The following is a 115,737-nucleotide window of genomic DNA, read 5'->3' as shown; positions in this document are numbered from 1 at the left end:
TGGCACTGTGATGCAGGCGGAAAGAGCTTAGGGTGCCTGCTATGCTGACTCTTCTTTCTGCATGCTTCTGGCAGTATCCATTCCTGGCCCCTATGCTGGTGCAGCCACATGGCTGCTGGGTTTACAGCCATGTACTGTCAATGGGGCACTGTGCTGGCATCTCCTCAGATACAATGGTGAATATGATGGTAAGGATTCTGTCTTATTGTTTTTGCAGTGTTATTTCATAATTTTGTAATCCCATTTTATTGCATTATTGATTGCATGCATTACACTGTTCCAACTGCATCGTATTTTAAATTGTGCAATCCACTTGGAGTCTCAGTGAGAAAAATGGACTATAAATGAAGTAGTAACTAAATACACTAATGAATCCCTGGATTATGCCAGCATGTGGCTTAGTTGCATAATAAAATCTTTTCAGGCTAGCTTTAGGATTATGCCTGAAAAGTCAAAAGTTAAGTCAGCTCTTTGACTTGGGTTTGGAAATAAACGGGAAGCTAATGTATTCTCAATATCAGAGTGATGCCTTCCATTCGGCAGCCCTCCATTCTCCCAAAGCTGCATTTTGAACTGGCTGAATTTTGCAAAGATTCGTGCACCCCACCCCCACCCCAGAGGAGTACAGAGCAGTAACCTATTCTGTAAGAAAATGTCAACCAATGGTGTCCTGAATACATCCTCTTTAATAGGTCGGCATCTTTGAGCAGCTTGCTCTGGTGTCATTCTAGAATGGCAACTGTGCTGGTTTGTTCCAGCAAAATTAAACAGAAGGTCGTAAACAGGGCTTTTTTTCTGGGAAAAGAGGTGGTGGAACTCAGTGGGTTGCCCTCAGAGAAAATGGTCACATGGCTGGTGGTCCTGCCCCCTGATCTCCAGGCAGAGGAGAGTTGACATTGCCCTCCACTGGAGGGCAATCTAAACTCCCCTCTGTCTGGAGATCAGGGGGTGGGGCCACCAGCCATGTGACCATTTTCAAGAGGTTCTGGAACTCCGTTCCCCCTGAAAAAAAGCCCTGGTCGTAAATGACTGGATGTCCTGGAATAAATGTTAGTCTTTCAGGTGCAACTGGACTTTTGCTCTGGTAGAGTCTCCTTAACTTAGCAGTTTATCAAAACTATTTCTGAAAGTGATTTGAGAATTTTCCTATCTCTGAGAAAGTCAAAAAATACAGAGAAACAATTTAATGGCTTTAAAATATTGTCTTGAGTACCCAGAAACGTTAAAAGGGATTAGACAGATGCATGGAGGATAGATCTCTCAGTGCATACGAGCGCTGGTGACTTAAGAGACCCTCCACTTTCATGGTCAGTAAGCGCCTGAACACCAGCGCCAGGAGACAACATCCGGGGAAGGCCTCGGCCCCTAAGCGCTGTTATTGGCCCTCCATAGCAACTGGTGAGGCAGGGTGTTGGACGAAATGGCCCACTGGCCTGATCCTCTTATGTTTCTTAAACACAGGAAAGTGTCACTTGAAACCCACCTATACTCTTTTATGCCCGGGCACGCGTGTGCAATTGTTGCCTGCAGCACAGCCAGCCTTCCAAATGAGCCAACTGTCGCGTCGCTTAAAAAAATAGGTGGGGCAAGCCATTGCGGTAGGTGGGGCCGCACGCCCAGAGCCTCGCCCTGGAGGCAGCCCGGAGGTGCCCGCACGTAGGGAGGGCCGTCTCCGCGCTGCCCTCGTTCCTCCCTCCCGCAGGGGCTGCTGCTCTCCCTCGGGTCTTCTCTCTCTCTCCGCCGGGAAGACACGGAGCTCCGCCCAGGGCCAGGTGAACGTCTCCCCCTGCTGACCCGCAAGCGCAGCCACACGCGCGCCTGCCCTCCTTCCCTCGGCCGCCAGGTGTGCGTGCAGCGCCGCTGAAAGTGAAAGCGCGACGGGCAGGCAGGAGGCAGGCAGAGCCGCGGGGGGGGGGGGGGGAGGAGGAGGAAAGAGCCCAGGACCCGCTGCAGCCGAGCGCGACCCGGGCGCTGGGAGCCGAGCGGCGGCGCTTATGGCGGTGGAGAGCATCGCCCGCTTTTTCCGGAGCAGCCTGCGGCGGAGATCGGCCCGGAGAGGTGAGCTAAAGGGCACCGGCCAAGCTTCCCCCACTGACAGTCTGGCGCCCCCGCGTCCCCCGCCCGGTCCTTGCGGTCTGCTCTCCCGCGTCCCTTCTGCCCTCGTCTCCAGTCAGCCCCTCGGCTGGGTCGGGTCTGCGGATCGCTCCCGCTCCTCCAGGGGAAAGGACCCCCCCCCCCGCCCTCGGATCGGGCCCGTGCCGGGGGCAAGTGTGAAATCCTGGGCAAGTTCCAGGAAGTTCCTGCGAAGCGAGGCACGCCCCGAGCTCGGACCAGCCAGTCCCATTCCGGTCCGGCTGCCGGACAGTCGCCTTCTCCCTCCCCCGCGTCCTCCCCCGGGAATCCAGCAGACTTCGGACACTGGAAAGTCCCGCGCCCTCTCGCCCCTTCCCTTGTGGAAATGACAGTGGTCACTTCGGGAACGACCGCGGAAACTGTGCCATGAGAATGGATTAAAATCGCCCAGAACGTTTGTTTTTTAAAAAGAAAAAAAGATTGAAAGTTGAAGATCATTGGGGGCAGATTCCTCGCCGTGCATAGGCGAGATCAGTTAGCCAGGGTTAGCTATCCCTCGTTCCCCCGACATACTCACAGGGCAGTACAGTTCTTGCGCTCCTTCCAACGCATGCTTCTGGAGGCTGGATTCTGGGTTAATGTTACCCCTTGTCAGTATCCAAACAGGTGATGTTTGTTGTGGATTAATGCAGAGCACAAGTGATTATGTGTTTATGTTCTGTTACAATATACAATGGATTTTAAAAGATGGCTTTTCCTCCCTTTCAATGCATGCTGCTGGATGCAGTCTGGATTTCTATTCAGGTTGGTGCTGCTTACCCTCTGGAGTGAAGGAATGGAAGAAGCTGATCAGGATTTTAAGATTTATCCCCCTTAAAATGGTTATAACACTTTAGTTTTTTATTACTGCACATAACAGTTACTTTTATGCAGATTCAAAATGCATGTCCCCCCCCCCACACACACGAATGGGAACAAAATAAACTAATACTGCTTTTAAGTCAATGGGGTAATTATTCTGGGTAGATTAATCCGGAGTAAACTGGTCTCTGGAAAGAAATGCTAGGTGTCCTGTAAACTGCTTTTAGGCCCTGGAGGGAGGGGGAGGTTATAAGTATTTTAAAAGGTATTTGAATGCAGAATAAGGAGGAAACCGAGGCCATCACTCCATAGAGAGGTCTTTGTTTATTTATGAGTGTGAGTGTGAAAGAGAGTGAGTGTGGTCTGGTGCACACCTTGGACTTTAGACGTTTGGAATCCATGGTACATTTTGATGAATGGGAATGAATCAGCTAGCATGGGGTTCCCGAAGGACAAGTAACAGACCGGGTTCTTTGCATATTCACCAGGCTGATAAAGCCTCGGTATGATGTAAGCCCAGGAGTATTCTCCTCCCCACCACTTAGTCCCCAAGTGAACTAGGTCCGCTGCTCAAATTGGGGTGCCATCCTTGTGAGTACGTCACCAGAGTGAATGTTTATAGCATTCAGAATGATGCATAGTAATGAAATAAAATTTGGGGGATTTCTTCATTGGACAACATTGGACATCACTGTCATGTATTCCCTGGAGAAATTCTATCGGTAGGTCCCCATAGTAAAAAACTGAAGAACATATTCTATAGGTTTGGGTGAGTGCCTCAGTAATGTAGCTTACAGCTGAGTACGAGCACATGATGCATCTTTGTCTGTATACAGAATGTATAGAGAGAGTCAAAATCTGGAGCCCAAACTAGCCCTTTACTTGGCAAGAAAACAAATAGGACAACGCAAAATGACTGGAGGAAGATGTAATTGGATACTCTGTTTAGATACTCTGTAATTGAATACTCTATTCTTCTGCTTAGAGGCACTGGCTTTTTCTCCTTTTTGTCTCCCAGGAAGGCAAAGGACAATGAGAATAGTTGCTCTCTACAGGCTCATACAGTTGTTACAAAGAAGACGTGCATCCTGAACTAAGAGTACAATGAGGCCTCTTCATGCATTATATTTTAGGCATGTTCCTAAGATATTTTGTGTACAACTAAAAATATAAAGTGTGAATGTGACAAACTTGCACTGTGCAGGTACACTCATTGGGAAGTTTGGCAGCAGGTCTGGCCTGAAAACAGAGGGCTTAATGTCCCCTTTACATTCTACACTTCTGCAGTTTAGGAAAAGGTTCCCCAAATCTCGTTCCATCTCACTTACTAACTTGCTTCAAGATTTGAAGCAATGCATACGAAGTCTGTTTTCTTAGGGCATCTATCTAAGATATTGTCAGCTTGGAAACAAACTCAGTGAACTCTGCTGGAAATTAGTCTGCTAATGCACTAGTTCAGTTCCCCAGCTGTTCCTTCTACACCCACAAACTGATATCGAGGCCTCTCCCATGATCCAGAATAAGCATTCAAGCTCTAAAGCTCTCATTATTTGCAAAGTCACCTGCCTAAGGCAAACAAGGAAGGGGTTTCCCTTGCATACACTGTGCCTGGAAAACTCCACCTTTTCCCCCTTGGGTTGCTGACTAACTTTCAGAGCAAGATGTTTCTATTTCTTTTCTGCCTTGTGCTATCCTTGGCAGGAATTAGAAGGGCCTCTTTGCAAGGTAAAAAGGATCTGTTTCTACATGCATATTGGTTCTTCTCACTTTGGCCCATAGGCACAGATTTTCTCCTTCTTTCTGTTCCGGGGACAGCGTAGGCAAGGCTAGAGCATTGGATGCAGCCGTAGTAAAAGCATTTTGTGAGTCAGGAATCAGCACACCACACGTAAGCCGGTAACAATGTTTGATGGAACAGCAGAAACCTAAAAACTTCCATTTGCATCAAGCCTTTGAAGGCTCTGTGGAAAAGCTCAAGGAATCTATATGAAAAACAAGTTGTGCTTTGCAGGAATGTGTTACAGGGTTGTCAGTCTCCAGGTGGTGGCTGGAGATCTCCTGGAATTACAACTGATCTCCAGGCCACAGAGATCAGTTCACCTGGAGAAAATGACTGCTTTAGAGAGTGGATTCCCTCCCCAAACCCTGCCTTCTCCAGGTTTCACCCCCCAAATCTCCAGGAATTTCCCAGCTTGAAACTGGCAACCCTAATGTGTTATGCTTTAGTTTGAATTTCAGTATGTAAAGGAGACAGCATTAGAAGTCATTGGTGAGGTACAAAAATGGAAATATCAGTGAAGATAATGATATGGCAGGTAATTTGTTGTAGTCTGATTTTTACTGTCTTCCTTTTGAAGTGTAAGTGAAGGAAGTGTGTGCATTTGTATTCCAGGAATCAGTTTGTTGTGCTGTGAAATAGATCCACTTAGGCCTTGCCAAAGTTTGGGTTTACCAAAGTTGGCTATCCATGGTACTATGGAGGAAGAGGAATTGAGTCAGTGCAGAACAGTTTATGATTAACTTTCAACTATTTAACTACTCTTAAATCTTGGATGGTTTACAAGTGAGATAATTTGGGGATTACATTTATTTCCAGCAATTTGGTACGGGCATAGGATTGTTAACACTAAGTTAGGAAGGTTGTTGTGGATTTTCCAGGCTATATAGCTGTGGTCTTGGCATTGTAGTTCCTGACGTTTCGCCAGCAGCTGTGGCTGGCATCTTCAGAGGTATAGCACCAAAAGACAGAGATCTCTCAGTGTCACAAAGTTAGGAAATTTCTGGAGATTTGGTAGTGGAGCTTAGGAAAGGCAGTGTTTGGGGAGGGACCTCAGTAGGATATAAGGCCATATGTCAAAGGGTCCATTTTATTCAGGAGAACTGATCTCTCTAGTTTGGAGATCAACCGTAATTTTAGGTCTCCAGGCACCATATGGATGTTGGCAACCCTGCTTAATGAACATCACTGAACATTATATGTTACATTCAGTTAAATTCACAATAACTGCTTAGTAAAGATGTGGTTCAAACAGCTCTTAAAAGAAGTGAGAAAACCTTTAAGAATGTAATACTAATTTTAAGGAAACATTTACTGCACAGCTTCTAAGCAGCCTGCATCAGGGTCAAGTCCATGTAAACTACTGACCAAACAAGCTCTGCAGAACAAACTTCTCCCTCAAAAGTGCAAACAATTTGTCTGACAGAAAAATAATTCTATTTTAAAAACTACTTGAAGAAACTACATTTTAAAGAACTGGCTAAACTCTTCTTCGTCTTTGTCTTCTTCTGTTCCAAAAGGAAAGTTATCAAAGGTAGCTGACTTCCATTTTGAAATGTTGAAAACGACCATTTTAGTTCATGGAAGCTATTTTCTGAAAGTTGGGATGAATATAGATCATGATTATCTAAAGAAAAACACAAGTATCAAAAGAAATGGGAGAAAAATCAGATGTTCTGCATGTTTACCTTAGCTAATTGAGAAACAACGGCCACTCCGGTATGCAGAGGGAAAGAGGAACCAGGTGCAAGGTGAAATTTTTTTTTATTAAGGTTCCATAGATCCTTACATATTTTGCTTAAAAGTTTCATCACCTTTACCTTATTCATTCCATTATTCAAAGTGACAACTGAAATCCTTCCTAGGAGATCCCCTGACTAATCTTTTAAGCAAAACACGTAGGGATCTACAGAACCTCAATAAAAAAAATTTCACCTTGCACCTGGTTATTCTTTTCCTATCTTAGCTACTCACCTTCAGGGCATATACAACAGAACCTGTTTGCTCCAGTAAATGTTTAACTTTGAACACAAATTTATTTTCATGGGACAACAGTGTCATTGTAACAACTTGATACCAGCTAGTAGTGGCCTCAGGGGTTAATCATAGAAAGTATGTATCTCTAGCAGGGGTTTCCTGCAACTCTGGTTATTCTGTGGAAATACGGGTCTCGAGGCTGGAAAAGAATCCTGTCTGCACTCTCCTTCTGTTCTGCTGCAGGCTGTTTTTGACGTCTTCCTTGAACTTACTGCTGTTGAGAGTCTTCCTTTAGGCAAATGGAGAAAACTACAGCTGTAGCCCAAATCTAGGTCTGCAGAATTGTTACCAGAACTGTTGTAACAAATGCCACGCTGTTACTGTTTGCTCTGTTTCCTTTCTGGGTGCGTTGAAGTTAATTTACTTCCTGGGTGTTGTTAATCCTTCATTCCTGCACCCAACCTGTCTGACGCAACTGTGGTTATACTTTTCTGTTGCGCTGAAGATTGGACTCAGTGAACCCTGACAGCTTTGCTGCTGTGATACCACCTCTCATTCCAGCAAGCAAACTTCTGCACAGCAAGTGGTAAAGCTTCAAAAGCTACTGTCAAAATTTTAATCACAAATATGTATGTTGCCTATTATTTGATACATGCATCTTGTGTTAATTCTGTGCATATTGAATTATAATTTTTGCAGAAAGGAATCTCTCTTTTTATGGAAGATGGAGAGGCACTTGGAGATATTTTCCTATACTCTTGTCTATTTTCCTCTCTCACACACAAACCCAACAGAGGCAAAATGCTTTTACTTTTCTCCCCTATGAGGATATGAAGTGGCTTTCAACATTCTCCCCTTCTCTGTTTTATCCTCACAACAACCATATGAAGTAGGTTAAGCTGAGAGTATGTGACTGGTCCAGCAAGCTTCCATGACAGAGCGAGGATTCGAATCTGGGCCTCTCAGATTTTAGACCAGCATTCTAACCATAGTGCTACACTGGTTCTCCAAAAAGATCCAAATGAGAACTTTCTCTACTAAGAGAGTCCAAAGCAAATCAGGGCAAATTAGTTTAGAAAAAAATGACAACTGAGAGATTTCTCTGATTGCTCCCCTACGCACCGGTGGGAATAAGGATACACCTGCCTTTTCTCTGAACATCCATACAGAGCTTAATGGGCAGATGTTCAGAGTTGATTTTGTAACAAAATTAAGGAATTGACCATGTGATGTATATACCTGTATGCCCAATTCAGTCATTTAGCCCCCAAGCAGATATTTGGAGGAGTGCCAGGTGGTACACATGCCTTCACATGCATAAGGGCGTGATCCAGTCTAGCCCAAAGGGTTTATAACATTATGCATAGTGTAGAGAAAGCAGGTAGAATTGTTTCCTCCCCCTGATACACAAGGCCACAATGAAATTGATCAGCAGCCGATTCAAAACAGGTAAAACATTGAGTTTCCTTACAGCATCCATAACTTACATATTTTGCTGTCACCTCAGATGGCTTTTAAAAGGTATTATACAAACTGATGGTGGGTAAAACTACTGATGGCTATTAGCCATAGTATCTAAATGAAACCACCCAGCATGCCCCTAAATACCATTTGCTGGGTGGCAATAATGGAGAGGACCAGTCTTCTTCTGCATTGCTTGTGGACTTCCTTGAGGCATCTGTTTGGCCACTGTGGGATGCAGGATATTGGAAGAGATGGTGTCAGTCCACAGAACTCTTGTGTCATCCATCTATGACATTTTCATCCTGTCTTTACTCCAAGGAACTCAGGGCAGTATTCATAGTTCTCTTTCCTACAATCCTGTGATGTGAGCTTCTTGGCTGAGCAGGGATTTGAACCTGAAATTCTAGTCTGACACCCTTGCCATTCTACCACACTTAACTCTTAAACCCATGCCATTTGGGTAATGTGCTACTATACCAAATGTTAATTAAAAGGCATCTAGAACTGCCTTGAACTCTCCTTATACAAAGTACTCTGATATTATCCATGTAACATTTGACAAAGTTGGTGCAAGTGGGAACAGTCTGAAATATCCCAGAGACTCAATACTAATTGAAAATTAAAAGGGTTTTTTATTATAGGACAGCCAGTGTAGAGTGTCAGACCAGGATCTAGAAGACTCAGATTCAAATCTCCAGTCTGCCGTGGAAGTTTGCTGCGTGACCTTGGGGCAGTCATAAGTAGCTTAACCTACTTTTCAGGATTGTTGTGAGGATAAAATGAAGGAGAGAAGAAGGATGGAAGCCACTTTGGGCCCCTAACCCTAACCCAAATATTAAATACATTAATAAATTATAGAGGAACTTAGAATTTCCTGTAGCCCACTAAAGTTTTATACTGTCATAAATGTTACCATGCCACTACTTTTTTTTTTCTTTTTGCTGTAACAGACCAATATGGCTACATATCTATAAGTCTTACAAAAGGGCTGTCAGGGAGGGAACCAGTCACGAAATGACTGCCGTAAGGGCATCCAATCACAAAATGCAAGAGGTTCCATAAAATGCTAGATGGTTCCAAGCCCAGTCTTCTATGATGGAAGCAGCTGTATCCAAAAGGATGCTCCCTGCAGATAACAACAACAGCATTCGATTTATATATCGCCCTTCAGGACAACTTAATGCCCACTCAGAGCAGTTTACAAAGTATGCCATTATTATCCCCACAACAAAACACCCTGTGAGGTGGGTGGGGCTGAGAGAGCTCCAGAGAGCTGAAACTAGCCCAAGGTCACCCAGCTGACTTCAAGTGGAGGAGTGGGGAATCAAACCCTGCTCTCCAGATTAGAGTCCTGCACTCTTAACCACTACACCAAATGATGATACATCTGGGCTGTTCTGAAATACCTCTTTCTTCCAGTAAAGTGGAGAAAAGATAGGGTTAGCTTTGCTTTGGAGAGAAGATGCTTTGCGGAAGAAGCAATTGGACACCAAAAAATATAATGACACATGCTACCGTGTTGGGGGTTGCCGGTGTAGGCTTTTAAGCTTATGCTTTGGGTGGATCATGCTCAATATAAGTAATAGTACTGTTAAGACTGTAAGCAGCAGAGCAGAGATAGGAACATTTTGCAGTCCAATCTCCAGATTTCACTGGATTCTGATACCCAGTTCTGTTTGTATACAAGCTCAGCATTTCAGATGGTTGCTGTCAATAACTTTCTCATTGCTCTGACTTTGCTAAATGGTACTGACAATGTCCTAGAATGTGGTCATCTTATTCTTTGCCCTGCAGGCATCTCTAGCAAGGTGCAAGATTTTCTTCCCTCTTCTTTTCTTGCAGCACACCCTTCAGTTGGAAAGGTGTGAGATAATGGATGCTTTGAGTAGTATAAAATATAGCTCCTTAATTAGAATAGATTGCCTCCTGGCTATTCCTATCCTCAACAGTATGTTTCTAAACAACTGATTCCCAGCATGTGTTCCAGAGGATACCAGCATGTGTCCTAAGAGAACTACAAATATGAGCCTAAACTACCTATCTACACAGAGGTAGCCTCCTGTATCTCTGCCTGAATAAGTGCCCTGGACTGTGTTTGTTCCAATGAACTTCCTTACATGCTCTCTGAGGATATTTCCAATTGTTCTTCTGCCTTGGTCACTGTTCTTGGTTTGCCTCCTTCCAATCCAGAGATATTCTTGGATCAGTGACTCATATTTAAAAAGAGAGAGAGAGAGAGAGAGAGAGAGAGAGAGATTTTTTTACATCCTAAAAGTATACATTTGGGGGGAGAAACATGAAATGTTCTTCCAGGTTTAATTCCAGAAAAGTATCTTTCAGTTATCTAAGTGTCCTAAGCAAATAAAAAGTGTAATGAATACAGACAAGCTTTGTGGTGGGAATAATAATAATTATTATTATAATGATGCCCAGTATTTATCTACCTACTTAGAATTTATCTAGCAACTTTTTCTGCTTTGAAAAGGCAGATTACATCACATTATTTCATAAATCCTTACAATTTCCTTTAAGGTAAGAAAATACTAGTATCCCCATATGTTTATTCTGAGAGTTGCTCACAAATTGGGTTTACGGCTGAATTGAGATTTAAATGAGGGAGTTCAAGCTCACATTTTTAACACTGTGATAGATTTCTTGGAGGTGTGTTCCAAAGGATGTCAAGTACCCAGCAAGACAGTCGTTATGTCATCTGGCCTGAGTGAGTAGATGTAAGCAGGTCATCGTCTAGATTCAGAACTTTCACAGCCTCCCCATTTTATTTGGAACTGAATTTAGATGCTACTTAATGGGACAAATATGTTGTTTGAATGCGTCCTCATGCAGTGAAATTGATCTTCAGAGTCAACCCTTGTCTTTATCGGTTTCATCTAGTATAGTAAATATCAACCTTAAATGCAGGAGGGTGCATTCAGACGACATATTCCCACTATGAAATTCACATAATCACCTCGTGGTGGTTTCACCACATGAAAACAGAACATATTAATTAGGTGTCAGATAAACCTTAAGAACCATAGGTAAGGGCTCCCAATTTAGCTGATGCTAGAGTCAAAACACAAGTCATGTAGCACTCAACACCCCTTGCATTCTATAAGAATCCAACCATATGGATTAGCCAGAATTGGGGCTGTATGGGAAAGAAGGGCAATTGGCCCAGGGCCCACTGCCATTAGGTGCCCACCACCAGGCAATAGTAATGCCCATTCTAACAGCAACACCTCTGCCTATTCTGGTTGCCCAGTGCTTCTCCTGCCCTTACATGGATGGGAGTGCACAGATAGGATCCACTGTCAGCTGCGTGCTGGCCAATAGGAGTCTGGGATGAGATGCACTTTAAAAGGTTTTCAGCCATCTCTTTGTTTCCTTCCCAGGCAGACCTGTAGCTGCCTAGTTGTTGGAGAGACAGGTAGTTGAGAACTCAGGCCAAGGTAAGCATCCGCAGTATCAACACTGAGGCCTGGACAAGGACATTCCAGGGCCGAATCACACATTAGCAGCTGTCGGGGCACTTCAAAGACAGGCACTAGGGATGGAGATTGCCTCATCAAAATCCCTGCTGTAAGCCTGCCTTAAGGGCACAGGTACACAGGGAAACTGTGTACCTTCCACTAAGGATGCTCAAACATGTCATTAGGCCAATTGAGGCCACCCCCTCTCATCAAGCCCTTTCCCCCAGGCAGAAAGGATAGGGCTTCTATTTTTCTATCTCTAACTGTAAACTGCTTAATTTAAGTCTTCTAGAACAGTGGCTTGTTAGTGGTCTTTGAGTGGAAAGCCCAGGTTCAGATTCTTGATCAGCTTTTGGACTTACTTTCTAGTCTGCAGTGTTATAAATATGTACTCCCCTAGGTAAAGGTAAAGGCAGTCCCCTGTGCAAGCACCAAGTCATTACTGACCCATGGGGGGACGTCGCATCACAATGTTTTCTTGGCAGACTTTTTTTTATGGGGTGGTTTGCCATTGCCTTCCTCAGTCATCTACACTTTACCCCCAGGAAACTGGGTACTCATTTTACCAACCTCAGAAGGAAGGAAGGCTGAGTCAACCTTGAGCCGGCTACCTGAACCCAGCTTCCTCCGGGATCGAACTCAGGTCGTGAGCAGAGCTTGGGCTGCAGTACTGCAGCTTACCACTCTGCACCATGGGGCTCTTCATACTCCCCTAGGTACTGGCATATATTGTATTGTAAAATGATCCCAGTGTATAACTAAATAGCAACTGCTAATATTGCATCAGAATGTCTTTAGGAACTGTATTTGCACAATTTTCTGGAGAACAAAAGCTAGACACTTGCTATGGTAATCGATTGAGTAATAAGTCTTCTATGGTATAATAATTTTATGTAATATTGAAATGAATCTGTAGCTGAAAGACGGGGGAGGGGGCGTATTTTGTTTAAAGTGAAGATTTTTGTAACAATGGGAGATAGTCCCCCTGGGTTTTGCAGAAACCTAAATGGTATTGACTATCTGCCCAGGGCTATTGGATATACTGATTCCTATTATCAGCTCAAATATATCCTGGAAAGTTTTACTGCAGCAAAGTAGTCTGCGAAGTTCCCTCACTAGGCATCTTCCGAATATGATGTTATGACATTTCCTCGTCCTTAAACAGCAAAAATGGCACCAGAGGCATTTTTAAAATTCAAAAATAACTAGTTTATTTGAGAAGGGAAAGGTCAGGTGAAATCAGGGACTGAAAATTTATGAGGTTCTGTCTGTCTGTCTGTCTGTGGTAAATCAGAACATGCACAGACTTCAGTTCTTAAACTCTTCACAGATACTTAAAGGCTTAGGTTTTCAGGCTTTTGTTACCTTGTTTTCCCCCAAACACTCTAGTATACTTTCTTTTAGTATTCTCTTTTGGAGTTAGGAATGTTGGTATCCATTTTCTAGTACCCAATCCCCTTCTCTTCAAACACCAGTGCTTTCCTTCAGTTGTTAACTGAATCTGAAGATCTCCATAGGCAGTTTCCAGCCACACCTGACCAGGGATCTCTTCACTCTCCTCAGTTATCTCCCTGTTTGACTGGGCAGGGAAAATCTCATCTCCTTAGAAGATCTATTCCCTTTTTGGGGCCCGTTCGGGAGTCTACACTTACTTCCTAATCCTCTTTGCCAGCTTTCCCCAGTTCTCCTGTTGGTGTTAAAACTGCTCTTTGTTAGGGCTCCATTTCCCAACTCTTCACACTTGATTCCTCTCTCTGCTAGGACTGAAAAAAGACCCTCCTCTTTACAGCCCATGTTACCCAATCAAATGCCTTGGAGTAGTCATTCTCTGATTCTGTGAGGGATTAAGCCTTAATAGTTGTGCTGCTGTATGTGCGGAACTTCGGGATTGTTTCTGCTGCTATTGATTGCCGCCATCTGAATGTATATTTTATATGCGAATATATTATATTATATTTTTTAACAATCTGTTTATGGTTTTAAATGTATAAATTAATGTTAATGTGTTTTAAAATGCTGTAATCTGCCCTGAGCCCTTCGTGGAGAGGGTGGAATAGAAATCCAAAGAAAATAATTAAATAAATACATAATAAATGCAATCTGTCACAGATGTGTTTATGAATATTGTGACTCAAATATTATTTTAAAGACAAGAATAAGAAGGCTGACATTGTGAGAACATTACGTTGGATTTTACAAGCCCAAAGTGGCACGTTGTCCACAGGGCTGCCCCAGCTTTTTGAGGATCACAAAAGCAGTGTGATCCTAGTGGGAAATGCTATCGCTTGGTTAGTGTCCGGAACTAGGTAGTGCATGCATGTAACATCCAACCTGCAGTCACTCCACTGGACTCAAATCCTGCTGTTCTTCTGGCTTCGCACCCACCTAATGTAAGAAAGCAGGGGCACTCAAAGCAGAGCATCTGGTGATGACTGCAGTGGTCAGGTAGGAGCAAGATCAACAACTGCCTGTACAGATTTAGGGTTGCTAGGACCCCCAGGGGCCAAACTGGGAGGGCAGGGACCTGGGAGGCAGCAGGGTATCCCCCCCCACATGTTCGCACATTCTCTGTTGAGCCAGAAAATGACATCATTTTCCAGCATGACAGGGGAACTGTGGGTCTTGTTAAAGATAAATACATTAACAATTGCTTCTAAGTGGCCAATATTTAATTAATTTGGCTTCAGTACGACCTCCTGCTCCCCTGTCGTGCAGCATGATAGGGGAGTATGGGAGCACGCACGTTTTCCCTCATGTCTTTCTCCCTTGCTGGCCAGGTGAATAGGGTGGGGGGTGACAGGGTGGGGGTGGAAAGCCTAGAACAGGTGAATTCTCTGCGTGCGTGCGTGCGTTTGTTTGTTTGTAGCCTGCTTTTCTCACTGAGACTCAAGGCAGATTACACAGTGCAAGATTAGTAGAGTCAATATCAAGGACATTTCCATAAACAATGCCATAGGGTAAATAAATACAATTTTACAAAGATATAACATTAGCAAGAATCTAATACAGAGTTGAAGAAATGCTGAAACAGAGTATAAGCAATTCTAGGACTGACATTAGACAACATATAACTACTCAGTAGGACCATACTTGAAGCACAAGTAGCACATACTTAAGCAGGGGTCATTTTGTGGAAAAAGAGCTGGAGGAACTCATTAGCATAATAACTCATTAGCATATGCCATGCCTCTTGACATCACCAGAAGTGTGTCATTGGCATAACTGGTTTGCATATGCCACACCCCCTGACATCACCTAATCTGGCTGTTTTGGACCCAATCCTGGCCATTCAGGGCCGAAAGTGGGCCCAAAATGGCAAAAAGGGGCTGAAAATGGTCAGGATCAGGCCGCTGCTGAGCAGGAGAGTGATCCACCACCCGTCAGAAGCCCAATCCAGGCCATTTCGGCCCCAATCTAGGCTGAAACAGACCCAAATGGCTGAGAGTCAGGTGGGCGGGGCCACCTGACATGTGACCTCTTTGGGGAACTGCTGGAACTGCGTTCCTGCACGTTCCTCCTTGAAATGAGCCCTGTATGTAAGGCAATAGATACTATTGAAGGCAACATGGTAGAGAAGTATATAGTCCCTAACTCATTAGCAAAGCATCTGAGATCTCCCTACAATAGAACCCTCCTATCTAAGTAAAAAGCCTTTTTGAATAATTCGGTTTTGCATTGTTTATGGAAAGCCAAGAGGGTGGGGGCTCTCCTGACCTCCCCAGGCAGGCCGTTCCACAGGGTAGGGACCACCACAGAGAATGCTCATGTGTAGGCTGCTGCTGATTTCATCCATGTGCAGAGTGGCATCTACAGGAGACCCTGTTCAAATGAGCGAAGCTGCCATGGAGGATCATGGGGAAGGAGGTGGTCCCATAGGTATGCCAGACCTGGGCCATGAAGAGCTTTGTATGTGATAACCAATACCTTGAACTGAGCACAATAACTAATGGGTAGCCAATGGAGTGACTGCAGGATGGGAATGTTTATGCTCCTGCTTGCCCCTAATAACAGTCAAGCTGCAGCGTTTTGCACCAACTGGAGTCTCCTAGTTAACTTAGATGGGAGACCTATGTATATGGCATTACAATAGTCAAGTCTTGATGTTACCATAGCATGGATCCAGGTGGCCAGGTTAACCATGTCGAGGTAAGAAGTCATCTTCCAGGCTAGAGAGAGGTTGCAGAAAGTATTTTTTGCAGCTTGTTTTTCTAGTAGTAGCACTGGATCCAGTATAACACCTAGGCTCTTAACCAAGACTCTAAGGGTCTGACGAACTCCTTCGAAAGTGGGGAGTACAATGTCCTTCAAGATCTCTGCCTTCCTGATAAACATCAATTCTGTCCTGTATGGGTTCAGTTTATGGCCTTCCTGAGGAGGTCACGAAGGCTCTCACACTTGTGGCTTTCTGCAATCTTTGTAAAATGGAACTATTCAGGAGTAGGGATCCCTTTCCCCTGGTGGGGGTGGGGGATCCCCTGCTTCCGGCCTCCACCCCCCCACCCCACCCCACACCTCTCACATGGCTGTGGGGGGAGGGCAGAAGGTGCAGGGAATGGACCTGGGAGGCAAAAAACCTGCAGGGCAAGCATGCAGCGAGCATGCTTTCAGTGGGGTGTGACGTCACTTCCTCAAGTGATGTCATCGTGCAAGCAGCAGGCCTGCTCCCTCATGTTATGCCTGAAAAAGGCTATCTCCTCCAGTGCCGCCCCCCCCCCAATAAGACACTGAAGGCCAGGAGTAAGAAGAGGGTTAGATTTATTTCATTGTTGCAACAGTGGGAGGGAAACCAGGCCTTAGAGGCCCCCCAAATTGTTACCCTCTGATTCCTCCCTTGAGCAGCAGAGTTTTTATAGCATTTTTGACATCATAACAGTGTACTTAATTACAATATGATTGGTTTATAGTATATGTTGCAGTTAGAAATTTCAGTACGCATGTCGCCTTTTTAGTGCAAAGTCAGCTCATATCACATTTGTGCATGTGTGACACTACAGAATAAGCCATTGTCTTGAGTTTGTTACCTTTGAAGAATTCCTTTCTGACCGAGGGTATCTGGCAAACAAACAATGCTATTATACTGTTATCTTCTGAGACAAAGCTCTGAATTCTTGCTTTTAATACTCAATGTAACTAAACACAGTTTTTCAAAGTTACTAAGCAGTTGTGAACTGCTTATTGCAAACACATAAGAAATCACTACTTGTATTATGTCCATCAGCATACAATTAATTATTAATTATTATAGCTGAGCTTGGCTGTGGTATCATGCTCTTCACATGGGCCAATTTTGCCCCCAATGGACTGAATTAGCCCTGCACAAAGCACAGGAGCATGCCCACCTCTGGCACGATGATGTCACTTCCAGAAGTAGATCCAGAGGAGTTAGCCATGTTAGACTGTAGTTGCAAAATAGTAGAGTCCAATAACACCTTTAAGACTAACCAACTTTATTGTAGCATAAGCTTTCGAGAACCACAGCTCTCTTCATCACATGCATGGAGCATGCACAGCTCTCTTCATCACATGCATGGAGCATGCATGTGACGAAGAGAGCTGTGGTTCTCGAAAGCTTATGCTACAATAAAGTTGGTTAGTCTTAAAGGTGCTACTGGACTCTATTATTTTGTAACTTCCTGAAGTGACACCATCACGTTGGTGCCTGGAGTGGCGCAGAAAAGAAGCCTCCCAGTAAATACTGCCTTCCCTCCCACTAGGAAGGTATAAGAACCTGGTAACTCTATTCAGATGGTCATTTTTATAAAGGAATAGGGTTGTGTTGTAACAATGATCCAGGAAAATGTTTCAATACAGAATGAACTGTGCACTGTTCTATTAATATGTACTATCTGTTGCTGTATGTTTTTTCTGTTGCTCTCACTGCATTATATTTCTACTTACATAATACCATTTCTTGCATTGTTTAACATGTCATGTTTAATACATACACCTTGTTTTAGATTCTGCAGTCCTAGTCCCATTACATGGTCATATCTCTCCTCATCCCATTGGTGTACTGACTTACATTATGTAATCCATCTTGAGTCTCAGTGAGAAAGGTGGGCTATAAACAGCATAAATAATTTTTTTAAAGGACCTAACACACTTCATCAAATATACTTCTGTGGATCATTGTGATTTCAGAAGTGGGGTCCTTTGTGCCCCTCAGATGCTGCAGTCAGGCCTAATTTGGTTTGTGTGACTGTGATTTTTGCATTACAGATGAACCCCAGGATGTCTCTTCTACAGAAAGCAAAATTGACGCTGGTAGGAGGCCAGGAGACCGATCCAGCTTCCCTTACTCCACAGGACAGCTGTTTTTTGAGTATTTAGTTGTGGTCTCGCTTAAAAAGAATTCTGGGGGAAATTATGAGCCTAAGATTACTTACCAGTTTCCCAAGGTAAGAAACCCTCACATAACTCTGTGTAGTGATTGGTGTCTATTACACTGACTTACTTCAAAGCAGGGAGTCACATGACTGAATCTTTGAGCACTTCCACTCCTTCAATGATCTGGATGAAGGAGTGGAAGGGCTGCTCATTAAATTTGCTGATGATACCAAATTGGGAGCGGTAGCAAACACCCAAGAAGATAGAATTAAAATTCAACAAGACCTGAATACTCTGGAGAAGTGGGCAGCTGTGAATAGGATGCAATTCAACAAAGACAAGTGCACAGTATTACATCTGGGCCACAAAAATGGGAAGCACAAATACTGGATGGGGGATACACTTCTGGGCAGTAGTATATGTGAAAGGGATCTTGGGGTAAGAGTGGACTGTAAACTGAATATGAGCAATCAGTGTGATGCAGTGGCAAAAAAGGCTAATTCAATCCTGGGTTGTATCAAAGGGGCCATAGCATCAAAATCGCAGGAGGTCATAGCCCCTCTCTATACTGCCTTGATCAAGCAACACCTGGAGTATTGTGTGCAGTTCTGGAGGCCTCACTTCAAAAAGGATGTGGACAAAATCGAGAGGGTGCAGAGGAGAGCAACGAGAATGATCAGGGGTCTGGAGACTGAGCCCTACAAGGAAAGGCTGAGGGCCTTGGGAATGTTTAGTTTGGAGAAGAGGAGGTTGAGGGGGGACATGATTGCTCTCTTTAAATATTTGAAAGGCTGTCATTTGGAGGAGGGCAAAGAGCTGTTCCAGTTGGCAGCAGAGGGTAGGACGCAAAGCAATGGGCTAAAACTACATGCACAAAGGTACCGGCTGGATATTAGGAAAAACTTTTTCACGGTCAGAGTAGTTCAAAAGTGAAATCAGCTGCCTAGGGAGGTGGTGAGCTCCCCCTCACTGGCAGTTTTCAAGAAGAGGCTGGATGAATACTTGTCAGAGATGCTTTAGGCTGATCCTGCACTGGGCAGGGGGTTGGACTAGATGGTCTGTATGGCCCCTTCCAACTCTATGATTCTATGATTCTATGACTTTTGCCACAGTCTGGTAGGCCCAACTACCTCCAGAAAACGAAAGGCCCTCCAGCACTTTCAAACTCTGAAAAGTATGCTTGCTCTGAGCCTACAATTCTTAAATTCTCTTTTTCTGCCTTTCCTTGTTCCACAGAGTTTCCCTTGAATTATGATGTAATCTGTGAAACTTCAGTGGAATTGATTCATATTCAGCGAGGCAGAAAATCCTGCTTACAAAAGCCAATATCCGCTGCATCTTTCTCTTTGAAGCTTCCCTTGTTGTTTTGTTTTGTGATGCATCTTCTCTGTATCTATTAAAGCTGTGTTAGAGAAAAGGTTCCCTCAATAGTGAGGAAAGCAGGAGCCGTAGTTTTGATAGGGCAAGGGAGGAATGTCAGGCCCAGACTGCAACATGAGAAATAAGACTTGTTGGTAAGCCTGCCATGATGATATTTTAATTGATGTTTATAGTAATACTGCTTTTACTACTACTGAAATTGTGTTTCCATAGGCTAATTAGTAGTGATGCTTGGAAAGACAGAAGGCATCAGGAAAAGAGGAAAACCCAAAATGAGATGGGGCTAGTCTCCATAATGGAAGCCATGGCCTCTAGTTTGCATGATGTGAGCAAGGCTATTAATGATACGATGTTTGGGAGATTGTTAATTCATAGGGTTGCCATAAGTCGGAAGCAACTTGATGGTACATAATACACACACAATAGCAGTGCATAGCTTTCAAAAGCAAAGAATCTCCGTTGGTATTTTCTTTATTGGATTACTATGTTGTAGGATATTCAGTTACCCACAGTGGCAATTGATCTCCATTGAGCTTTGGGTGCACCAAAGGGTTCTTTTCCAGTCATTTGTAAAGCAAAATCAGTGGCCGGTTGTAGCTCAGTGGTGGAGTGCCAGCTTTGTATGCAAAGAAAGTAGACCAATGGTCCGAGTCATTCTAAGACTGTTGTATGTGTTTATGCTGGCACTGGGCCTCCATTGCTGGTTTGTGTCCCAGCACTACACCAATTTTTAAGATTTCTTTTCATTTTTACTTCATTTTATCCCACTTTTCTCCACAATGGGGACCCAAAGTGGCTCTCTTTTCCATTTTATCCTCACAACAACCCTGTGAGGTTGGTTAGGCTGAGTGTGTGTGACTGACCCAAGCAAGCTTCCATGGCAGAGTGGGGATTTGAACCTGGTTCTCCCAGATCCTAGTCCAACACTTTAGCTGCTACCCCATGCTGGCCCTCCATGACACCCATGCTCTCTGCATATGTACTTCTTTCTGATCCAGCACCTCCAGACCCTGCCCACTTACATGATTGGGGGTGGGAATACCTTCATATTAGGAGTCAGGGGGGAAACTACTAGCTGAATCTTTTTCTCCCTGTCCTGCTAATTTTCTCTGCATGTAGGTTTTTTTAAAAATAGGGAGGAGCATTCAGTTAGGTGAACCCTCACATTCAGTTTGATATAGTACCATCCAGACAGAGGTTTACCACCTCAGTGAGAGCTGGCCTATAGATTTGCAAACGTAGCCAAACCAGAACTGAAAGACAGAGGCAGTGAAAAAGGGTACTTAGTATTTGGGAGTGTGTGCCAAGGGGAGGTAGTACCAGGCTTGTAGGCCAGCCGTCTGTGGGTTAAAACCATATCTGCTGGCTGAGGCATCTTAACTGAAGATTTTCTAATTTACCTCTTTTTGAAATTGTCCTATTTCTTGTTCTTCCACAATGCTACAGCACTGAGACTCAGTGGTTCATTAAGTCTAGAGGATGTTCCTGATCTATGAGCAAAATGCAGGGAATGTTGGATTGGATCCAGCATTAAATTGCCTCTAATAGAACTGTAGAGGGAGGTGGATTAGGGAGGAGTTGCACCAGTTTTCCCCTTTCACTGCAAACCACTGGCTCACACTTTCTGCTATTCTTGGGGGTCCCCTGCTCCCAGAAGCAGGATTTCAGCTTGCAGCAGGATGGGGGAGGCAAGACAATTTATTTTATTTATGTCATTTATATTCCGCCTTTCTCACTGAGACTCAAGGCAGATTACATAGTGTGAGATTAGTACAATCAGTGGCAAGGACAAGGGCAGGCATTTCCATACAGTATAAAGAACATTTTCATAAACAATGCCATAGGGTAAATGAGTACAGTGTCCAGAACATTTCCATAAACTATGTAATGGAGGTAAAAGAATATAAGTTTACAAAGATAGAGTATTAGCAAGGATCCAGTATGGGGTTGAGGACTTACATTGAACAACATAAAGCATAGGTAGTATATAGGAGTACATATTTAAAGCAACAGATAATATGTAAGGCAACATAATTGTGAAATCTATGGTTTCTAACTCATTAGCGAAACATCTGGGATCCCTTTCCTACAATACCGCCCTCTTAGCTGAGAAAAAAGGCCTTTATGAATCATTCAGTTTTGCCTTGTTTGTGGAAAGCCAGGAGGGTGGGGCTCTCCTGACCTCAGGCAGGCCGTTCCATAGGGTAGGGGCCACCACAGAGAAGGCCCGTGTACGGGCTGCTGTTGATTTCACCCATGTACAGGCTGGCACCTGCAAGAGACCCTGTTCAGATGAGCGAAGCTGCCGTGGAGGGACATAGGGAGAGAGGCATTCCCATAGGTATGCTGGACCAAGGCCGTGAAGAGCTTTGTATGTAGTAACCAATATCGTGAACTGAGCACGGTAACTGATAGGTAGCCATTGGAGTGACTGTAGGATGGGAGTGATGTTCAAGCTCCTGCTCGCTCCTGATAATAGTCGAGCCACAGCATTTTGCACCAATTGGAGCCTCCTAGTTAACTTAGATGGGAGACCAATGTATAATTCATTACAATAGTTAAGTTTTGATGTTACCATAGCATGGATCCAGGTGGCCAGGTCAGCCATGTCGAGATAAGAAGCCATTTTCCAGGCTAGAATGAGATTGTAGTAAGCATACCATTCAGCTAATGCAAAATCCCTTCTATCAGCAGAAATTGCAGCTGGATCCAACCCTTTCACTGAATCCAGTGTTGTCCTAGCCTGAGATTGGGTTAAACAAATTCATCCTGCCTGATTAATAGTACGTGGCATGCTGGAATCTTTGTCTCTGGGAGATGGCAAACCATTGCACTGAAAAGTATAAAAACAGGCTTATTATATCCTTGCTTTCCTGATGCAGAAGTCTGCGCTTCAGCATTGTTTTGAAAGCACAACAGAATAACATCCTGTGTGGGTTTACTTTGTACAACTTCATTTTACACTTCAGCAGCATCACTTTGAGACCTTTGTTTCAGTATAGCTGACATTCTTCAGCTTCTCTAGTCTGTACCACAAATCTGTACCATGAGAAAAGTTACAGAATTGCTTCACAGTAAAAGAAATGTGTCTTTTGCCTCTGTGCTTTAGGCATTGTAGAGACACCAACCTCCAACCACCATTCAGTACAGTACAGGATGTGAATCAGCTATGCCTAATATGCAGCCTGCTGCTCTATCTCCAGGCTGACCTCTGCATAGATAGCCTTGCAGATACTCTTCAGTCCCACAGCCAGCCTTGCACACGAGACATTCAGTAATATAAAAAGAGGTCTCTTGACTTCATGTTCATAAGTGAATTAGATCTCCACAGCCCAGTGGAATGAGGAGGAAGGTTCCAGTGCTAATGACCTGGGCTGTTCATTCTCACCTTCTCCCATTTCATAGATGTGGTGTGTGAGCATAGCAAGATAGCCAGCTATGTGCTCCTGATCATGACGAGCCATTAGATGTTTTGTTTTTAATTGGGCCAGTGGGATTTTTTTAATCCTTTCACTTATTTATGTAATATTCTATTTATAATATTAATATTTAATATTCTATTTATTATTTGTATAATAAATAGGCTTCCAGTGTAGTTCATAAAAATAAAACGTAAAACTATATAATTTATATAATCCAATTAAGAATCAATCCACACTTTAAAATGGACCACAGGGAAACAGATTTTCAACTTAATTATCATGGGTCATACTTCCAAGGACCTTCCATGAAAGACATGTTTTCACTTACCTCCAAAAGAAAACAAGAAATGAGGCCAAGTAGACCTCCAGGAGCATCTACTGAGAAGGCCCCACCCAGCTCCAACTGGATGCCAGCCATGGAAGGATCCACATATAATAGAACTGTGAGCAGGTTGGCCCATCTTAAGCTGCGGGAGAGTTCACATGAGGAAAGACACATTTGCTGTGGCAACCTACTTCTAGGCTCCAGCCCATAGGCACACATTTTGTGGGCATCTTGATGGATTTTCCTTGGAGTGAAATTTATGGTGCAAACAACCCTAGCTTGAAAATGGTGGTGTGTGTATGTTTCATTGCAATGGTTCATGTTTAGGAAACAAAAAAAAACCCTCTGGAAGTTGGTGAGCCGCATGCACTAATAATAATACCTGGCATTTATTATAGCACTTCCTCTTGCTTGATAGTGTTCCTCTTTCTATAGCGTGAAAACTTGTTGAGGGGACAACGTGAAGAGGAAGAGAGATTACTGCAAGCCATCCCTCTTTTCTGCTTCCCTGATGGTAATGAATGGGCACCCATCACGGAGTACACCAGGTAAGTGTCCTGTGATCTACTGCCAGCAAGGAGCTGGTGTTGTGGATTAGGAGATAGGGCATACACATGTAGGCACATATCAACACACAGGGAAGCAAAAAGTCACCCTCGTACTTTGCCCTGATTAACAGAACTCTCTATTAGGAATTTTGCAAAACCGCCAGCTCAGGATATGAGATTGTTGGGCCTTCATTGTAGTCAGTGGCAAAACTTTGCAATCTGACTCTGGTTTAGCCAGTTTCTCCTAGTGTTTAGGGAGTGTTGGTATTGCTGTTTTACAAAGGGCTGAAGTCATTGTAGTTCCTCTTTGAAGACTGTTGGTGACAGTCCATTTCTTTGCACCATCTGATAATTAAAGTTGCCATGTGTACTGTAAATATTCTGATATGTTACTTTCTTATGGTATCACAATTTGTTCCTTAATTTGAAGGTCTTGAGAAGAAAATCCTACTTAAAGCTGAATTCTTAAGCTGAATTCAGATAGCAAACAATTGCAGAAAATGTCACGTGTAACACCAAGTCACTCTCTCAGGGGTTCAGATCTGTCTGCTGTAGGTGTACTCCCTCCCTCCTGCCAGTACCACTGTCCTACTCAACAGCAAGACATGGTTTCATTTCTTGTACGTTATAATTCCCAAAATACGTGTTGATAAAACAATAATTGTGACTAGAATTGTCTTGCAAGCAGATGTTGCTGCTGTGTGGCTGGCAAAGGTGGGTTGGGAAGTTAGTGACAGGTAAGCATAAATTAAGGGGGTTATCATTTTTTTGTGCCATGAAACATTGACTTCTCTAACAGCATTTTCTTCCTTCATTTCAGTGGCCGTGGTGTGATTCTTTCTGCTTTTCAGCAGGCCATTGACTTCCACATCTTTTATCTTTGCAGTGAAACATTCTCTTTTGTCCTCACCAACGTGGATGGGAGTAGAAAGATTGGCTACTGCAGGCGACTGTTGGTGAATATTCCTTTTTTAAAAACGTTACTTTGCTACTATTAGATTATTTGTTAGGTCCAGAGGCTGATCATTTGTTTGGTCCAAAGGGGATGGGTACAGAAGAAGAAAGTGGCTAATGCATTTTTGAATCAAAGGCCTTGTTCCAATTGTCAGTGTTTGGACTGTAGCAGTTCAGCTTGCAAAGACAGGTTCACATGGCTGAATGCTTCTCTGTACACACACAGATCCCTTCATATGGAAATACGTCAGCCATTCATCCTTGATCTGTCTCTTGCCCAGAATCAGTATGGTGCCAGCTTCTCCATTCTTCCTCCCCATCTTTCTTTCTTGTTAAACCATTTTCTTGTAACTAAAGTTTATTTTCCAAACACATGTGCATTGCATCTCTCTTTTCCCCCTAACTGGGGTTTAAAGCAGCTGGGGAGGGAGATGGGATTTTTGGTTGGACCCCGCAGTTTTCAGCCTGGTTGCCATGTAGGAGAGGGGCCATCATAGCTGTGTCCCAGAGTGAGCTTCTGTCACAGAGCCTGACTAGTGGACATAAGCCAATGGTTACATAAGCAAATTTCTCGCCTTCACTTTCACCAAGCTCATAGACCTTTTGTTTACTTTGGGAACTGACCTCATGCCAAGAAAAGTGATCATGAAAAAGCGTATAGCAGATTGTGCAGAAGAATAACTAGAGGTGGATACAAAACAAAGAGAAAAAATCAGTGGCGCGGAGAATCAGAACTGATGGTATTTCCTTGAAGATCAGTCATGGTCCAAGACCCTTCATTGTTTTTGTTAATAATTTTGAATCTCTGCTGACATTTTTTAATATTTGGATCCATATAAAACTAGGTTACAGTCAGAATTCGGGAGGGCAACTGCTTTGGTTTCCCAGGTAGATGACCTCCTGTACCAAAAGAGACAGTGGAAATATGATCTTACTGATTCCCAGGAATTTCTTATGATACCATCAAACATGGCATCCTTTTGGTCTGCCTGCTGGTGTGCGAATCAACATCTAAAGATTATTCCCTATTCCAGAAATCTGTGGCGCTTGGACAGAATTACTGGCAGAGTCTACTAACTGTTCTGCTAATGGCATCTGGAAACCATCCAGTCCCGTTAGTCCTTTAGGGTTGAAACTGGTCCTCCACTCTCACAGAGGTTAATTGTGCTGCATGTTCAGGCTTAATTAATAGTGATCCATCCAAGGCAAAGGGATAAACAGCAGCTCCCACTCACAGGTCACTTAGAACAGGAAACCAGATCTATTGTTGACCTGCCTTTTGTTAGTATGCCATAGTGGTTATGAAATCCTGAGGTATAAAGGAAGCCTCAAGGTGGAAGTTAACGTACCCTAAATCTGTAAGCCTGAGGATCCCTAATACACACCTGAAACCATCAGTATCAGTTAAGTTCCGGAGACTGAATGGTAGTTGGTTGGTTAGCATACCCAACTAAATCCCTGTCCTGTCCTGAGTTCCCAACCACTATTCAAAGTGGATGATATCTCAAACTAGTCATCTGATTAGGCAAAGAGACTCTTTATGGACAATGATAACTCCCCTGCAGCTGACTCTTAACTGCTCTTGTAGAAGTGTATCCAGCAGTGGGGCTCCTGTGTCTCATCTAGTCAGATATTTATCGTATGAAGCAAATCACCCTTTTAATCCTTGATCATATCATGAAGGATGTTTTATTTTGGATTGCTATTTAGTGATTTAATTTAGTACCATAAAATGACGACAGATTCAGTAAGTGAAGCTATAGGTAGGTAAAGGTAGTCCCCTGTGCAAGCACCGAGTCATTACTAACCCATGGGGAGATGTCACATCACAACAGTTCTACAAAATATAGTAGAAAGGATCTATTACTGACTTGCTTGTGGCTTTTTTTAAGCAGTTGATGCAGGCAACTGGTGAAGCATGGAAATGGCCTTGATACTATATGGAAATGTTCTTGATAATGGTTGTACTACTCTCACACTATGTAATCTGCCTTGAGTCTCAGTGAGAAAGGCAGACTATAAATAAATAAATAAATAAATTAGAAGTACTGAAGTTCATAGTCTTCACCAAGTTCTAGTGAATTTGACTGTTGATAGGATTCTGCAGAAATTGAATGAAAACCACTAGATTTTGTCATATGGGACCAGAACCTTCCTTATAGAGCTTACTTATCCAAAAGAAGTTCTAAAAGATCTGCTGATTTTTAGACTGCAGAAGGGGGGGGGGGAACCTTCAGTTTAGAAGAGAAAGACAGAATGAAAGTCAAGTTGTAAAAACTATACGAAATTCAAATGAGAAAACTGATACAAAATAGTAATGATAGCGAGGACAGTGGACCAGGCTGCCAAAAGTTAGGGAGATTTTACTCATCTCCTCAAATGAACATGCTTCTGCAAAATATCTTGTTATTGAAACATAGTGCAATAAGTTGTATAAAGTGCATCTTAGTACAGGGATTGCCTGCTGCTGTACAGTGTTTGGAAAGTTCCTAGCTTGCTCCTCCCCCTCCTTGCAGACATCCCATGTTGAAAACTTTGGGAGGCTGTTCTTTGTGGGGAGGGGGAGGGGAGAGGAGAAGGGCCTCTGCCTGCAAGTGAACCCTTGCACAGAAAGGTCCCTACTAGACCACAGCCCTGCTGAGTACTAGGGTAACATACAGTCTCTGTTTTGCTCTCCACTAAGTTATCTCAGTGGTGCCTGTGGCATTAAAAGTCTGTAACTATGTAAGCATCCATGGTATGTGCACGAAACATCCATAGATCTCTATAAAGTTTTTGAGCTTCTGAGCATTCAGATAGCCCCTTCTAAAGAGAATGGGACAGAAATGAGCAAGAATGCACAGCTACATTTAGGGCTTGGCTGGCTCGGAGTGTTGAGGGAGTGAGGGGGACAGAGGGTGCAAGACAGAGAATGAGGCCGTTCTTTCTGGGTGAGTGGCTTGGATCCTGTCCAGTTCTGCAGAAGTTGAAAATGATCAGCCTAGTGCTGTATGTTACAAAGGTTGATTGGATTATGTCCAAAGCCCTTTACCAATGGAAGGCCCTCGGTCTCCGTTTTGAAGCATTCTGGGGCAGATAAACAAAACAAAGGCGGTTTTTATCATAACAATAACAGGGCAGTAGCTGTTGAGTTACTTGTGGTTTGTTGATTTATTAATTATTATGTTTATTCATTCCAGAGACCAAACAAGAATACAGCTCTGTTGTGCAAAAAGTTGGTCAAACTCTGAGGGAAAAGGAGCTGGAAGGATGCACTGTCTGAGTAGGCAAGACAGGCATCGAGAGGAGAAGAGTATGAGTTGAGTGGCCCATGGGACAGGCAGCTGATATTCTGCCTGGGGAGAATGTGGGGTTTGAAGTGTTTCTTTCTCAAAACGCAGGGATTGGTTAGGATTTTTCTTTAGGAGGAGATAAAGTAAGAAGAGAGAGGGGAGAGTATAGAGCAAGAACTGGGGATGGCAGAAACGAAAAGAGACTGGAGAAGCAGCTGCATAGGACATAAAGGGCAGAATGTGAAGTATTAAAACAGAAAAAAACATATTCTACATCTGTTTAAAGCCCTTTACTTCAGGAAGGCACTTGGCCTCCATTCTGAGGTGCCCTGGGGCAGATAAAAAAACAAAAGTGGTTTTTATCACAACAAAAAAGGTGTCTGAAGAAGTGAGCTGTGGCTCATAAAAGCTCATACCCTGCCACAAATTTTGTTAGTCTTATAGGTGCTACTAGACACTTGCTCTTTTCTACTGCTACAAACAGACTAACACGGCTACTCATCTTGAAAAAAAGTACAGTAGCTGTTGAATTACTTGAGGATAGTTGATTTATTAATTATTGTCACGATATTACCAGACATCTCCTTTTATTGAGCCAAATTACCTTCTAGAAGGCCATGGGCACCAAAGAGGGGAGAGGCAGTTGGGTGTGCAGTTCGTGGCATGCTTTTAGATCCACTTCCTGTGTTGACTAGCTGTCAAATCCATTGCCCACCCCCACATTTTTTCTCAGAGCTGCTTAGCACATGACAGCATATTTTCAGAGTGAACTCTACAGTGCATGAGGCAGCCACAAGAATTTATGTTATCATATAGCCATCGTAATATCACACTGCGGAAACCTGGGCCCACTTGTGGCTTCCTGTAGCGTGTGGTAGCTGAGAACATGTAGTACAATAAGCATGTGTCTTCCTTTATAGTTATGGAGTTTACTGTGGAAATGTACCATAAAAATGCACTTCATTGCTATTTCAGCCTTGTCTTGTATCTCTCTTCACTGACCTCTTTCAGTTAATTCATTCTAGCAGCTCTTCAAGCTTGCAAGCTTCCTCTCTTCCCAACCCTTTGTCCCTAACCTTCAGATTCCTATCTCTCTCAGAGCCAAGCTACAAGTGACGAATTACACGTGGAGCACAAGTGAATGGCAAGTGAACGGGGAGGAATACACGTGAGTCTGTTCACTTGCCAAGCAAGTGTAATTCGTCACTTGTAGCTTGGCTCTCAGAGGTGACCTGCTTCTTCCGAGGTTGGGTTTGCTTATCAGTCCTTCTCAGATCACATTAAAATGGCCTCCACAAATAAAACAGAAGACTTTTGTTGACCGTCTGTACATGTTGGTTGGTTTCTTGCCTCCGCAGTAACCTTACAGAAATCCCTGGAAAAACTTGATTTCAGCTGCCCCTTGGTTTTGTGAATGAACACTCAGCAGCAAAACTTTATGGAGGAACACAGTAGTCATGCAACATTCAAGTTTGCCACTTTGGGGTGCTCCCAAATAAATTTTTGTGCAATGTTGAGATTTGAACTTCCTGACTCTCATGCACAGTGATTTATTCCTTTTTAAAACAAGGCAGTTTCTGCACTCTTTTCTACGCTACCAGTGACTGAAGATTTTTTTTCCTTGTTGCACTAAGATTATGACCTCGAAATAATCTAAGAATGTACTTTGTGTATTTCTGTGTCTTTTGAGAAGCTGAACAAGAAAGTGTTTCTTTGCCTCAATTTTTCTCATAACATACTTTGCACTGCCACTCTTTGGTCTGGATTTTGCATATATTTTGAATATTTTGTGTTTGTTTTTGTTTGTTTGTTTGCATTATTCTGAGAATAAGACAGTTATCTTATGAAGTGGCCTGTCGCCATCTAGCTCTGGGGAGTTTTTTGTTCTCTGCGGTGTTCATATTGGCATTCTATTTGTTAGAGCAGCCAACTGAATAACTTTTGTTTTGATTGTTTGTTCCTTTGATCTGGGAAAAATAATATATACAGTATACACCATTTGCAATTGGACATTGTTGTTCTATCTCTTTTTTTCAGTGGAGGCTGCTTCTGTGAACCTAGACAGATCATGAGAGAGAGGGCTGGAAGGGTTACATCAGTGCTTAGTTCTCGTGGCCCCTTCTTACGTGCCCAGGGTAATGCTGATTGCCACGTGGGATCAGGAAGCAATTTTCCCAAGTCCAGTTTGGCTGTTGATCCTGATGGTGTTTTGCCATCTTCTGGGCATGAAGCAGTCATTGGGGGTGTGAGGGGAGGTAGTTGTGAATTTCCTGCATTGTGCAGGGGGTTGGACTAGATGACCCTGGAGGTCCCTTCCAACCCTGTGATTCTAAAAGTAGCATCAAAGCTGTTTCCTTTCTGGGTGTCAAGTCATAAGCCATTATTTGCTGAAGACATTCCTTGTACATAGAGCATATATACCAGATTGGGGCTATTTTATTTAATCTGTGTGACTATCCAGCTCGGCTTTGTCTATTCCTACACTAATGTACAGCATCACACCATTCCATTATGTCTTGAGTGTGTTGCTTCCACAGCCAGCTAATATGTTTTCTGCCATTAGGTACATAATATGGGAAACTAACACAGATCCGAATCAGTTTTTGTGATGCAATGTATAGGCTTCTGTCCCCAAACTCAAATGTCTCAAACACTGTCAAGCAATCATGGAGCAACCTCAAACTGTTCCTTATCATCATGAACGGGCATCTGAGTCTTTTGTGGCTGTGATCCAAGAGCGTGTTATAGCACAACTGGGGGAAATTTGATGCAAACGCCTTCTGCTGTCTTTCAGTCACGGAACCTTCCTCTACAATGTGATCAATGAGATAATTGTATATAATGCACAAATGTATCACAGAACCTCAACACCTTTTTTAAAAAAAAGACAGGGCAGGGCAAGATTTTGAGCAGAGAAAAGGGGGGTGGCAAGGGAGTGCTGAATGTGTTCCTTGCACATAATTTCATCGCTCCGATTCTCTGTGCATATTCATGGTTTCTTCCCCTCAGGATTGAAAAGCACTTGTTTTGAACCCTGGGTAGAAAAAAGGCCGCCAGAGGGGAGGGGGAAGGGAGAATTTGGAGCACAGGAAGTGTTACGTATCTCTTTCTGTTTCTCTGCTCAAATCCCCACACCCTGAAGATACTTTTCACTTAAAAAAAATGGTATTGGGACTCCATGGATGAGCAAGTATGCATCATGTGTAGTTAATCTCTATGAATGACCTCCCTCATGAGGCTTTTATGTTGTGTGTCTCTTTTCCATGTGGACCTGCTTGGCAAATACTTTCTCGGCCTGAGGCAGAAGCAGCCAAGTCAGAGAACAGTGCTTATATTCAAAAAAGGGAGTAGCAGCTCTTTAATTTATGGGGAAAGTTTCTGTGTGTCACTGCCCTAGAGGACCACTAGTGGTCAGGAATAGGCTGGGCCTAGTAGTCCCTGCTGTGTTGGCAGTGCCTCAGGGTCTGCTTAGCTCAGGCCCAGGCCATGCTGAAAATGGGGACAGGTGAAGGCTTGTCTACCCATTGCCATCATCACTACAGCTGAAGTCCAAGCTGAGTGGCTCTTGAGGCACTGCCAACACAGCAGAGGCCACTTGGCTCAACTTGCTGCAGGGCTGTGTTAACATCCCAGGCCGATCCTGGAAGGAGTCATGTGATAAGGCACTGGGGTTCCCAAACTGATATTCCCTGACTGGAAACATGGCCTGCCATAGGTATACTATGGTGTTGTGTCGTACACAATGATAGGATGCTGGGATGCTCTCGTTATATGTTAGAGCTCCAGTAATGCTCTCAGGCATTCTTTCTCTCAACATTCATCCTTGCTCAAATGAATTAGGTACCCAAGCAGCTTACGTTCTTTTCTGAGAACAAATACCTGGTTCACCATCTAATTATCATTTTGTTCCATGTCTTCTGAATTCTCACAGCTCTAAAATAGATTGCCTGTGAACTGGGTCATTTGAGGCTTTTTTGTGCTCTCAGAAGAGATGGGTTCGGTAACATATGAAGGACTCAGTTATATTTAGAAATAAACTCTGCTGGACTTAGCTAACTTATGAAAAATGGGAGCTTTTTTGGCTCACTCTGTAGGTGTGTTGAGAATGTTTTTCTCCATGCTGTTAAATCCAAGTTGTACATTCTGCAAGAGATTTCTACAAGACCAGGCCATCCAGAATTTCCCCTGCTCACCTTGCACAGTCGCTTGTTGATCTGGGAAACAGGAGGCGGGGCGGGGGGGGGGGTCAGAGTGGCTGGGGTACTGATCTGGGATTTGGCTGCTATTTTTGTCCTTCCCTATAAATTCTGGCTGACCAAATTGGTGGCTACAAAGATACAGTTGCTATAGAGATGACAAAATATACCCTTCCTTCCAAATAGCCCTTCATTTTTTGTTTGGCCATTGTAGCCAAAGTCAATTTCAGGGGCTTAACCTTGTGTACAACTTCAGGCATCCTCTCCTACTGCCTTATGGGAACATTTTGTGCATTTGAATATCAAGCTAAAGAGCCAAAAAAATAAAATGGGGTAGTGGTTAGCCTTTTTACATGCAAAAAATTTTTTCCCCCCAGCCAACTGGACGGGGTCCTCGTCTCCCAGAGGTTTACTGCATTATAAGCTGCCTGGGTTGCTTCGGCCTTTTCGCAAAGGTAGGCATTCTGGTCTGTGTGCATCCCTCTCACTCTCATTTTCCCCTCCCACCCCAATCTTTTGTTGTCTACTTACATGGCAATTAAATTGGCCCAGAGTTACTTAACTGGTTGTTCCACAATAAAAACATGTCTGATATATGTATTGCTTTTTTGGGATACAAAAGTCAAGGCTCAATTCTACCTTAAAGCTATGGCCATTAATGTCAAATGTTAGGTAATTGGACGCTCTTTGCTTTTCCCCTGTGATGAAGAAAAATGCTCTTTGCACATGCACAGAGGCATGTTATTAGAACTAAGAGCCAAGGCTATACAGCAGCTTAGATATTTATTTACTTCATTTGTACCCCACTTTCTCCCCAGAGGGGAACCTAAAGTCACTTGCATCATTCTCCTCTCTTCCATTTTATCCTCACAATAACCCTGTGAGGTAGGCTAGGCTGAGAATATGTGATAGGCCCAAGGTGACCCAGCAAGATTCCACGGCAGAATGAGGATTTTAGTATGGGTCTTCCAGATCCTAGTCTGATACTTTAACCATTGCACCATACTGGCAAACAATACAGCAAAAAAATTCAAATCCCACCCCCCTCCCCAACCAAACTGGACAGATCATGGAGCGTTAGTATCTTTTGGACTCGTTTGCCTTGCGGTGCAGTTGCAGTGCTCTTGAAGGAAAAGCAGAATACAGGAGGCATCAAGATATTGAAGAAAAAGAAGCAAGCACTGCCCTGCCCTGCCCATTGTGCGGTGGCTTTCTCATTTCGACCTCTTTCTTCACTAGGTCACACCCTCTAGTGGTAACAGTCACTAGGGTAGATCCAACCAGTTTTCCCAATGACAAAAACGGACCACCCAAAAAGTTTATGCTGGGGATCATGGAACCTCAGTGGATAAAACCATGTGGGACAGCTGCTGTTGTGAGGAGGGGAATTGGGCAAGACTGAGTGAAAAAGTTGGTTGGATGCCCCCCCCCCATCTCCAGGAGCAGATTTGGAGTGGAGGTAGATATGTTGACTGGTGTCCCTCTTATCCCCCTAGATTTTGGACGAGGTGGAGAAAAGGCGGCAGATCTCTGCAGCAGTGATCTATCCCTTCATGCAGGGTTTGCGTGAATCCCCCTTTCCAGCGCCTGGGAAAACAGTCACCATTAAGAGCTTCATCCCTGACTCAGGGACAGAGGTTTGTGCCTACTTGATGATCTTGGCTGTTCTGTCACAGTTAGTAAACAAGTCAACAGTGGCAATAACTGAGCTGCAAGTGCAGCAATGCTAAAGCTGAGGCTCTCAAAACACTCTGGGCTGCTTGCCTTGCTTTAACTGTCTAGGTTTCAACATCCTCTTGGTGGGTGAATTGTTTGTCATGAGCACAGACCACAACTTTGCACGTCACGAAGATGTACAAAATTGCAGATTGTCCTTTTGGGAAATGACTTGAATGCCTGATGACCGTGAGCATAGTGCAGTCAAGATCAAGGAGAATACCAGTGACAGAGTCACAGCCTTTTAAGTCAATTGGCCGAGAAGAGTGTAACTCTTGTTAGGACTGCAGATAAAGCGCAATTGCGCACATGATTGCTTCAGGAGCGCAGAGATGATTCCTCTCTGATGGTTTGACTTCCTGCTCAGCTGGTGCCCTCTGAACGGTAAGGATGCGGCAGGATGGCACTGGAGCAGGCTTGACCCACACCTCTGAGGGCCCAGGGTGAAGGATGGCACCAGGGCAGGCTTGGCCTACACCACTGAGGGCCCAGGGTGAAGGATGGCACCGGATGGTGCTGGGGCAGGCCTGGCCTGCGACACTGAGGCCCCAGGATGAAGGATGGAGCAGGATGGCACTGGGGCAGAATTGGCCTGCAATGCTGAGGGCCCGAGGATGAAGGATGGTTCTGGGGTAGGCTTGGCCTGTGACACTGAGGGCCCGGAGTGAAGGATGGCGCAGGGCAGGCTTGGCCGGCAACAATGAGGGCCCGGAGTCAAGGATGGCGCCGGGGCAGGCCTGGCCTGCAACAATGAGGGCCTGGGGGTGAAGGATTGTGTAGGATGGCTCTGGATCAGGCCTCACCCACGATGTTGAGGGCCCGGGAATGAAGGATGGCTCAGGATGGTGGCAGGGCATGCCTGGCCTGTGACAATGAGGGCCTGTGGATGAAGGATGGAGCAGGATGGTGCTGGGGCAGGCTTGGCCTGTGACAATGAGGTCCTAGGAATGAAGGATGGTACTGGATGGCACTGGGACAGGCTTCATCCATGAGGTTGAGGGCCTGGGGATGAAGGATGGCACAGGATAGCACCGGGGCAGGCCTGGCCTGCGACAATGAGGGCCCGGGAATGAAGGATGGCAAAAGATAGCAGTGGGGTAGGCTTGTCCTGTGACACTGAGGGCTTCTTGGTAAAGGATGTGAAATTCCTAGAGATTTAGGTCATGGAACCTGGAGAAGGCAGAGTTTGGGGAGGGGAGGTACCTTGGCAGGGTATAGTACAATAGAGATCACCCCCAAAGCAACTATTTTCTCCGGGGGAAGTGATCTCTGTTGCCTGTAGATCAGTTGTAATTCAGGGAGATCTCCAGCCACCACCAGGAGAATGGCAAGCCTACTCCCCTTCTGCACATGTAGAAGAAATTCTTCCTCTGCCACCTTTGAGTTTGAGCATCAGGGCATTTCTCTGAGCAATATCTGTCCCCTTTTTTGCCTGCATAAAGCTGACACCTTTTGTCTAAATGTAAGTAAAATCCACCTTCAGTGGCTTGTTGCAAGCACAAAACTAGCTCTCTGTCTCTTTCTCATTCTCCTTCCTTTCCTTTCTCTTTGACTTGCCCATATCCCCTCTTCCTTGACTCTGCTGCCAGGGAAGACATTTGTCCTGTATTTTATAATCTGGTCCTTTCACCCCCTTCTTTTTCAGTCCTGTTTGGCTTGGTACATTTTTCACGTGAGTAGCTTTCCTCCCAGACTCCCCTCTGCTCCATAGTAAAGTGTCCAGTAGCACTTTTAAGACTAACCAACTTTATTGTAGCATAAGCTTTCGAGAGCCACAGCTCTCTTCATCAGATGCATCTGATGAAGAGAGCTGTGGCTCTCAAAAGCTTATGCTACAATAAAGTTGGTTAGTCTTAAAGGTGCTACTGGACTGTACTATTTTTCTACTACAGATTAACACGGCTAACTCCTCTGAACCCTCTGCTCCAGCTTCCTTTGGCTCAATATCAATAAAATACCAGTGTTTTCAAGTTCTGGAAAACAGAGAAAGGAAGAAGAGAGAAGTTAAATTGAAATCAAAAAGAGTCCAGTAGCACCTCTAAGCCTAACCAATTTTATTGTAGCATAAGCTTTCGAGAATCAGGTTCTCTATGCTACAATAAAATTGGTTAGTCTTAAAGGTGCTACTGGACTCTTTTTGATTTTGCTACCAAAGACTAACACGGCTAACTCCTCTGCATCTATGACCATGTTAAATTGAAAGTCTCTGTAATGAAATGTGACTTACGTTTACAGGTATAATGTATAAAACATTCTTTAAAAACATGCTTAAAATACAGTTTAAAAATTAATTCTCAGATATTTATAAGGTTGTAGTTATAAGCTTCTACAAACTGATTTATGTGGTAGCCAAATGTTTGTATGTTTGTAGATTGCAATTTTTTTTCTAAAAAGGCGCTCTCAAAAATTTTATGCAAGTCAGCTCACAAAACAAATTTTTATGCACGTTTCAGCTCACAAAATACATTTTTGGCTCACAGCAATGCACATCTTAGAGGGAACATTGGTGGCATCACATTCCCACTGAGTTCCCTCCCTTCCACAAACTCTGCCTTCCCCTGGCACTGCACCAAATCTCAGGGATTCTTCAAGCTGGAGTCAGCAACCCTCATGGCTGGTAGCATATAAAACTATTAAAGGTACAGGAGCCCTATCCTATTTTGCATATGGTTGTCCTTCTGGCATTGCTTGTCTGGGCTTGGCAACTAGGGTGTTGGCATTGGCATTGTGTTTTGAATCACAGTGCCAACAAATCCTTACAATGAGTCACATCTTCTTTACCTTTAAATAGTTGCATAAAAAAAGTAATTTGGGCAGATGCATCTTTTCTACTGTGACAGCAATCTGCACCTACTCTAATTGTTTTTTTTTTCTATGCAGCTATTGAAGGTACAGGGGCCCAGTCTTTAGTACACATGGCTACTATAGGGGCATGAAGCAGCTGACTTTTTCCCTGGGGAGATGCCTTGTTACTTAACAATATTCCGTAAGTGGTAAGCCGTAGGGCAGAACTTGACTTGCTCTGCTGTTCTTCCTTCTGTGCTGACTTACCCATAACTTTGACTTCCTATTCATATGTCAAAAGCATCTCTGTTGCCAGAGAATGAAGACTTGGTATGATTTCCTGGCTTGCTTAATGTTCTAGGCAGCTGGAGGAATGAGATAGTGGATGTTGAGTGCATATTCCTCAAAGGCATCAGAAAACAGTTTCTTCTCATTGCCCTTAAATGGACATAAGCACTATCTGCTTCCACCAGACAATTTTTGACTTGCTAGGAAAGGAAGAGTTTGTACAGAAAACAGATCATTTCAGCAACTGAGCTGTTGCGAACATGTAACTACCACATTTTCTCTACAGAATCAAGCTCCAGGAAACCAGTTCTGTGTATTTGTAGTAAAAGATGGCTGTGCCCTGCACCCATTGGCTGGAAAACCAGTGACATCACTAATACACTTCTCCTCCTGGATCAATTTTCCAGTGTTTTAAAAACTGATTCTGCTTTTAGAAAATGCATAAATATAAGGGTGTGCATGTATGTGGGTATACATTTCAGTTAATAAATGTGCGGACACTGCTGTAAAAAGAAACAGGCAGACAGCCTGAAGTGCTGGGGTGGGGGGGGGGGGGTGGGAGAGAGTCAAGATAGACCACTGACTCAGCTTGTGCTTGATTAGCTGGTTAGTCTACATTGCAAAGGCTTGGAGAAATCTGGTGGGAGGAGTTACAACTGCATTTAAGTACTGATTGGTGGGTATGTTTCTAAAGAGATTTGGGATTTGAAGCACTGCAGAAAAATGAATTTGTGTGGCCTTTTCTGGCTCAGGATGGATTTAGGCCGTATAGCCTGAGGTTTTGTAAGTCCTTAGTGGAAAGCTGGAATGAAACTTGACAAGATGAACTAGCAAAATCAGGTAAATCTGGAAGCAAACATTTGTTTCTGTGGCTTAACAGGAGCAACTTCCTGCAGTGCAGCAAATAATCCCAATCTATTTTGTCTGTGGTCATTTGAAGTAAGGACTTGTTTTCTTCAATAATGGCAGCTAAGGATCTATGTATTGTACACAAATAAAGAGGAGCAATAACAACAACAGCATTCAATTTATATACCACCCTTCAGGACAACTTAACATCTACTCAGAGCAGTTTACAAACTATGTTATTATTATCCCTACAACAACAATCACCCTGTGAGGTGAGTGAGGCTGAGAGAGCTGTGGAAGAGCTGTGACTGACCCACGGTCACCCAGCTGGCTTCAAGTGGAGGAGTGGGGAATCAAACCTGGTTCTCCAGATTAGAGTCCTGCCGCTTTTAACCACTACACCAAACTGGCTGTCATGAGTAGGTGGAGTGAGCAATGCTAGGCTTTGTTTCCTGGAAGTAAATCCCACTGACTTTGATAGGGCTTGGCCCCAAGTGTTGTACATAGGGTTGCAATCTGAGTTTGCATGCTCCTTCCTCCATTTTCCACTCTTCTTGTTCACTGACCAGTATGAGCAGCAAATAGTGAAGGCCATCCCCACACAAAGGCTACCTTCTCTGCACCCACTCCCACTCACAGGATATCCTGCTGAACCCCCACTGCTCTTAAGGAGACAACAAATGGCTAAAGTCTTCCTGTGCACTTAACTTATCCCTGTTCCCAGCAAAAGTATTGTGTGTATACACAGGCCAGGTTGTTTGATGCCACAGACAAGTGGGTGGAGTGCAAGGCCTCAGATTGTTGGGTTTCTCTGACTGGCAAGAGTCCTTTCATGCTTATTTAAAATTGTGCTCCTAAATAAGAAATTTAATTATTTTCACGAGTTGCCTAATGACGGGGGTTCTGTAAAGTGTAATAAAAATCTTGGCTTGGCAATATGTTTTCCAAAATCAAATTAGATCTAAGGTGTTGACTACAAACAAGGATAATTAATGTACAGAACAGTTTAACAGAGAGGTAGGGATCGCTTCTTGATGTTTCTTTATGAAGCATTTAACAAAAGAAGATCAATATGGGAAACAATCGTTTACATTTTACGGAAGTTGTCCTAGCCCTAAACCCTATGTTTTGGAATCCTAATCCTTGTTTTCATTAGCACAATGCCTTTTTCCATTGCAGAGGCAGTCTTCCATTACGGAGCACATTTCTCCAGCACTGGGCATTTCTGCTGACGTAAGACTAACGTCTCTCAATGAGCCTAAAGGTGTCTAGCACCAGAGGAATGTGCTCTGCAGTACAGGACCACCTTCACAACAGATTAAAAGGGGCTGCAGTGGAAACATGGATTAGGATACAAGCCTATAAATTCTAATTACCATGAATAGTTTGCTGGGGGAAAAGATTATCCTTGTCAAACTGAATATTTTCACCCTCTTGTTTCTACATATGTTAATATCATTATCCCACTGGGTCTTGGTTTCTTCCCCACAGCTCCTTGAGCTCACTCGGCCCCTGGATTCTCGCCTGGAACATGTGGAATTTCAGGCACTTTTACAGCGCCTCAGTCCTGAGAAGATCCTCCAGATATTTGCTTCTGCGGCTCTGGAGCGACGGATAGTTTTCCTGGCAGAAGACCTCAGGTAAAAACACTCTGGCCCTATTCAAGAAAATTAATTGCACTTCAGTAACTTTTGGCTGCAGCACAAGGGAATCATGTGCTTGTGGTTCTAGTTCTATTAGAGCGGCCAGTACCAAATAGTGGTCCATTGGGACCATTGTACTACAGCGTTCCATCTTGACCCCTATGTTGTTAAATACCTATATGAAATGACTAAGAAGAGGTTATCTGCAGATTTGAGTATGATGATTACACATGGCTTTTCTTCCTTTCAACAGTCAAGTGAGGAAGCGGATGTCATGAACAAGTGTCTGGAGGTGTTAATGGATGGGATAGGGGCCAGTAAACTGAAGTTCAATCCAGATAAGACCAGGCATTCATTTGGTCAACAATACAGCCAGTCAAGGATTATAGATTCTTTTCCATAACCACCACCCCCGCTTTTGCAGCTTGAGCTGTTAGATTCATGGCTACAGATGGAGGTGCAGTTTCTCCTTTTAGGTGTAAAGCACCCATAACCAACTTTAGTTAGTGTGCTAGTTGCATCCTTTCCTTGAGAGGCATGATCTGCCCATGGTTAACCCTGCTCTAATCACATCCAGGTTAGAGTATTGCAACAAGCTTTGCGTGGAGCTGCTATTGAAGACTTTGGAAGCTTTCATTGGTGCAAGACCCCATTGAGCCAGTTTTGAGATCTACACTGGCTGCCATTTTGCTTCTGGATATAATTCAGGATGTTGATTATGATGACCTTTAAAGCCCTAAAAAGCCTAGGCATGGTGTATTGAAGGATCACCTGCTTCCATACAGGCTTGTCCATCAGCTAAGGTTTGCTTCAGATGCCCTGCTCTGTGCGCCACCATCTGACATGAAACAGCTGGACAGAGCCTTCTCTGCAGTTGCAAGTGCAACTCCATTGTAGAATGTGTTTTACACAGAGATTTGCCTAGCATCAGGCTTACTTGGGTTTTGATGCCCAATGAAAATATCTCTGTTCTTCCAGATATTTTGTAGTTCTTTTGACCTTGGTTGTTTTACTTTTGCTTCCTGCCTGTCCTTTTTACTTATTTGGTAATCGTGGATCCAGGGGTAGGGGTTACTGCTGTCTGGTTTTGCTGCTAGCCAGTTAACATGCATTTTCTTTGTTGTGGATTCTTGTATGGTTTTAATGTACTGTTCTTTTAAAATTGATAATGCCTTAATGCATCCATTGGGGTATTATCCGTTAACCATCATAATACATATGAAGAAAATTTTTTGGAAACCACCAACCAAGCACTCATCTGCCCAAAAGGAAATAACTTTGAGTCTAAATGGTTCCCATTTTTTGAATTTCTAATTGTTAATGATATCCATCCCCCTAAACACTTGTCTTTTTTTTGGAGCCCCTGAATCGTCGTAAACTGGTTCTGGTATCAAAAGACTTGTTATTCTGAGCAGTACTGTAAACATGACAATATGTTGATGCTCTAATCTGATGAGATGACTTTATCATATATGCTGGTTGTTTGTATAGTTCTGTTGCATTGTTATGTTAATAATTGTTATGTTATTATTTGTTATCTGTTTAACCAAGCTGAATAAAATCAAGTTAATTTTAAAATAATAATAATACATATGATGATGTTGCTCAGGATTGTTAACCTTTACAGGTTGCTTAGGAAAACAAGTGGATTGTAAGGTTGTGCAGAGAGGCATTATCTATGGCTGCCTTAGAATTATAGAACTTTTCTCCCCTTGGGTTGCAGCCTGGAGAACTCCCTGTTTAATGAACAGCCTGCAGTTGGGGTTTCTCAACATTCTTTTATTTCCTGTTACTAACTCTCCATGCTTGCCTGCTGGATCAATCAACAAAATGGAAAGGAAGGAAGGTGAAGGGGCCCAGGGGAGATGAACAGAAGAAGCTGCCGCTGCATCTCCTTTGTGGCTGTTAGGAAATTAGACACAGGAAGATTCTTTGCGTTGTAAACCACAATCCTAATCTTTTGCAAGACAGACTTAAGTCTGAAACCCTTTGTGATTTCTTTTTAAATTTGATGCTGGCTTTAGGAAGCAGGGTAATAAAAACGTCTGAGATGGGGACCCAAAGCAGCTTACAACACTGTTCTCCTCACCTCCACTCTATGCTTACAACAACTCTGTGAGGTAGATTAGGCTTTCAGCAAGCTTCCATGTTGGAGAGTTGAATCTGGGTTTCCCAGAGCCTTGTCTGACACTCTAATCTAGCAATTAATGCTGGCTCTCCGTGGGAAATTTTATGTTTCTGAAATTAATAATATTGTAAGTTTTTCCAATCCTTAAGACTGAGTAGGCAATATATTTAAATAGTGACATAATAAAGATCCACAAGGCATTTCTGTACTGCATACTACTGATTCTTCAGAGATGCCCCTTAACCATTTAGTGTCTTCCTATATTCTATTCTGTTCTATTCATTACTGTTTTTCTCATTCAGCTCCCTCTCCAAGTGCATCCATGCAGCAGCTGCTCTTCTTTACCCCTTTACATGGGCCCATACATATATCCCTGTGGTTCCAGAGAAGCTCCTCAGCACTGTCTGCTGTCCCACACCCTTCATGGTTGGCATCCAAAAGCGCTACTTGGAAGAGGTTCTCGATCAACCCATGGAAGAGGTGATGTCTTCATCTTATGTGTCTTTTGAGTGGTCAAGACAGCAAAATGTTATGGTGTCTTCAGAGACAGCATCTATGATTGGCAGTTGTGATTATGCACTATACCAGTTGCCCCCAACTTTGTTGCAACTGTAGGCACTGTTATAGTTTGAGTACATATAGTGAGTACCAAGACAAAATGGCTTCTCCATGGAGCACAGCTGACCACAAAATGGCTGCCATGGGGCCTATCACAGATGGTTGGGAGGTTCCAAACCAGGTGTCCTCTTGTGATGGAAGTAGTTGGTGGGTGTACCTTGCAAACATGAAAGTGATTCCTCTTGGGATCTTGTGAGGCACCACCTATTTCAGTGAGATGGGCGAAAGCCAGGATTAGCTGTTTGGTATGGAGATGTTTTTGGGGGAAACAAAATGGGCATGAGGAAGTGCATTGAGCACAGTGGCATCCATGGGATTACTGTCCTAGGTAGTCTTTACACTGGCAAATGGATGACCATGACCATCATCAACTTCATAACCAGCTTCATGTATTCTTGAAAGTTTGGCCTAAACATTTACCTCTTAGTAAACCACTATAGATTGCACCAGCCAAATAATGCTTCAGTGGCACCAGTATTTACAGCCAAATGCTCTCAGTATATGCATTACAAATCAGCTGGTAGATAAATATTTATTTAATCAGTCAATCAGTATACATTTTAACTTTCAGCATGCTTGACCTTCTAAGGCAGCTTATGTCATAAAACAACCTAAAATATAACATCTAATTCTTTTTTTTAATTGCTAGTTTTTAGAGTAGAACTGGATATTAAAGATGGATGTTTTTGGTCCTTTTAGGTGCTCCTTGTTGATCTGTGTGAAGGCAAGTTCTTGAAACTCGTAAGTACAATCCCATCTTATTGCCAACTGCAGGGCTTTGATGGGAATTTCCAGGCAACAATGCTCTACTAAAGCCTGCCTCGTCACCTCTCTGTTGCTTAGGTCTCTCTTTTTCTGCCTTGTCCTTTATCTCTTGCTTTAGTGATAACCTCCATTGCAATCTCACTGCTTCTATCCTTTCCCGCTCCTGTCCTCAATATTTTCCTCTTCTCTCTTGAGAAGGGTCATGGTTCGGGGGTAGAGCCTCTGCTTTGTACACAGAAGGTCCCAGGTTCAACCCCTAATATCTCCAGTTAAAGGGTCATCTAATTGATGTAAAAGACCTCTGAGTGAGACCCTGGAGAGACACAGCCAGTCAATATGGAAATCACTGACATTGATAGACCAATAGTCTGACTGTGTAAAGCAGGTTAATGTGCTCATTGAGCCACTCTGGTTTCCTCAGTGAACATCTATGCCCCCCACAAATTCTCTTTCACCTTGTCTCCTACATACCACCCCTTCCATTGTTATTCCCACAACCACTTCATTAATCTATATGTATTAATCTATATGTTGACTATATCTGTCACCTCATGATATTCAAGCATTTCCCATTGTCAGAAAAACCTCCCTTGGCCCAGCTTCACCCTCTAAGCAACAACTGATACTCCTTCTTCCCTTTTCCTCCATATTTCTTCCATCCAGTTCCACTGTCCTGACTTTCTCATCTAGCTTCTCTTGATTCCCTTCTAATGAAACTGCCTTGGCTAAAATCACAGATAATCTCCTTGTGGGAGGGTGGAACTAAGTGCTGGCATGTCCTCATCTGCAGGCTTCTAACCCTTTTTAACCTCAGTTCTCTTCTCCTACCTTGGCCCTCCCTCTACCCTCTCATGATAGGCTCTCATCCTATGTAAGTCTGGAGCAAATCACCTTCTTGGGAGCTTCGCTCTTAAAGTCCTACTCTGGCGTCTAGCCCTGTCTGGGCTGTAGATGATCAGTCCTGGCTTCTCATCATCCTGCCACCAAATTACCTATCCCCTCTTCACCCTTTCTTGGCCTGCCACCATGCTAGGCCTCTGGGGAAGGTCAAAAGGCCACTCTAGCCCAGCAACAGGCTTGTACTCAGCTTGCACCAATGCTGCCACCACAGCCCACATCTGATCCCCCTTCCTGTCAGCTGGGTGAGAGTCAGACAAGTCCTTAAAGGGCCCACCACAAAGCTTTGATGAAGGTGTCTTTTTGAGACTCCTGAATGAGATGCTTTGCTGCCATTTTTTTTTCTTTCAGCTCTGTCAGGTTTTGTATGCAGATCAGAAGGAAAAGCCACTTTTTAAATTTCCTAGTCAGGTGTTTAGTACAGTAAGAATAGGAATCAGTACACCTAGGTGTCTTGCACACTGGCTGCCCCATTATCCCGGAATCCTCTACTCATACAGAATCCTGCACAAATGAAGTGTAGGCAAGGATTTTAATCTCCAACCACAATTCAGCTGAACAGTTACTCTGGTTAATCAAGTAAAGCTTGCAGCCTTAGTTTTCATTATTCTACCTTTTAAAATTTGTTTTAGTCAGGCCCTCCTTTGTCAGGATACAACAGCAGGATCTGACTGCAAATTCATCTCACAGGTTGTTGTATCACCTGTCTTGTAATCTCTTGGTGACACCATTTTCCCTTCCTCCATAGAGTAATTGCCTTCTTAGTGCTCCTTATTGTATCAGAGAATGGCTAATGGCTCTACATAATGGCTAATAGACTCTAGAGGAATCAGTAAATCAAATGGCCAGATCTAAAAGCTTTGCAGAATGTGACTTGGAAGAGCTGGTGGCAAGCTATGTTTCTCCCCTTTAGACCTGAAGGCGCAGTCAGAAAAGGAGTTTTTAAACATGACCCTCTTTTATTTACACCTGGTGTCCAGCATGCCTTCTTGCTCCAAAGACTGTATGTTTTTCCACATAACCTCTCCATTAATAATTCTATAGGTTGGTGATGAAGAAGAAATCTTGCCTAGCAAGCTACAAAATGAGATGTTGGCCTCTCTGCCAACACTGAACAACAACATAAAAAGTAAGCGCAACCTTCTGACTGCTCTCCTCTCTATATACATGGAAAATTGGGCTCTTTGTGCAAGCTATACAGGCAATGAAGGTGCAAATTTGATATGCAGCCCTTGTTCAGACTGGTATTCCTTTGGCAAATGAGCTAAGAAAGGAGATCCTTGTTCTAAGGGTGTCGCAGGTGGAAGAGATAGTGGGTCTGTGTGCCAGGCTCAGCCCATTCTTCCATAGCAATTTTGTTGATAAAGTTTGCCTTTTGTCATGTCGTTCCTGCTCAGGGACATGTATCTGCAACTGCTGTAGTGGCAAATAAGGACAATAAAAGACTGGCATGGTATTAAACTGCTGCCAATAAGGTTTAAAAAACATGTCAGCTAACCCTGAGCTAAGATGACCTTGATCCCAGTTAAGCTAATCTTATGATATTCCTCACAGTACGTCTGCAGGTAGAACATTGGGGAAGTAAAAGTTGTGTAAAATGCATAGGAATGTGCCTTTCCCCTGGTATTTTCCATTTATATCTTAGCCCACAGGAAGTGCAACACAGGACTGTTAATGATGCAGAGAATCCCAAAAAATATCAGGGGGGTGGATGACTTAAAACATCCAGTCTTTTTCAGATTTCATCCCAGATCTTCTGGTTTCTGGCCAACCAAGTCAGGATACATTTCAGCCTCAGTTTGTTATGTTGCCCAATACTAACAGTGGTATCCTAAGCAGAGTTACTTCAGTCTAAGCCCTTAGACTGGAGTAACTGCTTAGGATTTCACGGTAAATCAGACAATTGGCTCCTAGCTCACCTCTGACTGCTCTGTTTGGCAGTATTCTTCCAGAGTCTCAGGCAGGAAAATGTCTTTCACAGCACCTGCTCCTTGAGGTGTTGTAGGGGTGGGAGGGAAGCCAGTGTTGATAGAACACTATTCAGAGGTGGGTGACATTTGTCACATTTTGGGATTAGTAAAATAGGAAGCATCTGGATTTTGGTGGGTTTTTTTAAACATCTACTATTGTGATCTATGCAAGCTAGCAATGTAGGCAAAGTCTCCCTTCTGGAGCCATATGCTTGCAGATATTATAGCCTCTTAGTATTTAATCTCAGGAAATTGGATTTTATATCTCAAGGACACCACAATTACTTGAATAGTTAATACCCCACACTGTCTGTAGAGATATAAGCTGCAAAGATTTCATCAATAATAAATGCATATACAGCTCTTTGATTAAAGGTTCCGTAAGACTGAAGAGTATCTTAGTTCACGTTAATTCCGCACAATCACCATTAGTGTCTGAGAACTCTGGGGAAAAAACCAGCCAAGATGAGTTACGTTTGCTCACTAATGCTTATATGTATGTGAAACAGACACCATTTAGAAGATGAATGAAATCATGACATGTGAGGTGCTTTTCCCATGAAATGAGCCAGTTAGGTACAAGGATTCACTGGATTAATTCGCTGACTTTTTGCATGCGAATTAAGAAAATGGCTACAGTAGTGTCCAGAAAGCCACTCACTCTACTAAAATCCTCTGCACACAAACAGTTCACTGGGTGGAGTTATTTAAATCAGACTTTGTGTGCACTATCTCCAGGTAAATGTGACTTCAAAGCGACTTGGAGAATTTTCTATCAGCGAGCTGGGGGAAAGTTAGCATAGTTAAAATATGGACATTGAATACTTTGGAAGGGACAACATTTCTCCCACAAGTGAATTTTATACTTGTTTTTTTTTCCAGCATGTGAGGAACTCAATGCACGTGTTTCAGACACATTTGTGCAGTTCTTTGTCAAGATCATTGGTCATTACCCAGTGCACATCAAATGGAACAGAAGCGGTCAAGGCTGCTTCCAGGAACGGCCGTTCTGCAAAGCCCTCACCTCGAAGACCTGCCGCAGGTTTCTGAAAAAATTTGTCAAGACTCAGATGTTCTCATTATTTATTCAGGAAGCAGAAAGGAACAGAAAGGGTGTAGAAGGTAAACAGACTCTCACCCTACTGTGATGAGCAGACCCAGTCTCATTGATTAATGATAGCTGACGTATCAGCAAATTTCTATAGAACATTACTGATTAGGGTTGCGTCAGGTGTTAAAATGTTATCTATTTGGAAAATCATGGGTTAGATCCCACGAGCTTTTCTGAGTATAAACTCAGAAGGAGGACCACCCCAAAAAAGCAAAGGCATGTGGGATGGGAGCTGAAGTAAGGTGGAGAACTGGGCAAGATTGAGCAGAAAAACTGGGTGGATCCAACCTTCTGTTACAGTTCCATGTCCCATAAGCTAATGACAGATGTCTTTTTCACTGTACTTCAGGAGATAAGAGCTGGTAAGCATGGCCAGCTGCAGTTTCTAAGTATGTGCACATGCAGAGAGGAGTGTGTATGTGATTATCATCAAATGGGATGATCTACATGCTGTTTTCATGCATCATCCTAACTGGAAGTGCTTTTTGTGTAGAAAAATCAGCAACCCATTATGTGTAATAAACCTAGAAGCACTGTATTTTGATGGAGTAAAGAGGCACTTAGTATGGTCTTACCTATATATGAATGAGATGTTCACATTTGTGGGTACCAGAGCCAGGAGAGGGACAGTGGGAGTGAGCAGCCTGTTAATGCATTAAGTACACTATAGGGCAGCAATGGCGAACCTACAGCACGCGTGCCACAGCTGGCACGCAGAGCCCTCTCTGTGGGCATGCGAGCCAAGTTGCCGGATTGCTAGGTCCAGGGCTCATTTGGAGGGGGAACGCCTGGAACGGCGTTCCGGTAGCTCTGAGCAGAGATCACATGGGTTTTGGCCCTGTCCACGTGATTCCTTTTCCTCAATGCTGCGTCCCTGCTGCCCGTCTCTTTAGCAGCAGGAAGCAGAGGCAGCAGCCGGGCTGCTGGGGCTGGCTTTCTAAAGGAGAGTAAGCTGCTTTGATTTAACTTGCTTTACTTTCATTTGTGACTTGTGAGTGAGTGAGTGAGTGAGAGAGAGAGAGAGACACTGACTGACTGCAAGCCGGGCTGCTGCTGTAAAGAAGGGCAAACTGCTTTGATTTCACTTGCTTTATTTTCATTCGTGGCTCCTGAGTGAGAGAGAGAGCTTGCAAGCTGGGCTGCTGCTGTAAAGAAGGGCAAACTGCTTTGATTTCACTTGCTTTACTTTCATTCGTGGCTCCTGAGTGAGTGAGTGAGTGAGTGAGAGAGAGAGAGAGAGAGAGAGAGAGAGCTTGCAAGCCGGGCTGCTGGTGTAACAGAGGGCAAGCTGCTTTGATTTCACTTGCTTTATTTTCATTTGTGGCTCCTGAGAGAGTGAGTGAGAGAGATGTTAATTAGTTCGGACAACTGTATGAGTTGTTTTTTCTTAACTAAAACCTCAGTATTCAGGTTTAATTGCAGTGTTGGCACTTTGAAATATATAAGTTGGTTTTGTGTTGCAGTTTGGGCACTCAGGCTCAAAAAGGTTCGCCATCACTGCTATAGGGGTTAAAATAAGCTACTTTTTAGTCCCTGAGGATATTGAGGAAAGCTTGACTATTTATGAGTGATGTCTGCTAAAGCCCAGATCTTTGGAACAATCATAGTTCTTTCTTTGCATTTCCTCTTCCTATTTAAAACTTTGCTCAGGGTATGAAGTACTGATGAACAGACCATAGAAGTTGTACAGTGTATCATTTCTGCACTCTCTGCATGGGTTACCTTCGAAAGAATCTCAGCTGGCAATTAATTCTGGCTGTGGGACTCTTAGAAAGGGTGGTAAGTGGTGGAACCCCTCTTGCCTCTGCCAGCTTGGGGAAACCTCCATCTGAGCCACAAGTTTGCTGAGAGGGGGAGGGTATACAAAACTGGAGTGAGGCCCATTGTCCCTTGTTTGATTGCAGAGGACTCCAGGGCACTTCACATAGAACTTCTGATTGGACTGGAACCATCGGGTGATAATGCCACATGCAGCTTTTCACCAGCTTACTGCTGCCTCTGCCCTCTCTGAAATTAATGTGCACCAGTATTTGGGGCACACTCCATTCACTGCTCAGAGCAATCATAGCCAAAACATACACTCACTCTCACTCTCTCACTCACACACACACACACACCAGCCATCAATGGCTGAACACTTTGCTCCGAGGCTCGTCAAGGCCTGCCCTGAGCTCTTAAACTTCCATAACACAAGGACCCCAATTTTGATTCATATTTGTTTCACAGGCCCCCTGCCTTCCCCTTGCCCCTCACTGATGCCAAACAGCCTCCTTTCAAAGTGTGTGGTAAGCCAGAAATGCCATATGGAGGCCTCTGTCCTCAAAACAATACAAAAACCACAATGGCTATATTTTAAACGGAAGTTTAAGTAAGATGTTTGTATTGTCTGCACTTAGCCTACAGAATCAGATCTCAGAGAGCAGCAGATTCTATAAGGCCTCAGTTCAAAATGCCCTGATCCCAAGTCTTAAATCAAATTCACCTCTTAACTGATGGGCTTTGTGCCAGAAACAGAAAGAAATGTCTTTATTGGTTGAAAACCTCTAACCGGAAACTGACTGAACAGGGGTGGAGAAGGGGATTAGGAAAATATTTAGAGCTGACTGTAGAAACAGAAAGAGATCAGCATCATCAGAACATTAATTTTCACTATTAAGCTATTAGTGTCTATGAATGCAGTGATGTTTTATCTGTATGGTGAAATCCTTTACATTGGAAAATAGAGTGAAAATCAGTTCAGTTTTATACCTGAAGTAACTATGATGGCTGTATTAGGACTGTACCTGCTTAGTGCCACTCAGCCAATTAGAATTCACAGGGCTAAGCTCTTGGATTCTGACAACCAATCAGCAATTATCTGACTAGAGCTCTTGGAAGCAAGGTGATTGCAGGTGATGGCATCTTTACAAATTCACAACTCCTTCCTCTGAGGCAGAGTTCCTGCCCCAATTTCTAGAAAATTCAGAGGACTCCATTTTCACATTAGTTGGATAAGCATGAGTGGCCTCACACTGTGTCCTCCTAAAGGACTCTTAGGCCTCCAGAGGCTAGTTTGAGAACTGCTTATTTGCTTATTTAAAACAATTCTATGCTGGATGTATTGTCGAAGGCTTTCACGGCCGGAGAACGATGGTTGTTGTGGGTTTTCCGGGCTGTATTGCCGTGGTCTTGGCATTGTAGTTCCTGACGTTTCGCCAGCAGCTGTGGCTGGCATCTTCAGAGGTGTAGCGCCAAAAGACAGAGATCTCTCAGTGTCACAGTGACACTGTGACTGTGACACACTGTGACTGTGACACTGAGAGATCTCTGTCTTTTGGCGCTACACCTCTGAAGATGCCAGCCACAGCTGCTGGCGAATCGTCAGGAACTACAATGCCAAGACCACGGCAATACAGCCCGGAAAACCCACAACAACCAATTCTATGCTGTTTTTTTCATCCACTTAGGGTCCCCAAGGCAGCAAACATTAAAACAACATTCAAAATAGTGTATATAAATAAACAATGCAATAAAACATATAAAACACACACACCACCACAACTGGGGAGGAGATCCAACATTTAGTGGAAAGTATGCCAACCAATCCTGACCTGGATAGTCCAGGCAAGCCTGATCTCGTCAGATCTTGGATGCTAAGCAGAATCAAACTTGGTTAGTAATTGGATGGGAGACCTCCAACAAAGACCAGAGGTTATGCAGAGGTAGGCAATGGTAAACTACTTCTGTTAGTCTCTTGCCTTGAAAGCCCCAGCAGGGGTTGCCATAAGTCAGCTATGACTCGAGGGTACTTTCCACCACCACCACACTAAACAATACATAAATACGAAGAAGTCTTCACCTGCTGGTAGAAGACACAATAGAGGGAAGGAAGTTCTGCAGTTTTGGCGCTATGACTGAGAAGCCCTTTCTCATGCTGCCACACGGCTAGTATCAAATGGTGGGGACCCCTAGAGCAGGGCCTCCAAAGTTCACCAGAGAGGATGGGTAAGTTCATATAGGAGGTGGTGGTCATTAAAGGGAAATATGTCTGCTTTCTTTGCATGGGGAGTGGCTCAATTCTCACTTGCCACATACAACCACCACTGGTTATTGCAGACATACATTGGCATGCCTTCAATTCCTTGCTTCTGGCTAATTCTAATTTTCCACTTCCTTTTTTATTTGGGTCTAAACCAGTATGCTTTAAGTTGGTAGCTTTGGTTCTGGCCCACCTACACAGAAAAGGATAAAAGTCTTTTTGGGCCTAGATCAGGTACTGTTGATATAGCACCATTGCACATTTCTCCTTCTAGCTGAAAAGCAGTTGGCTCTTTTTGTTGATGTAGAAGAGGTTGTTCTCATATTGTCACCAGCTGTCTTGGCAGGGGGTGGAGGGTTGTACCCTGCCTGTCCACATTCTCTTTGGCATTGAAATCAGTCAGGGACAGGGAGGTTGCGTGCAAGCCTTTCTAGACAACTAGAAACAAATTGGTTTTTCTTTAGCTCTTTATTCACAGTAGTCAGTGCTGCCAAGTAGTAGAGGCTCCCTATCCTATTGGATGGCATTGGCCAGGGAGTGGCCTGGGGCAGCTGTATGTACTTGCTTTTCAGGAGATTAAAATCAGCTAGTCTGTCGGCTGGATCCAGCCCATTGCTTGCAACATCTGGATCTTCTGCAACCAATGGTCTAAAAAAATGACACTTCGCTGACTTTAGATCTCTGTCCTTTGAATTTACTGGCTCCTACTAGCTCCTATGCTTCTGTTATAGGGTAGCATTTTACTTGAATTTACTGCACTGCCAATTCCCGGCTTTGCCACTCAGAAAGAGCATTTTTGCCAGTGATGCCCTTTGCCAGGAAATACAAATGGAGGATGTAGTGACAGGTGCTTCTTTTCTCATCCACAGGGTATTTTCAACAGAAATTAAATGAATATCAAGAACAAAAGAAGCAAAGACGACTCTCCTGAATACATGTTCTACATGAGAGGTACGTTGGCAGCCACCAGATAGGCAAGCCTGTACCTAGAGCCGACATCTGTTTAGACCAAGACAACAGCTCCCTCAGAACAGGAGCACCTTGGCTTTGCTGGTTCGATGGGCTCATGGTACTATCTCAACTTCGTCTGTCAAGCATGAAAGGGGAGAGTGGCTTCACACTTTTATTCCACCTTCCTCTCTTCTTATTATTTTGGCTGTGATATTTAGCCCAACTGACAGAACAAAGCTGCAGCTCTTAAACAAAATGACACTGTAAAATAAATGAGCCAAGTGATCATCCTGATCAACACAGGACTCTAGATAGCTCTAGACATAAAGTTTTATGGAGGAACTGTGGGGTAGTAAATAATAAAAAAGAATGTAGAGAAACTGGTGAAACTAATTACGTTTCTAGGAAACAATTTTATTGGCATTAAAATGATTTCCATTCCAAAGGCTTCATATTGAATGTCTGGGTTCTCCATTGCTGAGACATTGATGGTTCCCTTATTTCTGTTCTGTAACGATGCAGTTCTGTATCTACCCAAATAATAATGGCTCCACTCACTTCATAAATATTTCTCTAGGAAATTAGTAGTCCAAAGAGAAATAGAATGCAATGGAATAGAGAAACAGAGGAAAGGGCAGATCAAGCAAAATATCTTACCTCCATGCATGCAAGAAAGGAGAGCATACAGGCTAATCCTATTGTATCCCAATAGTTGCAGCATGCTCTACCTGCTAGGGGAATAATTCACCTAGTGTACAGAATGTGGCTTTCACTGCCATTCTGAATAATTCAGTTGTACAAGATGCACAAATTCATAGCAATCATAAACTACACACTAGAATTTGCCCAAGACTAGGTGCAATAGCAGCTCCAGTCACTGCTTCTATAGTTAGGATTAGGGCTGTGCTATTCGGGTTTTGCTTCGGGTAAAGATACCCAAAGCAGACCCGATTCGGAAAGCTTCAGTATTCCCGAAGCGGGGCCAGCATGCGGGGCAAGCAGCAGCGGTCCCCTTTAAACATCAACCCCCCCACCTACCTTGCAGTGGTTCTGGGCCAGCTCCTCTGCCACCGCCCGAGCCTGCGGGGTGGTAGGGAAGGCCGGAGCTGCCTCCTCCAGCTCTTCCTGCCCCTCAAATGGCCATGGCGTGCTGGTGGCGGGCGGCCATTTGAGGGGCAGGAAGGGCCGGAGGCGGCGGCTCCGGCCTTCCCCACCACCCCGCAGGCTCGGGCGGCAGCGCAGCGATGGCAGAGGAGCCGGTTGGCTCCAGGCCGCGCTGCGTTGTGCCGCCGCCACCTCGGCAGCGACGGCAGCCCGCTGCCCAGCTGATAACCTTCCTGCCACCAGGTAAGTTGGTGGGGGTTGGAGGGGGTCTCCCCAGGGTTGGGTGGGGGGGTCTCCATAGGGGGGTGGGGTGGGTAGAGGGGTTGCTCCAGGGGGTGGGGGGGAGTTCCCCCCTCGCTTCAGTATGCTCCGAATCTTTATGGAGCATACCGAAGCGATTCCCGAACCCCAAATCCAAAGCAGCTTGCCACTTTGGATTTGGGGGTATTCCGAATCGGTTTCCTGCTTTGGGTAAACCCGAAGCGGGAATACTGAATATCCCCACCCGTGCACAGCCCTAGTTAGGATGAGTTCTTCACAGTGGCTAAATCCCTTGTTTGTACACAAAAAGTATTTTCTGTAAGAATTAGTACTCCCCTTCAAAATTTAAAAGCACAAGAGTAAGGATTTTGTGTGGAGATTTAATGGATTGTGTGTAACACCTGTTCTGGAAAATTCTTCCTCTTCCATTAAAGTTCTTGAATGTTAGTTTGTGGTCTAACATCAGCACAACAGCCTCTCCTGGTAATAGCGGTTGTCCCTTGCCTTCATTGTTAGGCTGCAGTGCTGCATGAAGGGATACATGCTATGCTGCTACAGAGGTTAGAGAAGACTAACAGCTCCCCAAATTATGGACCTGTTCCTAGTGGAAATATAGCTTTCATGTGCCAGTCTGAAGGTTCATTCTCTGAGCTGCATAGTGTGCTCCTTTCTGCCAGGTGTTTTGGTTGCACAAAGACCTAAATTCTCGTGAGTCATAATGAAGCAAAAAGAAAAGGTGACCATTACATCTACCAAGAGGAAATGCAAGGCAGCTTACCATTCACACATCTGTTGACACTAGCCTCATTTATAGCACAGAGGCAGCCCAGCTGCTGTGCCCTTGGAAATGTTGCACTAGTAGCAACAGCTTTCCTTTCCTCATCTCAGTCTCCTAAGCTGACAAAGAACTCTGCTAGAAGTTCTCTAGGTCCCTAATGCTCCCAAATAATCATATTAGCATGTACCTCCCTTTGCTCAAGAGCGTATGTGTGGACTGAGTTACAAGAACAACTGACTTATCCCTGATGATATCCTTGCTGAAGGCCCCCAAAGAATTGCTTAAGTTTACTACGAACTCCTCTAGTATCCCCTGCTACTCAGTGAGTAAGAACTATAACTTCCCTTCCTCCTAAGGATTACAATGCCTTCTTCCCAATCTATCCTATGAGGAAAGAGACTTCTTGCCTTTATAAAATCTGTAAAAAGGTATGGAGATGCTTGACAGCAAGAATACATTTCAGTAGTTCAAATTAACATTTCTGCAAAATGGCTCAAATCAGCACATAAATACAAGGATTATCATAGCTATGAGAATTTTCTTATTTATTAAAGAGCAGAAATAATTTTTGCATAAATTTTATACAAAAAGTAACTGTAAATTTTGTATATACTTTCCACTGAAGAAACTGAGAAATAAATTTCTTCAAATTTTTATTTAAAAAAATCAAACTGACAGATACCACACTATACCGCATGCTGACAATCACCACCCCACCCTCCCCATCTCACAGGGCACTGAGGGTAGAATTTTAAAGACAAAAGGTGTAATTCATCAAGCACAGAGGCTGAATAATTTGCATCTAGCCGACCTGCACCACTCCTATTGAAATGAACAGAGCTCGTCCAGCCACGATGGATTGCTTCAAAAGATGGCACTTTTATAAACCCAGTTTCCAGAGACAATGGGAGTAACGTGCCTTAATTTCATTTTGAACTTCTAAAAATCTACCTCAGTTTTCAGCAACAGGTGAACAAGAAGATCACAGTCCAGACTCAAAAGTCCAAGATATTCCAGCCACAAGCGCTAGTGGGATATCTGTGTGTTACAAGCTCAACTCTTTAGTAAATAAATTTGGGATGGGTACTAAATGAGTATTTTACTAAGAGATGGTTAAAATTAGAAAGCAAATTGTCTTATAGCTTGTAATTACACTGTATTAGAAATCTCTGTTGTCAGAAATCCACTTGTCCAAGAGTTTATTCTGTTGTGGTAATTACAAAGACAAAGCTTTATTCTCTGCATGCTTTCCAGGGCACACAACCAGCAGAGTGGAAAATGTGCATGTTTGATTGGAGACTGCTTGGGATTCTCCTTTCATTGGAGAAGGCTAGCTAAGGAGTGCTGTCAGTAACCAAGAGTAGAAGTTATACAACATTATTATAAATTAGACTTGTTCCTATATGCTCCAGTTTTCATAGTCTCCTCAGTATGCTTGAATCCTCTCTAGTAGAAAATAGTTGTCAGTTATTTCTTGTTTGTGGTGACGACCAAGGAACTAGTGATGATTAGAATGTGTGGAAGGGGTCTTGATTCTGAAGACATGGATGTGAAGATGGGAAGCGATCTGATTGCACACACTGACACAGTACCGGAGCAAATCAAAAAGAGAGAAGATCTGAAAGGAGAACACACCGACATGCAAAATCTAGGCATAAAAGCCTCAAAATCATTTGTTTCAAGCCCACTCTCTAGAACACCAGGATTTCTCGCTCCAAGTATTAACATATATTTTATTGTCTTGCAACAATCTCTAATTTTTGCAAGTAGCAGCCTATCCTCAGTCTTTCGCAAAAATTGATCTATTGTTCCTATCATAATCTGGATAGAATCTCTCTTACTATACACATGTACAAGGAAATAGTTTCAGATCGGTAACCATGTTGGTCTGCAGTTGAACAGCAGAATTTGAGTTCAGTGGCACCTTAGAGACTGACATAATTTTCAGGTGGTGGTCACCTTAGAGACCAACATGATTTTTGACTCTTGAAAGCTTATCCCCTGAAAGTCTTGTTAGTGTCTGAGGTGCCACGAGACTCAAATCCTGATGTACAACAAACTCTCACTAGCTCTTCAGCACCAACTGTTGTTACAAGTAATAGTACAGGTTAAAAATGGCTGGGCTCATGAGAGAAGAGCTCATGCAGAGATAGCCAAGAAAAGCAGCATTTTTTCCTTTGCTTTTTGCACCAATGTTTTAGATGCCTGCAACATGAAGACAAATACTGCTGGATGAGAGTTTCATAGCTAGCCCTATATGTATACTTATTTTGTGTATGCAAGAAGATACTTTAACCAATATGCTAATTTTAAAAAGCATCCTGTTACACAAAGGTTCTGCCTAAAATGCTGAAGATCTACTATCAGAGTTCTGCATAAGCTCACTCCGATATTTTGTGGCTTGCTCTGCCTCCTATGGCAACCATTTTGTGATTTTGCCCACCACCCTGTGCCAGAATGCCAAAGGAGCCCACAGGCTAAAAAATGTTAAGGTACCCTACCTTAAGGACAAGAAGTGAAACTGACCAGCCTCTCCCCTCATCTGCACTAATAATATGTCTGCTCTTGTACAGTGGCCTGTTTAAAAACAATGAGGATGTGATGCTCCCCCCCGTTGCAGGGTCTACTGTCTGTCCAGCCACTGTGTGAGATCAGCCCCAAGATCCCCAGGCCTCAGAACTTGGAGAGGAGGGGATTGCACCACCTGGTTCCTCTTTCTCCTCTAAACTTTGCTCTCACAGCCTTGGAGCAGGGCCCAATGCTTCCTCCCCCATGGTCTGGCTTAGCAAAGAAGGGAAGAGTAGCCTCCTCTGTGATAAGCCCTTACTTTGATCTCCTGTTGGCCTCTACCTGCTGGATAAAGCCTCCCCGTCAGCTGGCCTGGGCCTGTTTCTGCAGGCCTGCCCTTTCCTAAAGACTGCTAACACCACCAGCTCTTCTTCCTGCTGGCTACCTGCTCCTCCCGGCTGTGTGGTGCCATTGTGGCTTTTGATGCCCTCACCTCTGCTGGGCCAGCCTTTAGGGGTTCCTTGGCCTGCTATGGTAAGTACAGGACTGGAACTCCCACAGCCTCTACCTACTGCTCTCCCACTGGGACTGAAATAGCAAGGAGTCTGGGGATGGGCCAGTCTCTGGACAAAGGATACAAACTGGAACATTATTTCAGTGCAGCTTAACATAGCTGAATATACAGGGGTTGACATTTGGATTGTGACAGAGGTTGAGAGGCACTGCAATCCCTTTATGCATGGAGCTCAGTGAGCTCTCTTCATAGATTCATGGAACATCCTATATATGCAATGAGACTGCATGAGCAGAGCACTACTCAACTCATCCAATGATATCTCTGCATGTATAAGAATGTGTACAAATGCCCTAGTTACAAACCCTGATAAATATGGAGAAACTAGACAGGGTTTTCTCTGCAATTCACTCTGGCTAACTTGCCACTGCAAAACTAAAATTGTACAAATGTATGGAAAAGAATGTGCAAATATATTTTTTCATGGCAAGAAAAATAAGGAAATACTTACCAGGGCAATCCAAAGTACAATATACTCATCAATAAAGCTGTTAAAATATTGGTCCAGGAACAAGAGCGCTGGGCCTATGAATGCTGTGTCATGCAGATGCATCTCGCTTTTGGTCATATGTGCAACCTGCAGGAAGAAATGAGATAATGCAGATGAATATTCTGTTTCAGTATTTCTAGTGAACGACAGTTTTACTTTTATGGCACAAATAACTGAATTTTGATTATAATGTCTTAAACATTTCTGTTCATGAACTATGGCCAACCCTTCAGGTCAGTATTTGGGGGAGGCAAATGACGAGTATCAATATGTGCACCAGTGACTGAAAGAGAAAAGCTGCTTTCAGAAATCTAATATTTGAGATGATGTGGCTAATCGGTGCTTACAGTAGAAGATTGGAAGTACATGTTTAATGACAAAGTAAAACATACAAAAAGCTGAACAAACAAGGAAGATGAAGCACTTACCACTAGCTTGTTAGTTATCTTAGCAGATACAAAACCAAAAGTTAGTATGTAGAGACAAGGGTGCTTTTCAAAGAGCTCCACAGCAGATTTCTTGTAGATCATGGCAGCTAATGCAATGACTGATCCAATGTGAAGAAATGGTGAGAGGACACTTGTTCCCTATGCAAAGAGGAAGTTCAGTATTACTTTATCAAGAAGGTCACACTATATATGTACAAATGTCAACATGGTGTGCCCAAATGATATGAGGGCAGAAAATCTTTGATACTACATTTTAATTAAACCTTGAACCTGCTCATATGGCATACTGGAATTGTACAAAAGAGCATCAACTGCCTTTGTGGCTGAAATCTCTGACAGAGAAGCAAGCATCACAAGCTGATGCTGCGTTAACTATCTGTGTATAATTTCAGGCTTAAAGCAATTTGGAAAAAATGCTACAATGGAACTGCGGTTTTGATACAGATGTAATTTTTAAAGCAGGGGAAGTCCAAATCTGTTCACTTATATCACAAGCTGGGTTTGGGGGGGGGGGGGTGTTGCTTAACAAAAGCATATCTAACCCACTACATAAAGTCTTGATTTGAAACACAAGATCCATCCAAAAAGAACTCTGAGAAGAACTAATTTGCCTTTGGTCCACTTCTGGAAGACTGTCAGGAATGACAGACTTCTCAAACAGACAAAAAGTACAGAGGATCAAACAAATTGTTGTCTTCTAAGAAATGGAGTATACTCATTACTGTGTTCAATCTATGCATTAAGAATGTCCAGTTGGCAAAATAATATGAAACTATTGTTTGTCTTATCATTCAATTTTGTATTCGTGGTCCTATTGCACTGATCATTTAATACGTCCTGAGCCCATCCGCAGGGAGGGCGGAATACAAATGATAGACAGACAGACAGACAGATGTCCTATAGTGTAGGATCCCCCCCCCCCCGTACTCTGTAATCCACCTTGACTCTTAGTGAGGAAGGCAGCTATAAATCCTACTATATAAAAGGCTAAGCGTGTTCCAGACAACTCACTTCCTACCCTGGTGTGCCACCAGAGGGTGCTGCCATGGAGGGAAAACCAGGAGAGGCAGCCTGTCCCTCTAAAGAGCACGCTGTGGTGGGAAGCCCAGGCTGGGATTAGGCACAGAGCAGATGGCAATGCCCGCCCCATGCCTTCACCCAGCTGGGATCAGGAGTGGAGCAAGTGGCAATGCCCATTCCCCGCCTTCACCCTGCTGGGATCAGAAGCGGAGCAGGTGGTAATGCCCACCTGACACCTTCACCTAGCTAGGATTAGGCACAGAGCAGGTGGTGATGCCCGCTTGCCCGCCCTACCCTTTCTAGAGCCTGTTGTATTTTTTCCCGCAACGGGCTTTGTTAATAGTAGCTAAATAAATGTTAGAAAATCATAGGTCTATTGTTTTGTAGGTTTCATTCAGATGAACTGTGTTTTCGTTTGGCTGGTAAACAACTGTAAAACATGACACCAATAAAATGGGACCATGTATGAACATATGGCAACACTCTGAAGTGTGGCAGGAAAAAAATACTGAATTGCTCAAAGGAAAAGAAAATATAATAATAATGAGAAACACTCACTGCTATCGTTGATCCATTTTTGCCAACACCACCTGTGAAGATCACACCAAAGTAGTTTGTACATGAGAATATAGTTCCTGCTACTGTACAAAGAGGAGGAAGTATTTTCACTGGGATGTTCAGCACTGGAATCTTGACAGGAGAGGGGAGGAAAATTAACATAGTTACAGTCAACTTGAAATATTTTTTCTAGCTGCCATGTAAACTCAGGACCAAAACAGACAAGAAACCGGGATATCTGTGAAGAGATCTTCCCAACATTTTTAAAGCTAAGCTGCAGCTGTGTATCACCCCAATTTGGATAAAGCCTAAATGAGGAGGAAAAACGATGGTTGTTGTGGGTTTTCCGGGCTGTATTGCCGTGGTCGGCATTGGCAATACAGCCCGGAAAACCCACAACAACCATCGTTCTCCGGCTGTGAAAGCCGTCGACAATACATAGGAGGAAAAACCTCTGCATGTTTTTTTCTTCTACCAAAAAGAAACTTTCTCTGTGCTACCATTAGCCCAATAAGGGAATATAGGCCTTCATCTTTCGCTCCTCTTTTTCCCTTTCCATAGCTAACAGTAGCATGGAGAGGGCATTTTTGATCACTGAAACCACGTGGAAGTGGAACAAAAAAGCCCTTTGCATGGCCCCAATCTGAATTAGGGCTACATGCAGGAGGCTATAATATAGCTTTAAAAAATGATGGTAGGATCCAGTCATGGATCTCCAGCATCTAGCTCAACCCTCAAACATTCCACTTTTTTGGAAGTTACCTGGAGACAAGAGAGAATATTTTCCCTTCACGCTACCTTTCAGAAAGCTAGAGACTTGTATCCAAGTGACAAAAATGAAAAATACCAGCATTTGAGTTCCCCCTGGAGAGAGTACATAATACTGGATGGAAGAAAGGTTTGTCATATTTAGGCTCCCTTTTTTTGAAAAACTTTTTAGCCCAGAATCCATGAAGTTAAACTGGATGTTACATTTGAGGTTAAATCTGATATAACAAAAGACTACACTGGATATGGGCAAAGGAAGGCAAACGGAAGAATAAGAGTTAGTACAAAGAGTATGTTGGGTTATCTTCCACAAATTCCAAAGTTAGAGATGAAGTAAATCAAATGGAAGAATCAATAAGAACGTAAGACTGCAATGCCAGAGGAAAAAGTGATACATTTCCCATGCTGGAGGCTCGTTAGCAAAACTATGCAGACATCTCTCACCATTTGGTGTCTCCAGCATCTCTGAAACATGGCAATTATATTATCATGAGTAACTGTTATTGTTTGAATATCTTCCATGAATTCTTTTTAAAGCCATTTATGCTTCTGGCCATCACTATCTTGTGGCAGTTAATTCTCTCAATCAAAAGCATTATGTGAAGTATTTCCTTTTGTCAGTTTTGAATCACCATGACTATTTGCATGTCATTTTCAAAATCCTAATAGTGCAAAATACCACTAAGAAACATAAGATACTTATTCTACAAATTTCTTATTCTGGAATTTATCCTCTCAAATGTGACAACTGATTGGTTTTTGGAAACTTAATATAAGCTTAGATATTAAGAGGAATGAAACACCATAAATTTGGATTTGTTTAATTTCCAAAAGTTTATACACGTGTCTACACGTTTTTCAACTTTAGCTATAATCTTAAGAGCTACAAACACTCTAGAATAAAAAAATGGAAATTAGCTGCACAAAAAATTGAGGCTGTATGGTGCTTAAACATTATATAAATACTGAGACAAAATAATATAAATAGTGACTCCAATTTACAGATCATATAGTATCTAGCCTGTATATCAGTGGACCCTCTCACACATTAAGACCTCTATACAATCTCACCTTCATCTACCTACCGAAAGTCCTGTCTGTAGCTAAAATTCATTTTCAATAATTTAATACAATGGTGCTTCAACTAGATTTTTAAAAGTCCATGCATATAAATAAATAGGAAAGCACCACACCATATAATCAATTTAGTGGGCTCCAAAGGTTGTAACAGCAATAACTTACTTCTAGACATCACAATAATTATCCTGTCTTTTACTCTGCAATAAATGGACATTTGTTTCTTGATTATGCACAGTTCGTTTCTTTTAATGATCAACACAAGTCTCCCATTCCCACACCACTTCTGAACTTTTAATTCTACAGTTACTACGTCCCTCAGCACTGTGTGCAACTCCAACATGTGTACACTCATCCACCAGTTTGTTATTTAAAAACAAAAGCAGCATGGTTGTCTCCCCTCTGTGACTCAGCATTTTGCAAACACTTATACATTAATCTCATTATTCTCTGGAGACTGTGCGCTTACTATCTCCTGGGTTGACATGCACATCTAGCAAGCTTCGCAAAAGGGATGGGAAGCAACAGCAGCAGAGGTGTCCTGTGCCTGCGGGCCCCCCACCTTCCTGCCAGCTAGCTGATTTCTTTCCATTATGTGCTGACAAGATATTGCAAAATTATTGTAAAGAGATTTGTAAAACAATTATTCAAATGCTGAAGTGTAGAAATGCCCGAGAGAGAAAAAAAGTGGAATGTTTGAGTAGATATGCTCTTTTAATAAGCATAAATTCCAGTGGTATATTTTTTTCTATAAAAGGTGAGCCATAAGTTTTTTCTAGTGTTAGAAACAACCTATTACTGAATGAAGATACAGAAGTCAGGACACACTACACATTAAGTGGTATAAAAATAGCACATTTCCCTCAAAATACTATGTCTTTTCTACTTTAAAAAATCTTAAGATTCCTTTAAATACATAAAATACTTTTTCTGAAGCAACAGTTGTTTTTCAGTACAGTCAATATTAAAGAGGGTATATTTGCAAGCCCATCAATTATTTATTTTTGCAATAACTACATTGTAGCAAAGACAGTTGATGTAGCCAATTAGCTTTCTTTTTAAGTGGTAATTTACATACAAGACACACAGCTATTGTGTTATAGCATGAAAATGTTATGTTTTAGTAAACACGCATACCATGTTCAAGCATCTGTGGCAGCCAAATTGTCCTAGATAAATGCTTCTGGCCAAAAAAATTCATAAAAATTTAAAACCAGCGTTTAAATGGCATTCTGTTAAATTGCTTATGGCTCAAGATCTACAGCTGGGTACAATAGCCTTTCCAACCTAAGCAGCTACATTTTGCTGATCTGGGACTAAATATACAGTCCCCACCAAGTTGTGAATATTTTGTTCAATTGGCACAGAAAATAATGCCTTGAGATGGCCGAGGTTCTTCTGGATAAATTACAGCAAAAGAATGAAACTCTCTAAACACTGAAGGGGAATGTACCAGGGCTCTGTATTCAATATACACTTTAATACAATACATTGTTATTTACTCCACTGGAAAATGGTGAGATTTTTCCAGCTCAAGCAAAGTCGTATTATTCTAGATGAATAACAAAATGTTTAAAATGGCAAGTTAAAAAAAAATAAATACATGTGATATACAAGATGAACAGAATTACCATAGTGTGCCAAAAAGTTGGTCCTCCGATCACTGCCAGTAAATGCATGATTATTATGAAGATTTGCACTTCAGTCACATCAATTCTGATTAGGTACAAAAAAGCCAAAAAAGCAGAATTACTCAAAGCAATTTTAACCATATTTTGCAAGCTTGGCAGCTCTCTTCTCATGCACAAGGTAAAATGAAAAAAAATGGAGAAAATTTGAAAATTAAGGAGAAAATGTGTTTCTTGCATACCCTTGCTGTGCTGTAGGTCTAACTCCACAGCAGAGAAAAACAGAGCTACAATTAAAGGCATCAATCCTATACAGCCACAGAACAGGCAGCAGAGAAGCACACCCACAACTAGAGAGGTTTCAGAAGTTTCTACTAGAGTATCGGGTATATGGGCAATCTGATTTTAATTGCACAAATGGCTTACAAGTTCCTTCCAATACCCCTCTGGCTGTGCAAATTCTTCTCCCCCACCCACACTATGACTGTCTAGAACTGTGGCCAAAAGCAGTAGTTGGAACATGTTTACTTCTTTTAACTGGCCATAAATAGCTGTAGAAACTTAAACATTAACCTTGCCCACCAACAAAAAGAATTTAGAGTTAACTCTGCAGAATAATGTTTACCTTCACCACAGTTTTTTCTTCTCTCATTCTACAGTGCAGTTGACACAAGGCTTGAAGTATATGCAATGCTGCCAATCTGTCAAATGTGGCCAAGAGATCTGGAGAGGGCCACAAGGTCACACTAACTTCTTCCTCTTCTCAGGTGTGGATTTCTGCCTCCCTTGCCCCCTTTGCTTTAACCATGGTTTAGTGTTACCCACCTGTACTGGCACTAACCGGAGTTCTCCTTGTAACCAGTTTGAAGTCACAGTTTGAAGAAAATATGCAAACTATGATTACGTTTTAGCCATGGTGCAGATGTAAAACTAAGCCACAGTTAGCAAACAAGGGGGAGTAGCACTAAAGAGAGGAAGACAGGTAACTATGAGCTACACCCTTTTTGTGATTTCTTAAGAGATTGGCAGCATTACATCACACCAATCCTCAGCCACCACAGTTGCTATCTCTTTGTTGCTGTTTCTTGAGCAGCAAAGAATTTGGAATCAACTGCATTACTGAGGTTTCTGGGTTTGTGCCTCATGATCACTTGATGCTTTACATTTTTAATATATATACTTTACAACATAATGACTTCATGCAACGATTGCTTGTTTACCGTAACATGTTATCATGCAGGTGCATGAGTGGCTGTGGGGCACAGAACTCTTGTCAAGCACATGATCATGCTATTGACTGGGAGCATTGATTCCAAGCCACCCACCTCCTTCTCTATACCCAAAGTTGATCAGGACTGTCAAAACTGACAGCACCAACCACTCGTTAGTTGCAGGAATATAAACTAATGATTTCATATGTAATTTGGAAATAATTCCAATTTACATTTTTGTTTATAGGAAGGGTTTCTGCTAGATTCCAAAAGAGATTAAGAAGAAAATTTAGAAAACTTTACATTTCTGTTCATGTTCTGTTTGTATAATAATTAAATCTATACTTAATATTAAGCATATTAAGAAAAATATTGTCCCCTCATAATTCAGCATATCCTTTTTATGCTTTCTTTTCAATATGCATTACCAATCAGTATGTATTCCTATATGTTCATATTCTCCACAACATAAACAAGATAATTCAGCATGTAGACCACAGCATTAGGAATAAAATATTCCAACCACTATGTCAGTGATTCCCTACCATGGCACCCATGGGCAAAAGGTCTTTTTTCCTAATCAAGGAAGATTAGGAACACTCTCTTGCCTTGAACACTCTGTGAATGGGGTCACCTTGAGTCTGCTGTGACTCAACAGCACATTATTTAATCAGCTTTTCTCAGAATTCCAAATGTGCCCACGCAAGCTCTGCAAGGCTGAGGACCCCTGCTCTATGTTCTTTATTTATGCTTGCATCTCTCTAATTGATCCAAATGCCAGTAACATAGGAAACTATTCTGTACGCACTCCAAATTCAACCTTGTAACTGTAAAATAGCAAGTTCATGCCTTCCACTTCTTCCTAAGATGTAACAAACAAACACTAGAAAACAATTGTTTGTGATGCTAATCATGTGATATAAATATATGGAACTCAAATGGTGCCCACTTGTGGCAGATGCCATCAGTGGCCTCCAAGTTATCCACTAATATAATGCTCAGTTAAATAGCATTTATGATAGCTGAAAAATATGTACACCCAAAAGCAGGAAAAAAATGATTTAAGTGATCTCGCATAAATCACACTGTTAGAGAAACAGAAAAATAAAGGTAGTAGAAAAATTAAGGTAGTAGAAATGATAGATAAATTATAATAAAGATAACTGAGTAAGAACAAGGTAGAGTTAATAAAAGAATATGATGGGTTATCATATGATACGTTATCATATGATACCACATAAAAAGTCACTATTATATTTATTTTTAAAAAATTACAATATTTACAACGTATGTTAAGTTACACAGTCAGCCTCTAAGAAACACACATGCATTATCGGTTGCCATGTGTACCCATATATTAAACAGCATTTGGGGGGTGGGGGGAATGACCTCTCCTTCATCACACTTTACTATGTTCTATCTTCCAATATTTCACATATGAAAACAGGGACAAGTTCGTAACACTGCTATTTTCATGCCAATGCTCACTGTCCTAACTTCTTGTCCTCCAAATTATGATCTACTGAAGGCAGTACTATGCCTTCTTTATGTTTTATTCATTTATTCTGCAATAGCCTGCCCCTCCAGTGATTTAAATGCCAAGCTGCTTGCTCTTTTGGTTAATGCTACATTTAAAACACACAACTGTCTGAAAATATGCCATCACAATTCAAAATTTACCTCAGTATCTGTTGTGCATGAAATGGCAGGATGTGCTCTGTTTGGTGTCTTAGCATTCACGCACATGCATTTATATGCAAGCGCACTAGAGACAAGGTGCATCCCTCACTACCCCACTCAGAAATGTAGCTTCTAGAGATCCTGTGGAGGGAAGCGAATACTGAGGAATGACAACTTTAGCAATTAATACTAATACAGTTGTAAAAAGGCATTTTTTTAAAAAAGCAAAAACAGGAACAATGATTTACCAGGGACAGATAAAAATCCCTGGAATACAGTGAAAACTTAAACCTATGCTATATTTCACTGTGGTGCAGACTTTAAAATACCCCCCTTCCTCACAGAAAGAATGATTACAGAGAGATCTTTTACACCTGAGCTCCTGCTGAAGCTGATGCCACTGTTAATTGTTGTGGCATACCTGAATCATACCAATACTACAGAGACTGGTTCAAGATTTCAAAATTAAAAATTTAAATTTAAAAGAAACAATTATCTGATTAAACAGAAAGTGTGCTGTGATGTTTCCTGAATCTTATACCCTTTATTTAAAACACAGCTTGACATCAGACACACAGTATAAGAAATTGGGTACCATTACTAAAACAATTATTGATCAACCTATTTTAAGAATTAGGTAGTATTGGATGTTTGAAGAGATCAAAAACCTTTGAAATGTGATGCATGTTAAGTGTTTTTTACATACCCAAGAAAAAATTAAGTTATTTTGTGAACAACCATGATAATCTCCTAGCTACTTCTTTTGAGTTAACAAAAAACTGTTTATCCTAAGCTTTCTCTATCTTCATTTTAAACACTGAAAAAAATTCAGTAAAAGTTTTTTTTAAAAAAATTCCCTAAAAAGTCCTCATCCTTATGAAATGGTCAAGAAACTATTATCCCAAATGGTTTGAGAGACTGGACAAAATGCTCTCAGTAGTAAACAGTGTCTCCATGTGGGCTTTCTGCACCATGACAGCAAAACAACCCCTCTGGTTGTGTAATAGCTTAAAAGAACATCTCCATGTAAAATTCTAAATGAATTTAGGAACAGCAGCAGAAATCCTGATCTACTTTACTAAAATCAGCTTGTCTCCAAATAATTCACACACAACTGACACATGTAGCCACGTCAAATCTAAACAATCCGTAACATGAAACATCTGGAGCCAGCTTCAACATTGATCTGTCCCAATATATTAAGTTTTATTTTGTTGCCTTCTAGTTATCTGCTTGTATCCTACCACTCATTTCTGATAATGCAAAGGCGCTTCTGCCATCAAGGGTTTCTGCCATTCAAGGGTATTTTCGCCAATTCTCCTTTCCCATTGCAAATACACTCTTTGCCCCCTATGCTGTTCGGGAGGGTCTGCTGAGCCCCAGGAACAAAATGGGGGAGGTCCAGGGGGCTGTAGCAGGAAGGGGAAGCCAATCGATGAGCCAATCATATTGCATACTAACCATTACTCTGTAGTATCCCTCCCCTCCCAGCTATGATCATACAGTACAGGAGGACCAGAATTATATACAAGTGTAATTCCAAGCGTCTATTTAATCTGTTCCAGTCCTCATATTACCTGGTAGCATATCATTTCAGAAACAAACATATACTTGAAAATGCTACACAAATGTTGATGGTAAAAATAACAGCTTCTCTTATGTATGGAGCAGTGGCACGTCAGCTACCAAATTTGTGAAAAGATACGAAGGATCTTGCTGGGTTGCCCCATGCTTTTCTCAAACCAAAAGACCCCAATTAAAATCTCACCCCCTGCCATTAATTCAGTACATGGACTTAGGCAACCTTCCATTTTTCAGTCTTAGCCCCACCCCCCCAACCCATCTGCAACACCAACTATCTTACAGTTTGTTGCAAAGATTATATAGAATGAGCAATATAAAGTACTCAGTCAAAATTCATACTGTATTAAGACTTATCATTCCCTCTCTGGTTTAGATGGTTACTGGTTCTACACATTTTTCTTGGCACCCCACACTCTTTCCTGTCACAGTCCTCCTGATTCACAACTCTTCAGTTGCACCATACATGTCAATCAGGTCTGCCATATATTCACCAGCGCTGCCCACAGCAAATATATACTATTACCAATATTCACATATCCTTAAACACTTAAGAGCACGTGTCTAAGAGTGCTGATTGTACTGTACCTTGCCATTCATATTTTACCTGTTTGCTGCAGGCACACGAGTGCTGCTGCAACAAATGTAACTGCTGCATAAAGTTGAAAGCATTATTTAATTCCTATGGTCAACAACTACTAAAAGCAACAGTTGTACACTCAAACTAGATAGGGAAATCCTCCATCTGAAATTTCCTCCATCTTCAAATATATTATCAATAGAGACAGATTCAAAGAGAGGACAGAAGTGATGAAAGATCTTGAAAGATTCAGAAGACCAAGATGCTTAATGTTAATAAAATTACATTTAAGTAAGAAAACACCATTTGCAAGTGTTGAAGAAATATGTATACTGGTTTTACTAAGCAACAGAAAGCTTTTAAAAACTCACATTAGCACTTTTCCTAATATTTAAATAAGGAGTTGAATGATGAAACTGTCTTATTAGGGAACTACATCACTTTTACACAGTCTTAGGAAAGAGCCCTATAGGATCTTTCTTAAGCTTGAGGACAAGGAACTCTAGGAGAGCACTAAGAATATATTTTCTAACATTAACATCTCATGATAACTAGCTAGCTAAACAATTCTTTTTCCTGGTGGAAAGGTTTCTAGTAAAAGAGGAAGGAAATATTCCAAAAGTGGTTCCAACAAAAGTAATCCAGACCTTATGTAAAGAGATGCTTCCACCACTCTGGCATTCTTCTCTTCAAAGAGGTGAAGTCAGTTCTGCATGTTTTACAATAGCCAATAGGGGGAAAAAACAAAACAACACCACAGTTTCAAAACAAAGCTATGTTTTAGAGCAAACGGGGGGAAGCTCCACAACCAGAGTGAATTTTTATTACCAATTTAGATTGCCTTTTATAGAAATAAACATGAAATAACGATTGTCAATTTTCCCATTACACTGTGCATGACAAAAGGTGCTGTCTCTGCAGAACTCATGCCATTGTTCATTGCGGGTAACACTGCTCTGCTTGTTACCATGTCATTCCAAAACTCAGGTCCCAGAGTTCCTGTGAGAAGGTGAGTTATTATAATAATGAGCTCAGTCTCTGTAACATCAAATCTATGCATGAGGGAAAGAAAAATTTTAAATTGTTTTACTAAGAGGTCTTCCAGTTCCATGGAACAGATTTTCACTGACAATTAACAATATGAACTTGAAATAATAGGTAGCTCTTTTAAAATGCAGCAAACAGTTATTAGAGATGCCAGTATATGGCCTAAAAAGCAGTAAAGAGTACAATCCACGTCCAACTGAAGTCAATGGCAAACCTCCCATTGTGTTCAATGGTCCTGGATTGTGTTCCTGAAAAGGAGTTTGAAGATATTCCAAAAACAAAAATAAAACAAATGATTTACATTTTCAACATCAACATTCATTTTAAGGTAAACCCTACACATAATCTATAATAGCAGTTCTGAAACAGTTTACATACAACACTAAAAATGAACATCTAACGCACAGAACAGAAGCCATAATTACATTAAGTTTTCCCAAATGAGTGAAGTGAGAAATAATTCTGAATTCTATGCAAATTATGCTATACAGCCTGAAGAAGGCTCCTTTATGATTGCAGAACTGGCTGTAATGAACTTGCAGCATTGTTAGGTCTGATCCTTGCAATTACATGAAACCAATGATCAGGATATCCTTTAGGCTTTGCAATGCTCTTTGAACTTGGTTTTTATGGGTTGAGTGAGTTAATGGAATAGTTTTCCCCCTTCCCACTGTAAGTCACTCCCCAAAGCAGCCTGACAGGGTCAGAGGACTCTTAGGAACCGAGTAGGATAGGGCATGGAAGCTGTAGCAGGGACTAACTCTACACACTAACTCTAAGAGGGACTAACTCTACACACTGATAAGTTCATGCAAGCGGAGGTGTATCTGATTTCTACTGAATTCTCATCAAGCTGCATGCAGCCCTACATGCTGCATTATACTCTATTCCCAAGGATCCCTGACCCACAAGATAATCTTTTCAGAAGGAAAGGAGAAAAGGAAGAGACCTTTTCCATTAACTTATTCTGTTCATGGCTCATAGGCTCCAATCCAATATTTTTTACTACAATATTTTGATTGCATTATTTTAATACTGTATCATCAGCCAAGATCACAGATTTGCAAGTACGTGGCTTGAACGTGTATATAACTCTGTTTAAGAATTATCCCATGAGAAGAAGAAAAAAATATAAGAAGGAAGTTTTATCAACAGATTGTTTAAGAACTTACTGTGCTCTATTTTACCTATATATAGGACAAACCATAAGATGACCCTACAAAGGCTTTGCATTTAAAATTTAAATACAATTTAATATTGGGCCCATAAACATGCTCATGACTTTTGAAGCTCCCACACTCTAGCAGGTCTTTCTAGCAGTGTGTGAGCGTCTTTCATTCTTCTTTTTGAACCTATTTATAGACCCCCATGTTATTTTCTGGCATGCCTTTTCTATTTGCTGCTTAAAATTGTCTATTTTTTGCTTTAAAAACACTTTGTTTTGAAACATGTAGATATGTAGTCTAGATTCAAAACCAGCTATTTTTATCTTCATAATTAATGGTTTATCCTTTTAAAAAAATCAACCGTCACAGCAACCAACTAGCATTACTGCTTTGGAAAGTTCTAAGCATCAGAAGGTTTGTGAGCTTGCATCATATTACATTAGCTCAGGTTTCAGGACAGGCACTAACTAAACAAGTGTTCACCCAATCCCTGGCCTGAAGCTTAGTAAGCACACCATGGCCAAAGACCACAGCAAGGCAGTGGGCCAAAGACCATGGAAAGGCACAAAGATCATGTTTATCTTGAGCCAAACTAGAGAAACTCTAAGAAGATGGAAAATAAATGTTGCAAGCCAATGTGTACTTACCTGAAACCCATCTGAATTAATCTACATAGCTAATTCTGAACCTGGCCCCAGAATGTAGATCAAAAATCTACAAAATGGGGGCAGCTGTACAAAGGGGAGATGCTTCTACAAATCTGGAGGTAACTCTGGGTTTACAGAGTTCTATTTAACTCTTAAATAGAAAAAAAGGAGATGATAGAATTTTAAAGTTTTTAAAAGACAAGTTCTCATGAGATTACCTCTACAGTCTGTAGTTTGATCAACTACAGACTGCAGTTACCTAGCTAATCCAAAATGGCTGCTGCAGTTTTACTTTGAAACCTGAGAGGAGCTGGGGTGAGAAGACATGGACAGGCAGAAGAAACAAGGAAGAATTGGGGTAGAGGAGCAAAGATAGAGTCGAGGGAGAGAAGGAATCAAGAAAAATAGAGAAAAACAGGTGAGAAGGTGTGGGGGAGGAAGCAGAGAAAGGAAAGAGGCTACAAAGTGGAGGGAAGGACTGAAGGGAAAGTGGCAAATCTGGGGACTAACTGTGAAAGGTAACTGGAAGAGAAGAAAGAAATCAGGGAAAGGGGAACGAGCATGTGGAGGAGGACCGATGGGGGATGAGATTCTCCCCCACGAGCCCATGTGGATTCCCAAGCTGTTCAAGCTTATTTCTGAGAAATCGTGCCTTGGACTAATTTGTAAGCCTCTAAGCAGATGCCAATAAGCATACCTAAAGAAAACAACTAAGCTTGTACTGAAACATTTGTAGGGACTTAAAACAGTTTGAGACAGTCTAGCTTTAACACTGGTTGTCAAGTGACATGCTTTCCCCCCCTGAATGCATCATCTTATATACTAATAGCCAAGTGGCAAAGATCTGGGAATAAACCAGAGACTGGAGCCATGAACAGACAAGACAGATTTTCCTACACACCTGAAAAATACCCCAGGTTTGCAGAAAAATCTGAAAACTATAAATAAAAAAAATAAATTGGGGGGCAGCCAAAATGACAAAAGGAGTGCCTGTAGCTTTAACTAGATGCCCTCAATGGCTGTTGCTAGGCAACCATAACAGTTCAGCCAGTATTCCAAGATGGATTTCTGTCAGTAACAGGAAGGGGGAGGAGCAGGGCTGTTTTGGCCTTTAAGGGAAGACTCATTCAAGCCAGTCTCAGAAGCAACCACCACATGGCCTGATACCATGCCACTTGCATGACTCACCTAGGCATGGCTGATTGCTAACGTTCAACAGCAGCCCCCCTCCCCAGGTGTACTGGTTAGAGTCTCACAGTAGGGTGTGGGAGAAGCAGGTTCAAATCACCACTCCTCTGTAGAAGCTCACTGAGTGACTTTGATCCAGTCACACACACTCCGCCTAACCTACCTCTCAAAATTGTCATGAGGATAATATCGCAGCAAGAATGCTTTGTGTCTCCATTGTGGAGAAAAGCAGCATATAAATGAAGTAAGTTAAGAAATATAGATAAAGATAGGGGCAAATAAAATATAAGTTGTTTAGTGGGTCTGAAAGAGAGAAGGACGTAGGGCTGCCATGAGGAAGGAAAGAGGAAATAGTGTGGGCAAGAGGATATATGGGAAAGTGAAGTACCCTCTACAAGTTCTTGCAGGTTTCCCACCATGCAACTGGACCTAGATCAGCTGGCACCATGCAACTGGGCTATAGGGGAGAGGCTGATGAGGAGGGTGGAAGCGGAGAAAGGTGAAGGCAGGGGACAAAACTGGGTGAAAAGGAGAGTAGGAAGCAGGAAAATGGGGAGAGGCTATGGGGGGGCATGGAGAGGAAAGAGAACATGGTTGGAGAGAGGGTCCTTTCGTGTCCCCACTTGTATTATATATTTCTCATCTAAGCAGGGCTGGATCTACGGGCGCAGGCACCCGGTGCAACCCTTGCCTGGGTCTCTGTGCGCGCTCCCAGCGCTGCGTGATGATGTCACCACGCAGGGCGGGAGGCATGCCGCCCGCACGGCAAGCTGGCCGCTCCAGCACCCAGTGCGCCGCAGAGCTGGAGGCGGCAGTGCGGGCGTGCGCTGGGGCAGCCGGCTGGCTTGCCGCGTGCGGAGGGCCTCCTACCTCTGCACTCAGCCTCCCATGTGGCAAACCCACTGCCCCAGCGCACGCTCTCATCGCTGCCAGCTCCATGGTGCTCTGTGCACTGGGGCAGCTAGCTTGCCATGCGGGCAGCTGAGCACAGGGCTAGGAGGCCCTCTGCGCAGTTCGCCTGCTCCGCTGCTCCATGCTGCCCACATGGCAAGCTGACCGCCCCAGTGCACAGTGTGCTGTGGAGCTGGCAGAAGCGGTGGCGAGGGCGTGCACTGCCGACTGAGCGCAGGGCTGGGATGTCCTGCGTGCACAGCAAGCCAGCCACCCCATCGGTGGTGAGGGCCTCCCAACCCTGCGCTCAGCCTCCTGCGCGGCAAGCTGCAGCGCGCTCCCGGCAGCTGGCAGCCACACCCGGCACCCCCTCTTTGGGGGCGCCGGGGGCAGGCTACCCCCTGCCCCCCCTCTATCCAGCCCTGCATCTAAGGTAGTTCTGGTATTATTTAGCAAATAATTTTCTATTGTGTCATTCAGGTTTATCTAACTCTGCAATTTTCTTTCCTTTTTCTAGCATATTCTTCTAAGTAAAAAGACTAAAAACTAGTTTTGTTTGGCTATGACTGTTATTTCAATATACAATCCATGTCCTAAATTACAGAATTGTGAATGCATAATCATTGACTTAATAACTTAAATACACACAACAATATTCATTTTCCACCTAGCTGGTTTACTTACATTCCGAAGCGCAATGTTCCAGAGACATATGTTTGCCAATGTGCACAGTAAAACATAAATGTCCCCGCAAAACAGCAAAAGAACATCCAGTCAGGATTTGTTCCCAGCTGCACAGCAATACACGTTCCCAAGACCACAAAAACTGCAGAGAAAATCAATTACAATGAGTAAAAACTTCAGGTTTAAGAACAAAAGCCTGGAGAAATAAATATGTTCATTATTTCATCATTATGACATTCAATATCCTGCAATATAAAACTTATTCTCTCATTTACTTAGTGTTTTTTTAAGCATAGCATTGATATTTCAACATTCCAAGACCAACGTACATTCTTAGAGATAAATAATGTGTACAGCTGGAAACAAACATGAGCAAACAAACAAAATTAACCATAAGGATGGACTGGTGTGTTCTCAGTTCCATCAATTAATATTGATTCAGGTTACATCTCACAACACTATAACATTTTAAAAGTGAACATAAAATGTATTTTTTAAAAACTGTATTAGTACTATTAATCCTAACAATAGTCTTACTAATCATAAGAATTAATAGGCAGCCTAGCCATATCCCTCGACACAGACTTGCAACAAGTTATTTCTACAGTGCAAGAGAAGTGACTTCTCCTTGGGATTAATCCTGAACAAACTTCAGTAGTTTACTAATTCCACAAATAAAACAGGAGAACGGGGAAATAAAGTTATACAATAGAAAGCATACTCGTTTCAGTTTCTGATTACTTTCTAAAGAAATCAACAAGGCTATACAAAAATCAACAGACTTTAGAAAACAGTTTTTAAAGCTGAGTTTAACAGAAATTAATGAAAGCTTGGTATGCAAAAATATTTATTGGTGAGTATTATTGGTGTTATAAGCTTCAATATATATTGCTTGAAAATAAAATTTAAAAATCCAAATCAACAGAGTGCTGAAATTGACTAGCCTTCAAACAGCTTCTTGTCTAAATTTTATGAAGAAAAGCTCTTCATGGATTTTAATAAAGCAGTGCTGAAAGAGTGGGGCACTGCTCATTGTGAGTGCACTTAGCCATGTACGCCTTTTAAAGGCTACAGGAATGTTCATGTCAATAAACTTTCTGTTCTATTATGCAAAGCCTACCCAGGCATGGGGTAGCCTAATCACAAAACACTCTAATGGAGTTGTATGGTTCAAGAAGACGCAATCAGAGTTACAGCTCTTCACCTGTTATTAGTTTGCTGTCTGTGCAACTGAAAGCTAGATTTGATTTTTTTCCTAAGCACTTCTGAAGTACAACAAAACGTACAAAGTTAGCACAACCAACTACAAAGAGTATACAAAAGGATTCTGCCTAAGCTTTAGCCCAGTTGCCCTAAACTTGGTAGGAAAAACTCAGGAATTGCGCAATTCTTTTACTTCCAAGGTTTGGGAGCTTCCCAGAGCCAAGCTGTATGAGCTAGCTTAGGGACTACACAGTTCCTTAAAACTTTAAGACCAGCATTTGGAGCTTTTACATATTTAATACCAATCTCCAGGTCTTGCACAAAAAACAGGCAAAGGTTCAAAGGGGTAGTTGAAAGCAAACTGAAATTAAATGCTTTTCTACAATAACAAAAGTGAAAACTAAAAAGGCTGCTTCACTTCAGGTCTACTGGGGAAGACTGCATATTACTGGTTGCATAAACAGCTACTTTAAATATTTTAAGTGAGGGTATAATTAATTGTTAATAAGATTTAACAATGAAATCCTTTGCAGAGTTAATCCTGTCTAAGACCATGTATTTCAATGAATTTAGACTGTTTAAGACTGTACTGTACATTACTGAATATGAAATTAGCTAACCAAATGTAGACCTTGTGTTATGCATACAATCCAAATTTCTAAAATGTGGTATCTTAAAGACAAACAACATTTATCCCAGTATAAACTTTTGTGAGTCATGAAAACTTAAGCTGTAATACATTTTGTTAGCCTTTAAGGTGCTATGGGACTCCAATATAACCACAGCATATTATTCTCATTTTGCAACATCATCCAAGGATTTTTTTTGTTTTCTTGTTTTGTATTCTGCATACCCTCCAGAGTATAAATAATTTAATAGACAAATATATTTTAGTAGTAAATACCTGTGGACAGTGAGTCACAACCATGGTCAAAAAGTTCACCCAAAGGGCTACTAGTATTGGTTCTTCTTGCTTGCTTTCCATCTATGGCATCCAAAGACTGGTATATGAAAAGACCACAAGCACATGCAATATATGCCCAAGGAGGTGCCTGAGAGAAATACATGTGAACAGCAATGAATTATAAATTTGCTGTATTTCTCATATGCTGCAAATCCATTCTTAATTGTCTGTAGAAGACTACAAATACTGACACTTGCATTAATATACAGTGGTGTGTTGCATGAATAAAGTAAATTATTTCAAAACATATTAAATATTAAAGAGGCTGCAATGACCTGACAATTTGGTGAGCTGTTTGATAAACAAAGGCTGCACATGGAAAATGAGATTGTTACTCTGATTTCTAAATAATAAGGTATGTCAGAAACAATCCACTAATCTCTCCCTCTCTGCCAACAAGGCAGAAAAATGGTTTGGGGCTTTCAGAATGAACATCAAAAAATTCATAGTAAATCTCACAGGGTCTTTTCCTTGAGGTCTCAGCAAAGTGTCAAAGTGTTCATTCGCTTTAGCAGAACACGACTTATCCTAATATGGATGACAGGAACTATTCACATCCACTTATTTTGATATGTGAAGTAATTTGTTGTCCAGGCTAACTATATGAACTTTTCAGATTCCTGAGATTTTAAAAAAGTCATTGTTAAATGAGGTCACCAATGAGCACTTGTTCTCCCAACTGTTTAGAAGAATATTTGATCACTTCTGCTGGGGTATCTGTATTTTGATATGTTGTAGCATTCAGAAATATAGCCGGCAGAGGGCGTGGAACTGGCATTTTTATTGGGATCACATAACACTGTCTTCCTTATTTTGGTCAACTGTGGCAGAAGTAAACAAACTATTTGTCACCAAGCTAAAGAAACAGGGATTTTCAAAGGTCTTTAGTTGAGCCTTAAGCAACCTAAACCACTACTTGATAACATTTTCAAAACTTCTGAGGGAGTTTCAAATACTCTATGTCATGTGGAAATGTTTGATTCCTATATTATATTACTATGGATTCTTTGTAACAGTCAAAGTGTTATTAAATACCTGTTTGCCTACCAATTCCATCCTTGAAAATACTAATATTGAACTGCAAATACGTATTGAAGTGAATTACAATAAGGGAGTTTTTCAGAAATCTAAATATAAGAGAAGTTTGATATTTCACAGAGAAACTGATTTAATTTTTCCCATTTATGAAAAATAACTAACCCTTTTTATTTCACTGAAAAATGCATCAGGGGGGTTGTGTTTTAGGAGACCGAAATACACAGGAAGCATAAGACATAGCTGCAGGGCAGTATTATGCATTTTTCTAAAAAGAAACAAGATGATACTAATCCCAACATTTATCTTAATACCTTAAAATGTACTGGATTATTATTGTCTGAAGCTGCCATCTGATCACAACCATTTATAAAAGTAGACATAGGATTATAAAAATATGTAAGAGACCAATATAATGGGGTAAGATAATAACAATCACAGACGTGAAAACTTAGCAAAGCTTTTCCTTTCTCTGTATTTTCTGCAAGTGGCTAGTTAATTAAAATACAGTATATTTGCAGGAAGAATGTTAATTCAAAAATTTCTTATGTGAAAACTGTAACAAGGAAAATATAGTGGTCCACAAAAAAAACCAGGATAGTGATCTTCAGTAAACCAAAGCTTAAGATCTGATCTGTCCTTACTACCAGAATGATCAAACTTTGCATTTTTACTTACCTAAACATAACTATATAAAGTAATACCTCTAATTTTATTAAAGGAAGGTGGACATTCATTCTTTGAATGGCTTACCCCTTAACTTGCCATATTTCAGTAAAAGTATGTGGTAAAGTTAGTAAGAACTGAACTTAAAATTATGTCCTGATGTGCAATTAGTCAGACACGAAAGATGAAAAAGACACAATACCTTCCAGTTTTGCATCAAATGCTCTCCCTCCTCACTCTGTGTGTGTATTCAATGACACCCTTCCCTAAAATGTCAGCTCTAACTGTAACCATGGCATGTATCCAGTTAATCTCCTCATGTTCTATACAAGCGTCATAAAAATCTAAGTAAATCCTCTGATCTAAACACAGATCTTTGTGTGAATGTGAATACTGAATCAAGAGTTCAAGCATCATTTTAACTGTAACCCAAAATATGGCAACTTGCTCTTCTTGTGGTTCATATGGATGTCTGCTAAATGCCAAGTTACATACTTGAACTTGTAGGGAATAGCATGTAAAGCAACCTTCTTCACATTATTTTAAAAGTAACATAAAATCATGCTTGTGAACTGAGAATGTGCAAGACAGACATTAACAAACAAAATTCTGATGCTTGCCTGAGCAACTATAGACAAGCTTCCAGGAAGTAGCTTAAATATGTAGGACAAGCAGTGCAAGATAAAAAAAAAATTCTGGGTTTCCAAGTTATATTTCTGAGAGATTAATATATCACTCATCTCAGATTACTGTTAAAGAAAGAAAAATGCCAGTGCTACTAATGCTAACTGCAGTAATGAGTGACAGTATGAAAGAGAATCCTGTAAAAAGCAAGAATTCTAATCCATGACATTTATTTGCAGAGGATAGATCTAGCACTATTGGTTATTAGCACTATATCAATATTATCATATGCAGAATCACTCCTGTCTATGATTTCTTTTTTTAAAATTTTTTTTATTGGAATTAGAAATATTTTGTCATTTATAACAATCAAATTACTTTAATATTCCAGTTCTAACCCCCTCCCTCCCCCCCCCCCCCCCGTTTGTTGACTTCCAACAGTTTTCCAACCCTGTCTATGATTTCAATGGACTTATAATGGAGTAACTCTGCATAAGATTGAAAAGCAAATGTTACCGGCTACAATTTGAATTGCCTAGTACACATATGTGGGTAATTGTAAAGTAGCATTAGTAATATTAAAAAGTAATACCTAGTGGAGTTCAGCACCAGGTCAGTACTATTTCACAGATTCATAATTACTTGGATGGAGTTGACAGAACGTTTATCAAAAACATGAAGACTGGAAAGAACTGCCAACATTGCTATAGAACAGATTAAACTACAAAGTGTCTTCAATTCACTGGACAGCTGACAAGACAGCAATAGTGAATGTGGGCAAGTAAAAAAGCAAAAATATAAGATACAATTAGTATCTGGCTAGGCAGAAGCAGTTAGGATTTACTGGTAGATAACAAAATTGACATGTCAACATTTTTACCCAATAGCATAAAGAGCCAGGGAAAAAATTATTTTTCATTAATGGAATTGCTTTCTCTGGGACTATAATTCAACATACTACTATAATAATGTAGGCACCTCAATTAATGGAGGATATGGACAAATTAGAAAAGATTCAGTGGAAAACTGTAAAGGTAATTAATGTCTGGAAGAGCATAAAGGAACCAAGTACATTTACAGTGCAATCCTATGCAGAGTTACTCCAGTTTAAGCCCATTGACTTCAATGGGTTTCGACTGGAGTGATTCTGTATAGGATTGCACTGTTAGTCTTGGGAAAAAACCAAAATTTGCAAGGAAGATATTTTAAAGAGCACAGAAAAGAAATAAGGAAAATAATTATTTTAACTCTGACGAAGTACAAAGTACAAAAAGGTAACTAACAGTGAAATCCTAAGTAGAGTTACTCCAGTCTAAGCATATTGAAATCAATGGGCTTAGACTGGAGTAACTCTGCTTAGGATTTCACTGCAAAATTATTCAGCCTATCAGCTCAACCACCAAATCATCTGCTCAGGGGGCCAAATTAGAAGAGAAGTGGGACATCGATAATCACATCTCCAACATCTTCCTCAACCTGCTAGATATCTTTTTCTGCACCAAATCGTATATTTATTTACTTCACTTGAACCTCACCTTTCTTCCTAATGGAGACCCAGAGTCATTCTTCCATTTTATCCTAACAACCCTGTAAGATAAGTTAGGTTGAATAGGTTGGGGATTAGAACTTGGGTCTCCCAGATCTTAGGTCAACTCTCTAACCACTACACTGGCTCTCAGCAGCTAGGGAACTTACATCGAGAAAATAACATGCGTGCTGAGACAGACAGGAGGAAACTGTTATATCTCCTTCTCTCAGCATTTCTTTCCCCACAACTACTTTTAAAAAGAGAAAGAGACAAATAAGCGATCTGTTTGTAGATCTTTAATATCACATCTAGTTTGGAGAGTCTAATATCTATTATCTATCTAGGAAATTTGAAATACACATTATTATCCTCTGTTAGGGCAACAAAGATGAGTTCAGTGTCCCTGTAAAATTTTAAGATTCAGGGTTTTTTAAACACTGGCTTGACTACACATCCTCAACATCATAATCCTTTACAAATCAATTGTAATCAGTCTGTCATGAGTGAGTTTACAATCACCAATCCTACTTAATAGCTGTTAAGCACTATGTCAGCACAGGCAGATAAACAGGTATCTCAACATAAACAAGTTTTGCTAGTGCAGTGTTGAGTAGCTTAGAGCTTATCTTGTAAAAATCTCGTAACAGTACAGATGAAGGTATAGCTGAGATAATTTTGAAGGAGCCTCCTGAAATGATAGTCTAAATATAAACCCCTTAGCAATACCTCATATTATGCTTTCTATCAGCATAAAAACGTGGCATTAAAATAATAAATAGATATTTTACATTTGTACACTTGATACATTGGGACTTTTTTCAGGTTCTGCGACTGCTGTTCTGTTTCCCCCAAATCCTGCCTTCTATCACACTCATCTGTCAGCAGATATTTCAATGATTCTAATGTTAGGAGGAAAATGTGAAAATAGTACATTTTGAAATCATTGAGGACTGAATTAAAGTTACTTAAATACTGATGTTACTGAAAATTCTAATAGACCAGATGTTATAAAAGGATAATCTACAACACCAATACCTGATACCAAAGAAAAAATATAATACGTCATTAAAAAGAAGCAAAATCCTTTCTCTCAAAAGAAATGGTCAGAGACCTTTTGCTTACCTGCTCTGTAGCTGTTGGACAGTAACACACTAAAATTATGGTTGTACAGATGTTTATTATCAGTCCAACTATTGTAATCAGATTTGGAGCAATCCAAGCTGGTACTCTTCTAACTAACCATTCCCAATAACCTTGCATTAGCGGCTCAAGCAGGGACCGTCCAGCACTCTGATACTTGTGTTCTTCTAACCGTTTTAACTGATGTTTTGTCAAAGGTGGTGTAGGCAACTGAATCAACTTGCTTAACACACATCCTGCAGAAGGAACATGACCATAACGCACAGGGGATTCGGAATGTAATTCCCCACATCGTTTCTTCAGGGATCGATTCCCACTCATGGATTTGTTCACCTTGAAGTGTATATCTGACAGATTTCAATTGTTGACAAGTCTTATAAGATCCTGGTCTATCTGGAACAAAAAATATTTAAATGTAATGTCAGAAGGAGAAACTTTTCTTCACATTTAAAGAGTGTTTAATACCTACTAAGGAACACTATAATAAAAATGTCATATTTGAACATCCAAACAACTACAAGCCAACTCTACTGAACACTGTTTATAGATGTATAGAGACAGAAATTTTGTACCCAGCTACAATTAACCATGAGCCACAGTTGAACTTCTTGCAATTTTTTTCAATGACCAGGCAAGAAATAAATTTTCCAGTGCCTTTGGAAACAAATGCTACAGAAATTCCCCACTGAAGAAAAGTTATATTGCTGGTTTGTTATGAAAAACGTTTATAGTAATCACCACACAGACAACATATGAATTTAGAATTTAGCTTTTTATTCAGTTTAAACTTCAATGGTTTCTTTCCTGATAAAATTTCCTATAGCATGGCAGCTTTATTTGTGAAACATCTGCCATAACCCTAAAATTCTCCTCCTCAAATAAAACAAAGCCTAACTGCACTTGCTTGCATGTGCCCTCCCCTTTTATCCTGGTGTTCCCGCCCCCCCCCCATTGTCATAATTTAGCAGGGACTTCTTTGTTGCTCATCTTACATTGTAAAGTACTACATACACAGATGGCACATAACAATAAGAAAGACAGCATCACAGACTAATGTAGCTCTGGGGGTTTGCAGCTCCTGGGCTTCAGGAACAGTTTCTTTTGGTCAGAGCACATCATTGATGGTTACTTCTTAAGAAAAAGCGACACAACTATAGAATCTCCAATATGTTCTGTACCAGGTTACTCTGTTTCTCATCTTGGTTTGCCAGTTTCTGAAACGGTTTCTTGCATCCACTGGACATAGCTATAAGCAAATTCAGGAGAATTTGGGAAGAATTTGGAACTTTCTAAGATAAAATACAAGACAAAAGATGTTTTATGTGGATAGCCATGTCGGCCTGCAGCAGAACAGCAGGATTTGAGTCCAGTGGCACCTTAGACACCAACAAGATTTTCAGGGTATGAGCTTTTGAGAGTCAGAATTCTCTTCTTCGGATACAAGTAGAAAGAGAGATCCCTGAGCCTTCATATCTCAGTCTAACCTACTCACAGGTCTGTTGTGAGGATAAAATAGAATAGAGGATGTAAGCTGCTTTGGGTCTCCATTGGGAAGAAAGACAGAGTACAAATCATTATTATGAATAGTCCACCTTTCTCACTGAGATCCAAGGTAAATTGCACAGTGCAAATGAAGTACATAAAAGCATACTACCATTGGGGGTCGGTGGAAGAACAAGGAAAGTACAGTCTCCTGTCCAAGGACAGCTACAACTGCCACACACTCTCCCCCCCCCCCCCCACTTTAATTAGAACACAGAAAACACCTCTCAAAAGAGCAACGAAGAAATCCTGTGATTGATCCTGAGAAAGGGAAAGCATCACACTATCGCTGGCCAAGGAACACAAGGCAGGGTGCAAGATTTGGGAGAAGCCATAAATGAGAGACATAACCCAAGTCTTGTATGGTGTCGGGTTCAAATTCCGATAGGGAAAAAAGATCTCTGCCTTAGCCCTTGAAGGGCTCCAAAGTAAACAGCTCGAGACACCGGGCAAGTCCTCCTCAGAATGTGCCATGCCTGTACCTGACAAAAACCTGGGGCATGCACGGGGCGGGGCGGGGGGGCTGCTGTGACTTTTCCTGGCACTCAAGATGATCTGCTCTGATTACAGAGGCCCCAGAACTGACTGACCGGGCACGAACTGCGCGGCGGCCCAAGAGCCACACACTCCACCGCCAGCGAAAAGGGACAAGCAAGGGCAAAGAGCCCAGCACAACCCACCCTCGCCCCCTAGCAGGAGCCCGCAGGCTGAGAGAGGAGAAAGCGCAAGCCACCCCTACGGCCCTTCTTCCCCAGAAGGGCCCGAGAGAGTGAGGCGAAGACGCGTATCAGCCTCCGCTCAGCCCAAAGGGAGCCCAGTGCCGGCCGAGGCCCCCTCCCATCCTTCCTCTGCCCACCCCCCTCAAGTACGTGAAAAGCACCCGGCGTTTACCTCAAGCAGCCTCCTCGCCCGGACGGCGATTTTACGTCCTTTTTGCGGCTGCCGTAAACAAGCGAGGCCGGTGGTTGCTTAGGGAGGGAGCGCGACAACCGACGAAAGCGGGCGGGAAGCTGAGCTGACGAGCGCGCATGGGAGGGGAGCGCGCTTGTCTTTCATCGGCCTCGTTCAGTCCCCGCCGGCCCCTTCGGGCCTTCCTTTAGAAGGGAGGCGACCATGGCCGGAGGGATTGCGAGGTGATGAGGTAGATGCGGGACCGAGGGGGACGGCAAATGGCGCGACTCCTTAACCTCCCTGGGAGGGTCGAGTTTCAATGTGTGTTGGGAGGGAGTCGGTCATCTGAGGTACTGTCAGCAGGGGAAGGGTCTGTCTCCCCTTTTTTCTTTTGCTGACAAACTGAACTCATATAGAACATTCAGCCGGCACTGAAAATCGCCTGTCCCGAGACTCTTCGCATGCATGGCAGGGAAACTTGCTACATTGTCACACCTTCATGCAGGGCGAAGTCCCCATGTTGACTTTCAGACTGTTGTGCAACTGTTCAAAGCAGTTGGGGGGAGCAAGTGACAGCTGCCTTTGCCTGTCAGCGCGCCAAGATGAGATGACTGGTTCAACATAAAAAGTGACGGCCTTTATTTGTCACGGTAAATGGTTTTTTTCTCTAGTTTGTAATTGGATGATTCTGCTTATTGAGGAAAAATCCATCTCCATTCTCTACAGGCTAAGCTGGTAGCTCTGTTCTGTTATGCTTGCTGGCCTGTCAAAGCTGCCTTTATGCTCCAGCCTGTTCTTGGGGAGTAGCTGAGTTAGTCTTTTGCAGCCAGTATTACAGAAAGTCTTGTGATGGCAGCTTGAAGATGGACCCATTTATATGCTTTTGCAAGCTAGAGCCAGTTTTTTCAAAAGCATTAACTATCACATTCAGTTAGCAGAGAAATTTATACCCAGACAGCAAGGCAAAAGGCTTATTACAAAGAGAGGTCAGAAGGCCCAAGAGGTATGAAAGTTGCATTACAGAGCACAGTTGAAAATAAAATCCAGTCAAAAGAGGAAATGATCCAGAATGGTTATGAACCAGAATAAGGACAGAATAGTCACTAATGTATGTTTCAGGGGTTAGTTCCTGTGTTTCTAATTTCTTTGGATGGTCCATTGTCGCTTCATTAAGTAATGACTTCTGTCACTTCTCACTCCTTTTCTAAAGGAGCTGCAGTTTAGGGGGGTGGGGGTGCATATATAAATCCAAGGTACTGTTTAAATAAAAAGTTGGAGCTCTTGACAAGCCTGGAAAAAACACTTAGATGTCTGGATAAGTGAAACACTGCCAGCTGAAGTTGAACCCTATGAAGACAGAGGTCCTGTACTTAGGTTGTGGGCCGTTGGGGTCAGGAAACCACCTTCCAGACTTTGACAGGGCACGACTTGTGCCCATAACATCAGTCTGGAGTTTGGGGGTGACATTGGATACCTCCCTACAAATGGCCCAGTCACGGCAGTTGCCCAGTCTGCTTTTTTCCATCTTCAGCAGGTCAGGCAGCTTGCTCCCTACTTTTCAACCTATGACCTAACGACAGTGATCCATGCAACAGTCACCTCCAGGTTGGACTACTGTAATTTGTTCTATGCTGGGCTTCCCTTGGGTCTGACCTGGAAATTACAGCAGGTCTAGAATGCTGCTGCGCATCTCCATATGGGTACACCGTATAGGGCACATATTACTCCCATCTTGCAGCAGCTACACAGGCTCCCCCTGGAGTTCTGGATCAGGTTCAAGGTCTTGTTTTTGACTTATAAAACCCTAAATGAACTGGGGCCAGCTTACTTGTGGGACCACCTCTTGCCATACATACCCTGGAGAGTACTTAAATCAGCAGATAAACACTTACTGGTGGTCCCTGGCCCCAGGGAGACTTGACTGGCCTCAACCAGGGCCAGGTCCTTCTCAGTCCTGGCACCAACCTGGTGGAATGTTCTGTCTGTCAATACTCAGGCACACCAAGATCTTTTATCCTTCCAGCGGGCCTGCAAGACAGAGATGTTCCACCAGGCATATGGTTGAGGCCAGTCTGGTATCCACCTGATAAGCTTCCCTACCGGTCTCCTGTTAAATGGGGGATGTACCTCACTCTCTCATGAGAAGTCGATTTGACCAGAACAGCTGAAACCCCCTCCTCTGCATGGTTCTGGCAGGGATGAACAGAAAGAACCGCAATTTTTAGGGAACTGTAGTTTGACAGGGGTTTATTGGTTTTATTGTTGTAAGTGTAATTATATCTATATTTATTGTTTTATGCTTGTTGTGACCCACCCTGAGCCCACTTGCAGGGAGGGAGGGCTAAAAGTCAAACTAATTAATAATAATAATAAATAATTCATTTGACAATGTTTTTGCCTAGGGACAGGTGGCTTTTAGATATCTAAGTAGACTGTAAACCAAGAGGTTCTTAGATTAAAGAAACAAGGAGGCTTAGAGTTCTAAGCTGTGTGTATGGGCGAGAACAGGGGAAAGTCCAGTTAAAAGTTCAAGAACAGGTTCAGATAAGGGTTCAAAGGAGAAGCGTGTGGAAGCTGCAAGGCGGGACTGAGTACTCAGGAAAGTGGAAAACAGTAACAGACAGAGCACAAATTGCTAAGAAAGCCTTATCTTTGGTTACCCCCATCTCACTTCTGTGAATAAAGGCACACAGAGCAGAGCTTGAATTAATGGGAAGGATCACTTTTGACCCTTTGTTGTGCAGTGATGAGATGATTTAGGATGCATTCAGATAGAACCTTTCCCCAACAATTGTGGTCTAAACTAGATTTGAGACGAGAGGACATACTTTACCAAGAGGTACCAACTAATGCTATAATAGCTAATTGGGACTTGCCACCAGAGTGGATACTGCTAGTCTCTTGTGGACTGTCCCTTTGTGTCTTGAATTATCAGGAGCACTGATTCAACACCCTGATGTTTACAAAATGCTGCATCTGGAAGTATCCTTTTGCCAACACAACAACAGGTAACTGTAGTTGCATGTGACAGACATAGCCATACCTGTGTCTTAGTAGGTGGATAGATCAGAATCTTTCTGAGTTGAAAACCTGTTAATAGTACTAGGAAAATCTGGAGTTTAAAATAACACGAGGGGGGAAATTTTCTATACTAAAATATATATTTTAATGGCTATAAAGTGAAAAGGTCTGAGTTTTATAGTAGTTCATAATTCAAGTTCTAGGTTACTTTGAAAGACTATACCTACATTCAGTAAAGTCCTTCAGTTTCAAACTAATATTTCCATGTGTCTTAAAGAGGGAGTGATGATACTAAGATTACAAGCATTTTGAAAACTACAGTACACAATTTTAGTAAATTCTTAAATGCTGTTTTATTAGGCCTGCAATGCTATCTATACTTACTTGGAAGGAAACCTCATACTACTCAGTAGTACTTATTCTGAGTAGAGATTTAAGTTCAGGCTGTAAAAGTAATACATTTAATGTTAATAGGTTTGGTAGCTCACTGAGCTCAATCAAGTAGTCTGTCAATGGAAGGTGCTGTTGATCCCCTCCACTTTCCCATCCAACCCAGTAGATGTGATTCCTGGGATTGTGGACTGTGCACGGACCAGCAGCCACACAGATTGGGTGGCTGCAGTGCGGAGACAGCAGGGAAGAGAGGACGCTTTCACCCTTTTACTTCTCAGCACATTATGCACACACAGATTAGTCCACAAAGATATCTCAGTCAGCTCTCCCAGGGTTGGAAAGGATGGGGCGGGGGAGTCGAATGCAGGAAAGATCCACCATCCTTGAGCCTACAGATTGCTGGCTCCAACTCACTGTTAAGATTTCCTATTAGTCTTAAAACTGATTTTGTGTATTTTGCTTTCATTACACTTACTCAACAAAGCTTGTGAGTTACAGGCATCTGTACAACTCTTATGTTTGTCTTATCTTTGTTAAACTCAGAATGAGATCATGTTTTGTAGTAAGAACAAAAAATCTGGGATTAATGGTGAGCCAATTTTATTAGAAATGACTAGAAAATGTACTGAGTCCATTCCACTATTTAACATTCAGGAAGTAAGGAAATTGCTTATGATTGTATGGAATGATCCACAGTCTCCACAAATCCTTGAAGTCCTCCATGAGGAAAAGGCAGAAAATATACACAACCCGTACTTTAATTAAATGTTTAAAATTAGTGGGGCAGTGGCAGGGGTAGGTATTCTTCAACTTTGCCTTTCATAAATGTTTGATTTCAGAATTATGACACAATGACAGAAAAACCCTGGGACCTAGGGATGTTCAATCCTTAATTTTGGCTTTTTTGTTTAATGAGGAGCACACACATGAAATAATCATCTCTATTATTTAACTTAGAGTCAGCAATGCTTGGGCTTTGAAAAACAATAGCAGCATGCAACTGGGCCCTGTGTGGCTGTGCTCATTGTTGCTTGTGTTGAGAAACAGCAGACCGAGGTGTTTCCACATGGTGGTTTTTCCTTGTTCCAGCACCCTGAGTTGTGTGCTTTTTGTTTTTGTTTTAATGACATGTTCCTGCACTTGTGCACAAATCATATGCTGAAAACATCATTTCTTTTTAAGCCAGAAAACCTTCTTTTCCGGCATGACATTGGTGACCCAATGTTTTTCATGGGCCTAAGAAGATAAGGTACATCTTGTGCTTCCATGAAAGGGGACACCCCCCTCCTGTGCATTTTCACAATGAACCCACCTTCTGCCATTTTCTTGGCAACAGAGGGCTTTATTTTTTTTGTCAAGAATATATTGCAGTACTGTTCTTCAGTTATGTCAGTACAAAACATAAAGTCCATTTGTCTGGTGTGGGTTGACATGTGGCAACTGTGTGCTGCACTCTATGGATATGTGGGAGCACATCATAAGACTGTGGTCAATATCCTGAATTTTTATATGAAAGGATACTGCAAGTAACACAACAGTTAATTAGCACTATGATGAAATTTTAAACAAAAAAAGTACTATTCTAGATTAACATATATGCACCAAAAAACCCCAAATAAAGTGAAAGATTGTAGTACTGCAGTGTTCTAGACCTGTGCTACATATGCACTGATTTTTTTAAGGGGGGAGAATCATGGCCACAGCACAGTAAGTGGATGAGACTAGCATCTTGTGTGAAAGGGAAACCATAGTAGGAAATTAGCCAGGGTCATGTGGCGTCTCCTCTGCAAATACAAATGGATCAACAATTGCACCATTTTGTTATTATTTTACTTCATTTATACTCTGCTGGGGTGTTCTGATTCTGGTTGCTCTGGGAGGGCGTTTGTTGGCAGAGTGTTCTAGTTTAATTTTATTTCATTTATACCCCACCTTTCTCCCCAATGGGGACCCGAATCAGCTTACAGCATTCTCCTCTCCTCCATTTTCTCATCACAACCTACCTATGAGGTAGGTTAGGCTGAAAGTAAGTGGCTGGCCCAAGATCATCCAACAGGTTTCCATGGCAAAGTGAAGAATTAAACCAGGGATGCCTAGATCCTAGTCCATCACTGTAGCCACTACATCACACTTGCTCTCAACTAGCAAGAGGACCACAAAAATCATGTGGAAGCCCTGACTGATGGATCACTGATTATGTTTGTTTTGACCTGGGAGGATCCTGGCTCTGAGGCAAGTGACAGGAAGGGGAGGGTTCTTATTTGCAAAACTAGTGTCATACCCAAGAAATAAGGAATTATCCACTGTTGTGGAAGGCTTATGGCCAAAACCATATATTTGCCAGTTGGGTCTCAATATGGTGAGATTTTCAGTGATTGCCAGGGCTTTTGATGGCTTATTAACAGTATGCATCTTCGGGGGGTGTGTGTTTTATTTTAGATGCTTTTAATCTGTAATGTTTTAATGCTTTAATTATTCCCTGTAAGCTGCCTTGAACCAAGAGGAAAGGCAGGGTACAAATATTGTAAAATCCAAAACCAGACAGAAGAGAAGCAGGCATGAGTAGGGCTTAAGTATGTTACATGCAAATGAGGGGTGAAGGAAGAGGCATTAGAAAGAAGTAATTGGGAGTGGAGAAGAGGTGGGCAGAGTAAGGGCTAAGCTCCCCTCCCAAAGCTTCCCCCCGCCCTGGAAAAGCAGCCATTGACCTTGTTTTTAAGCACATGTGCAGGCAAGGTATAGTTCTCTGCTTAAATTCATAGGCTACAACTAGAAGAATGTTTTACCACAGTCACCTATAAACAGAGGTCAGTTAGCCATGTCAGGTTAGAAAGCAGAATACCAAAAGCCAGGGCTGTGAGAAAGGGCAAAGCACACAAATACAAACATTTCCTGACTCCTAGTGGTGAGGAATCTGGTCACTCTGAGATGTTGGAGGTAGATAAGTTATGTATTGGCTGTAGTTGAGCTGTCTGTATTTAAGTGAACACAGGCTCAATTAAGCACACTGGGATTCTCCTCTATTGATCTTGTGCAAACGGAAGCACTAGCACTAGAGTAAAAGTGCTCCACAGTAGAGACTAGCGTGCATAGAACTTCTTCATAAGCTTCAAGCCAAAATTTTCAAATGGGAAAGAACACCATAGATAAGGATTCATTCTTTGCCATACAGTTTTTAAATACTTGCAAAAAACTGCAACCAGTCTGTGTTATTTGTTGACTTAAAGGCAGCATTTGACATGGAAGATGAGGAATAGCTGCGAGGAAGTCATGTACAAATATTGACAAAAGGCTTCTGTAGGAGGTGAAAGTACTACATTCTGATAAGAGAGAATGGGGCTTGAGGATTTGTAACCTGTAACACAGATAGGGATGAATCACCTGTTGATAGATGTTTTCGAGTACTGTATTAAAGAACATCTAGTGATAAATTACAAGACTGGGGTTATGATTTTGGGAACAAGACAAATTTAAATTACCAGTTCATAATGTTCAGTAGAAGTGTCTACAGCCTACTGCAGAATGCCTTGTTCTCCTTTAGGACAAACATGGAAGAGGAGATTCAGAGTCAATGGCCAGTGGCTACAGCATATGTTGGCATTTGATCTACTCATATGTTACAGTAACATGTAAGCAAAAACCATCAGACGCACTTTAATCACTACACACTTATGTTTCTAATAGGGCTTCCAGTCCTCTGGTGAGGATGAGGGATATCCCCTCCCAGCCTCTGCCTTTCACTGCCACTCACCTGGCCAGTGGGTGGGGGGGGTAGGCACTGGGTAACAGGCCCAGGAAGCAAGAAGCCTCCTGGGTCAGCATGCAGCAGGTGTATTCCCACCAGGCACGATGACATCACTTCTGGAAATGATGTCATCCCGCCTGGTATTGGACATGCTCCCACCCTTCACAGGAGCCAAAATTGGCCCCTGTGAAAGGCAGGAGCAAGCCCACTGCAAGGTGCAATGACATCACTTCCAGAAGTGATTTCATTGCACCTGCCAGGAGTGCACGCTTGACATGCACATGAGAAGATCACGGAGGTAAATGCCAGGTCCCTCCTACTCTTGGCAGGAGGTTAAGGGGACCTAGCAACCCTAATTTCTAGACAGTGCTACCAGCTGTGTTATTCCTGATGGACACTTCGACCTTACATTTTTGAAAAAAGGAATAAATAATAATAATAATAACAACATTCGATTTATATACCACCCTTCAGGACAACTTAACACCCACTCAGAGTGGTTTACAAAGTATGCTATTATTATCCCCACAGCAAACACCCTGTGAGGTGGGTGGGGCTGAGAGAGCTCCTAGAAGCTGCGACTCACCCAAGGTCACCCAGCTGGCTTCAAGTGGAGGAGTGGGGAATCAAACCCAGCTCTCCAGATTAGAGTCCCACACTCTTAACTACTACACCAGCCTTGTGTGCCATTTTCCTCCTCACCTCCTTTCTGAGGAGGAAGATGTGAGAACAGGAGGAAAATGGCACACAAGGCTGAGGAGCAATCCCTCACCTCCCCTCACCCAGGTGGAAAGGCCATGCCTCTGGACAAGCTGGCTGGCCAGCAAGCCATCATATCTAGGACTGCCCCATTGCACACCTGTTCTGAAGGGGGGCCTTGCAACTTTGTGTTAAAAAACTAGAAATCAATTAAAATGGTGTCAGCATAGGATTGTCTGGTCCCCTGACTCCCCCGGCAGGAGATCAGGAACCTGGTACCTACCTTGCAGTGTCTGCGTGCACGCTCCCCGGTTCGTATGATGATGGGAAGTGACACCATCCAGAAAGTGACATCATCATGCAGGTCAAAGGGTGGCCTGGGAGCATGCCCACACTCGCAAGGGGACTGAATTGGCCCACTGTGGGGAGTGATTTGGCCTGGATTAGGGCCCACTGTGAGTGCAATTTGGCCCAAATCAGGCTGCTGTGGGCACAGGAGTGCGCTGTGGTGCCCGGGGGTGCACCGTGCCACCCAGGGGGGGTGTCCTGGGATGTGCACCCCACCCCCCGCCAACCAGCTAAGTGGGGGCAGGGGGAAGGGTGGGAGTAGAGGATCCCCCACTCCAGGCAGGGGAATGGCACCCCTATCAGCAGCACTGGGGAAGCCATCACTTCTAGCTTGGCTGTGAGAGTATCTCCTGCTAGAGGGAGTTGCATGAAGCAGGGCTGCTGTTTAGAGGCTCTGCTACTTGGTTCCTAAAAGCTAGTGCAAGGACAATCTGTCACAACCTTGCACTTTCAAGCTATTCTGCTCCATGGATGGAGAGTTCACCTGTTGCCCCTCCCCATTACCACACTTCTAACAGCAAAACCGAATGGGCAGGGTGTTTCCAGAGATTAGGCTCCAAACATTCAAAATGTAAGTATATTTAATAAATGAAGAGAAAGAATACACATGGTTTGTTCAAGCATTCAGGCTGAGCAAGGGTACAAAGGTAAGGCTGAAAACAAACAGTCCCTTTCACTATGATTGGTACTTGCCATAAATGATATTTAATTAGGACATGCTAGTGCTGCTTGAAATTGCAGTAGTTTGACTTTCAGTATTACTGTAGTTTCATGACTGGAACTTCTCCCCATTGTCCCTTGACAAGTGGACAAGATGGATCCCTAGGTAAAAGCTTTACAGCGCAATCCTAAAAACAGTTACTCCAGTGTAAGCCCATTGAAAACATTGCACTGTTAGTCCCTCATGGCTTGGGTCCATCCACGGAGAAAAGAAAGATGGACAAGATCTTCTTCTCTGTGTTCAGAGAATGTATAATCTCCCCTTGGAAGAGTCCATCCCTCAGCCTCTTCCTTCCAACCAGCTACAAGTTTACAGCAGCAGGGTTCCAACTCGCAGAGTAAAGTCTCAAGGGTCAAAATATTGGGGATGACTGCTAGGGTGGTGGATATTTTATCCACATGCCCTTAAAAAAGACTTTTCTGTCTGTGGTAGAAACAAAGTAGAAGACACAATTCACCATGGTTTATACTGCCCATTGTATTAGGAATCCTAGGAATCTGCTTAATAGCTATGTATCATTGTCCTGTTCTGGTAAAAAAAAAATTGCTGGCTGAGTTAAATATGTGACTTGCATGACGGCGATGTTTGGAAGTGTGTGTGTGTGTGTGTGGAATCCAGAGGCATTATGCGCTGTTGATTACTATACCAAGCTCGGTTGATCACAAAAAACAACATGTTTTGCTTGATGCTTCTATTGATGTGATAGATGTTTTTGGTACTAGTAATTGGACCTTTTATGTTGTAAATTTAATACGGCATTTATGATATAAATTGTGCAGCCCTTTGGTGCTAAGCAGATAAATCATTGACTGATCTCACAACCATCCAGTGTGACATAGTAGTTGGACAAAGAACAGAGACCTAAATTCAAATTCCCTCTCTGCCATGAAAACTTGCTAGTTGACCTTTGGACAGTCATTCTTTTTCAGCATAACATCCATTACAGGGTTGTTGTTGTGCGGATAAAATATAAGACAGAAGAACGATGCCATAAACTTCTTATTGTCCTCCTTGGGGAGAAAAGGGGGGTATAAATATCTGAAAAAAATAATATCACAATTACATGGACACTCTGGTCAAGTCTATGTCACTTCTGAGCTCTCCATAATGAATGCTTAAGAAATGTTAAGTAGTCTCAGATCTAGTTGTGTACCCCAAACAGCGGTACTTAATGCTATAAGAACCAGTGTTGTATAGTGGTTAGAACATCAGACTAGAATCTGAGAGACTCAGGTTCAAATCCCTGGAAGCTTGCTGGATCTTGGCCCAGTCATATACTCTCAGCCCAAACTACCCTCACTGGGTTGATGTGAAGATGACATGGAGTGGCATGTATGCCACTTCGGGTCCCCCTGGAGAGAAAGGGCATAAGTGAAGTGAATTAACTAATTAAGCAAACATTTGGTTTGAACCAAATAAGAAAAAATTCTAAAGAGGCTTGGAACAGGATTTAGAAGATTTTATCCTGTCAGACACCAGATATCTCCTCAGGATCTATTGTATCAGATATAACAGGGTTCAAGACTGTTGCCAGTGCTATTCAGCATCTGTTTGAAGCCAATGAACCAGATAAATGTGGCTTTGAAGTTGGTTGTCATTGTCAGGTCCAGTGTATATCTAAACTGTACTGACTCCATTTTCTAATGCTTCTAGTGTTTGAGTGTTTTCTTCCCAGGTGCACCAGTTCCCAGGCAGCATTCCCACCGGAGGAGACTGTTTTGTCTAACACCGTTCCACCAAGCATTGGCCTTGAAGGAGAGCAGCTTCCCAGGACTGAGAGATGTTGTTTTGAGAACTGTGGGGGGAGGCTGATCCAGATGGGTATTGTTACTCTGTATCTTATGCTTGCTCTTCATTGGTAACAATGATCATGTACCATCCTGATTCTCCTATTCAGGACAGTGGACTATAATGGACCTTTTCTGCAGTAAAGTTTCCTTTTCCAAACAATGGACTTGTGTTTGCTTCTAAAGGGAACCCTGTAGTGAGTGCCTTATTTAGCCACAGTCTGACATTTTGTTACCAATCATGTCTGAGTCGGGCCCAGCGGAATCCAAGGTTGTCCCGGACAGGGATCCTTTGTTTGATCCGTATGCGTCTCCCGACAATCAACCTGTGCAACCCGTGCAAGCCCAAGACTCCCAGGAGCTGGGAGCAGCCGGGAACGGAACCGGAGCCTCCACTTCCACCCCGCCTCTCATCGAACTCAGTACTCGGAACGAGACCGAAGCCGACCTCGGGGCAAGGCCGAAAGCGACCGCTCTCCCTTTGATTTCGGTACCCACCCCGTCGGAGTGGGGAGCCAGACCCCGAGAAACCAGAGAGCGTCGGGCAGGTGGACTCCATCCACTAGTTTCGATGGAAGGGCGCCGAAGCCTAGGAACCGTCCCGGAGCTAGACAGCAGCCAACCATGGCGATATTGGAACAGGACGTCCGAGCAGGCGGAGGGGGACACGTCTCGCCGCGGCGCCCTGAGTTGGGATTACTCCGAACTTGTTCCGTGGAAAGAGGCAACGGAGGTCCCTGAACAAAGTTGGGAGCAGATACAAGGTCGCACCTATGCGGTGGATACCAGCATCTCGGCCGTGACGGGTATGGCCAAGGGAATCCTAGCTGCGAGATCGAGAGTCGTCCAAGGGGACCCTCCTCCTTGGGGCCCCTTGTCCCCGGTGAGTGCAACGAATGAAGCTGCCATAAGCGAGCAACTGGGGGCAAGTCGAATGCAACAGTTAGAAGCTAAACTGATGGATATGGAAGAAAGTTTGGCTCACGCCATCCATTTAATTTCGGCAATGGGAGCAGGGGAAAGACTGTCCCCTGAAGAGATGGCGATACAGATAGCTACCCTTCAAAGTGTTATCTCCTATCCGATGGAGGATGTCCAGCAGCGGCCGTCACCGACCGGCGAAGGGGACACCCATCCGGGCGAAGCGGGAGAGCAACCCAAGGAACTTCCAGCACAGCAGGAAATTCCACCGAGCAAGGAAGACCCGGTTGAGCCACCGGGAGAGACCCCCACCGAACTTCCTAACCAGGCAGGGGATGCGCCGCCAGACGAGACTCCCGTTGAGAGGCCTACGGAAGGCGAGGGAAAGCCCAGTGATACACCGGGGAGACCCCCTCTTACTTCTCCTATAACGGTCCGGCCGGACCAAGCGGGAGCACACGCGGCTCCATCCGAGGAGGGAGCCCCTCATCAACCGCGAGACATTGTCCCCGTCGGGCAACCTACGGGGGACGGTCTAACAGCGCCAAGAGGCCAGCCGCTGCTTCCCAGATTAACAACGCCCGGAGGGGCAAGCCCGCGCGGCCTTCCACCTGTTCAACCCTTGCCGCTGCGGCCCCTCTCACCTCGACCGCAGCTCATACTGTTGCAGCAGCCCCAGGACCAGCCCGTTTTACCACCCCCGAACCAACCGGGACGGCCTGCACCATTACGACACCTTCAACCCCCTCCTCAGCGGCCGATCTCCACTCAACCACACCAACCTCCTCCACCTCGACAGCTGCCACTAACGCCTCCTGTGTTACCGGCCAGACCGAGACTGCCGCCTCCTGCTCGCCTGCCACTACAGCCTCCGGCCCAACCAAGACCAACCCCGACTCAGCAACCACGGCAACCTCCGCCCGCACAACCAGCCCAACCCCAGCCGGCACTGCCGGTTCAACCGCCACCCGTACAGCCGGCACCGTTGCCCCGACCGAGACTCCAGTTACCTCCTCCTGTGCCTCAGGCGCAACTAAGACTGCCGATGGACTTTTACCCAGCGCCTGCTCCGAGACAGGAACTCCCGATGGGCTGGGTGAAGCTGGAAGCCACCTTCGATGGGGATCCATCCAAATTGGGATTTTTCTTAGTCCAAGTGGTACAGTTTTTCAACCGGTGGGGGCACCTCTTCGGCAGTGAGGCCAGTCAAATCGAACATCTTGGATCTCGTTTACAGGGCAAAGCAGCAGACTGGTATGTAGGACTATACAATGTCGGGGCCCCAGAACTCGATACTCTTCAGGGGTTAGTGGATGCTATCCGAGCGCAATATGAAGACCCCTTAGAAGAAACTCGGGCCCGAACAGAATTGCAAGCCATCAAACAAGGCAGCATGTCAGCAAGAGACTATGTCACAAAATTCCGGCAATTAGCAGCCAAGTGCCCTAGGTGTGAGGAGTCCACCAAGATTATTCTGTTCAAACAAGGCCTTAACCCGAGACTTTTGGACAGAGCTCTCATGCAAGACAATCCCCCCACGTTGTTAGGGTGGATCCAACTTGTTTGCGAAGTAGAAAATCGCATTCTGGAAGTCCGTTTGGTTGAACAACAACAACAAACAGGACAAAGAAGATCATTGACCTTACAGAGGGGGACACGGGGAGCTAGCTACGCCACCCGTGGAGCGAGAGATGCTAGATGGCAACAAGGGCTGTGTTTGCAATGCGGACAGGCTGGTCACTTTGCAGCACAATGCCCTTACCGGCCTGTGCAAAGACCTCCGCTCCAATTACGGCGTCCAACCCTTGCTCCGTTTCCTACGCTCCAACGCCCGACTCCAGCACCACGAACAAACAGAGGCCGCGGCGCTTCCCAAAGGCCAGCCTCGGAGAGAGGGCTGGAAGCGGAAGAAGTCATGGAATACGATCCCGCTTCCCCATCCGCAGAAGCTAATCCAGAAAGTCCCCAGTCGGGAAACGAAATGGATCTGTCGTGAAAGGACCCAAACGACAGATCCGCCCTAAGCCCGTCCCTGCACGGAACCGGCCGCCTGGGTCCATCTTATTCATGCCAGTGACTTTAATCAACCCAGAGAGAAAGATGCATATTCGAGTGCAAGCTCTTATTGACTCGGGCTGCTCAAGAGACATCATTGCCCCTGCTCTAGTCAATGGACTAGTCCTACCAACTCGGGATCTACAAAATCCAGTGATCTTTGAGCAAATGGATGGTACCAACATGAATCCTGTAACAACTGAAACCATCCCAGTGATCACAGGCATGGGACAACATTGGGAAAAGAGGTCCTTTGTCATCAGCTCTACTGCCAAGTACCCGTTAATTCTAGGCAGCAAATGGCTATGTGATCACAATCCCTACATAGACTGGGCACAAGGATGTATTACCTTCAGTCATACCAACTGCAAAAATCACCGTTGGAATCAAAACTGGGGCGAAGATCCAACTCATAAAGAAAAGGCCCTTCTCACCCAAGAAGAAGTCAACCAAATACCCGAACCGTACTGGCCTTTTCTAAATGCTTTCTCTGAAGAGGAAGCAGATACTCTACCCCCGCACCGACGAACGGACTGTGCGGTAGAAATTTTACCCGGAGCCTCACTGCCCAAAGGACGACTTTATCCCATGAGTCTCCATGAACGCGAAGAGCTCCGGAAATTCATCGACACCAACCTCCAACGAGGGTTCATCCGCCCAGCCGCTAGCCCCCACGCCGCTCCAGTCCTCTTCGTGAAAAAGAAGGATGGGGGACTTCGACTGTGCACAGATTTCCGAGGCTTGAATGCAGTGTCCACCAACAACGCCTATCCTATACCGCTCATCCGAGACCTTCTCAACGTCGTGGCCCAAGGTAAGATCTTTACAAAATTAGATCTAAAAGATGCTTACTTCCACGTTCGTATCAAGGCAGGGGATGAATGGAAAACCGCTTTCAATACGCCCCTCGGACAATATGAATACTTAGTTATGCCCTTTGGTTTGACGGGAGCCCCGTCCGTATTCATGTCCATGATAAACGAAGTTCTACACGAATTTCTGTACAAAGGGGTGGTAGTGTACCTTGATGATGTGTTAATTTACTCGAACACCGAGGAAGAACATATTCAAACGGTACGAAAAGTTTTAGCCACCCTGATGAAGAATAAGCTGCCCATCAAACTGTCCAAATGTGAATTCCATAAAACCGAACTCACTTACCTCGGGTATTGTATCTCCCAAGAAGGTCTGAAAATGGATCCAGCCAAAATACAGGCGATCCAGGACTGGCAGAAACCCACCACCCGTAAAGAACTACAATCCTTCCTGGGTTTTGCCAACTTCTATAGAGACTTCATAGCAAATTTCGCCCAAATCACGCTCCCTTTAACGGACTTGCTGAAAACCAAAGATAAAGGGGACCAAGCTAAAAAACCCTCTGCCAAACTGCAATGGACCCCCGATTGTCAAACGGCCTTCGATTGTCTAAAAAAGCAATTTGTAACAGAACCCATCCTCTCCCACCCCAACGAACAATCCCCTTTCATAGTACAGGTTGACGCCAGCGATACGGCGATAGGGGGGGTTTTACTGCAGAAGGGGGAGGATGGTAGGCTGCGGCCGTGTGCTTTCTTGTCTAGAAAATTTTCGGAGGCGGAAAGGAATTGGAATGTGTGGGAGAAGGAGGCCTTTGCAGTAAAAGCGGCCCTTACTAACTGGAGACATTGGCTGGAGGGGGCGCGATACCCTTTCGAGGTCTGGACGGATCATAAAAATCTGGAGGCCCTCCGAAGCCCACGCAGACTGAATGCCAAGCAATTGCGATGGGCGGAATTCTTTTCCAAATTCAACTTCACTCTAAATTATCTCCCGGGCAAAACTAACTTTTTGGCAGACGCCCTATCGCGCATGCCCCAACATAAAAGCAAACGGGAGGAGACTGTCGACACTGTCTTCTCGCCTACGCAACTTGGGGGCGTGGTGACTACTCGCAGCCATGCCAAGCAGCCCCTCCCGGCCAGCCAAGAGTGGAAATCGAAACTCCAAACCGAGGTGGAAAAGGAGGGGGATAGGGCTCCGCGAAGCAAACTGACCCAAACCCCACAAGGGGATTGGTTAGCCGGGAGCAAGTTTTATGTGCCAGACAGCCTCAGACTGGAAGTTTTGCAGCGCTGTCATGATGCTCCCACTGCTGGACATTATGGGTATCTGAAAACTTTGCACCTAATCCAAAGACAATTCTGGTGGCCGGGCATGCGCAAAGACATTTCCCAATATGTTAGTTCCTGTCCTATTTGCCTCAGCGCCAAAACCAGAAAAGGGAAACCTCCGGGTCTCCTGCAACCATTGGAAACGCCAAACAGACCCTGGGAAATAATATCTATGGACTTTATCACTGATCTACCTATCTCAAAAGGACATAATTGCATTTTAGTGGTGGTAGATCTGTTCTCCAAACAAGCTCATTTCATCCCCTGTACTGCCATACCCTCCGCTCGAAAACTAGCAGATTTGTTTCTAAAACACATCGTAAAATTACATTCTTTTCCGTCCAAGGTGATTTCGGATCGCGGCGGACAGTTCGTTGCCAACTTCTGGCGGGAGCTTTTGAAAATGTTGAATATTGAACAAGGCATCAGTTCAAGCCACCACCCACAAACCGACGGGCAATCCGAAAAAACAAACCAAATATTAGAACAGTTTCTTCGTTGCTACATTAATTTTCAACAAGATAATTGGGTGGACCTTCTCCCTCTGGCCGAGTTCTCATATAACAACAGTGTACACGCTTCAACGGGGGAGGCCCCCTTCAAAATTGTCTACGGGACTCACTTCAATCCCTTCCCGTTGGATGCCCCCCCCCCTCCATTCCTCTAAATTGCCAGATGTATCTTCGTGGTGGGGGGAGGCGGCGCAGCAATGGACTCTTATTAAGAAGCACCTTGACAAAGCCAAACTGGATTACAAAAAATACGCAGACCGCCATCGTGCGGCCGAATGGGAATTACAACCCGGAGATCATGTGTATATTTCCACAAAAAATCTAAAACTTGCTCAAACCAGCCGCAAACTCGCTCTGAAATTCCTAGGACCTTTTCCTGTGCGCAAGATAATAAATAAAGTGACTGTTGCTGTAACTTTGCCCAAGAACCTGCGCCATGTGCATGATACGTTCCATGTCAGTCTTCTAAAGAGAGCTCCCACCGACAACAAATGGCACGTCAAAGCTCCACCCATTCCAACTTTGATTGACGACCAAATACACTATGAGGTACAACAAATCTTGGACTCTAAACTCAAACGAAATCAGCTTTTTTACCTCATTAGATGGAAGGACTTTGATTCTGGTTACGATGAATGGGTGAACTCTGCACATGTTCATGCTCCTAGATTAACCAAAGCTTTTCATACTCGCTACCCATATAAGCCAGGGGGGGACCTGTTTTAAGGGGGGCAGAATGTCAGGTCCAGTGTATATCTAAACTGTACTGACTCCATTTTCTAATGCTTCTAGTGTTTGAGTGTTTTCTTCCCAGGTGCACCAGTTCCCAGGCAGCATTCCCACCGGAGGAGACTGTTTTGTCTAACACCGTTCCACCAAGCATTGGCCTTGAAGGAGAGCAGCTTCCCAGGACTGAGAGATGTTGTTTTGAGAACTGTGGGGGGAGGCTGATCCAGATGGGTATTGTTACTCTGTATCTTATGCTTGCTCTTCATTGGTAACAATGATCATGTACCATCCTGATTCTCCTATTCAGGACAGTGGACTATAATGGACCTTTTCTGCAGTAAAGTTTCCTTTTCCAAACAATGGACTTGTGTTTGCTTCTAAAGGGAACCCTGTAGTGAGTGCCTTATTTAGCCACAGTCTGACAGTCATTAATATGCTGATGACACCCAATGGAGCCAGTGTAGTATAGTGGCTAGAAGTGCTGGATTAGGATCCGGGAGATCCAGATTCAAGTGTTCTGTGTCATGAATGCTTGCTGGGTGACACTAGGCCAGTCAAGCCTAACCGACCTCACAAGTTTTTTGGGGGGAGGATTAAATAGGGAATGGAGAACAATATATGCCACCCAGGGCTCTCCAAGGAATGTGTGGTAGGGAATGCTGATGTTCTGGAGTAGATTGGTTTTCTTGAGGAAGTATGTTATCCTGGCTTATCAAGTAAAATGCAGAAGCTTCCTTCTGGAGCCAGCCTTGCTTCTGGATATGTTTAATTTTGCTGAATTGTAGCTTCTTTAATTACTTTGATTACTGTAATGTACTCTATGTTGGACTGCCCTTGAAAACAACTTGGAAACTGGTGCAGAATGCAGCAGCCCATCTGTTGTTTGCGATTGGGCAACATGCCCACATACAACATACTCTGCATTAGTTACCTTGGCTATGAATTCATTTGTCAATCCTATTCAGGGCACTGGTTTTATGGCCTGGGATTTATATACTTGATGGAAAAAAACAGGAGCCCAGTGGCATCTAAAGGCTAACACAATGTATTCATCCCAAACTTTTGAGAGTAAAAGTTCCATCATCAGTCTGTCTCTCCTTATATGAACCCACACAGCCAAAAACATCTGGTCTGCAAGGTTGTTGATGATACTGTCATTCCACTTGTAAGAGCAGCAGCAGTCAGAACTCACACTTCCTTTTTAGCAATTCCCACTCTTTAAATCTAGCCTTTAAAGCCAACCTTGAGGCAGTGCAGGATTTTTGTTTGATAATATTTTATTTATAGTCCACCTTTCTCACTGAGACCCAGTGCGATCAACAGCTAGGACATTCAATGATCTTTAAATTCTTGTCTTTTCTAAGGGGATGTCAACTTTTGGCTAACTAGTCACAGGTATGTTGTATCATTTATTCTGATAGAAATCTACATAGCTGTTGTTTTGTCATGATTTACTGTATGCTGTAGTTTCTATTTTTGTTGTTGTTTGCATGGGTAAATTACTTTGAGTTTAGGAAAACCTCTATCTGAGCATGTGCCTGTGTGTTTACACAGACCTTTTTTAAAAATCTGGAGTTATTATACAGAACAAATTATTTACTGGTGTTATATCTGTTGTGCCAGACTTTTAATCCCCAAAGCCTTCTAAAGGTGCCATCCTGCAAGCAGCTGCCTGTTGACATGCATTCTCAGTGGTGGCTCCCACCTTGTGGAATGTCCGGCCTGAGATCAGGAGGTCGCCCATACTGCAAAACGTGTAAAACATTCTAGAGGGCATCTTTTAAAAAGAAATTAGAACTATAAATGGAACAGCCCAGGAGACCTTCTTTATAATGGAATTGGATTGTAGTCTACTGTGATGATTATGTAGGTATCATCTGCTTCCACTGTATTGTCCTATACATTGTAATCCACTCTATGTATTGTTTAAAGTATCCCTTGCCTTAGATAGTTTGTTGTTCTCAGTGTTTTCTAATTCTGTAATCTTGGGCTTATTGCATTGTGCATTGGTTGTTTTATGCTGTTTTGTGACGATGGGTTGTTTTATACTGATTGCCCTGTTTTATATCCAATAATCTTCCTTGAGTCTTAACAGGAAAGGTATAAATACATTTAAAATTGTTTTAACAGGAGACACGGAGAACATGATTGGAAAAATAGCGACCTTTTTGGCATCTACTGATTAATGTGTTGAGAAAAGAAGGAAGAACCTACATTTTCACTTCCTCCATTTGCTAGCTTATAAAAAATATTACTGCCAAGTTGCTGAATGTATTCAAAATAGGTTTATGCTTTCCAAGTGGGCTTCTATACTTTCTGTTTCCTCATTCAAGCCGGCATTGCAACACAGCCCAAAAATGAAACTGAATCCAGTTGAGCTGCACAATAGAGTGAAAAGCATGTTCCTGACTGCAGGAATAAAAAAAGCACATTCTAAAAGAACCATTTGTTCTCAAGAGGCGAAACGAGGAGGAAGAGAAGAGATACTACATTAACTTAATTTGTATTCATTCCTCACAGCATTCGGGTTTGACATGTGGTGGTTTCAGCAAGGGCTGAGTATCTTGCCTTCAGCCCTTGTTATTTGGTCCTCTGCTTCATTTATATTTTCATATGTTACTGCAGTCGTCCTTCATCATGTTGACCCTTTGGTGCCTTATATCAGGTGAGTAACTTTTCTATTATTGCACAGTTATCTGTACTCTCTACAAAGGCCTCCCCCTTTTTAAAAAAACCTCACGTAAATGTCAGTGAAAAGTTGAAGGATCAAACTGTTCTCCATGAATGATTTCATGGACGTATGGTATTTGGTCTTAACGCTGATAGGGCTTTGCTGTATATTTAAAAGGTATTGCAGGATATGATATAGTGATAATCAGTGAAGTGGGTTTTCTGGAAAAATTTAAATCTGAATCTGAAAACTTTCCAATGCAAGTTTAAATGTTAAACATTTAGAGGTGATTGTTAATGAATTGGGCTTCAGCACAACTTGCTGTTCCTCCATCGTGCCAGAAAATAATATTTCCCAGTGCAGTGGGAGAGTGTGGGAGCGTGCACATGCTTCTCTCCCCCCATGCCTCCCCCCTGCCAGCCAGGTGAGTGGGGCAAGGGAGGAGTAGGTTAGGGTGGGGAATCATCCACCTCCAAGCGGGGGTTGGCAAGTCTGCTTAGTATAAAGTATGTCATTATATTAAAAAGCCAATTTAAGTCTCACCTTTTGTTACTTTATCAGTGACTGAAGTGAATCTTTCCAGTTTAGTACTGAGGCATCCAGGTTCTTGTACAGTGCATATAAACCCTTGTTATCATCCATACTCATCTGAAACTTTCTTAATCTCTCCAGTGATTTGGAACTAGGGTTACCAGCTCCAAGTTGGGAAATTCCTGGAGATCTGGGGGGTGAAACCTGGAGAAAACTGGAGAAAGTGGGGTTTGGGGAGGGAAAAGACCTTGGCATGGCATAATTCCATAGAGTCCACCCCCAAAAGTAGCCATTTTCTCCCGGTGAACTGATCTCTGTGGCCTGGGGACCAGTTGTAATTCTGGGAGATCTCCAGCCACTACCTAGAGGCTGGCAAGCCTATTTGGAACTAACCCTACCATGAGGCAAAATGAGGTAGCTTTCTCTGGTAGCTGACTTTAAGCATCATTGAAAGGTAGAGATTGTAACATTTTTTTAATGACATATTTTACTCCTTGGCAAGATACTATTTCCACTGGAAGAGCCAACATTTTAGAGGTTGATCCTATAGTGATATACTTTAGATTCTCAATATTAATCACATTCACGTAGAATAAACATTTAGGCTGCCATGTGTATTTTTTAAGCATAGCAAAGTCCCATTGAAGGCAGTGAAATTTAGCCATGCATAACATCTGGTGCTAAAAAAAGAAGCTATATTCAGTAAGCAATCATTTCCTTTTCTTAAAGAGTGTGGCATTCTTTAAAAGAGGTCATTGTGCTAGATTTTCCTGCACTAAAAACCTGCTCAGTATAGTCTGAAAACAGGAAAACTAATAATTAATGCCTCACATGCTACATGGATATGCTTTCTGCTTCTCTTGCTTCCCTTTCAGTGGCCATATTTGTTTCTAACCAGTAATTGTTTTGGAAATCAGCATATGTATTTGCAAATTTATTCTTAATTTGGGATTTGCTGACTGATGAAAACTTAAATCAAAGTATTATACATTACTTTTCTTTCAGTGACACAGGAACAGTACCTCCTGAACGATGTTTGTTTGGGATAATGTTAAACATTTCTGCTCTTTTAGGTAAGTGCAGAAAAAATGAGCTTATTAATGATGCTTATTAATTGGGCTTTGGTAAGGCTCCAAGGAGAAAATATTCCCTAAGTATAAGCTAGCCACTCAGACCACTTCTCTGGATGCTGGTAAATCGGTAGCCAGTGTAGCTGGACCAAGTCTGGAGCAATATGGTCCCAAGACCATATTGGGACCATATGGTCCAGTCAACACCCTGGTTACAGCATTCCACACCAATTGAAGTTTCTTAAGGGAAGCCCCATGTAGAATGCATTGCAGTAATCTAATCTAGATGTAACCAGACATGTACCATAGTGACCAGATCTTTTATGCCCAAGAAAGCCTGCCACTGGCTAACAAGACAAAACTGGTCAAAGGCACCCCTGGCCACAGCTGCCACCTTCTTATTCAGCTGTAGGCCTGGATGCAAGAGCACTCCCAAACTACAGACTTGCTCCTTCAAGGGGAGTGCAACTTCATTGAGAATGGGTGACACCTTAAATCCTGGGTCAGACCTTCCCCCTCATCAGTGGTGCTTCTGCCTTGTTGGGATTAAACTCCAAAACTGCCTCCAGGCACCAGTTCAAGATCTTGATGTCTGCTTGTATATGGTAGTGATAACTGCCCTTGGCTTCTGCCATCTTTCAAGCTGAAAAGCATGTGCTCATATTCTAACCTCACCGTATTTGGATTGTTTGTTCACAGGCATTGCTACCATCTATGTCCAATACAAGCAGGTCTTCTATTTGAACCCTGAAGAACCTACAATGCTCAAGTTAAATAAGGCTGGCTTTGTGTTTGGAATAGTCAGTTGCTTTGGGCTTTGTATCATTGCAAACTTCCAGGTTTGTGTTTCATCTATAATATTCTGGGAATTAGAGGGATACATATGCCAGTTGTAAGCATGGCCCACACCTTTTTCAGAGAGAAATTGTACATTGGTTTGTTTCCATCATAGATGAGAGTAGTGAGCATTTGTGTTTTCTTATTCTCTATCAAAGCTTTTTTTATTACGAGTGAACCTCCCTTATTTCTCATTAGGTTTCTATTCACTGCTGGACTTTGTTCACCACACAGCAATTGTAAGGAAGCAATGCACACAGTAAATCTCTTAGTAGCAATTAGTACAGTGTAGTTTTGGCTACAAGCCATAAGAAAAACATAACTCAAGCAAAAATATTAAAATGATGAATTGGCTCCAAAGCTGTTAAGGCACTTCTGCTTCACAAGAATAAAATGGAGGCAAGTTCTGCCAGTTTTTCTTTCCCTGCTCAACCTGCTGTTTTGCATCCAATCTGTTCTTCAGGGTCCCTCAAACCTTAGGAGTAATTTTTAAGAGGCTGCAGTATGAAGGAGAAAGCAGCAAAGACCTTTGCTTCAAGCAGAGTGCCACTCACATTTATTTGGTTCCAACCTGAAGTGAAGTGAACGGGCAGGGGGAGATTAGACACATCGTTACACACAAATATACTCATAATCAATACAAAGAAAACACGTTAACAAATACAATAGAAAGCCGTACTTCTGCATCTCCAAAAGATCAGTTTAGCCTTCTAAATCAAACTCAATGGCATGCAAATTGAAAACATAACTGATGTGATATGGCTAGAGCAAAGGTTGCCGCTTTTGAGTTACCTGCTCAAATATGATTAATGAAGGGATGCAAATCAGGCACTTTGCTGGCATTAACTTCAGTTGTGCATTTAATTCTTTGACTTTCCCAGCCAGGGTGTGATAATTTAATACCATGTATTGTTTGCATAAAGAACAGTGGGTGGCAGTGTAGCATTTAAGAGTTCAATATCCCTCTTCTATAGTGTGTGAGGAGAGAAAAGATATTTATTATATAATACCTGCATTAATTGAATTGAATAGATATTCAGGCTGTAGCTGGGGGTGCCATCTGGTTCTTACAGTTCTTGTGAGGATCTAGACCATTTGCTACTAGTGTTTATTTTAAGGAAAATAATTGGCATCCTATCCCAAATGCCACACATGTGCTTTGTCAAAATGTATTACAAAAGTACCTTTAGTTCTTTCTCTCTTTCACATGCAGTCTACAGGTGAGTTAGTTCCAAGTATATCATGCCATACTGATCTGTATCAGTTACATTCAGCTCACATTTTAAAATTTATTTTTGAAAATGACATTTTGTTCTCTGAAATATCAGCACAGATAATCGCTGCTAAATGGCCTTTTGCATAAGTGATCTTAAAGTCCTGGTACCCAAAGATCTTAGCTCGTTATTTACAGTGAAAATTAAATGAATGAAACGTCCTTACTTCAGCACTTTAAACTAGGTATATTATTACTAGATGCCATATTTGAGTCAGAGCAAAGGCAGGAGATAAATGTAATAAATAAACATCTGAAAGACGGATGGGATAAAAACAGCACATTGTTATCAAATTACCCTCTATCCTTTGCTAGCCTTTAAGGCACATTCCACATAAACATCCCCCCCCCCAAATGGCCCAGAAAGGGAAAAATTGTTTGAAAATTTGTCTCAGGTTCATAGATAATTATTTTATTTTGAGTTTGTTTAGCTAGTGTGTAATTAGAAGATTCATCACACAGCTCCTAAATCTATGCACATTTATTCAGAAGTAGTGTTGAATTCAGTGAAGTGTGCATAGGATTGCAGCCTTAGAAGATAATTCAGTGACAGGCAGTAAAGTTGCATGCTTTGAGCAAGGCTGTGTAGACTTCAAAAATCATTCACTATCCATTATATGCTTTATCAGCAAATCAGCAGCCTTCCAATGAAAACTGTCTACCATTGGATAAAATGTTGGACAAATGTAAGCTCTCTTTGGAGTTTGATTTATAATTGGTGACTGTGCTTGTCAAGCAAATGTTCAGATATCCTATGTCTAATCTGTTTTGTTCTTGTCTTTTGCTCTAGAAAAGCACTCTGACTGCCATGCATGTTATTGGAGCTTGCCTCACATTTGGAGTAGGAACCTTTTACATTCTGATTCAAACCATCCTTTCCTATAAGATGCGACCCAGAAACAAGAGTGTTTTTTGGATCAGATTGATTGTTCTGTTGTGGTGTGCAGCAAGCATAGTGAGCAGTATCCTTTGATGTGAAACAAAACTGAAACTATGGATGTGATTTATGCCATTTCATTGAAGCATAATTTATATTAAAAGAAATAGCAACTAAGAGTTCAAATTGTGAGTTCCGTAGGATTTCTGCATAGGATTGCAGTCCAGTCCTGTCAGTGTTTATTCAAAGGTCCAATTTCATTGGGAAATTCTCTAAGTATCCATAGGATTGTGGCCATACAGCCTGATCCTATGTAGAATTAGGATTTAAAATTGATTAAATTGATTTAATTGATTTAAAATTGCATAAATATGTCTTAGTCTGAATAGACTGCAATCATGCAGCCTATTCCTGGAAGAAAGTCACAGTGAGATTTGCTCTGACATAAATGTACAAAGAAATTGTAGCCTTACAGCCCAACATGCAAAATTAGGCATGTCTAAACCCACTGATTTATAGGAGCAGACCATTCATTCATGAAGAACTTACTGATTAAAATCAAGTTGGATGATTTCCCATGATCTGATGGTGCAAAGCACTTATGGGAATCTGGCTCACATGTGTATGTTTATTTACTTATATGGCATTAAAAGAAAAGACAGGTCCCTGCCCAGTGTCTTACAGTCTGTTTTGACCACATGAAAGTTCCACGTGCAAGTAATCACTCAGGCTTGGTTCCTCCAGACAATTTCCATGCAAGATACACAGCCTCTGCCATGCAATGTGCTTCTTCCTTAGCTAGCACTAGTGTTTGTGCAAATCTCATTGAAACCATTGATCTTGTGCAGTTGGAAGTTCTAGCACAAGAGGAAACATGCTCCACAGCAGAGTTTCTGTAGTGCACATGGAATTTATTCATAGGATCCAAGCCTCAGTGTTTTAAGTCATCAGGTGATACATATGAATGTGTGAACCAGCCCACGGCAAGGAAGTATACCATTAGTGCACCAAATAATTTAGTACAATTTGTTGCATGTTTTCAAGCGTTCTTACTCACGCTTAATAAAATTATAGACCAATAAAATAAAGAAAATGCATATAAAAGGGAAGGGGGGAAACTACAGCAAGAGAACGTAACTATTAATTCTAATAAAATCTGGATGAAGGCTTCAATCTAGTGTTCAAAAAATGGATTTAGTGTTATGGAACCCAAGTAGAAAGTTCACTGATTTCCATGGAGTTTATTCCTGAGAAAGTGCTCACAGAATTGCCACTTTAGACAACTCAACAACAACAACAACAAAAACCCTTGAAATATGCAAAAGATATAAACTAATGCTTTCATTATGGGAATCTCCCCTCCCATAAAACAGGACCTGATAATTGACAATTGATTCAGAAATGGCTCAGCCACCCAGATGAAGAGCAAGCAATTAATTTCATTGGAAGTAGAAGGGAGTGGGCAAAATGTGAAGGGAAAGAAGCCGTGAAAACCTTAATGATGTTTTAAGTGCCCACACTGGATATGATTACACTGAGTTAAAAGAAATCTCCACAAATCGAGAGATAAAAAATAGTGGGAGAGCAACAAGATATGCAGCAGAATGACAGTGATGTTATCTGGATCTCTGTTAAACTGAGTGAACAAGTGAAATCTTTTAAAAAGTAATGCAGTAGTGTGGAAGCAACATAAAGTGAGAGAGCTCACTGTGTGACTCTGACATTCCTTAACTTTTTAAAAAGTGTTTATTTCCTCGGTCATTTTATACAGCGGCCGGTGTGGAGTGGATTTAATACAGAAGCTGCACTGGAACCCTGATGAGAAAGTGAGTAGGATTGTTATGAGGAAATGCGAATGAAGAGAAAACAAGAAATTTACATGTAGAATATAATTTGAGTAATTGGATCAGATGTTTTATTGTACACCAAAAAGTTAATATAATATATAATAACATTCGATTTATATACTGCCTTTCAGGATGACTTAACACCCAGTTAAGTCATCCAGCAGTTTATAAAGTATGTTGTTATTATCCCCATAACAAACACTCTGTAAGGTAGGTGGGGCTGAGAGTGCTCCTAGAAGCTGAGATTGACCCAAGGTCACCCAGCTGGCTTCAAGTGGAGGGGTGGGGAATCAAACCCGGTTCTCCAGATTAGAATCCAGTGCTCTTAACCACTACACCAAACTGGCTGTCTATCAGCAGCACTTCTCCATGACACTGAAAAGGAGGGCAAGGAATCAGGAACAGGGATGAAGTCCATAGATGACTTGATTGTTGTGACCAAGAGAGGTGGAGTGTCTGGTCTTTAATCCAGTGCTGTATCGTGACATTTACCCTGCCTGAGCCTCTGCCAACCTACTAACATCCTTGAATGGAATTTTTTCTCCCATGAAAAAATTCAACAAAAATTAAAATACTTAAATCTGTGATCTGAGGCAGCTGGGAGAAAAGTAGTTCCTTGCAATGTTCTTGAGTGCAATGTGTTGAGTGTTTTCTGTCATCCTTTTCCAGCTGTCACCCCTATCTTGACAAATAAGAATTAGCTCATTGGTCTTCTTTTCTGCTTCTGATCAGGCCTCATATATTTCACCTCACTCCCTCAAAAGCTCTTTCAGTGCAACTGACCAGCTGTTGTGACTGTGGTGAGTTGGACGTCTGGTCTGCTATAATATCAGGGTGGAACAGATGTCATTCATCTGCCCAACTGTAAAACCTTCAGACAACCCTGACATAAGCAGCCTGAAGGAGGTTAGTTGTACCTCATTGGGAAAAGGGTTAAAAATAGTTTAAATTCAGAGTTGCAATGGATCTTGAACCAATAGAGAGGCAGATGCTTTGTTTGCTTTTAAGTAAAGTTTACTTCTAAAGGAAACAGGTGTGCGAGGTTGCTACAAAACAAAGACATTTATCACCTACATCTTGACACTACACAGTACAAACTTACACTGAGAGACCACACCAGTTATGGTGATCTTCTTGATCCTAGAAAGGAAATCACCTGATCAATTGACCAATAGTGGTATACAAACACATCTTAGTTTCCCAGCTTTGAGTTAGATTAGGCTATTGGCTCTCTGCCAAGTTTTCCTTCCTGGTCAATGCAAACAATAACACACTGGGTAAACACATTAACCCCATAATAGCTGAATGTCAGACCTTGCATCCTACATTCCAACACTCATTCGTGACTCCTGTTTCCCAGGCAGGTAAGTATACCATTGGACAGCATTTGTGCTGGAGGGGAAACAGCATAGTGGTCTAAATGATCCTTTGTCCTGATCCAGCAGGGCTCCTCTTCTATTTCATTTGGTAATAGATGCTTGCTCAAAATCTGTTTCTACACATCTACCATTGTAAAAATGCTTAAAATAGACTGAGGGTGGCTTAGTATTTTTATGCTGACAGAGTCTTGGTGTCTTGAAGAGATAGAAATTCAACTGAGAAAGCATTTTTCATCACTGTTTTATGTTATACTGGGAACAACTTTACCACCTATTGGGAAGCAAGATAGCTTCCTGAGCTGAGATGCAGCTTGGCATGTGTGAAATGAGTTGTGAACTGGATATATGATGAAGCAGGCCATTTCAGCATGACATTGCTTAGTATGCATACTCAGGACTTTTTAATAAAAAGTGAGATGTCCAAAAATCAGCAAGAATAATTATGTTGGGCCAATTTACCTGTGATATCAAAAGAACCCCTATTATATCAAAAGTATTTCTATTTAAAACACTGAATTTTCTGCAGAAGAACGTCATCGCATGCAGAAGGGCTTAATAGCATGAAAAAGTATTTCAAAACAAAGCCTTAAATGACTCCATTTAAGAAAGTCATTATGATTAGTTGTGAACCAAAGAGGCAAAAAATGGAAAGCGGGGGTAGGGGAGAACATTTGTTAGCTCATTATTCAGTGTGGGCTATACTGATCATTCCATTAAGTGATATTTATAATATTTTCTGAGGTATCTTACAGAAATTCAAAACTTCCTACTTTTCTGTATTTGTTTTAGAGAGATGAGGCTCTGATGAGGTTGTCAACTAAACAACCGATCCTGTTCCGAAAGACTTCCACCACTTTAAAAACGCTCTGACTATATAGTCTTTTTTCCTATTTTTTTTTACAGGGATACAGTATTCACATCATGAGCACAGTCTCTGAATGGTCTTTGGCTTTCTCTGTCCTCAGCTTTTTCCTTACTTATATCCGTGACTTCCAGGTAAATCAGTGCTTCTTTATTAAATATCTTTTTAAGTTAGAGACTTTGGGGCTAGTACAAGGGCAGGCTGGCTATTTAACTTACAGGGAAACCTCCCAGTGGGCCACTGCCATGGGGACCATTGGTGGCCAGAAGAAAACAGAGCCAAGCCCCAGCAACTCTGCCTGAGCCTCAGGGGCCACTTGCCCAGCTCCCTCATCAGCCATGGCAGTTGGTGTCAACTCACTGTCTCCTCCTGCACTACCTCCAGTTTGGGGGATGATGCAATGAAATAAAATCATTTGGCATCATTTTAAGGGACCTAGCCTACAACTCAGACTCAAGGAAGGCAACAGAAAGCCATTGGTTGTCACCTACAGCTCTCAACTTGCCCAGCCCCCTCAGCAGCCATGGCAGTTGGTGTCAGCTTACTGTCTCCTCCTGAATTGCCTCCAGTTTGGGGAATGAGCTAATGTCCATTGTTGGCCCCTCTGCACTGAGAGACAATACAATGCTGGCTTGTAGCACAGCAGGGAGGTCTCTCAGCTTGGCTTGCTCCAGGGCCATTTTCACTTCCTAGTCTACTCCTGGGCTAGCAAGATTTGATAGCTGATGGGGAGATCAGTAGGTGAACTCCCGTGGCACTACCAGAAGATGCATCAGGGCTTGTTTGGATTCTGAAACTTCCAGAAAATCTTGACAGGCTACAGTATCCCCCATCAAACATATCATTTTTTTAAAATCTTCAGTTTATAGCAAACATAGGAATGTCTAAATTCCAACATGAAACAATACCATACTTACTATTGTATATTTTGCCTTCATTGTCGGTGGCTGGCCACTTTTAGGGAACAATCCTATTCAGAAGTAAGTTCCATTTTATTCAGTGTCGCTGACTACCAGGAAAGTGTTCTTAAGATTGTAACACTTAATGAGATTCAAACTACATGGTCCATTGAATTCAACAGGCTTATTTTCTATATGCTTTTCTGATCTACATGATGAAAAAGAAAAGAGCACTTTGGCATATGTGCAAATTTCAGAAACTATTAAAAATTGCAAAATAGTGCATTAATTCTTTACTGGGCCCACTAGACAGCTGGCTTTGGTAATGGAAACCAATTTAAAATATATTGCTACTTAGCATTACAGACCTTCTTAGTGAGTTATCACACTTTTTCTCATTTTGGGAACACCCGCATTGCTTAGTATTTTTGTTTGCTCTTTCCAGATTTCCCCTTTTGTACTTAGGTTTCAATAAAATCCCTAATATATATGTTAAGGTTACAGCTGTTGGATCAAAATATCAGCAGTAAACCGCAATGTTGGAGAGTAGGTTCCTGTTTCTTCTCATTTTCTCTGTGCTGGTACTCCTGTGAGTTCTGCATCTGCACAGAACAGGGGCCTGGAGTTATCCAGGAATTACAACTGATCTCTAGACTACCAAGATAAGTTCTCCTGGAGAAAATGGTTGCTTCAGAGGTTGAACTCTATGGCATTATACCCCCCAGGCTCCACTCCCAAATCTCCAGAAATGTCCTAACCCAGAGTTGGCAACCCTAGGAGCATACTTCAGCTTCTAGAGCTAACTTAAAGCAATGTTTGTCATTGGTCCTGTCCACCTTGAGAAGTACCAATGCAGATGGTCAGAGTAGTAGAGCTTTGCCTTCCTGCTTGATTCTTTTCAACTGCTGCTGCAGCCGTATCTTTCTTCCTATATTGTCTGAAGTTGTGAACTGAATTCATCTTTTTCTTCTTTTCTCATTCATCCAGTTTCCTCCCCCACCCTCTCTAGCCGCAGTGTTTCCCCTCATACAAACCTGCACATCACTAGTAAACCACTCCAGTGAAGCATAGATCCCCGGATTTGCCTCCCCCCGCTCCCCCGTGGAACAGGACATAGTGTGGGTTTGCTAGCCATTCGGATTTTTTTCTTAAAACAATATTTCTAAATCTTTTTATGTAGTTTAGATGTTTATAATGTTATTGGGTAGGTTATTTTTTCAGTGCAATGTTTAGTTTTCCACATGGATATGAATTCTGTGTAGAAACTGTTCATATCCTGCATGTAGCTCAAGCACACAGATACCTGTTTCATCACATGCACATGCCCTAAGATGCCTCAGTTGGATAGCACGCCCTCAAACGTCACCTGGAAAACGATTCATGCATGCTCATGATCACGTGATTCTGGGTACAAGCAAGACTTACATAATTTCCTTCAAAGAAGTGATTCCACTCTAAGAAATTCATCTTTTGTATCAAGAGGCTTCACAGGCAAAGAATTCTACATGAAGTCCATCTCAGAACATTCTGATATGAATTTATCTATTGCAGTGTAAAAAATAAACTGGAAGAGTCACTTAACTTGTAGCAAAACTAATTTTTCCTTTCCCCCTTTTTTCTTGTTTTTTTAACTGCAGAAAATCACACTGTATGTGGTAGTGCAGCTCGATGGACACAGCCTTAATTATACAAACCCGCAGCTTCTAGCAGATGAACCACAACTGCCGATCTCAGGAAGTTTATGAGAAATTAATAACAGGATATATTATCACTCCCAATAACTCAGGAATTTTGACATGTGTCCTAACAGGTGACTAACAAGTCCTAATGAGTTGCCTGAAAGTGCCCTTTTTCACTTGCTTGGTGACTATAAAGGTTTTTAGCATTGGGGCTTTCAGTGCAAACAGTAAAAATGGGACATTTTCTATATTTGTATGTTTTATATGAGCATACTCCGATTAATGAAGGGATATGACTGAAAATTATCAATCATCTATGTGAAACAAGCTTGTAATTAACTCACAAAGCAATGCAATTCTCGACATGAACGTTTCAGCAGCTAGCTGAAACACATTTTAGACTTTTATAATATGAATAATAAATGTACTGATTACGGTTTATTGACTTGGGTCCATGAATTCTTCGTACACAAGTTGGGAAGAGAGAGGTGCAGCCATGCCTGGCAGAGCATCTGCTTGGCATGTATAATGTCCCAGGTTCAGTCCCCATCTCCAGTTAAAATGACCAGGTAGCAGGTGATGCAAAAACCTCTACCAGAGACTCCATCAGTAGACAATACTGACCTTGATAGAGCAGTAAGCTGCTTTAGTTGTTTATGTGTTCAAATGACATCGACGTCTGGGTTACATATCACAGCACCCAAAAGAACCAGTAATGAAAGTCCTATTCATTTCCACAAACAGAACACATGCCCCCTAACTGGAAATAGGCAGAGTTACAGAACACATGCCCCCTAACTGGAAATAAGCAGAGTTAATTCTGTATCATCTGCACTATTACACTTTATAGAGATACCTTTTGCAAGAAATGTAAAAAGCATTGGTATAGATATATTTGGTGATTGGGGTGGCAGGTCTGGAATTGTTGGAAACTACAGAGGAATAATCCCTAAGGTATACCTAGTCCAACATCCTATTTCCCAGACTGGAAGCCCAGAAACAGGTGTGAAAGCAAAAGCTCTCTCCAATTTTACCCTCCATTAAATAGTATTAAGAAGTGAACTGTCCCGAACTTAACTATCCTGGTTAATAGCTGTTGACAGACCATGAATTTGCCGAGCCCATTTCTAAAGCTGTTTCATCTAATAGTCATCGCCATATCTTATGGAAGGAAATTCCTTAAATTATGTACTTTGTTGCCAGTTCATTTCAGTAGATGGATCCAATTAGTTAACTGTAGTTGCTGCACTTGCTGCTGCTTTAATTGCTTATATGAACTGGTTTTAAATATACTGTGGGAGTGGGTAGCATGGAATTGTATTTTGTTTGTTATTCTATAGACATGGGCTTCTGGAGAATTTAGTGAGCTTATAGGACATCAAAATAACAGAGATTACTGAGATTACTCTGCTACCTCACATTTTATATGTTCAAAAACATTTAAGAAAGTATAAAAAATTTTAA

General features: G+C 42.5%; 3 protein-coding genes across 14 annotated transcripts; 2 read left to right on the top strand and 1 right to left on the bottom strand.

Moving 5' to 3' along the window:
• Positions 1–1,923: 1,923 nt before the first annotated feature.
• Positions 1,924–52,862, top strand: DENND2D (DENN domain containing 2D). 2 transcript variants are annotated; one of them, XM_054980891.1, is made up of 12 exons: positions 1,924–2,058; positions 17,842–18,020; positions 23,512–23,624; positions 24,511–24,580; positions 32,424–32,501; positions 33,543–33,683; positions 39,175–39,323; positions 41,757–41,934; positions 42,772–42,813; positions 44,779–44,863; positions 46,587–46,826; positions 51,703–52,862. In XM_054980891.1, the coding sequence occupies exons 1-12, from the start codon at positions 1,995–1,997 to the stop codon at positions 51,762–51,764; spliced, it is 1,401 nt and encodes a 466-aa protein (XP_054836866.1). In that variant the 5' UTR covers positions 1,924–1,994; the 3' UTR covers positions 51,765–52,862. The 2 variants fall into 2 exon arrangements, with proteins under 2 accessions (XP_054836866.1, XP_054836867.1); XM_054980892.1 differs by lacking the exons at positions 1,924–2,058; positions 17,842–18,020 and adding an exon at positions 19,563–19,654.
• A 1,593-nt stretch (positions 52,863–54,455) lies between these two features.
• Positions 54,456–83,353, bottom strand: CEPT1 (choline/ethanolamine phosphotransferase 1). 4 transcript variants are annotated; one of them, XM_054981292.1, is made up of 9 exons: positions 83,268–83,353; positions 80,817–81,227; positions 75,782–75,929; positions 73,675–73,816; positions 69,019–69,103; positions 59,527–59,658; positions 57,928–58,086; positions 57,461–57,586; positions 54,456–55,545 (listed from the first exon to the last, which is right to left on the bottom strand). In XM_054981292.1, the coding sequence occupies exons 2-9, from the start codon at positions 81,153–81,155 to the stop codon at positions 55,426–55,428; spliced, it is 1,251 nt and encodes a 416-aa protein (XP_054837267.1). In that variant the 5' UTR covers positions 81,156–81,227; positions 83,268–83,353; the 3' UTR covers positions 54,456–55,425. The 4 variants fall into 4 exon arrangements, with proteins under 4 accessions (XP_054837267.1, XP_054837266.1, XP_054837268.1 ...); XM_054981291.1 differs by lacking the exon at positions 69,019–69,103 and adding an exon at positions 63,003–63,087; XM_054981293.1 differs by lacking the exon at positions 69,019–69,103 and adding an exon at positions 63,003–63,087 and having other exon boundaries at positions 80,817–81,223; positions 83,268–83,332.
• A 44-nt stretch (positions 83,354–83,397) lies between these two features.
• DRAM2 (DNA damage regulated autophagy modulator 2) lies at positions 83,398–114,714 on the top strand. 8 transcript variants are annotated; one of them, XM_054981299.1, is made up of 9 exons: positions 83,401–83,917; positions 101,972–102,214; positions 102,869–103,013; positions 104,556–104,623; positions 105,320–105,459; positions 107,521–107,692; positions 109,351–109,433; positions 111,737–111,829; positions 114,232–114,714. In XM_054981299.1, the coding sequence occupies exons 3-9, from the start codon at positions 102,883–102,885 to the stop codon at positions 114,337–114,339; spliced, it is 795 nt and encodes a 264-aa protein (XP_054837274.1). In that variant the 5' UTR covers positions 83,401–83,917; positions 101,972–102,214; positions 102,869–102,882; the 3' UTR covers positions 114,340–114,714. The 8 variants fall into 8 exon arrangements, with proteins under 8 accessions (XP_054837276.1, XP_054837274.1, XP_054837275.1 ...); XM_054981300.1 differs by lacking the exon at positions 101,972–102,214 and adding an exon at positions 101,713–101,743; XM_054981295.1 differs by lacking the exon at positions 101,972–102,214 and adding an exon at positions 86,203–86,275.
• The last annotated feature ends 1,023 nt before the right edge of the window (positions 114,715–115,737 follow it).

Source organism: Eublepharis macularius, chromosome 5, assembly GCF_028583425.1.
Source record: "Eublepharis macularius isolate TG4126 chromosome 5, MPM_Emac_v1.0, whole genome shotgun sequence".
Classification (NCBI taxonomy): domain Eukaryota; kingdom Metazoa; phylum Chordata; class Lepidosauria; order Squamata; family Eublepharidae; genus Eublepharis; species Eublepharis macularius.
Note: the sequence above shows the minus strand (reverse complement) of the source record. Positions and strands in the feature narration are given on the sequence as shown.

What these genes read in the sequence shown, in the direction of transcription:
- DRAM2 (XM_054981295.1), top strand. Translation starts at nt 86,224, where the DNA reads ATGTTTACAAAATGCTGCATCTGGAAGTATCCTTTTGCCAACACAACA. An exon ending in GTATCATTGCAAACTTCCAG is followed by an intron (nt 105,460 to 107,520) that starts GTTTGTGTTTCA and finishes CTTTTGCTCTAG; the next exon opens with AAAAGCACTCTGACTGCCAT. An exon ending in TGCAGCAAGCATAGTGAGCA is followed by an intron (nt 107,693 to 109,350) that starts GTATCCTTTGAT and finishes CTTTTTAAAAAG; the next exon opens with TGTTTATTTCCTCGGTCATT.
- DENND2D (XM_054980891.1), top strand. Translation starts at nt 1,995, where the DNA reads ATGGCGGTGGAGAGCATCGCCCGCTTTTTCCGGAGCAGCCTGCGGCGG. An exon ending in GCGGAGATCGGCCCGGAGAG is followed by an intron (nt 2,059 to 17,841) that starts GTGAGCTAAAGG and finishes TTTGCATTACAG; the next exon opens with ATGAACCCCAGGATGTCTCT. An exon ending in TCCCTGACTCAGGGACAGAG is followed by an intron (nt 33,684 to 39,174) that starts GTTTGTGCCTAC and finishes TCTTCCCCACAG; the next exon opens with CTCCTTGAGCTCACTCGGCC.
- CEPT1 (XM_054981292.1), bottom strand. Translation starts at nt 81,155, where the DNA reads ATGAGTGGGAATCGATCCCTGAAGAAACGATGTGGGGAATTACATTCC. An exon ending in GTCCAACAGCTACAGAGCAG is followed by an intron (nt 75,930 to 80,816) that starts GTAAGCAAAAGG and finishes TATTTCTCTCAG; the next exon opens with GCACCTCCTTGGGCATATAT. An exon ending in AGATAACTAACAAGCTAGTG is followed by an intron (nt 57,587 to 57,927) that starts GTAAGTGCTTCA and finishes TTCTTCCTGCAG; the next exon opens with GTTGCACATATGACCAAAAG.